This window comes from Phyllobates terribilis, unplaced genomic scaffold (assembly GCF_046119375.1).
Source record: "Phyllobates terribilis strain yellow unplaced genomic scaffold, ASM4611937v1 Scaffold_12__6_contigs__length_324123572, whole genome shotgun sequence".
NCBI classification, from domain to species: Eukaryota; Metazoa; Chordata; class Amphibia; order Anura; family Dendrobatidae; genus Phyllobates; species Phyllobates terribilis.
The window spans coordinates 255,776,820-255,920,998 of NW_027362772.1; the positions used below are offsets into that span (position 1 = coordinate 255,776,820).

The 144,179-nt window shown below is 48.3% G+C and overlaps 1 long non-coding RNA gene across 2 annotated transcripts; it reads left to right on the forward strand.

The window, feature by feature from the left end:
* Positions 1 to 57,263: 57,263 nt before the first annotated feature.
* On the forward strand, positions 57,264 to 113,090 carry LOC141172554 (uncharacterized). 2 transcript variants are annotated; one of them, XR_012252487.1, is made up of 3 exons: positions 57,264 to 57,411; positions 80,915 to 80,956; positions 112,161 to 113,090. It is a non-coding gene; the product is annotated as an uncharacterized lncRNA (long non-coding RNA). The 2 variants fall into 2 exon arrangements; XR_012252488.1 differs by lacking the exon at positions 57,264 to 57,411 and adding an exon at positions 59,261 to 59,597.
* The last annotated feature ends 31,089 nt before the right edge of the window (positions 113,091 to 144,179 follow it).

The following is a 144,179-nucleotide window of genomic DNA, read 5'->3' on the forward strand; positions in this document are numbered from 1 at the left end:
GGGTAAGGATGGAGTGTGGAACTGAGCTCAGATAGACTGCATGCACTACATACATCCCATTCCAGAGGAGCAGGCCGACGGTACTCCCACTTAGAAATGTGCAGGTACAACCGAGCCTGTTCCTGGCTGGAGTGGGAGGGGGGTGGTACATCCCATGTAGTGTAGGGGCAGATAGGGGGAGCAGTCTGGGTAGTGATAGGAGCTCATTGGGTGCTGGTCACCTGAGCTCACACATAGAGGGATATATAAGGAGGGCACCAACTTAGATCAGGGTCAGACGCTGAGAACAAGTCAGTTGGAGAGGAGAGAGAAGGAAACAGCAGCCCTGGAGAGAGAGAGAGGAGAAAGAAAGAGAAAGACCCAGAGGGGGAAGACTGAAGGGACCCAAGAACCCAAATTAGAGCACCGGGTGAGGAGTCAGCACAAGGGTACCGGAACCCAAGCTGGTGGGGGCAAAAACATCCCTAGCCAGAGACCGGAGGCTGTGGGCAGCATCTGCCACGGCCACCCACTACATCCACCCTGAAGGCATACCACATGGAGGGTCAGGGAACCTAAGGCCAAGGGTTGCCCAACAGAAGGCCCGAGGGAGCTGGACCTAGGTGGATCACTGGTGGGGACGGCTGAAGAAAGGACAGAGGGAGAGCTCAGGGCCACGCTCCGGACTTGTTTGGGGGTTGGCCGGATCCAGGACCTGGTGGACGCAGCACGGCTCGGGTGGTCACTAACAGCTGGAGTGACCGAAACATCAGCAGTAAGTAAACTCCCTTAACTGCACAACCCGAGTCTGTCTTCATTGCCGGCTGCACCGCACCACCACAACCCCCATCCTCTGCGCCTGTCCCCTCTGAGGCTATACCCCTCCCGTTGGGGGTTATCCCACCAAGCTGCACATCCACCATCAGCCTCAGCGGACCCTGCTGCAGCGGCGGCCACAGTGACCGCATTACAACGGGTGGCGTAGTCGACACAAAAGAACTCTTATAACATCAGTAAGAACTGCCACATAACACATAGCTTGACGCCCTGGGCACGGGACCGGGTCTCAGCCGCTCGGAGACTACAACCCCCCATCTGATCCGGTGCCGGGTATTCCCCTCAAAAAGGAATATGTCCCAGGGGGCGCGTCACATGGAAAAGATAAGAAATGAAGTTCTAACAGAGGATTTGTAATTGCTGCTTTCACCTTATGGATCATCATGACTTCAGATCTGGATACACTTCTGAGCGGATATTAGAGAATTCCTCTCTTAATGCTGATTAATCATCTTGCTAATGATTCTTTTATATAGCTATATATAAATCTGTACAGCCATTATTCAGATCCAAGCGAGCACCGGTGCAAACACATCCTCCCTTAGTGAATATTAGTGTCTTGCTTCATTGATTAAATTGGCCCTTTAAATCTCCTGCATGTAATTTTATGTTTGCAGAAGTGTACTGAGTGGAAAGGAAGATGCAATATATAATGTCAGAAATTAACATAATCACAGCTTTAGTGATAAATGACATATCATAGAATGGTTTTCACTTCCAGCCTCTGTGTATCACAGTACAGTCATGGCCAAAAGTATTGAGAATGAGACAAATAGTAATTTTTCCAAAGTTTACTGCTTCATTTTTTGTAATGGCAATTTGCATATACTCCTGAATGTCAAAGAGTGATCAGCTTAACAGCAATTACTGTACTTGCAAAGTCAATATTTGCCCAGAAAATGAACTTTAACCCCCAAAACACATTTCAACATCATTGCAGTCCTGCCTTAAAAGGAGCAGCTAACATCGTTTTAGTGATTGATTCATTAACACAGGTGTGGGTGTTGATGAGGACAGGGCTGGCGATCAATCAGTCATGATTAAGTAAGAATGACATCACTGGACACTTTAAAAGGAGGCTGGTTCTTGGTATCATTGTTTCTCTTCAGTTAACCATGGTTATCTCTAAAGAAACACTTGCAGCCATCATTGCACTGCACAAAAATGGCCTAACAGGGAAGAGTATCGCAGCTACAAAGATTGCACCTCAGTCAACAATCTATCGCATCATCAAGAACTTCAAGGAGAGAGCTTCCATTGTTGTCAAAAAGGCTCCAGGGCGCCCAAGAAAGACCAGCAAGCGCCAGGACCGTATCTTAAAACTGTTTCAGCTGCGGGATCGGACTACCAGCAGTGCCGAGCTTGCTCAGGAATGGCAGCAGGCTGGTGTGAGTGCTTCTGCACGCACTGTGAGGCGGAGACTCTTTGAGCAAGGGCTGGTTTCAAGGAGGGCAGCAAAGAAGCCACTTCTCTCCAGAAAAAACATCAGGGACCGACTGATATTCTGCAAAAGGTACAGGGAGTGGACTGCTGAGGACTGGGGCAAAGTCATTTTCTCTGATGAATCCCCTTTTCGATTGTTTGGGACATCTGGAAAACAGCTTATTCGGAGAAGAAGAGGTGAGCGCTACCACCAGTCTTGTCTCATGCCAACTGTAAAGCATCCTGAAACCATTCATGTGTGGGGTTGCTTCTCAGCCAAGGCAATCGGCTCACTCACAGTCTTGCCTAAAAACACAGCCATGAATAAAGAATGGTACCAGAATGTCCTCCAAGAGCAACTTCTCCCAACCGTCCAAGAGCAATTTGGCGCCCAACAATGCCTTTTCCAGCATGATGGAGCACCTTGCCATAAAGCAAAGGTGATAACTAAATGGCTCATGGAACAAAACATAGAGATTTTGGGTCCATGGCCTGGAAACTCCCCAGACCTTAATCCCATTGAGAACTTGTGGTCAATCATCAAGAGACGGGTGGACAAACAAAAACCAACAAATTCTAGCAAAATGCAAGCATTGATTATGCAAGAATGGACTGCTATCAGTCAGGATTTGGTCTAAAAGTTGATTGAGAGCATGCCAGGGAGAATTACAGAGGTCTTGAAGAAGAAGGGGCAACACTGCAAATATTGACTTGCTGCATTAACTCATTCTAACTGTCAATATAACCTATTGGTACTCATAATATGATTGCAATTATATTTCTGTATGTGATGTAAACATCAGACAAACACTAATAAAAACCAGAGGCCAGCAAATCATGTGAAAATAGAATTTTGGTGTCATTCTCAAAACTTTTGGCCATGACTGTACATGGCAGAATGCAGAATGAATTAATAGTGAATTTCACCTGCTGGCAGGGTCTATAATCTGTATCTCTCTTCCTCTGTATGATTTTTTTTTTCCCACTAAACTGATTTATGATAGTTCAGGAAAAGAGAGATAAGGGTTACAATTTGTGCCATTAAACAAGCTCACTGAAGTCTATGTACTAGAATACATAGAGGATGTAGAAACCAAATGGTTCAAACCGAAAAGTCTCTATATTCTTTGACTATTACTTTTCATATTCTGGCTACGGTTAACACTGAATGTTAGGGCTGCTACAGAAGTCCATGCCCAGACTGGCCGTGGCTCTCCCGACCCGAGCTTCTCAGCCTCATAGACATATATGAAGTTGTCACGCTTGGTTCGGGAGACCTGCGGCCAGTCCTTACTTTGCTGTCCGAACCAATTTGTATGGACTTTTGAAGCATCCCTAAGTATTATGAAGTGGACTAGGGCTTAGTGGTGACTATAAGTAAAGAATAACAGTCCCAGCTGATCCCCGTATTCTTTTAGATCACATAGGGTACACGGACCACTTGTTGGATCCCAAGCAATGGCCACAATTCAAAATGAGGAGGAGTTCTAGCATCACATATTAAAATGTTTTTATTTCATCCTCATCATTATTTTACTGGGCATCGCTCCTGGATTACGCGTTTTCAGCCTTGCGGTTCTTACTCATAGCTTTATATAATTACCTATAATGCTATGAGTAAGAGCCGCACTGATAGATATTGATGACCTATCTGTACTATTAGTCATCAGTATCAGATCGGTGGTGGTCTGACACCTTTCACACCCAACGATCAGCTGTTTGTTTTCCAGCTGTGGAAGCCCTATGTACACAGTGTACAGAAACGGAGCAGCATGGCTCTGTTCACACTTACACAGCGTGTAAAAGAGATTTCTTAAAATGCACAATATTGCTACTGCAGCAAGGCGAAGAGGAAGACCAGCAACCCGATTGCTCAATACTATCAATATAATGGTGGAGAAGACCCTGGTGGACCTATCTAGGCTGCACAAGATCGACCTTCCTTAATCCATCAAGTCGCCATGGCCCAAGATCGATCCGAAAGCCGTTAAAAAAAATGCAAAAAAAAAAAACGAACAAAAAACAACACATCAGAAATGTGTATATTCTACCCATGTGAACATATGATGCTTTATGGCAGGTACAATGAATAAAAGTTTATTTTCAGAAAAGTGTCCATAGAGTATTGCAGTCTTCAGATAACATGGGGTCAGGGGAGTGAACTTTGTTTAAAGGCTTAGCTGTGTGTATAATATAGTAATTCATCAGCCATTAAATCCCCCCAACTTATAATGAAAATGAAATGACTCTGCTGACAATGTCACAGTCTACACAAGTGAGCTGTAGATAATAGGAAATGTCAGCCTATTATACTTGTATGTGCTCTAATGTTTGCTAGAAAAATTGCAAAGTATCAGTTTTTTTTAAAATATGGATATGCACAAAAAAAATTGAATTTCCTAATGATATATATTCTCCTTTTTGTGTAATCATCTTATTAAGAAAAGAAGGCTCTCTCGATCTAGCTTCCCTGGAGCTCCCACATAATAGATCTATTCAGTAAGATTTACTGATGAGCCCAATACAACCCAAAATTGTCAGCATTAAGAGTTTGTCTTTTCTAATTGCTAGGTGGATAGTTGTAGAGACACTTCTTTCCATGCAGAGATCATTTAAAAGGTACCCGTCATGTTGGAAATAGTATCTGATCCGCAGGCAGGATGTTGGAGGAGCTGATCAGATTGATATACTTTTTTTGTGGGAAAAAGTTCAATAAAAGTAGTATTTTATTAATTGAAATCCTGGTGTTTGTATGCATAGGAGTCCAGTGGGCGGTCCTATTCAGTAACTGCCAGTCTTTCCTGTATGACTGTACATGCAGAGACGGCTGTCAATCATGTAGGACCGCCCACTGGACTCCTACGTATTCATACACACAGGATTTTACTGAACAAAATACAAGTTATACTAAGAAGAGGACAGGAGCTGAGCTGGAAACGGTGGAAGACGGCGATCTGTGGGTATATTACCGCACTTACGTAAACATTTACACAGGTTTAGCTAATAATAAAAATTAATGGAAGTGCTACTTTAAAGAAACCAGTTCCACCCTCGCACCTTCGGTTATGTAATTGTTATCTGTGTGTTGTGTGTTTCGCTTGGCAAAATTCAGCCAGCAGACATAATAATTGCGTAAAAGTGTCACAGCTAATAGGCAAAACAATCGCTAAGATGGAAGTGTACGGAACATAAAGAGTGATTATGGTCAATGTTATAATAAAACAACTAACATGGTGATATGTAATGGGGTCATTGCTTGCGTAGGAAAACAATTACATAATTGAAGTGGCCAGGAATTTACATCGTGGATTTGAATTTATTAAGCCATGAACAATTGTGTGATCTTTTCAGTTGATCTGTCACAAGATTTTATAATAAAAGCCACATCCACTATTAAATACATCTTAGACCTGATGACACTGGGATACATACTGAGAAAATCCATGTCACAATGGCTGTATAATCCTTTCTCAAAAAGGCAAGCTCAGCCTCTTACCACCTAGATTTTTTTTGGATTTCATGTAATTTTCAGTGAATTGCTTTTAATTTAAGTGTAAACAAGTGCAAGACAAGGAGAATTGCTTTTAATCTACACCCAACTAGCCTGATTGACAGCTCCTCCTCCCTGTTGAGTTCTCACACTGCTCAGTACAAGCTGCATTCGTCAGTCAGGCTGGGTGGCGGAAACTGAATACACTTGGACGCATGTCCTCTCTAACTCTTTAGCTGAACTAAAAAAAATTGATAATTTGAAATATTACGATTAAACATCCATTCTGACATGGGTTTATCAAAGAAAGTACACCAGCTTCATCAGGCCTAATAGATCCATTTTATTTTTTAAAAAATATATGCAGTTTGAATTGTGATTGTTAAGGCAGATCTGTCATCAACTCGGTCTGATCTCAGTAGATGGACATATAGATATCTGGACTAAGAAATCAAAGTAAAGCTTAACAATCCCTACGCTGTCCGGGTGTGGACTACAAGATGGAGCACATGGATCAATGTTGGCTTTTGTGCTAGTGCTCAGGGGCTATTTTCCACAAGAACCGCGGGTCCCTTCCATACCGGGAATTTAACTCTTGACATGCCGTATTTGAGGAGGACAGAGGGAGAACAATCTATCATCCCTCCCACGCAGTGGCGTAACCGACGCTTGTGGGCCCCGATGCATAAGCTCCAATGGAGAAAAGGGACCTTTTTTGACCCCTTAGGCTCCAGGACTCGGGTGCTATTGAAACCCCTGAACCTATTATACTTACACCCCTGCTCTCACTGCATACTTGCGGGTGCTAATAGGTTTTGGTCTGTGGCAACCTATTAGAGTCTAATAGGCTTCTTTTTTATATAATATTAACAGGCTGAGACGATGAAATAAAAACATTTGGTCATTAAGGCTAAATTAGGCCAAGTCCTTAAGAGGTTAATGTAGTTTCCAGTTAAAATGACCCAAGAAAGGCCAAGGACCACGGTGGAATTAGAAGTTAAAAAAACTGTTCCTGCAGAATAGCCAGCTACTTCTTCTTTAGTGAAACGCTAAAGGAATCATTATGACCAGCTTATAAGGTTTAATTAAAGGGATTTTCCAGTTTTGGAAAATCCCTGTCCCCGGCTGCAATTTGCTTTAAAAAAAAAAAACTGAACGAGCTTTACTCACTCTCCCTGCATCTGGAGCTGAGCTCGGCTGCTGCTCCTGGTGGTTGACATTGTCCGCATCGCTGAGCTCAGCCGCTGCTCCTGGTGGTTGATATTGTCCGCAGCGCTGAGCTCAGCCGCTGCTCTTGGTGGTTGATATTGTCCGCAGTTCTGAGCTCGGCCGCTACTCCTGGTGGTTGACATTGTCCGCAGCGCTGAGCTCGGCCGCTGCTCCTGGTGGTTGATATTATCTGCAGCTCTGAGCTCAGCCGCTGCTCCTGGTGGTTCATATTTTCCGCAGCGCTGAGGTTGGCCGCTGCTCCTAGTGGTTGATATTGTCCACAGCGTTGAGCTCAGCTGCTGCTCCTTGAGGTTGATATTGTCCACAGCGCTGAGCTCGGCTGCTGCTCCTGGTGGTTAATAGTGTCCGCAGCGCTGAGCTTGGCCGCTGCTCCTGGTAGTTGATATTGTCCGCAGCGCTGAGCTCAGCTGCTGCTCCTGGTGGTTGATATTGTCCACAGTGCTGAGCTCGGCCGCTGCTCCTGGTGGTTGATATTGTCCGAAGCGCTGAGCTCGGCTGCTGCTCCTGGTGGTTGATATTGTCCGCAGCGCTGAGCTTGGCCGCTGCTCCTGGTGGTTGGTATTGTCTGCAGTGCTGAGCTCAGCCGCTCCTCCTGGTGGTTGATATTGTCCACAGCGCTGAGCTTGGCTGCCGCTCCTGGTGGTTGATATTGTCCGCAGTACTGAGCTCAGCCGCTGCTCTTGGTGGTTGATATTGTCCGCAGCGGTGAGCTCGGCTGCTGCTCATGGTGGTTGATATTGTCCGGAGTGCTGAGCTCGGGTGCTGCTCCTGGTGGTTGATATTGTCCGCAGCGGTGAGCTCGGCTGCTGCTCATGGTGGTTGATATTGTCCGGAGTGCTGAGCTCGGGCACTGCTCCTGGTGGTTGATATTGTCCGTAGCGCTGAGCTCGGCTGCTGCTCCTGGTGGTTGATATTGTCCGCAGCTCTGACGTCATATCAACAGCTCTGCAGCAAATGAGCTCAGTTATTGGCCAAAACCAAAAAAAAACCTTTATCGACATATAGCTTCCACTTCCATGGTATGTTTGGATTTCCAGAATTTAGGTCAAGTACAAGTTCACTTACATACCAAAGCTGCATTTACTGGGCTTAGCATCCGCGCACAGCACTTTGAACGACTTGGCCTGGAAAGGATTTATGTCTGGGGAATGTTCTCTGACGTGTTTTACAATCTAAATATGAGGACAGAGAATACGGTTGTGGACTGTAGGGGCCAGTTAATACGATTGTAGTGAAACCCCATAAATCGATGAACCCTCCACCAGCATAAAGTCTGATGCTGTAATCCATACTGTTAACAATATGTCAGGAAATACAGTGAATGGTTAGCAAATTCGGACATTGACAAAATAAGATAAGATGCCATTTTTTCCACTCCCCTAAAACTGAATTGTCATGGTCTTGCATTATAATCCTGGCAATTTTTTTTAGCAATTTTCACTATATTTTAGTTTCATCTACATTTAAGTCTTTAGATCAGAAATAATATCTATGTTCAGTGGACAATGATTGGCTGCAGCGATCATCTGACGCTCACCTGCCCCATCGCTGGTCCAGTAGTTGAATATTTTTTTTATTCTTGCACCAGCCTAGGCACATTAATAATGTCTAATAAAGTAGTGGACAACCAACCACTAATGATCTAATGATGATGACTCGGACTGTTCTGTCACAAACTGTACAGCAAAACTTACAACTGAGCAACAGGAAATGTGAAAGTGACAGTTTTGGAATGTATCAGGAATTATTATTATTTTTTAGTTTTTGTAAGAATAAACCATGCAGTATATGCTGGCATATAATTGCAATATGGCAGAGATTCTCCATTTCTCTCGTGGCCGGCTAGATGTCACCTCTCCACTGTCCAGAATTTTAGAGTGTTTACCAGACATATCCATCTTCTGCTATCTAAACATGGAGAGAAATTATCTTTCCCCATCTCACTCACCGACCTAGTAGAGTTGTCAATCACCATAATGGTTTCAAGTCTGTTGACATAGGATACATATTGATTTCGCTCTGTTTTTCAACCCGGACATGCCGTAGAAGACCTTTTAAGACCTGCTTCCACCACAAAAACATTTCTTGAGTCGGCTCTTTCTTCAATCTTGAGCCACAAAATTGCGACTTCATGCCCAACTCCAGCCCATTCTACAACGTCCATCTCTGTGGCTTCCCATCCAACTTCTTGCTATCGTCCAATTCATCTTCAATTCTGAATCAAACACTCAAAAATGAATCGGTCAAACACAGTTTTTCCATTTCTCTTATGACATGAACAGCATTTTTTATACCAGATTGGTAACGTGAATATTTTGGGCCCCAATGCAAAATCCTTCACATGTCCTTTATAACCCTGCTCTCTTTATGTGACAGAAGAGCCTTTGGCCTCCTCTGAAATTAAGGCTTAGAACCTCTGCTTCTACTCTCCAAACCAACGTCTTCAACTCTTTCATCCAACTACCATGCAATGTAAACCAAAGTAACAGCTCATTTCCACTTCTACCTAGTTGATAACAAATCTATTCAGATATTTCTGAAAGTGCTTGACAATAACCAATGTTATTGCCATTAGTTTCCATCAATCTTCCAGACCATAATGTTTCTTTGGGAGAGCATTCCTTGTGTGTAACCGGTGTAGCTTCATGACAACCCTTCAGGTACTGGTACTTGAGCCTGTGAAGGTTCACCTGCAATACATGTATGGCACGTTGACTTGGGTTCCACTCCTGCACCATCATAAACGTACAACACACAGATTCCACTGATTCTTTGTGTCTGCAGGAGCAAGTTGGTTTTCAGAGAAGAAGGAGGTGATTTATTTTGTTGTGCTAGGTCCCTCTGTTTTTAAAATATGTAGCCCAAAACTAGAATCCCTGCTCCTAGATGTAGCCTAACAAGTGATTTTATATTACACTGGGGTCACAGGATTTTATCTCTTATTATACACCCTAAAATCTTGTTTGATTTTGCAGCTGCTGCTTGACATTGAGTGCTGCTTCTCAGCTTACTTGTAATACCCAAGTACTTCTCCTGTTCTTAAAACCTGAATATATTTTCATGTAATGTATATTCAGTAATATGATTACTGCGGCCGCATTGCATAACTCTACATTTCTCAACATTAAACCTCATCTTCCTGAAAAGTTATTCTATTTTCCAATATAATATTGTTTCCATTCCTTTTTGGTTTTCAAAATTTCTGCTTGCTGTTATTCAATAAGAAATTTTAGAGTTGAAGCCAATGGAAAAAAAAAATCTGTCCTGGTCACGTGATGGACACACAGGTGCATGACTTGTTACAGAACAGTTATTAAAGCTGTTTTTTCTAAGGCTATGTGCTCACAGAGTTTTTTGAGGAGTCCTTTGAAGTGAATAATTGCTCAAAAAATGCATGAAAAAACTTCCCCTATTTATTTCTATTGCAACATGACTTAGCAGTTCATACGTTCAAGCTTCTGAGATTTCCAAGTCTAGGAATGAGTCATGGCAGTCATGTGTTATATCATGTTGCGGTGTAAAAATTCCAACTTTGGTTCACAAGAATGAGATTAATATATCACAAGGAAGTGAGAAGATTTTTCCAGCACAAAGATCATATTGATTAAGTTCATGTGAATATTTCCTCACTGACTGTTACTGCATAATTTTGCTAATTATGAAAACTTAAAGGTGATGACCAGAAAAATGACAACATAAAACTACTGACAAGAATACTGATGACAAGACTTATGGATGTCAAAAAGGAGGTAGAGACAAATAAGTTAGATGGTATCTATCCCAGAGAGGTGACATAGAAGCAATCTCTATTTCAGGGTTGTGAGACACACATTTCCATCTTATGTCCAGATCCATATATTCTAATACTTCACCAGCACCCTACAAACCTGGTGGGTCCACCAAATACCCCAATTGTCACAATAAATAAAATCTGATCTTTTCCTCCGTAACTCGGGGATTTGGGGAGCAAATAAAGCAAAAACATAGCCTTAGATCCAATCCCCAAAAGGCCTATGTTCACATGAAGTTTTTTCTTTAAAAATGGACATTTTTGCCCAAAATTCACAACTACTTGGTCCAATAATGAAGAAAAAATATAGATATGGGTTGCAACATTAGGGTATGTAGACATGGGTTTTTTATTTTTTTCTTTAAGGCGTTTTTGGAGCAGAAACTCTACAAATCCCCCTCAAAAGTTTGGTGTTTCTGCTCCAAAAACACCTAAAAGAAAAAAAAAAGCTCAATGTCTATATACCCTAATGTTGCAACCCATGTATATGTTTTTTCTTCACTATTGGACCTAGTAGTTGGGAATTTTGGACAAAAATTTCCCTTTTTAAAGTTATATTAAGAGTATATTAAGAAGTGATAATGGTTCCATTGAGGAGACGATTAGAAATTGAGCGCAGAAGGAAGGAAAGAAAGCGTATGATACATACAAGGTTCACCAGATTTCTAAAAGAATGTCAATTTCTTGGGCAGTCTTGTAAATTAAACCTTTCATTTACTTGCATATATGTAATAAGCCTGCGTACCCTTTTTCTGTTTTTATTTTTATCTTTTTTTGTGGAAAAGTAAGAAACTATTTGTCATGGCTCGGTTTGGGGATTTGATCCGGTGACATCTGGCTCTGGAGTCAGTTCTCTTGTCTGCTGAGCTATTGCCTTTCTTTTTCCTTTCTGGGTTTGCTCCTCTTCAGGTGTTTCCCGTTGTCCCGTGTTGGTTACCCTATCACATTCTGAGTTGGGCTATATATATTCTCCCTTCACTACACTTCCTTGCTGGCTATACCTCTGACTGTATTAGTGCTAAAGAGTTCCAGCCCTTCACCAAAAGTATTTTCCTTGCTAAGCAAACACCATGCATATTTCTGCTGTGTGTTTGTTTGTCTGCTTTCCCAGGACCTTTCCTTTCTCCTCAGGTTGTTGGGAGATTATTCTTGTTTCATTTATTATTCTCCTTATTTCGCCTTCATGCACATGCTTTAAGCTTCCTCACCCTCTGTACACACACACGTTTCCTCATATCCCTCTGCACCCTATGCACCCTTTCCCTCTCCCAATTAGCTGTGCACAGCGGCCTACTCTCTGGTGCGAGAAACCCCTTTACGGCCTTGAAGTCCGAGGTCGTGTTGTTAGTTGTGCGGTTAGGGTTTATCTAATCTGTACAGGGACCAGTAGGGTACAGGTGCGGCTTCTCTGTGTTGTAGGCTTTATTATTCCCGTTTTTCCTGTATGAGCGAGTTACGTGCAAAACACAATTTTTTAAATATTTTATTATATATTTGTTTAAATAGTAAAAAAATGCAGGTAATGCAACAAGAATAAACTCATCAATATTTTTTGTGACATTGGGACATGGAAATGGAGCTAAACGAGCGCTGATCGTTTTCCTATATCGTCGATCAACACAGGTTTTAGACAGAAAATTTATGCATGTAAAAGGCCCTTAGGTCAAATATGCATTTATGTATGAATCAGAGCTGCCAACTACAGTATTTAATGAGTATTGACAGCTAAAGTGCTGTCCTGTGCTGACAAAGCATGGTGCTCCTGCTATCAGGACTAGCAATCCTATCCCAAAGTCACTGTTGATGACATAAGCGCTTGAAAGTGACACTTGATTCAGGTCAAACAATCATGAACTGCTTCCCCGTCCTTCCGCCAATCCTATCTCTACGGTTATCTGCAGGGCACACGACTGCATACAATCCATTAGAACCCTGACGTTCACCAGAAGACAAAGCTCTGCACCTTTACTAATGAGATTACTTTGTGGTATTAGTTCCATGGTTACACATTTGTCATACAGTACAGTGTAGAAAATTTCTTAAAGACGCAATACCTATATTTGTAGAGATGTTAAAAACAGGTCTGTCGCCTTATTTAAAAATGCAATCTATATATTAAATTGATCTGTTGGACTTGATGAGGCTGGTTTACTTTCTTTGAAAAATCATTGTCAGAATGGATGTATAATCCTGAAATTAAGCAGAGCCGCTATAGAGCTCTTGATTCCAAGTATATTCAGTTTCCGCCCTTCTAGCCTGAGTAACAGCTGCAGCTTGTACTGAGCAGCGGGAGATTTAAGCAGTAGCAGGGAGGAGGGACACTGAGGAGCTGTCAATCAGGATAGGTGGCTGGAGATTCATATTGGGACTACTGTTGATCATAAATGGAGATGAGTGAATTAATTCTAAGTTGATTGAATTATTCTAGAATTTCATATTCGCGGATTCAGGCAGGACGGCCGCCAATTTGTTGGATTCTGAGGGCAGGAAAGGAGTTAAAAAACAAATTCTCAGCTATCCCCATACTTGTCTTACAGTTGCTGATCCCTGACCGGTCGTCTGATGGGCCCCTGCTTCTTCGTCTTTCTTTGTGTCCTCCATTGGGTGACGCCATTGCTGATCAGGCTCCACACAATGGTGGAATTGTGGAAAGTCAAGGAAAGGCGAGAAGCACAAAAACTGGGTGTTAACATTCCCTTTGTCCAAAAGGTGTGGCCCTATACTAGTCTGGCACAGTCAGCAGTGATTGGACATTGTCAGTGTGCAGGGACTGACACCCAGATGTCAATATATGCATAAACTCCAAGGAGGAATAACAGAGGAACTGTTCTAAGCAGAGTGTTAAAAAGAGGTATTTCAGAATTAATATGAATTATTTACTAAAACAGATGTCAGGGACCTCTTTACAATCATTTAGTATCTGTGGTTCTTATAGCCGCCAAGTATTACTGTGCGGGCGGACCAAGCAGGTGACATAACAAGTGTATAGACATAATTTGCCTCATTGTCTTGTCATGAGGAAGGTGATGCAACTAAGTAGACATCTATAAACTACTTTTTTTGCCATTTTAACCTTTCAATGTTCTTGTTGCACTATGTTTTTATAGGATTTGATTGATCGGATTCTCGGCTTATGGAATTCACGTCGTAGGGTGAAACTAGATATTCTGCATTCTAAAGAGAAACAAAATAAATAAACAGATGATTTCATACATAGGATTCAGAATGTCACAGATTGTAGGCAGAGGCTTAATTGTTGGCTCCAGGGTCAAGGAGATGTCCAAATTTTGGGACTTTTTTTTAAGCGCAAATATTAAAAAAAAAAAAAAAAAAAAAAAAAACACATTTCTGCAACTGGACTTCATTAAAAATTTTGCACAACTTCTCTGCTCATTCAACCTTCATGTAGTCCGTGGTCATAAATCAGCTGAGAGGAGCTCAGAAAAAGACCGATAACAGTTACAAACTCTCCCGTTAGACGTCATAGCAAGCTGACTGATGGATTCTCAGTTAACTCTTAATTTTGCAGCCAGGAACAAACAGTGCAGTACTTTAAAATTCACTACTTTTGGAGTTTAACAATGGAGTCGACTATAAGGCTACGTTCCCACAATGAGTTTTTAGTGAGTTTTTAGAAAAAATGCAAGTGACCTATTTTACTTAATGGGTGCAGAAAATCTTTAAGATCAAAAACTCGCCAAAAGCTCATCGTAGGAACCTAGCCTTACAGATCCTTAATATCTTGGTGTCCGAATGTTCAGATCTTCATGTCTACACATTGCTTTAAACCTTCACAATATGTAAATTGTTAGTTGATTGCTTTTAGCGGTGAAATGGATTTGTAGATTTTCTACAGGCATGCAACTATGTTCAATGTTGACCCTCTGTAAGGAATTTAAATGTGCCGAGAAGTCACAATTGTATGGTCATGAGATATTTTTCTTACAGTCTTGCCTCTCAGATTGTCCAGAAACTTCTCTCCCCGCTCCTGTGTTTCTGCATTGTTGGGCTCCTACCTTTTATGTTCACTTTGAATTGTGGACATTTTGCTCTCATGTGTAATGGAAAATTAGATTAGAAGACAAAGAAACTTGTTTGTATTGGCCAAACCAGTTTTGTTACTTGGAGCTTTGGAGGCATCTTTGTTGCTTAAAACATGAACCCTCGTAGCCTTTCCCGCAGTAAAGCATATCTTACATAGAAGAGATTTTTTTTTTTTCAAATCGTCTAGTAACTTTTTTTTTTTTTAATCTCTGCAATGAGAAAAAGTTTTTAGATTAACAGAATTTGTGAAAGTGTGCTGCATATGAGGGGCGTTCTTTAAAGATTTGCCCTGACCCACTTCTATTTATCACAGGACGCTGAAACTTCACATGTGTAATGATATAAGTCTCTATAGGGTACGTGCCAATTTGCAACTCGAAACTGAAAACGGACTTGATTTTCCAGGTGCTGAAGTGGTGTGAGGTTTGATAATGGACCCAGTGGAATACAGAGCAGTCATCAAGTTCCTTTATTTAAAAGGCCGCACACCAAAGGAGACGTTCGATGAGATGAAAGAGGTCTATGGTGATGATTCCCCATCATATGATGTAGTCAAGAACTGGCATCGTCAATTGAAATGTGCTGGGACTTCGATGCAACCAGCTCCAATTCCAGGGCGACCCCACTCTGCTATTGATGAACAAACCATCCAGCAATTGTAGGTCGCCATTTTGGAAAATCGCCGCATAACCATTCGCCACCTAGCCCAAAATGTCAAGATTAGTGTGGGGTCCATGGAAAAAATCAGCCTAGGCCATCTTCACATGCATAAGGTTCCCCGGCTGCTCACACCTTTCCAGAAGCAGAAACGAGTCGAATGCGCTCAGGCTCTATTAACGATGTGCCATGGAAACCAGGAGGACTTTTTCAACAGACTGATCACACAGGATGAAAGCTGGGTCCATCACTATGATCCTGAGACTAAAGTCCAGTCGATGCAATGGAAGCATCATGACTCACCGCCCTTAAAGAAGACACGTGCCCAACCCTCGGCAAGCAAGGTCATGCTCACAGTATTTTGGGACCAGCATGGAGTAGCATTGATGGATTTCCTAGCAAAGAGTACCATGATCACTGGGACATACTATGCTTCACTGCTGCGAAAATTACGGGAGGCCATCAAAACCAAGAGACGTGACATGCTCACCAAAGTTGTCCGTCTTCTGCAAGACAATGCACCAGTTCACAACTCACATGTTGCCCAAATGGAAGTGTGGCGCCCCTGAGGGTTCAGTCGCCACAGAGGTACTGCATCTCACCCAGAGGTGTGATATCTCACTCTCAGGTAAGGAAGGAGTACAGCTCAGGACCCTAACACCAGCATTCACTACACCACATTTCCGGGGGACAGCGCGAGATTGCTCCTACAGGAGAGCACAGTCCCTGATCCCTGGCTGGAGTGGGGAGGAACCACCTAGAGAGGGGGAACTATGTAGTGGATGGGGTGGAGGACATAGATCCTGGGAGCACTTGTAGAAGGAGGTATAAGAGGGAGGAACCATCTTAGATCAGAGTTCAGTTCTAGTCAGACAGACTGAGGTGAAGACAGGGAGCAGGGGCTCTGTATGAGCTCTGCTCCACAGGTGGGCCTAGTCAGGAGGCCTGAGCCTGAGGAGGAGAAGGAGCGGGAGGCTCCAGGAACGAGAAGAGAAGGGACCCTAGGGGTACGGGCCGTGCAGCAAGCCACCCGTACGCCCGCTGCTACCAGGAGGTAGAGGGGTCAGGCCAGATAGAGGGAACCGGTTCCTCAACTAGCAAGAACTACAAGGTTCAACTAGGAAACCGGAGGCTGCAGCACTTTAAGTACCGCAGGCCATAAGTCCACACCAGTCCACTAAGAAGGTAGCCACATAGGACCCAGGGGACGGAACACACGTCGCCCGCCAAGGCCCGAGGATACCGGATAGAAGTGTTACTAGGTGTGAGGTGCAGGAAGAGGGCCAGAGAGAGGACACACAGAAGGGTGTCCTGTTAAATGCTCCGGAGCTACCTGAGGGTTGGCTGAACCCCTCACTGCGTGAACACAGGACGCCATGGGCCTTGCACTGGTGCCTGTAACTGGAACTGCTATAATCGTGAGTAAAGACCCTGGGACTGCACTATCTGACTCCGTGTTATTACTGACTACCTGCACCATAACCACCATCATCTACACACGCTGCCCTGGAGCTACACTCTTCCTGTGGGGAGTTATACCACCTTTGCTGCTATACCACCAGCTTCAGAGGACTGTTCCGCAGCAGCGGCCTCATTAGCCGCACTCCACAGGTGGCGTAGTCGGACATTACATTAAACACCTTTACATATAAGACTAGCCCCTTGGATTGACTGCCCTGGGTCACGGACCGGGTCACCGCCACAGTGACTACAATCCCCCAGCATCTAACCGGCCTGGCTCCGGGTACCCCACGGCCCAGGGGGTGCGTCAGAAGCATGCTCCTGTGGTTTTTAAATTCTACCGCATCCCCCTTATTCACCTGACCTCGCACCATTGGACTTCCACCTCTTTCCAAAAATGAAGTTATTTTTGAAGGGCAAGCATTTTCCAGATGGTGAGACTGGTCACAACATGGCTTTTGGAGCCACCTGTTGACTTCTACAAGTGAGGTGTTTACAGTTGCTTAAAGAGATGGGAGAAGTGTGTGTCCCTAGGTGGCACCTATGTAGAGAAGGACTAATAACTGTGCCAAGTTTCATTGCTCTCAGTCACCAGGAAGTGGGTCAGAAGAAATCTTTAATGTACGCTCCTCGTATTTTTCAATTATGGTAACTCATTCTCTAAGGTATCTCTTATCCAAGGCCAAAAGTAGTGTGAATACTCTCAAAAGTACCTATTTTTTTGTCACCCATTGCAGAAAAAACATTGAAAAACACCATGTATATGTAACATGTCCATGGTGACCTTGGACAAGTTTGGACAGATCGTGATGTCTGGACAGGCCGTGAATCCCTCGACCTGAACTCAATGCCTATGAGGCTGTTGCGTTTAGGTCAGGAGATTCATGGCCAGCCCAAACATCACGATCCATACTTTGGCCATGAATGTTGAATGTGTGAAACTGGCCTTAATGTGGTTGTCCACCTTTTGAAAAAACAATTTCTTTTTTTTTTACCTACATTTTTGTAATTGAGGCTAAAAAATATTTTTTGCGATTGGGTTTCATTAAAAATACATCAACGATTGCCTTCTACAGCCTCTGTGTTACACTGTCTATTGTCAATTAATTGCACCAAAATACTTGGACTACATAAAATTAATACATGGTGGGGAATGAAGTACATTTGCACCAAATTTTTAGACTTTAGAAAAAGTTACATTTGATGAATCGGCTTAAAACAACTGGAAAAGCCACACTGGTGTATCAATGGCCTAATGGTGGTGGCCATACTTTATATGGAGGAAACCTGGTGACACGTTGCCTTTAAAAGAAATACCATGTTCATTCTTTGGGCAGCTCCGGCTCTCTATTCAAAAAATCACAAAGAAAGTTACCGGCAGCGGAGCCACAAAAGATACGGTGAAAAACGCCAACGAAGATACTTCAGGAAAAACAGCTAAACCGTCTTTGCCTTGGAAAAGTCAACGGGTGCTCCGGCCTCTAAAAGACACAGTGTGAACATACCCTTAGATTAACAGGGCAGACATATCATTGGTGCAACCTGTGTGGCCGCACAGGGGACCAAGAGGTAAGGGGGCACATTTCTACCACCAAAGCAGGTGTAATTTTGCATTTTTAGGAGCTCTTGGGCTGCAAAGGGCCCATATATTGTTCTTGCACAGGGGAATTTTTTTGTCAGTGAAGAGCAATATATGGCATCATGCAAGAGGTTGCATAAAACTACCCATATCAGTATGGTAAAAGCATTAGATTTATTAATTTCACATTAATGGTGCAAGCAAAACAATCACTGGATTTATTACAATGACTTTTACTCTGTCAATATTGATTTCCTGTCCTGTATTTGCAAAGTTGATCAGTTTCCTTAGGAAAACAGCAACAGTCAATCCCTTCTCTGTTAATTAGAAGCCAGCGGAGATTAGACTCTAACTTGCTGCCTAGTTCAGTAGTAATTGCTCATGTATTACCTTGTATTTGCCAATTATACTTCTTCTAAAGATACAACCAAATTTCTGTGAAATACAGACCATGTGTAAAATTAAAGTGAAGCCCCACGTTGAGAAACTTCATGTAATGTTGACTGCTTTAGAAAACTGCTTTCTGCATACTTTAGTAGGGAAGTCCAAATATATTCAGTGTCCTCCATTGAGAACCCTCCTCTGTTAAAGGAACAAAAATCTATGAAGAGTGTCTTGGGCTCAGAAGGTCCCAACATGCCCAGGAATGGAACACACATCGATTTTATTAGAAACTGTCTAATGCTATATTTTCCCTGTTGAGGTGCTACTGAGGCATTGAATACTTCTTCACAGGTTCCTCTACAGCAATTTCCAAAGGACCCTTCTATCAAAAATTCTCCGAAGCAGACCACCAATTTGAGCAACTGTTTAACACACCATAGTCTGGGTTTGGCGGATGTCAGGAGAACGTTACCAACCTGACAGCACTGAGTCGGCAGTAAGGTTTGGTGGAGGAGGGAAAATGCTATGAGGTTATTTTTCAGGAGTCTTCCTTGGCCCCTTTGTTCCAGTGAAGAGAAATCTTAATGCTTCAGTATACAAGACATTGTGGATAATTGTAGCTTCCAGCTTTGTGGGGTCAGTTTGGAGAAGACCCCTTTCTGTTCCCCATGACTGTTTCCAGTGCACAAGGACCATAAAGACATGATTGAGGGGAGTTTGGTGGAAGAACATCACCGGCCGCACCAAACCAGGACCTCAACCCCAGGGGTGGATTAAGAGTAGCAAGGGCCCTGGTCAGTTTAGACGGCATGCTCCCCCCCACACACACACACATACACACACACCTGATGTATCACATGACTTGTCACATGATCCCCCTTTGATAGATCATGTGATAGTTCATGTGAAATTAATTCTGCACAATACTATTAAATTAATTATAATTATTTTTTTATATTAATTGTATGACTTAATATTGAGCACAATTAAGTATGCTGACATCCCCCTATGTATGTAGGGTCTCATACTGTATAATATGAGCTTTCACATAATCCTCCTATACACAGCAGGAGGCCGCACGGCGCCCCCCCAGATGCAGCCGGAGGCCACACGGCGCCCCCCCAGATACAGCAGGAGGCCGCGTGACCCCCCCAGATACAGCAGGAGGCCGCACGGCGCCCCCCCAGATACAGCAGGAGGCCGCACGGCGCCCCCCCAGATACAGCCGGAGGACGCACGGCGCCCCCCCCCAGATACAGCCGGAGGCCGCATGGCGCCCCCCCCAGATACAGCCGGGGGCCGCACGGCGCCCCCCCCAGATACAGCCGGGGGCCGCACGTCGCCCCCCCTAGATACAGCCGGGGTCGCACGGTGTCCCCCCCCAGATACAGCAGGAGGCCGCACACACGCAAACAAACATATACAGACATATACAAAGACAAATACATACACGCATAGGCTGCGTGCCCACTGTGCGTTTTTGCCACGGAATTTCCGCAGCGAAAACGCTGAAAAAAACGCTTGGTAATACGTGCCCCATGGTCTCCAATGTTAATCCGCATGTGCTGTGCACATGCTGCGGAAATTTCCAATGCGGATTATCATTGCGGAAAAAAACGCAGCATGTCTATTAATTTTGCGGACATGCAGCGTAATTGCCGCCATTGACTTGCATTGAATCGCTTAATATCCGCATGACTACATGTGCACATGCGGATATTAAGCGATTCAATGTGCGGATGGTACCCGGGTTTTGAGAAGAGGAGGCTCTCATCCAGACCCGGGTACCATAGTACCTGTAAAAAAAAGAATTTAAAATAAAAAAATTAAAGATTATACTCACCTTCCGATGGCCCCCGGTCTCCTCAGCGATACGTCCGGTCTGTTGTATGCGTCGCGGTGGTGTGAAAAGACCTGCCATGACGTCATTTAGTCATGTGACAGGTCACACGACAGCTGACATCGGCTGTCGCGTGACCTGTCACATGACTAAATGACGTCATGAAAGGTCCTTTCACACCACCGCGACGCATACAACAGACCGGACGTATCGTTGAGGAGACCGGGGGCCATCGGAAGGTAAGTATAATCTTTATTTTTTACCATTCTTATTCTTTTTTTTAACTATTACTTGGTGACACTATATATGCCGGTTGCATGGATTTATATAGTGTGACCAAGTTGTCAAGCACTTTTCCAAGTGATGCTAAAATCGCTTGGAAAAGTGCTTGATAACCCTCATGCGGAAATGCATGCAAAGACGCTTGACAAACGCTTCTACCTGGCGGGAAAAACGAATGTAAAATCTGCATGCCTTTTTCCTGCCAGGGAGAAGCGGAAAAAATATGCAGCATTTCTGCATCGTGGGCACATAGCCATAAACACATTTGAAACACAAAAATACATATAAACAGACATATCACACAATGATATCCGCACACATTGACACATCACTCACCGTCCCCCTGCTCGGCTCCAGTCGTCCAGCTCCTCTATGGTGGTAAGAAGCAGTGCAGGGCACACTGCATGACGTCACGCTAGCAGACACTGCCGCGCACAGGACCGTGTCTTCTAGCTGTGATGCGGCCGGGCCAGCACACGTGCGCACGCACGATATGAAGATATGCGCACACATGCACACGGTACGCAGATATGCGCACAGACACATGCATACGTACATATCTTATAAACACATAAAACTGTCCAGTCCAGCAGCTCCTCATGCATGTCTCAGTGCAGGGCCGCCGGCATGTCACAGACATGGCCCTGGACCATCAGAGGGGCCCACTTGCCGTTTGGGCCTGGGCTGCTTCTACAGCATCTGCGTAGGACCTCTGGCGCTGCTTGATTGCCGGCACTTCACCTGACATGGCGTGCACTGTGCGGTTGTGTCTGGTAGTAATGGCGCGGCAGGGGCAATACACAAGCACAATTATAGGCGCAGTGTCGCCCCTGCCGTGTCATTAATACCAGACACAGCCGCACAGCTCACGGCCATGTCAGGTGAAGTGCCAGCGGTCCAGCACAGGGGAAGCAGCCCAGGCCACGACAGCGAGTGAGCCCCTCTGATGGTCCACAAATACATAGACATAGATACATACACACACACACATATACATACATACACATATATATATATACACACACACACTGCACGTGGACTTACCCTTTCTGTACATGATGCAGGTTCTTCCATCTTCTCTGTGGGGCAGTCTCCCCTCCTCTTGAGGCCCAACTGCAGAGCTCTGGTGTAATTGCAGGGCAGGAGGGGGAGAGCGGAGAGGTAACATTCAGACCCGGGTAGGGGGCAGGGAGAGCAGTGGCCATGCTGTAAGCTGGCTCTGTGCTCTGCTGGAGGCCGGAGCAGGTGGGCGGAGCCTCCTCTCCTGCACTTACACCAGGGGTCCTCAAACTTTTTAAACAGGGGGCCAGTTCACGGTCCCTCAGACCATTGGAGGGCCGGAATATAGTTTTTAAAAAAACTATGAACAAATTCCTATGCACACTGCACATATCTTATTTTGAAGTAAAAAAAACAATACAGGAACAAATACAATATTTAAAATGAAGAACAAGTAAAGTTAAATCAACCGGTATTTCAATAGGTAGGTAACTGTACCCAATAGGCAGCATAGGTCCCCAATAGGCAGGTAAATGTACCCAATAGGCAGCATAGGTCCCCAATAGGCAGGTAAATATCCCCAATAGGCAGGTAAATGTCCCCAATAGGCAGGTAAATATCCCCAATAGGCAGCATAGGTCCCCAATAGGCAGGTAAATGTCCCCAATAGGCAGGTAAATATCCCCAATAGGCAGCATAGGTCCTCAATGGGCAGGCAAATGTTCCCAATAGGCAGGCTGTTTCCCCCTTATAATGCCATATGCAGGCTGTTCCCCCCCTTTTAATGCCCCATGCAGGCTGTTCCCCCCTTATAATGCCCCATGCTGGATGCCACCCCCCATATAATGCCCCATGCAGGATGTCCCTTTCTCACACCATATAATGCCACATGCAAGATATCACTCCCCTGTCTTTATAATGCCCCATGCAGGATGTCCCATTCCCCCCCATATAATGCCCCATGCAGGATGTCACCCCCCATATCATGCCCCATGCAGGATGTCACCCCCCATATAATGCCCCATGCAGGATGTCACCCCCCCATATAATGCCCCATGCAGGATATCACTCCCCTGTCTTTATAATGCCCCATGCAGCATGTCACCCCCCCCATATAACGCAGCATGTCACCCCCCATATAATGCCCCATGCAGCATGTCACCCCCCATATAATGCCACTTGCAGGATGTCACCCCCCATATAATGCCACTTGCAGGATGTCACCCCCCCCAGATAATGCCCCATGCAGGATATCACTCCCCTGTCTTTATAATGCCCCATGCAGCATGTCACCCACCCATATAATGCCCCATGCAGCATGTCACCCCCCATATAATGCCCCATGCAGCATGTCACCCCCCATATAATGCCCCATGCAGCATGTCACCCCCCCATATAATGCTCCATGCAGCATGTCACCCCCCCATATTATGCCCCATGCAGCATGTCACCCCCCCCATATTATGCCCCATGCAGGATGTCCCTTTCCCCCCATATCATGCCCCATGCAAGATGTCACCCCCCCATATTATACCTCTTGCAGGATGTCACCTTCCATATAATGACCTATGCCTCCATACATTAAAAAAAAAAAATCCAATACTCACCTCACTTCTCACTTGTCGCCGCTTCCGCTGCTCTGGTCTGGACTCCAGCGTCGAGGCGGCGTTGTCCCGCTCTGCGCTGCCTGTGACAGCACTCGGGAGGGCGCAGTGTAAAGACGTCACCGCGCCCTCTGACCTGAGACGTCACAGGAAGTGCAGAGCACTTAAGACAGTGGATCTGCAGAGGCACGGGGAGAGGTAAGTATCCGCCTGCCGGGGCCCTGAGCAAGCGGGGGGAAGGGCGGGCAATGGCAGCGCTCTCCTCTCCTCCACCCATAGCCCGGCGGGCCGGATGAAAGTCCTCCGCGGGCTGCATGTGGCCCGCAGGCCGTAGTTTGAGGACCCCTGACTTACACAGTCAGTTGCTGGTGAGTCATCCTCGCAGCGCCGCCGGACACAGCAGAGCAGGTTCCATCTTCCGACTCCTGGGCCCTCCTGTCACACATTATAATGAGGTCAATCCGGCCACAGGCCCCTGGGAGCCTCGGGCCCCATGGCAGCCCCGGGTGGTAGCCCGGATTGACCTCATTATAATCCGCCTATGCTCAACCCCATCCATGAACTAGAGCGGAGATTGTGAGCTTGGCCTGTCTCCAACATGAGGGTCTGACCTCACAAATGCTCTTCTTGATGAAGCAGCAAAAATTAGCACAGACACTTCCAAAATCTTGTAGAAAATCTTCCCAGAAGATTGGAAACTGATATATCTTCAAAGGAGGAACCAACTCCATATTAATGTCTATGGATGTAGAATGGGAGGTCAGTAAAGCTCCTGCGGGTGTAATATGGAGTGGGCACATACTTTTGTACGTATAGTGAATATACAAATTAGCAAATGCATTGCTTTTTTCTTATAAGGCTTAACGTTTCCAGCATTCCTTACCAATCCAAAGCATGCTGCAGGGGTTCGCTTTCTTGGGGTAGTATATAGGAAACATAAGAAGTAATGGAATAGAAGAGGATACTATCGCATTCGTGGGAAAAAACGGATCCTAGCAGTGACTTGCCAGAAATGTGAATGCAGCTCCAGGCTGAATACAGGTTGTAACTAGTGATGAGCGAGCACTAAAATGCTCGGGTGCTCGAAGCTCAGGTCGAGCACATTGGAATACTCGGGTGCTCAACCTGAGCAACGAGCCCAATGTAAGTCTATGGGAAACTCGAGCATTTTTCTGCAGAAGGTCAAAAATTGCATAAATCGATGCGAACAGTGCTCAATTAAACGTCAGGCAGGCAGAATATATAGGCAGACAGGCAGGCAGGGTATTTAGGAGGGTGCATGAAAAACATAGCAGGGCACTTGGAACACACTAGTGTCCTCAGATTTTCATGCACCCGTCTCTTTAAAAAAGCCGGCCGGCAATTCATCAGCGGCATACATCGGTACCCGACAATTTAGAACAGAAAGAATAGAGCTTCACACATAGATTAGAGAGATAGAAACATGTCAGTCACATATATAAGAAGTACAGTGACAGTGTTGATTACTGTACTTGTCATTTAGTGTAAAGGATTTATTAAAAAAAAAATTGGCGTACGGTTCCCCGTAATTTTAGTCTCTAGCAGAGGTTAAGCAGATGGCTGGGGCAGATGTTTGAAGCCTGGGAAGGGGGTAATACCCACGGAGCTTCCCAGGCTACTAATATCAGCCCCCAGCTGAATACCTAGCCTTTACTAGCTATTAAAATGGGGGACCCCCCAAAAAAAATGATTTGGGGTCCCCCTATTTTAATAGCTAGCAAAGGCTAGGCAGACAGCTGGGGGCTGATATTAATAGCCCAGGAAGGGTGCCATGAATATTGGCCCCCTCCCAGGCTAGAAACACCAGCCGTCAGCCGCCCCAGAAATGGCACATCCATAGGATGCGCCAATTGTGGCACTTAGCCTCGCTCTTCCCACTGCCCTGTAGCGGTGGCAGTGGGCTAATAGGGCTGGGGTTGATGTCAGCTTATAATGCCAGCTGACATCAAGCCCAGGTTAGTAATGGAGAGGCGTCTATAAGACACCCCCATTACTAACCCCATAGTCAAAGTTAAAAAAAACACAAACACCCAGAATAAAGTCCTTTAATTGAAATAAAGACACAATTCTTTAATGTTCTAAATTAAACTCTACTTACCATCACGCCCATTCCAACTGAAGCCAACGATCTCCTGCAATAAAAGTAAAATAATAAACCAACCAACCAATACTATGTTTATGTTGACAGATCCATTGGCTACTTTAGAGAAAAGCTGAAAACACTGATTATTTCTACCCTTTGTGTTTGTGTAATGTTGACATTGTAGCAAAGTGGTGTCAAACTTCATTCCAGTGTAGCGGAGACAAAGATTGATTGTTGTTTCAGAAATTTTCAAATTTTTCAGAACTTTCAAAGCTTTTTCCTGTGTTTGTTTGAATAGATTGACACATGCATGGCTTTTAAGTCACTTTTTTTTAACGTAGGGTAAGGCTATGTGCCCACGATGCAGAAATGCTGCATATTTTTTACGCTTCTCCCTGGCAGGAAAAACGCATGTTTGTCAAGCGTTTTTGCATGCATTTCTGCATGCGGGTTATCAAGCGCTTTTCCAAGCGATTTTAGCATTACTTGGAAAAGTGCTTGACAGCTTGCTCACACTATATAAATCCATGCAACCGGCATGGATTTATAGTAGTGTGACCAAGTTAGTTAAAAAAAAAGAATAAAATGGTAAAAAATAAAAAAATAAAGTTTATACTCACCTTCCGGTGTCCTCCCGGTTTTCTCTCTGTCGCGTCCGGCGTGTTGGGCGGCTCGCGGTGGTGTGAAGGACCTGCGGTGACGTCATTGAGCCATGTGATGGGTCACATGACTCAGTGACGTCATGGCAGGTCCTTCACAACAGCGGGAGCATTGCAATAGACCGGACGCAGCAGACAAACACCGGGAGGACATCGGAAGGTGAGTATAAACTTTATTTTTTATTTTAAATTCTTTTTTTTACAGCTTCTATGGTACCCAGGTATGGATGAGAGTCTCCTCTCCTCCAGACTTGGGTACCATCTGCACATAGAAACGCATAATATTCGTGTGTACAAATGTACTGACACGGATATTATTTATTTCAATGCAAGTCAATGGTGGCGATTACGCTGCGTGTCCGCAAAATTAATGGACATGCTGCGGATTTTTGAGCGCAGCATAAACGGTGCGGAAAAATCTGCAGCATGGGCATTGACATTGCGGCTTGTTATTGGGGACCATGGGGGGGCAGATTACCAAGCGTTTCCCAAGCGTTTACGCTGCGGAAATTCCGCAGCATATACGCTTGTAAAACGCTACGTGGGCACATAGCCTAAAGCTTAGTGCCCACGATGCAGAAATGAAGCAGAAATTTTCCTGAGCATTTCTGCAACTCCTTGGCAGAAAAACGCATGCGGTTTTTACATGCGTTTTTGACACGTATTTCATGCGTATTTGACGCGTGTTTGCATGCGTATTTGCCATGCGTTTTTCCAATGCATTGTATAGGAAAATACGCATGCAGAAACGCAGAAGAATTGGTCATGTCCGTATTTTTTCTGCGAGTAAAATCTGCGCAGAAAAAATACGGACCATGTGCACAGAACTTGCAGAATGTCATAGGAAGTCATGGGATAAGGTATGCAATGCGTTTCTGGAGCATTTACGCGCTGCAAATACGCACCAAAATACGCACTAAAAACGCATCGTGGGCACATAGCCTAAGAAAGCAGTTTTGCTCCCACCCTCTCCTACCTAAAGCTTTACAACTTTACAAGCTTGTGGCAAGCAGAGGGAATTATTTTCTATGTAACCCTGCCGTAGCCCTGCATCCTAATATCCTGGCAAAGGGAGAGTAATAGGAGCCGTCATTACATCATTAACATGTGGACGAAAGATATTCTGCTGACTGCTGTGACACTTGAGGAGATTCAGAGACAGTTGCCTGGAGGAAAGCTCGCTAGGAGCCAAAAATACAGCTGAAAATATACAATAATGCATCTATAAAACGAACGATGGTACTTGTTTTTTGCCATGAAATTGAGACCTACAGAAATTAATAGGACAGACTTAAAGGGGTTGTCTAGGACTAGTGTAGTTTTTTTTACTATGGGCTTAAGAAATACCAGGTAGGTAGTTGCTAACGACCTGTCTGTTCTATCGGGCGCTCCTGCCAGTTATTCCTCTTCTGGGCTGCTGTGTCGATGGGAAGTGACTGCCGACATTATGCTGATTGACAGCTGGCTCCCTGCAGTTAGGCAGTGGGGAGCCAGCTGTCATTCAGAATTAGATTGACAGTCATGCCCCATCAACAGAGCAGAGCGGAGGAGAAGCAGCTGCTCTGTCGATGTGACATCATCGGAAACCGCAGATTTGCCGGCAGGAGGTGTCTGTGACCAATCTGTGCCAGCACAAGTTAGTTCTTCGGCCCATAGTAAAAAAAAATTAAAAAGTCATAACCTCATTAAGATCTGGAAAAAAACAAAAACCCAAGTGTGATTGCTTACATGCACATGGCTAATTTAGGGATTTGACTAATATTGATTTATAATACATCACCTAGAAATCTACAGGCCTGTGTGTATCTTTATGTGCCTCTTTACTGGCTGTGTGTGTTATGAACTGCTACAAACACTAAGGAAAGATAGGAAAACTGTCCCTACAATAGGACTAAGCTGATTCCCTACGATGCAGCGGGGGACTTGTTCCTTGTGAACAGACCCGCCTAAGTCCTCAGCTAGTCTGAACGCAGACCTATAGATATAAGGGAGGGGTCCCTACAAGAACTAAGGACTGGGATATAGTTGGACACCTCCTAGCAGAAATTGTAGCAGAGCAAAGACAAACAAACAAACAGAAGTAATAGTGGTCAAAAGACCAAGCAAACTACAGAGTAAGGTACAAGGCACCTGGCTAGCTTAAGAGTAAATGTAACACTGAAGTCCAGCAAGGCCAGGAGGGCGGAGCTGGATTAAATAGGCAAAAAGTCATGTGACCAGCAAAATAGAAAAAACTAACAGGAGGGTTCTAACAGTGTGCACATGGCTCTGCAATATGCATGACCCAACATACTGTTTCCACCACTCTGCTGGAGAGCCACCTCTCTGCCTTTTTTTGCACTGCTCTGGTCATGGGCTGTAAAAATACACCCAATAATTGAATGACACGGGGATTCCGCGAGAGAGAGGAGCCAGAAGATCGCGGCATCTCGTTTCACAAACTCCTGCACTGATTAGAATTACTTCACCATCTTACTAAACAATACAGTTTTTTTCTTTTCTAGCAGTGCAAGGGTTAATCTGTTCAGCTGAAGCTCCTGGAGCTTTCCTATCTGAATTGTCTCAGCTGTTCAGTGTTGGCCACTGTTAGTTGGCCAGTGTTAGTTCTTACTGCCTGGTTTGGAGTTGGAGGTGTAGTTCGTGGTTGGAGTTGGAGTTTGGAGATTTGTTCAGGAGATTGTTGCTTGGATTTTTGTTTGTGTGCACATCCTCATCCTTTCCTATTTGGTTTCTCCTTCCTTTAACTCCCCTGCCTGTGTTCCACTCTGTTGTTTGGTGAGTGTATTTTGTATGATTGTTATTGTCATTTATCCCTGTCCGTCTTACCTTGTTTGGCTGAGTTCACACGATGCGTATTTCATGCGTTTCCGCGGCGTTTTTGCAGTTGCGTAAACGCCGCGGAAACGCATGAAAAACGCATGGTAGAAGGGAAGCAATGTTCCCCAATGGAAATCCGCATGTGTTGTGCCCATGATGCGGATTTTTCCGCAGCGTTAACGCTGCGGTCAAAAATCCGCAGCATGTCAATTAATTTTGCGGAAACGCGGCGATTTCGCCGCCATTGACTTGCATTAGAACGCGCCAATTCCGCAAGACAGCATTTGTACTTGCGTTATTGGCGCGTTCTAATATGCGGATGGTACCCGGGTGTGGAGGAGAGGAGAGTCTCATCCACACCCAGGTACCATTAAAAAAGCTGAAAAAAAAGAATAAAATAAAAAATAAATGTATTCTTACCTTCTGTCAGCCCGCGCAGCGCTCCCGCTTGGTTCCCGGCACTTGCAGTGAGTTGTAGGACCTGCGGTGACGTCAGAGTCATGTGACGGGTCACGTGACGCTGACGTCGGCAGGTCTTTCAATTCAAAGTTGCCGGCAGCCGGGAACTTTGTAAAGCAGGACAGCGCGGGCCATCAGAGGTAAGTATATACACTCTCTCGGGTCACACTATATAAATCCATGCTGTTTGCATGGATTTATATAGTGTGACCTAGTTGTCAAGCACTTTCCAAGTGATGCTAAAATCGCCTGGAAAGCGCTTGTCAATCTGCATGCGGAAACGCATGTCAATCTGCATGTGGATCCGCATGTATTCTGCAGGAAAAACGCATGCACAATCTGCATGCGTTTTTTTCTGCCAGGGAGATGCAGAAATGATGCAGAAATTTTCTGCTTCATTTCTGCATCGTGTGCACATACCCTTTGTCTGGTTAGTGTTATCCTATACACTACGGCTTCCCATCTCCCTGGGTGGGTGAGAGGACAGATAAGGGTTGATTTAGGAGCATAGCAAGGTACGTGAACCCAGCATCTCCACATAGTAACATAGTAACATAGTAACATAGTAACATAGTTTGTAAAGCCGAATAAAGACTTGCGTCCATCAAGTTCGACCTGTTAGTTCTGTAATTGCTAAAGTTGATCCAGAGGAGGGCAAAAACCCCAAATGATTTAGCCAATCTTCACCTGAGGAAAAATTCCCTCCCGACTCTGAAACCAGCAGTCAGAATAAATCCCTGTATCAACCTACTATTTTATTTTTAAGTATATGCTGAAATCTGCCTGGTATCTAGAAATGCATCCAGTCCCCGCTTGAACTGGTGTAGTGAATCTGACATTACCGTCTCCTCACTCAGTGAATTCCATATTCTCACTGCTCTTACCGTAAAGAACCCCTTCCTATGCTGGTGCTGAAACCTTTTCTCTTCCAGTCTTAGTGAATGCCCTCTTGTTACCGTAATATCCCTCCTTTTGAACAAATCCCGGGCAAGATCTCTATACTGTCCCCTAACATATTTGTACACATTTATTATGTCCCCCCTCAACCTTCTCTTTTCCAGGCTGATTAGTCCTAGTTTTGCCAACCTCTCTGGGTATTGCAGTCCCTCCATTCCCTTTATTAATTTTGTTGCCCTCCTTTGTACCTTTTCAAGCTCATTTATATCCTTTCTATATATTGGGGCCCATAACTGAGCACAGTATTCCAAGTGTGGTCTGACCAGTGCTTTGTACAGTGGAAGAACAATGTTCTCATCCTTTGCAGCTATACCTCTTCTGATACATCCCATTACCCTGTTTGCCCTTACAGCAGCGGCCTGACTTTGGGCACTCCAATTTAGTTTGCTATCAATCAAGATGCCCAAGTCCTTCTCCATCTCTGAATTCCCCAATGATTTCCCATTCAGTGAGTACTGGTGACTTCCATTTTTCCTTCCCATATGTATGACCTTACATTTCTCCTCGTTAAACCTCATTTGCCATTTAATGCTCCACCTACCCAGCTTATCCAAATCCCTCTGTAGGTCTGCACTGTCCTCTTTTGTATTAATTGTTTTACATAACTTTGTGTCATCTGCAAATATTGATATTTTACTATTTATCCCGTTGACTATGTCGTTAATAAAGATATTAAATAACATTGGGCCTAGTACAGACCCCTGTGGTACCCCACTAGTGACGCTTATGTGGCACCCCAGGGGTCTGGTTTCCACAGTAATGTAATGTTATGTCTGAGAGCAGGTGGGAGGTCCTTTGGTCAGGGATCCTGTGCATGCCACACCTCCTGCCCAGTCTTGGGAGGGGAAGAACTTCCCCTATATAAACCCAGGGCTGAAGCAGGGTTAGGAGTCAAGGAGAGTAGAGACAAGAAACAGCAGAAGCAATACTACTACGAGTCAGGGGCTGGCAGCTGCAGAGCTCGCCCTGACTGAGAAGCTTTCTTACCGGACCCGGCGTCCGAGGCTGTGGGGACTAACTCTTACCCAGCAGCAGAAGCCGACCGGCAGGGGATTTCAGGTCCTCAGGCCCAGAAACCCGAAGGCACGGTCACACGCGTGGGACCAGCACCGCCATCGTGGAGCGGAAGCCATTAGAAGGCCCCGAGTCACCGGCCATACGGGTGAGCACCACACGGTACACTCAGGGACGTGGGCTACTTATATCCGCTTCTAGCAAGGTAGCCAGAAGAGTACAGTCAGTTTGGGAGGCCTACAACTCCGCCTGGCCAGGGGAGATCCCATCTGCTCAAGGACTGACCAGGCCCCGTTCACTAGCAAGTACTCCGGGAGGGTCTATCGTTGTTACCAGTAAAGACCCTGAATTACACCGCACCGTCTCTGAGTGGTTCCTGCTACCCCCATCATCCACATCTGCTGCCCTGAGGCTATACCCCTCCCGTTGGGGGTTATACCATCTACGCTGCACCATCCATCCACCGGTCTCAGCGGACTGTCCTGCAGCGGCAGCTCCATAGCTGCATTCAACGGGTGGCGTAGTCGTCCTGCATCTACCGCTGTTACATCGCCGCTCAGTTTGACTCCCTGGGCACGGACCGGGTCACCGCCACGAGACTACAACCCTCAAGAGATCCGGCTCCGGGTAAGCTCCCGCGTGCGCAACGCAGCGCGACACAGGCCCAGGGGCGCGTCAACTTTGGCGTAGTCGGCAGGATTTCGTGCCCGCAACCACCGGGTACTGCGTGCCTGAAAAAGAGACTTTTCAAACTTACCTGTGGTGAAGATTCCCGCCATTCGGCGCCATCTTCAGCCTTCTTCCCGCCATCGGTGAAGTTTCCCGCCATCCGGCGCCATCTTCTGCCTTCTTCCCGCCATCCGTGGAGTTTTCCCGCCATTGGACGCCATCTTGAGGACGCCGCGCGGGAAGAAGAGGGGCGTGGACTCCGAAAGCGCGCGAGAACTGAAGCCCCGCCTCACGTCCGGACGTTGCGTAAGGTCCTGGAAGGAGCCCAGCAGACGCCGACGTCACAGGAGCGCGACGGAAGGTCCTCAACCCTGACGATCCACTGCGGAGCCGCGGCCTACGGAAGAGGATCATCGCAAGGTAGGCCACGGTCCACTAGGGGGGAGGAAGATGTCGGATACGGAGGAGAGCTTCACTGCCTCAACCACCGCCAGCGCTACCGCTGCTGCAGTTATGCCCTTCACCATGCCCTATATCCCGGGAGCAGCTTGGCTACCCCAGTACTCAGGGGAGTCACATACCCTGCATGACTTTAGAGAAAAGCTGGATAGCCTCTTCCAGGTGTACCCCCTCACAGAAGAGCAAAAAGTGAGCATCCTGGTGGCCCAACTAACCGGGGCAGCCAAAAGGGAAGTAAAATCCTGGCCACCTGGGAGGAAGACTGTCGCAGGGATACTAACCCGGCTGAAGGACACCTTTGATACCCGCACCTCAGCCGAGATTAAGCTTAGATTCTACGGGTGCAAGCAGCGAGCGCATGAGAGTATAAGGGACTATGCACTAAACCTACAAGAGGCCCTGAGGGCCATTAAGCAGACCGACCCTGATGGAGTGGGAAACGAGGACAGGCTGTTGACCGAACAGTTTATAGAGGGACTGTATTGTAATACCCACCAAACCCAGTTGCGGGCAATGGCCTTACAGGATCCCCATCTGGGCTTTGCACAGTTCAAGGACAGAGCCATCCGGGTGCTCCGAGAACCGGCACCGGGTGGCGTTGTGACCCACAAGCGCCCTGCTATCACTTACCACCAGGAGGCGGCGCCCTTGTCGGCAGGGCCTGTGGGAGCTGATGCGCAGGCTTTGGACAATGACCCGGCTCCAGACCTACACCATCAGGTCCAAGAGCTAGCTAAGAGCGTTGCTGCGCTAACCCGAACTGTGCAGTCTTTACAGGCTTCCACCCCAGGGAAGATCCAGCTGGCATCCGGACCGGAGGACATCCCGTGGCGTCGACCAAGGAGGACCCCACCGGCCAGAGGAAGACCCAGTGACCGATACAGCGAGGACGGACGACCCATCTGCCGCCGCTGCAATCAACCTGGACATATGGCAAGGTACTGTTCTTTAAACGGGCACAACCTGGGGTAGAGGGCCAACCCCCAGGAAAAAGATCACCAGGCCCATCGAACTGGCGCGACAGATATGTGGGAGGACGTCCAGTCTTGCCTGTGGTACTGGATGGCATTCCCATGAGTGCCCTACTGGACACCGGGTCACAGGTCACCACCATCCCGTACGTGCTCTTTAAGCAGTATTGGAATGACTCGGATATTAGCCGCTACCCTGACGACGACTTGAGTATCATCGCCAGCAATGGCCAGCCCGTGCCACAGATCGGATTTAAAGAGGTGACCATCAAAATCGGTAGAGTCGAACTGGCAGCACAGGGACTGATCATTGTAGATATTGACAAACATGAGAGTCACCCAAAAATAACTCTAGGAACTAATGTAATTGAAAATTGTCTTGCAGAGGTGATTTTCCTTTTACAGCAGGTTGCCAAGAATGCCAGCTCCGGCGAGCAGCGGGTGCTCCAGAAAGAGATCCGGGCACTGATGCGACGGCAACAGGTGGAACTCTCCGGCGGTGAGATTGGTAGCGTAAGAATGTGTGACCCTTTTCCTATTGCCATGCCCCCAAAAAGTGAAATGATGATTTGGTGCCGGGCAGCTATTGGTCTGAGAGGTAGAGATTACCAGGCAATGGTAGAACCAGTTTACTCGGACAGTAGGCCCACCATTTTGACAGCACGGGGGGTGGTTGATGTACGCCATGGGAGGGTGCCCGTTCGCATAATAAATATCGGGGAGAGGGAAGTGTACCTGCCCCGGTATGCCACGCTAGCCAAATTATATACCATTAACCAAAATTCTATACAATCTGTGGAACCCTTGCCTCCATCTCACCCGGAGGAAGGTAACGGCTCTAAGAAAAACATGGAGGACTGGTGTCAGCAACTACATCTGGGTACTGACTCCACTCCCGCACACCAGAAACAAGGAGTCTATCGGGTGGTTCAGGAGTACGAGAGAGTGTTCAGTAAACACTCGTTAGACTTCGGGCGAGTCAAGGGGGTAGAACACCACATCCCCACGGGAGACCATCCTCCTATAAAAGAGAGGTATCGACCCGTACCCCCTGCCCACTACCAACACGCCAAGGGGATGCTTAGAGACATGAAGGAGGCTGGGGTGATCAGGGATAGCTGTAGCCCCTGGGCAGCTCCACTAGTCTTAGTCCAAAAGAAAGACAACACCATGAGGATGTGTGTAGATTACCGGAAAATCAATCGTATCACACACAAGGATGCGTACCCCTTACCAAGGATAGAGGAGTCATTGGCTGCTTTAAGATCTGCTAACTTCTTCTCTACCTTGGATCTCACTAGCGGGTACTGGCAGGTTCCTGTAGCAGAGGCGGACCGGGAGAAGACCGCATTCACCACCCCGATGGGACTTAGCGAGTTCACCTGCATGCCGTTCGGACTCTGCAACGCACCGGGAACCTTCCAACGACTAATGGAGTGTTGTCTGGGCCACAGAAACTTCGAGACGGTCCTGTTGTACCTGGACGATGTCATCGTATATTCCAAGACGTATGAGGACCACCTGAAACACCTGGCGGAAGTGTTCGAAGCTCTGGCAAGTTACGGCCTAAAGGTGAAACCCTCCAAGTGTCACCTCCTGAAACCAAAGGTGCAGTACCTGGGACATGTGGTGAGCGCTGACGGAGTGGCTCCCGACCCTGATAAGATCACCGCAATTAAGGAATGGCCAAGCCCCTCCAGCGTAAAAGAAGTGCGGCAGTTCCTCGGGTTGGTAGGCTACTACCGAAGGTTTATTCCCGGTTTCACCAAAAAGGCAGCACCTATGCAGGACCTCCTGATAGGCCAGTCCCGGAAGGCCAAGAACCAGAAGCCGCCCTTCAAATGGGAGGAGCTGGAAGAAGAGTCCTTCCGCCAGCTGAAGATGGCCCTCACGGGGGACGAAATCCTGGCGTACCCGGATTATAGCCAGCCCTTTATCCTCTACACCGACGCCAGTAACATCGGGCTAGGAGCCGTACTGTCCCAGATCCAGCAGGGGAAGGAACGAGTAATCGCCTACGCCAGCCGAAAACTGCGACCCACCGAAAGGAACCCCGAGAATTACAGCTCATTTAAGCTAGAGTTCCTGGCCGTAGTATGGGCAGTCACCGAGCGCTTTAAGCATTACCTCGCTTCTTCCCGGTTCACCGTGTACACGGATAACAACCCGTTGACACACCTGGACACGGCAAGACTCGGTGCCCTGGAGCAGAGGTGGATGGCCCGCCTGTCCAACTACGAGTTCACAATCAAATACCGGGCAGGACGCTCCAATACCAACGCGGACGCCCTGTCCAGGATGCCCAACCTGCCGGACGGAGGAGAAGATCCGGAGGGACTGGAAGAAGTTGAACTCCCTGCGTTCCACCGTCATGGGACTATCCAGTATTCCCACCGGGTAAGGAGTAAGCAGGCTGCTACGTTGAACCCCCTACCCCACTACAACTGGGCGGAAACGCAAGACAGCGACCCTGCCGTCCGACTGGTGAAGGAGATGCTGACTCGGCCGGAGGCTCGCCTTGAACCAGACGCTCTGGAGGAAGCCAAACAACTATGGGCAGAGAAGAGTCGACTGTTCCTTTACAAAGGGAAGTTGTGCCGCAGAATGGTTAACTCCCGGACGCATGAATTACTCTGGCAAGTAGTGGTGCCACGAAGAGACGCAGCCATGGTGATGGAGGCATACCAAGACGGAGCTGGACACTTCGGGTGGAAGAAGCTGGAGTTCCTGCTGCGCGAGCGGTTCCACTGGGTAGGCATGAGGGGAACCATCGAGAAGTGGTGCAGAGACTGTGGCCCGTGCAACCTGAGAAGGAAGGACCGTGCCAGCCAGAAGACTCCCCTGCAGTCCATCGTCACCCGGCAACCGTTGGAACTGGTAGCCTTGGATCATGTAAAACTGACCCCAAGCAGAAGTGGCTACGTCTACGCGTTAACCATCGTGGATCATTACTCACGGTTTCTGGTTGTCGTCCCCGTCAAGGACTTAACGGCTCAAACAGCAGCTAGAGCCTTCCAGCAGCACTTTTGCCGTCCACACGGGTACCCGGACCAAGTGCTGACGGACCAGGGACCTGCCTTTGAAGCGGAGGTCTTCCAGGAATTCTGCAATCTGTATGGCTGCCGGAAGATAAGGACGACACCCTACCATCCGCAAACTAATGGACTTTGTGAGAAAATGAACCAGGTGGTAATGGATCTTCTAAAAACGTTGCCCCTGGAAGAACGCAGTCTGTGGCCTGAGAAGTTGCCCGATCTGGTGGACCTATACAACCACATCCCGGTAGGTTCCACCAACTGTACCCCGGCTTACCTAATGAGGGCAAGACCTGGTAAGTTACCTGTTGACCTGGAAATGGGAGTCCTGACACCCGAGGACACTTCACCAGAAACAGACTGGGACACAGAGAGGCAGCAGCAGTACCGGAGAGTACAGGAGAGCGTGGAGCGAAGTCTCTGTCAGGCTAGGGAAAGACAAGAGAAAACTTACAACCAGTATGCTCCCGCTGTTCCCCTGGTACCCGGAGAGCAGGTCTTGAAGAGGAAGAGACGGCTCCACAAGTTGGACGACCAGTGGGAGAAGGACCCGTACACCGTACTGCCCTCAAGCCACGAGAACCCGAAGGTTTGTACCATCAGTAAAGACGGAGGGGAAACCACAGCCATTGTATCCCGGGACCACCTGAAGAAGTGTCCCGAACAACTGAGGAACCCTAAAGAGGAACAAGAAGACCATCGACCCGTAGAGGAAAGGGAAGATATGGTTAGTACTGTGCTCGGGGACTTCCCTCGGTCTTGGACTCAATTCAATGGTGCAGTTGTGGTACCCGTACTCACCTTCCTCCAACCAGCATCCCAAGCACCTACGGAGCAACAGGTAGAGCTGGAAGAACAGCCGGTCCAGGAGGCAGAAGACTCCACACAAGCAGAACAGGAGGATCAACCCTCTGCTTATAGTGAGCCTGCCGTACCCCTAGTGAGACAAAGAGCCGGTAGACAGCTGCCCAGTTTACCCTTGACAGCTCCTACACCCTGTAGCTCAGGGCCAGACAGTCAGCTCCGTAGGTCCACTAGGGCCACTAGAGGCCAGTTACCCGCACGCTGGAGGATTTGAAGTGTATAAATTGTTTTATTTATGTTTATCTGTGTATTGTTGCTTGTGTATAATTTTGTGTTTCCAGTTATTTTTAGGAATCCTTGGTGGATTTACCGGGAATCCTTGTACAATTAGTTGGAGCGTAACCCAGGATGGACTAGAGACTGTTAAGGACTCGGGGTAGGACAGACCCCTACCTGGTTACGTCTCCCTGTTTTGGTGAAATGGACACCTTGCTTTCTTCAAAGACTGCACCCGGTTACGGACATGCCGTGACCACCTTTATGTGTTTCTTATTGTATTGTTATTGTTATATCTTGTTATGTTTTTCTGAAATGTGTTTAGTCCCGGAGTACTAAATTTTACTAGGGGGGAATGTGGCACCCCAGGGGTCTGGTTTCCACAGTAATGTAATGTTATGTCTGAGAGCAGGTGGGAGGTCCTTTGGTCAGGGATCCTGTGCATGCCACACCTCCTGCCCAGTCTTGGGAGGGGAAGAACTTCCCCTATATAAACCCAGGGCTGAAGCAGGGTTAGGAGTCAAGGAGAGTAGAGACAAGAAACAGCAGAAGCAATACTACTACGAGTCAGGGGCTGGCAGCTGCAGAGCTCGCCCTGACTGAGAAGCTTTCTTACCGGACCCGGCGTCCGAGGCTGTGGGTACTAACTCTTACCCAGCAGCAGAAGCCGACCGGCAGGGGATTTCAGGTCCTCAGGCCCAGAAACCCGAAGGCACGGTCACACGCGTGGGACCAGCACCGCCATCGTGGAGCGGAAGCCATTAGAAGGCCCCGAGTCACCGGCCATACGGGTGAGCCCCACACGGTACACTCAGGGACGTGGGCTACTTATATCCGCTTCTAGCAAGGTAGCCAGAAGAGTACAGTCAGTTTGGGAGGCCTACAACTCCGCCTGGCCAGGGGAGATCCCATCTGCTCAAGGACTGACCAGGCTCCGTTCACTAGCAAGTACTCCGGGAGGGTCTATCGTTGTTACCAGTAAAGACCCTGAATTACACCGCACCGTCTCTGAGTGGTTCCTGCTACCCCCATCATCCACATCTGCTGCCCTGAGGCCATACCCCTCCCGTTGGGGGTTATACCATCTACGCTGCACCATCCATCCACCGGCCTCAGCGGACTGTCCTGCAGCGGCAGCTCCATAGCTGCATTTAACGGGTGGCGTAGTCGTCCTGCATCTACCGCTGTTACATCGCCGCTCAGTTTGACTCCCTGGGCACGGACCGGGTCACCGCCACGAGACTACAACCCTCAAGAGATCCGGCTCCGGGTAAGCTCCCGCGTGCGCAACGCAGCGCGACACAGGCCCAGGGGCGCGTCACTTACCCAATCTGAGTATATTCCATTTATAACCACCCTCTGCCTTCTATCCTTTAGCCAGTTAGCTACCCACTTGCAGACATTTTCCCCCAGCCCCATCATTCTCATTTTGTATACCAACCTATTATGTGGCACGCTATCGAACGCTTTTGAGAAGTCGAGATACACGACATCCACTGGTTCCCCCTGATCTACTCGAGAGCTAACCTCCTCGTAGAAGTCAATCAGGTTTGTTTGGCAGGAGCGATTCCTCATGAATCCATGTTGGTTCGGGATTAAAAGATTATTAGCATCAAGATGCTCCGTAATTGCCTCTTTAATGAAGCTTTCAAAAATTTTGCCCACAACGGACGTCAGACTCACCGGCCGATAGTTTCCGGTGTCACTTTTCGCTCCCTTTTTGAATATTGGCACTACATTCGCCTGTCACCATTCAAGTGGTACAGACCCAGTCTCAACAGAGTCCTTAAATATAAGATATAACAGTCTGTCTATCACATTACTTAGTTCCCTTAGTACCCGTGGGTGTATGCCATCAGGTCCTGGTGATTTGTTTATTTTAATGTTACTGAGGCGTTTCTGTACCTCAACTTGGGTTAGATTAGTCATACTTAGTGGAGGATTAAGCTTGTCACTTCTCATTTCTCCTGTTAGTTCTATTTCCTTTGTGAAAGTTGTCGAAAAAAAATTATTTAATAGATTAGCTTTATCCTCATCTTTCTCTGATTTTGCCTTCCTCACTTTTTATCGGTCCAATATTATTCGGTTTAATCCTTTTACTATTTATATACGTAAAGAACAGTTTGGGATTTGATCTACTTTCCCTAGCAATACGTCTCTCTGTTTCCTCCTTCGCTATTTTTATTTGTTTTTTACAGGTTCTCGTTTTTTCCTTGTAACACATTAGTGCCTCCTTACTGTTTTCCTGTTTTAATCTCTTGAATGCCTCTTTTTTGCTATTTAACGCCCCTTTTACGTTCTTGTTCAACCATATTGGTTTCCTCTTATTTCTGGCCCTTTTATTCCCATACGGTATATACCTCTCGCACTGAGTATTCAGAATTCTTTTGAAGGTTTCCCATTTACTATTCGTATTCCATTGATTAAGTACTTTGTCCCAGTCAATAAGTTGAAGGTTTTCTTTCAGCTGATCAAACTTCGCCCTCCTAAAGTTTAATGTTTTTGTTGTTCCCTTATTGATAACCCTACTGAAGGGCATTTTGAAGTCGATAATATTATGATCGCTATTACCTAGGTGCCCCCCTATCTGTACCTCAGTTATTCTATCAGGCCTATTAGTCAATATTAAGTCCAACACGGCCTTCCCTCTCGTTGGTTCCTGCACTAGTTGGGAGAGATAATTATCCTTAATATTTGTCAAGAACCTTTTTCCTTTCTGAGATCTACAGGTTTCTGTTTCCCAGTCAATATCCGGGTAGTTGAAATCCCCCATTGCAATTACTTCATTATGTTTTGCTACTTTGTCTATTTGTCCTAATAGCAGATTCTCATTCTCCTCTGTTATATTTGGTGGCTTATAGCAGACCCCCAGTAATATTTTATTATTATTTTTTGCCCCCTCTATCTCTACCCACATGGACTCGACCCCCTCTTCTCCCTCTCCTATATCTTCCCTTAGTCTGGGTTTTAGACATGACTTTACATATAAGCAGACTCCTCCGCCTTTCCCCTGTTTCCGGTCCCTTCTAAATAAACTATAATCTAATAAATTTACCGCCCAGTCGTAGCTATCGTCTAGCCAAGTCTCTGTTATACCTACGATGTCATACCTCTCCTCCGATATAAGCGCCCGCAGCTCATCCGCCTTATTGGTCAGGCTTCTTGCGTTGGTCAGCATGCAAGATAAAACTTTGGGGTTATTTAGCATCCTATTCTTCTCTAACGATCTAACTGTACTATCCCCACCCCCCTCTCCACCCTCATTATATTCACTTCTCCCCTTCCCCCTTGCTTGCCTCACATCCCACCTATTTCCTTGGTCCCCCCCCCCCGTCTCTAGTTTAAAAACTCCTCCAACCTATTAGCCATCTTCTTCCCCAGCACCGCTGCACCCTCCCCATTGAGGTGCAGCCCGTCCCTACGGTAGAGCCTGTAGCCGACCGCGAAGTCGGCCCAGTTCTCCATGAACCCAAACCCTTCTGCCTTGCACCAACTCTTTAGCCACTTATTCACCTCCCTAACTTCCCGTTGGCACTCCTGTGTGGCTCGCGGGATTGGTAGTATTTCTGAAAAAACTACCTTGGAGGTCCTTGCCCTAAGCTTCCTACCTAGGTCCCTGAAATCATTTTTAAGGACCCTCCATCTACCACTCACTTTGTCATTGGTGCCGATGTGGACCATGACCGCTGGGTCTTCACCAGCCCCACCCAGTAACCTGTCAACCCGATCCGCGATGTGCCGGACTCGAGCGCCAGGGAGGCAGCACACAGTTCGGCGATCCCTGTCTTTGTGACAGATTGCCCTGTCTGTCCCCCTAATAATAGAGTCACCCACTACCAGAACCTGTCTTGCCTGCCCTACACTTCCCCCCTTCCCCTCAGGTGTAATCCGGGGGACAGGGATAGACTAGGGCGCCCCCAGTTCTAGGGACCTGCTTAGCGCCCATAGTCCCAAGGCACTCCGTGACAGTTGCATATACCTTGGCAGTGTTAAGAATACGAAGTTCCTTGACTCCGCTTCTTTTAGCCTAAGCCAAATCTGATCCAAAATGGGTCCACACATCTTGCGTTCGTTTCCTTACAGTCTACTTAAGCCATGGATCCAGATGATATCCCTTGGCCTATAATCTCTGAGATACAAGACTACATACTAGCCAGAACTGGCAAATTGCTTCAGAAAGTCAAATTGCACTTTTATTTGCCTCCCAAACACTGGCCAATGGTTAAATCGAGGGTGTGATTTACAGTTTTAGAGCACTTTCTCGAAAACTTTCTGTGTACTCCATAGGACAACTGGGTGAACTTGGTTGGTCCTCCCTCATGGTGATGGTGAGCATATTAAGCGGCCTCCTCCAAAGGCCTCCTTTACACATTCGTATAAAACACGTACGTGAAAAAAGGGTACCGGTGTCATCAGTGTATTGTCAGTGTGTCCGTTTTTACTATCAGTGTTTTTCCGGTTTGGATAAAGAAAGAAATTACAAAGCTTCTCCTATACTTTGCAAAGTTAAACACGGACAACACACGGATGGTAATTGGATGGCACACGGATGGTATATCATCGGCATACGGATGGTACATGGACGGCACATGGACAGCACACAGATGGTACATGGATGGCACATGGTTGGTACATGGATGCCATCCGTGTGCTGTACATGTTTTTCACAGATCCATCCGTGCTGTCGGAAAAAAATGGACATGTCCCCGTGTGGTTTGCATGGACATATGAGCAGCCCCATAGGATATAATGGGTACATGTGGGATCTGTAAAAAAAATGGATGATGCATGTACTGGAAAAACGGACATGTGAAGGACGCCTAATTCTGTGCTCTCTCAAAGGTACTTGCAGCCAACACTCGTTCAATGGATTTTCTGCAAATTTGGCAAAATTATTGGGAGCCCCTTTCCCCAGCTGCAAGACAATGTGTGATCGGGTCAAAAATAAAAATCATCACTGTCAATTGCAGCTTAACAAGGAAAAGAAAACACAATGGTCTATTAAATTATTATATTCTTATTATAAATATTCTAGAAAATATAATAGCAACATGCAATCCTTCATTTAGTCAGTGACAAATATTTTATTTTCATATAAAAAACACTTCCTTTTTATAGAATAATTCCAATGTGTTCAGTACTTTTCCTTACATTTATGGGCAGTCACTAAATACTAACTGCATACTGTTAAGTGTTGAGATTTAGATAAAACAACAATCTGTTTCCTCCGGACCAACATTAAGTGCAACATATGCCCAGTAATGAAAGCAATTAAATATAATTTGAAGACTTCTCATGTAACTCACGTGTCCAAAGTGGAAAAGTACTGTGCCGCAAACAAGGTCAGTGACCAGTTATCAACCTGTTGTGGTTTTGACAGCTTAATTGTTAACCACTTGTGTAAGGGGAATAATGTACTGTAGTAAAGCTCCACCAATGAGGATGAGGATGAGGATTGGAAAGGTTTCTTTTTTTTTTTTTCTTTAAACAGCGCCACTCATGTCCATAGACTGTGTCTGGTACTGCAGCTCCGCTATATTCAAGTGAGATACAACCCATTAGGGCAGGTGAAGACAACCGTATTTTGTCTCATCCAAGAGAATCAATTCTGCAAATGACACTCTGATTAGAGTGTGCTCCGATTCTCTCAAATGAGAAGATGGAGAAAATTATTTTCTCCATCTTCTCCGTTGTGTCAGTGCACGGAAATTGGACTACACTCAGATGTCATCCAAGTGCAGTCCAATGTTTCTCACACATTGACTTGCATTGTCGAGTGCGATCCGAATATACGATCAAAATTGGCCATGTAGAGATTTTTTTTTTCCTCGGATGGGCTCTGTCTGCGGAAATTATCGGGCATGTGCACGACCCCATAAAACGACATTGGTCCGAGTGCAATCCAATCTTTTGTCGAAAATACGCACATCTGCACCAGCCCTTAAATGTAGTCCATCAGCACAAGCTGAATGTTGAAAGCAAGCACAGGCGGCTGGTGCACCCTTGGGGTGGCCGAGCAGTTCGATGCACCATCTCAGATACCTTTTTTTGCACTTGTTTCTCCCTTCTCTTCCTTGATTGACAGCTCTGACTTTACAGGAGACAAAGAAGGGCACAGATAGATTAAAAAAAACAAGTAGGTGGGAAGGTGCACTGAACTACTTGGCCACGACAAGGGTGCAGAGCTTTTTTTTTCTTTTTATGAAGACTCAACATTCTCTGGTTCTGCATATTTCTTTTATTCAGGTGTTATGGATGCTGTAGTGGTGTTATTATTATTAATTATTATTATTATTATTATTATAGTGGTGAAGGTATAGACCGCTGTACTGGACCTTGGTATTTAGCACAGACCAATTACTGGGTATTGCACAATATTTTCCTTTTTTGCTGTAAGCTGATATTTGTAGAGGCTGATGGCTACATAATTGTCATCTCTTTTTCTTCATGGACTAGAATTACAGGGAAAGATAACAGCACCACTGTTTTAAAGCTGGAGACTTTAACGCAGTCTTTTTTTTTTTTTTTTTTCAGTAAGAAATGTATATCATTAGAACATCTTCCTGAAATTTCTTAGAACGTATAGGCAGATGAGCGCTTTATATAAGAGATGCTCCTGAATATTTAATTTTGACATGGATCTTTTAGTTTCTTTATCCACTTTCTCTCCTTAGACACTTACTATAGATTCCCAGATTTACCCTGCACAATGAAAAACAGAAAAACAATGATGCTCGAGTTTGAGCTTCTTTATTATAAAATGGGTCTCTGCTGATACAGAACGGCTTCCTTGATAACGTTGGATCCAAGCAGAATCTTTTTAATGTTTTTGTACAGGGTGAGCCATGAAAAACAAAACTGATTTCCCTTTTGTGCTATGCATGGGATAATGGATGGAAGAGAGTGATGAGCGAGTATGTTCGGTTAACCTTTTCGGCGAGTATGCTCGGGCAAGTACGAGTATCTTCAGCGTACACGGTGATATGTTTGAATCACTCCCGTGTGCATGATTTGCGACTGTTTGACAGCTTTAATACATGTGAGGAATTTTTGTTTCTTTCACATTCCTCACATGTAGTAAAGCTATCAAACAGTCGCAAATCATGCACACGGGAGTGATTCAAACATTTCACCGAGCATGCTGAAGATACTCCGTACTCGCCTGAGCATACTCGCCAAAAGGGTTAACCAAACATACTCGCTCTTCACTAATGGAAGATACTTGCTCGTTACAGGAGACTTTGGAAGTCTAAATGGCCACATGATGATATCCAGTAGCCAATTGCTTCAGGGTCTTCCCCCTCCTTTTCTTGCACATCTGATGCATTTCAGTCTACGGCGACAAGTTCTGCTGACGCTCAACTGCAGGGATAATTTTTACAACTATTCCTTGGGCTTCTCATAATCCTCTCCCGGATGCCTGTAACAATGATATTTTTATTTTATTTATTATTTCTTTTTTTTACATTAGCCACGGATCTTGTGTTACGCCATTTCCATACCAACCGTGTATTCTGCTTTTTGCTGGAGCGAGAAGACCTGGAAATTGAGCAGCAGAAGAATCGTGTTTCTTCAAATGAGCTGGAGTGTCCACCATCGCAACACGGTAAGTCAGTATCGTGGAGCACCATGTATAACACAAACCCATCTTCTATCTACCAATGATTGTCTTCCCGTGACATGACATCTTATAACATATGATGATTGCAACAGGGGCGGACATATCATTGTTGCAACCTCTGCAGCCGCACAGGGGCCCAGGAGGTAAGGGGCCACTACCACCTCCAAAGTAGGTGGATTTGTGCAGGAGGAGGAGCTTCTGGGCTGCGAAGGGCCCATATATTGTTCTTGCACGGGGGCCTCTTCTGCATGTGTCCGCCAGTGGATTACAACTTTCTATAAATGGGTCTCTCTGAAAAGGTAGTATTTTTCAGATATTGTACAGGTTTTATGTATGGAGACCTTATTTGGTAGCTGTGTGTTGGCACTGTATGGCAGTGTTTATATAGACTTGGTGTGACACTGGTACTAAGATACTGTGGTATATGCTATATTGTTTTCTGGTGGCGGCACTGTATAACAGGGCTACTTAGACAACTACAGTATATGAAAGTACTTCTTGACAGGAGCTGATATTAGACACCATTTGTGCTGCTTATAATTAGGCACTGTATGTTATTGGTATTGCACACATCATATGGATGGATGGTATCTTAAGGCAGTGGCGTAACTAGAATCCTATGGGTCCCGGTGCAAAATTTGGACCCGGGCCCCCACCTGCCTGTTTGTCAGATGTAGAGGCCCTTGTAGCGTTCTAGATCCTATAAAGACATATGTGTTCACTCCCCATGTAATAATGTCCCATATAATCTCTCCTTCTTGTAATAATCTCCCCCATCTTGAGCCCCTTCCTGGTATAATACCCCTCCATCCTGGAATAATGTCCCCATCCTAGTATAAAGTCCCCATCCTGGTATCATGCCCTACATCCTGGTATAATGTTCTCATCCTGGTATAATGTCCCCATCCTGAGCAGCTTCCTGGTGTAATGCCCCCCATCCTGGTATAATGTTTCCATCCTGGGCCCCTTCCTGGTATAATGCCCCCCATCCTGGTATAATGTCTCCATCCTGGGCCCCTTTCTGGTATAATGCCCCCCATCCTGGTATAATGTCTCCATCCTGGGCTCCTCTCTGGTATAATTCCCCCCATCCTGGTATAATGTCCCCATCCTGGGCCCCTTTCTGGTATAATGCCCCCCATCCAGGTATAATGTCTTCATCCTAGGCCCCTTTCTGGTATAATGCCCCCCATCCTAGTATAATGTCTCCATACTAGGCCTTTTCCTGGTATAATGACCCCCACCCTGGTATAATGTCCCCATCCTGGGCCCATTCCTGGTATATTGCCCCCTATCCTGGTATAATGTCCCCATCCTGGGCCCCTTCCTGGTATAATGCCCCCATCCTGTTATAATGTCTCCATCCGGGACCCGTTCCGTTTTTCTCCAGCACATTTTAAAAAAACAAACAATTCTTCTTACCTTCCCTCGCTCCCACGTCACGTGGCATCCTCTTCTGTTGTTCTTTTGCCGGTGCAGGAGCTGGCAGCTGACTTCGGTGTGCCGGTACAGACAATGCATGACTTCACTGCCATGCACTGTGTGTCACTAGCAAGCCGATGTCTGCTGCCAGCCTCTGATTGACCTGCAGCATGCATTACAGCACAGGCAGGCGGCAGGTCTCTGGGTCACAATACATTTCACCTGAATCCGCATCCGAGGAGGCACATCCAGGTAAAATTCACGCACAGGCCCAATTGCGGTCGCACCCTCTGTGACCGCGATCATCACGCCCCTATCTGAAGGTATAAGAAGGCCATCATCCAACACAAAACCAGCCCTGGATATAGCATTTCCATGCACTTGCATGCCTATATAAAATGATAAAATAATAATATGACAATGCAGGTATTTTGAAACTTTAGGGTCCATTCACATTGTAGTTAGTAAATGAAAAATTTGCTTGCATCCATCTGCTGGCAGGCATTTTTCACCAACCTGTTATTTTGTCATTATGGTGCAAAAGGTAATTTCTATACAGTACATTGGGAAATACTTAGCATTGCTTCCATGATTGAGTACCACACAGTGTGTATATTGCATATATAACTTAAAGTAGTCATTACAAAAACTAAATACACCCTCTTTAAGTTTCATTGTTTTATACAGTACAGACCAAAAGTTTGGACACACCTCATTTAAAGATTTTTCTGTATTTTCATGACTTTGAAAATTGTACATTCATGTAGCACCCTGAGGATTCGACTGCTACAGGGGTATTGCACCTCAACCCAGAGGTGTGATATTCCACTCCCGGGTAAGGATGGAGTGTGGAACTGAGCTCGGTAGGCTGCATGCACTACATACATCCCATTTCCGAGGAACAGGCCGACGGTACTCCCACTTAGAAATGTGCAGGTACGACCGAGTCTGTTCCTGGCTGGAGTGGGAGGGGGGTGGTACATCCCAAGTAGTGTAGGGGCAGATAGGGGGAGCAGCCTGGGTAAAGATAGGAGCTCATTGGGTGCTGGTCACCTGAGCTCACACATAGAGGGTGTATATAAGGTGGGCACCATCAAAGAACAGGGTCAGTCAGTCAGCCTCTTGCAGAGCAGTGGAGGAAAGCAGAGGAGCAGAGCAGTCCCAGAGAGAGTGAGAGAGGAGAGCCAGAAAGACCCAGAGGGGGAGACAGAAGGAACTCTGAGAACCCAAGTACAACCCTAGGGTGAAGAGTTGGCAACAGGGTACCGGATCCCAAACTGGTGGGGGCTAAAGCATACCTCAGCCAGAGACCGGAGGCCGTGGGCAGGATCTGCCACGGCCACCCACCACATCCACCCTGAAGGCAAACCACGTGTAGGGTCAGGGAACCCAAGGCCAAGGGTCTCCCAACAGAAGGCCCGAGGGAGCTGGACCTAGGTGGATCCCTGGTGGGGACGGCCAGAAGAAAGGACAAGAAGGAGGGCTCAGGGACACGCTCCGGACTTGCTTGGGGGTTGGCTGAATCCAGGACCTGGTGGACGCAGCACGGCTCGGGTGGTCACTCAAGGCCGGAGTGACCGGAATATCTGCAGTAAGTAAACACCCTGAACTGCACAACCCGACTCTGTCTATAATTATCATCTACGCTGCACCACCACAACCCCCATCCTCTGCACCTGACCCCCCTGAGGCCATACCCCTCCCGTTGGGGGTTATACTATCTAAAGCTGCACCAACACCATCAGCCTCAGCGGACCCTGCTGCAGCGGCGGCCGTAGTGACCGCAATCCAACGGGTGGCGTAGTCGACATAACGAACTTTGTAACATCTGTAGGACTGCCACATACTCTGAGCTTGACACCCTGGGCACGGACCGGGTCACAGCCACTCGGAGACTACAAGCCCCATCTGATCCGGCTCCGGGTATTCCCTTAAAGAATATGGCCCAGGGGGCGCGTCATTCACACTGAAGGCATCAAACTATGAATTAACACATGTGGTAATATATACTTAACAAAAAAGTGTGAAACAACTGAAAATATGTCTTATATTCTAGGTTCTTCAAAGTAGCCACCTTTTGCTTTGATGATTGCTTTGCACACTCTTGATGAGCTTCAAGAGGTAGTCACCGGAAATGGTTTTCACTTTACAGGTGTGCCCTGTCAGGTTTAATAAGTGGGATTTCTTGCCTTATAAATGGGGCTGGGACCATCAGTTGTGTTGTGCAGAAGTCAGGTGGATAAACAGCTGATAGTCCTACTGAATAGACTGTTAGAATTTGTATTATGGCAAGAAAAAAGCAGCTAAGTAAAGAAAAACGAGTGGCCATCATTACTTTAAGAAATGAAGGTCAGTCAGTCCGAAAAATTGAGCAAACTTTGAAAGTGTCCCCAAGTGCAGTTGCAAAAACCATCAAGCGCCACAAAAAAACTGGCTCACATGAGGACCGCCCCAGGAAAGGAAGACCAAGAGTCACCTCTGCTTCTGAGGATAAGTTTATCCGAGTCACCAGCCTCAGAAATCGCAGGTTAACAGCATCTCAGATTAGAGACCAGGTCAATGCCACACAGAGTTCTAGCAGCAGACACATCTCTACAACAACTGTTAAGAGGAGACTTTGTGCAGCAGGCCTTCATGGACAAAATAGCTGCTAGGAAACCACTGCTAAGGGCAGGAAACAAGCAGAAGAGACTTGTTTGGGCTAAAGAACACAAGGAATGGACATTAGACCAGTGGAAATCTGTGCTTTGGTCTGATGAGTCCAAATTTGAGATCTTTGGTTCCAACCACCGTGTCTTTGTGTGACGCAGAAAAGGTGAACGGATGGACTCTACATGCCTGGTTCCCGCCGTGAAGCAAGGAGGAGGAGGTGTGATGGTGTGGGGGTGCTTTACTGGTGACACTGTTGGGCATTTATTCAAAATTGAAGGTATACTGAACCAGCATGGCTACCACAGCATCTTGCAGTGGCATGCTATTCTATCCGGTTTGCGTTTAGTTGGACCATTATTTATTTTTCAACAGGACAATGACCCCAAACACACCTCCAGGCTGTGTAAGGCGCTATTTGACCAAGAATGAGAGTGATGGGGTGCTACGCCAGATCACCTGGCCTCCACAGTCAACAGACCTGAACCCAATCGAGATGGTTTGGGGTGAGCTGGACCGCAGAGTGAAGGCAAAAGGGCCAACAAGTGCTAAGCATCTCTGGGAACTCCTTCAAGATTGTTGGAAGACCATTTCTGGTGACTACCTCTTGGAGCTCATCAAGAGAATGCCAAGAGTGTGCAAAGCAGTCATCAAAGCAAAAGGTGGCTACTTCGAAGAACCTAGAATATAAGACATATTTTCAGTTGTTTCACACTTTTTTGTTAAGTATATAATTCCACATGTGTTAATTCATAGTTTTGATGCCTTCAGTGTGAATGTACAATTTTCAAAGTCATGAAAATACAGAAAAATCTTTAAATGAGAAGGTGTGTCCAAACTTTTGGTCTGTACTGTATATTAGGTTATAATAATAATAAAATAAACATCTGGCCCTTAGATGGTCTTAAAATTACGGCAGGTGAATACGACTTCAGGTGAGGATATAACAAATTACACAATGTCATTTTTCATTTACCAAAAACTAGGCCAAAATTAAGAAACAGTGTGTGAAAAATTAAGTACACCCCATAACTCAATAGGTTGTAGACGCCTCTTTAGCAGTAGTAAATAGAAGTCATTGTTTTCTATAAGACTTTGTCTCGCATCATTCTGGAGGTATTTTGTCCCACTTTTTTTTTACAATGTTTTGAAAGTTTATTGTGTTTTTTTGGGCAATGGGTTTATACTCGGCTCTTAAGGTCCAACCTCAGTATTTCAATTGGGTTGAGGTCTTGACTTTGACTGGGTCACTGCAACGCTGAAATTTCCTTTTTTTGTCATTCTAATATTTATTTGCTGGAACATTTGGGATTATTTTACTGTTGCATAACCCACTTTCGGCCAAGCTTTAGCTTTTGGATGGACGACCTTACATTTGACTCTCCAATGCTTTGCTTTACAGAGGAGTTAATGATCGAGTCAATGACTTCAAGCTGCCCAGGTCCTGTGACTGTAAAACAAGCCCAAATCATCACCCCTCCACCACCGTGCCCAACAGTTGGTATGAGGTGATTGAGTTGATTGGCCATGCTTTGATTTTCTCGAAAAATGGCACCTTGTATTGTGGCAAAAAAAATTCAGATTGAGGGAAGTCCAAATTGTGTTGCAAAATTTACGGCCAATTCAATTCTCCATGAACCGATTCCCTAATGTCTACCTTACGCCTCTGATGACGGTCATCTCTCATGAGAACTGAGAGAGGATCAGACATGCTGATATTCAGTACACCCAGTTTGTCTCCCAACGTCATCTGTCGTGGGGGGGATGACACAGCCCCATGCATAAGGAAGCAAGCCGGTCCCACTAAAGTCGACTTTAAATCACATGTCAATTTAGGACAAATAAAGTGACATTTCTATGAATATCCCATTCGGTGGTAATTCTCCAGCGTGGTCTGCCTCACTCTAATGGTCACCAGGAATCCTCCTAAGGTCTTTGCCTTCATTCTTGATTACACGTGAAGTCAGGTGAATTTTATTTTTATAAGCATTAGTCACATAGCCGGACATACAGGGACTTTCCTTCTTCTCAGTCTAGAGAGACTCGGCTGCCCAGCTTCAGTTGTGTGGAAAGTTTTCTGCTTTGTACAGTTGGCTGGAGGCATGTAATCAGCAGGTCAGCTCTGAGATCCTTAATATTAGCAACGGTAGTTGTGGGAACACGGCCAGTTTCTACTACCTTTATTAAAGTACTTGTAGTTTAAAGGGATTTTCCTTAAAATTACAAGTTACTCCCAATCCTTAAGATTGGGGAAAACTTGATGATCGCTTGGAGTCTGGCCGCCGGGTTTTACAGCAATCTTAAGAATGGAAATCCTCAAACTGGGATCTGCAGAGCTTTGTCTTAAATGGAGCGAAGGGGCGCATGCTCGACATCTACTCCATTCCCATTGTTTATGGGACAGCCGGAAGTATCTGAGCAATGGCTATGCTTTCTCTGACATGCCTCCACTCCATTCAAGATGAGGTTCTGCACAGCCCCGTTCTCAGGGTTTCGGAGTTCCATTATTGGCATTGCTGGTGGCAGATTCGGACTGGCCCACAGGAGAACAGGAGAATCCCTTGGTGGGCCCCCGTGCAGGAGTAAGCCACTTACTCCCCAACATGAGCAGTACATGGCCCAATACATTTACACTCATTCATCTACATCATTCATTCAACAAGCTGCCTAGTTTCTTATTTTATAGAAGCAGAGGTAAATTTGTGAAAGAGGGTAATGTAATATATGCATGTAGCTGAACAGGGGGCCCACAGAGTAAATGTTACTAGTGAGCCCTTGCCACTCCAGTCCGACACTGGCAGGGGGTCACAGCGACTGGACCTTAAGAAATCAGCAAGTTAACCCTATATATATGTGTCTATCTGTATAAAATATATATATCCGATAGCAGGTTTTAGAGGCTTATTATGGACAATACTTTATTATTATTATTATTATTATTATTACAGATTTTATATGCAAATATATCCTTGTGACCTATGCGCGTGGAAGACATAACTTCGTTTTTTTTCCAGTGGAGTTTATTTTTACTTGCAATATGGATACATGGTCCACGTAACTTTTCCATTTGCCTGCTTCAGAATCAAGCCTCCCTTTGCAGTAGTCTGTTCCGGGTTTCTCAGGTAAATTGGCGGACTACTCTGATCTTTTAAGTCCAGGGCAAGGAAGAGCACAGGTGTTTGGGTATTAAGTAGCATTGTCCAGAGTTGCTTCAAGTTTGGCAGGAGTTCGCAACTACTTCACTTGGCTCAGCTTTAGTCATGTGTTTATCATTTCTGCTGATTTCCATACTACAAGCAGCTTAATTTCCCAGCTCGTTCCATCTTACTAGGTAATCCCCACACTTACCTCTCAACAATCAAGTTATCAATGTTAGGCAATTGTTCTTGGTGCAATTCACACCTGGCCTCTGAAATCAAGGTAACACATAAGTCTCCAGTTTGCCTATACTTCACTGCTATCCTGCGATTAACCATTTTCTCACTGCAAACCTCAGTTTGTATATTTTTGTTAGACACCTGTCCCATATCTGAGCTTTGCTGCCCTCTCCCCGGTCCGCTGAACTCTGTTGTGCTTGTCTGCCTGGGCCTATACAAGACTTACCAAGAACACACCTGTGTCTTGGTATTAAGACTTTTAATGTTCCTGAGTCCTGTCTGCCTATGGCCTCCGGTACCTCTGCTACCTGCTTCCCAGTCTCCTGTCTGCTTGCAGCCTCCAGTACCTCTGCTACCTGTTTCCCGCGTGCCTAACCTGCCTGCTGCACTGTCGCCCATGGCCCATGTTCCCACCCAGACCTTGGGCTTGGGGGATCCACCTCAAAAGGTGAGCCAAAACAACTTTGCTGCTATTAACCTATTCCTTGCTGGAAAATACCAGACTGCATTTACCATTTTACTTGTGTTATTCCTAATAACCATTGCCCTGCTGGAAGATACCAGACTGGAATTACTTGTCTGTTATTACTATGATTGACCATTGCCTGGAAGATACCACTTTTCTGTACAGTTACTGTCCCCATGTGTATTCACACACCTCTCTCTGCTTAACCTGTGCTATCTGCTCTGCTTTTTTGTCTGCTGTCCAGCATACTCTGCTGACCTGGTCCTCGCTGATCTACTTGTCGTTTGTCAGGACTCACTCTGCACCATTACCTATGCTCCATGCTGCTTACCCAGACATAAGGCTTAAATAATCCACCCTAACATCAGTATTGGTTGTTATCTATATTTATGGTTATGGGTTAGTTGATTCAAATATTAAATCTCTTAACTCCATGCTATATAAAATATATATTTATTATTCCTTATGAATAAGTATGGGCCGAAAGATCCCTAGTCCAACGCATCCTTGGTAGAACTTTGGTCAGTTTCTGTAAAAGTGAAGGAGAGCTGAGATCTCCTCTAACTGGCAGTAAACCCATCCAGGCCCTGGGATACATAAACAACAAAATAATTGCTGGACTTGGGCAACTCACTTATGGGTGACTTATGTAATTTTTTCTATGTTTTATATCCATGCACGAATACTTACTGGGTGCAATTGCTTTATTTTCAAATCTCAAAGGATCAAAATCAATCACCGAAGAAAGTAATTTCCAAAATCATGTTGTTGTCTATTGTTAGAAGGTGTTACCGGCACTCCTTTTATTAGCCGTTTATGCTTTGGTGGGAACCATAATATATTTAATTGTTGCATCAAAGGTACTAGAGGTATACTTAGCACTGTACTTATGTAATCAACGGCTGAAGTTAGTAATTGATCAGCAGGTTGCTTCCCTATAAACTTTACTGTAAACTTTATGAAGCGTGTATAATTACTATGTTACTATGTGTGTGTATATATATATATATACAGTATATACATACAACACTATGGTATTTGTGTGCATAACTTCCCTTGAGAATCAATTCTCTTTGCCATTTCATTATTACTCTGTTCCAAGATTCTTGGATTATGTCATACATTTTGCGAATGTAGATGCAAATATTGGAGGACATCTAAGGACACGGCAAAGAATAATTTTCATAAATTACAAACTTGTTGTAAGTGCAGATAGAGATAACTATTAATATAGATAAATAGCTACAGCGGTGATACTCCCTAAAAAGCAATTACACTGTATATCTCCACCCATATTTACCTCTACTGCACCCACTTGGGATCTCAAATATGGAGAATGTTTGATGTAAATTAGGATAATTGCTGTGCTGGACATGCGAGATGAAGCCAAGTTCAGACTAAGAAATTCTTTGTGTCTGTTTATTACAAAGCAGATGCCATCAATATGTGAGTATAAAAGCCCCCATACACATTACTAAGTTGGTGGGCAATAGCTATCTCTCCAGACTACACTATTCACAGCAATACTTGGCTGTGCCGAGTGCACCCGTATTCTTTAAAAGAGCTACTGCCTCACTCCTCTGACAATGGCTTATATTTAGGGAGAACAATATGAAATGATGTGTGGAGGTTTGGCTTGCCCCTGTACACATTAGATTATTGGCTGATCCCATCAATATCAACAGTTTCAGCCAACTTTACTCCAATGTGTATGGGGGGGCCTTAAACCCCGAGACTCTTGTCAATCATCATGACAGAGTATTCGTGTATGAGTCTAAACTGCAGTACCAGGAAAAAACTTGCACTAATAGGACCAAACTCTTTCTACCCAGTGAGGTAGTATGTGGTCAGGTGGGTGGTTGCAGAAGGGCGCATGTCACAGGTGTGTCAGGTGTAACAGAAAGTCGCTCTGGATCTGTTTGTAGAAGATCGTGGTGCCTGGCATTGCAAACTCCTTTTTAACCTTTCTACCTTTAGGACCCAGCTTCTACCTCCCTCCTGTTGTTAATTGACACACCCTTGCATGGGAGTTAAAGACTTTAAGTTTGCTGCAGGAGATCGCCGGTGATATTCACATGTTCCCTTGTGAAGGCTTGGAGCTATAGTAGTCTGCTTACTTCCTCTCTGGTGCGTTTGGAGGACGTTTGGTGTTATCTCTCTGGAGTCTGTTCAAGCTAAGTTTCTCCCCCTTTGTTTGTCTCCCTTGTTAGCTTTAGTTTATAGTGGGAACTGACCAGTGCTCATCCCTTCCCCCTCCCTATTCAGGGCCTAGATCTAGGGACATACAGGGCTTAGGTTTCCTGCTTGGCGATTGGTGTAGAACCAATATAGGGACTGTAGGGAGCAGGGGGCATGATGTTATTAGATCTGCCTACGGGTCTCCACTCCCCCTTTCCCTAGTGCCTGGGCTCCCTCCCCCTCAACTCTTCGTGTTATACTTAGTCTTTCCCATACTGTGCGTGACATTATCACCGTGATCTCCTGTAGCAAACTGACAGTTTTTAACTCCCATGCAAGGGTGTGTCAATTAACAACAGGAGGGAGGTAGCCGCTGGGTCCTAAAGGCAGAAAAGTTAAGAAGGAGTCTGCAATGCCAGGCGCAGCGACCTTCTACAAACAGATCCAGGGCGACTGTCTGTTACACCTGACACACCCGTGACAGCGCCACAGTCTATGGTGTAAGAACAACTTCCTGCAACTTCTTACCACTGTTAAGGATATACTGGGAGTTGTAGGTTCATGTGATACAATTGTATATGGCAGGGCCTGACCTGATATTGCATTTGATTGCTGTACTAAGCTTAGTAATGTATTCATGTACTAATGATGGGTCTTGTGCTGTGTTCATGTACTTGTGGTGGTTCTAGTTATGTATTGATGTAATGATGGTGTTCTGGTGCTGTATTCATGTACTGATGGTTGTTCCAGTATTTTAAGTCATGTACTGATGTTGGTTCTTGTGCTGTATTTATGTACTTTTCGTGGTTTTTGTGATGTGTTCTGGAACTGATGGTGGTTCTGATGCTGTGTTTCTGTAGTGGTGGTTCTGGTGCTTTATTCATGCGCTGACAGTGGTTCTGGTGATGTATTCCTATGCTGACTGGTTTTGGTGCTGTATTCCTGTGCTGACAGTGGTTCTGGTGCTGTATTCATGTACCAATGATGGCACTGTATTCATGTACTGATGACCATTCTGGTGTGGTATTCATTTACTGATGATGGTTCTGGTGCTGTGCTCCTGTCCCATTATTGGTTCTGATCATTTACAGATATAGCAATTCATAACTTGTCAGATGACAATCTACATGGCTACTCTAACAAAGTAGTGTGCTATCTGACATCTTCGGGCCCATAGGCGGATTATAATGAGGGCAATCTGGGCTACTGCCTGGGACCCAAGGCTCCAGGGGGGCCCATGGCCCGATTGCCCTCATATCCCTGCAGGCAGGGGTGGGCCAGCATTGCATCTTTAAACTTGGTTGCGTGCTGGCCTGGTCACGTCACAGCTAGCAGACATGGCCCTTTGCGCCCTAGGGAGCTATGTGCGGCCTCATACTGAATAAAGGGAGCTACGCTCAGCCTCATACTGTATCTAGGGAGCTACGTGTGGCCTCATACTGGATATAAGGAGTGTCACGGTTCCACCCCTCACTGTGTCTGGGACCGCAGTTGCTGACAGCTCAGCTGTCCAATCTTGTACAGGGGCGTGCTGGAGCTGTCAGTACTGTGACTGACAGCTCGACCATCCAATCTGGTATAGGGGCGTGCAATAGCTCAGTGTGGTGATTGACAGCTCGGCTGTCCAATCTGAGACTGGGAAGCACTGGCTATCTTCAGGTGTTCATTATCCCAGGTGATTGCCCGGCTACTTAACTGAGCTGTTTGTCCTAGATCTCTGCCATACGTACATTCAGCTAGTGTGTGTGGTTTGTTCTCTGTGCCTTGCGTTCTGTTTATTGATCTTCTGCTGCCTGACCTTGGACCTTGTTCTGACTCTCCGTCGGTTTAACCCCTTCTGCTCTGATCTGCTGTTCTCCTGGAATTCTGACCAACGGTATGTCACCTGACTATGCCTTTACCTCTACCCTCTGTTCATGACGTACCCTCCTGGCTTTGACTTCGAACTCCTTGACTATCCCGTCTCACGGCCTGGCCGTGAAAGTGACTCAGCGTCACATTACGTCTGGCCCATACGTTTTTCTTTTTCACCAGTATGCAGACTGTCCACACTCTCTGTGATCAGGTGGCGAACCTGAAGCAGATGACTCAGGATCTGGCTAAGGAATGCCAGAGTCTGGAGTCATCACAATGTCAGTTGCAGGATCAGATAACTAATTTAATGAAGACCTCCCATAGCCCTCCACTGCCGGCAGTGGCTGTGACGTCAGTACTCACTGATGTACAGTTTGTCTTTCCATTACCTGTAATAGACCTTGCTGATAAATTTTCTGGAGAGAGAGAGACCAGTTTAGGGTCTTCAGGGAGAGCTGTAGATTATTTTTTACCCTGCGCCCCCAATCTTCAGGGGAGGACTTCGGAGATGTGTTCTTGGAGAGAGAGGCGGAGATACTACCTCCCCATTGCCCTTATGATTGTGCTATTGATCTTATTCCTAGTGCCCAATTATCTAAAGCTTGCCTTTACAATTTGTCTGGGCCTGAACGGGCCGCTGTGGCGCCCCTGAGGGTTCGGTCGCCACAGGGGTACTGCATCTCTTTAATGAGGTGTGGTATCTCCCCTTCGAGGTAAGGATGGTGCAGCTGTCAGGACCCCACCTCTGCATCCAACACTACACCTCTCCCACCTTGGGGGGGCTTACATGCACCAGGGTGCTGCCCCAGCCAGGATAAGAGGAGATGGGGGGGAACCAAAGTAAGGGGGAACCTAGTAGTGGGAGAGGGTGGAGGATGCACTTTAGGTTACACCACAAAATTCATATTTAATAAACGGCCATCTTGGGCTTATGGTCTTTGATTGTGATCTTCATCACTGAACGTGGCTTTCTGTGTGAACCTGCAGTTGATGGGGACACGGTCCTCGTACTCTGGCCTTGAGTCGAGGAATGGGCAAGAGTTACCCGGTCAAGGTCCTTACTTAAGAAGGCCTGGAGGGGAGCAGAGGAGACAAGCTCCGCAGGCAAAAGGATCCCAGGGGGATGCAGACGGAGCGGTATACGCCACCTGTCCTCGCTATTCTGGCCTAGTCAGAGGGATTCCTGCTGCAAAAGGGGTACCGGCCCCCGATATCTGACTCTGTCACTTCAAGTCTTAGTCGGAGAAGCCCGGAGGCCAGTGCCGTAACTATAAACTTCGGGGCCCCGGGGCAAAACTTCATAGTGGGGCCCCTCAACATTTCAATCACTAGAGGTTGTGCAGAACGTGGTGAAGCCTGCTACGTATTGTTGTATACAACACACAGGCTTCACCTCGTTCCGCGAGACCTTTAATAGATTTTGTTGTTTATGATGCAAGTTTTAGAAGTTAAATATTCAGTGAATATGTTTGGAAAATTAATAAGGTGAATAATTCCAAATATTGCACAATTTTCAAATAACTGTACATGTTTATTAAATAGCAGGGCTTCTCACAGTTTGTCACAGAGATATTTGTGTCTGCTGAGACTGTCTCCTCTCAATGATGCTGAGAGTTTGTTACAGTCAGTGTGCACTGTGCCTGCCTTGCCAACTCTCTGTGATCTCCAGACTAACATATTGCTACAAATCTTGTGCTATGAGACTCTCCAGGCCAGTGCAGGTTTCCATTCATTGACAGCTGGCAGAGCTCCTGGAAATTATTGAAATGATAGTCTCTCCTGTCCTCCGGGTGACATTGTCTGACAGGAATATAGAAACTGGGTATTTTATGAGAAATTAAAGTATTAAAATACAATTTTTTACCATCAGTTTGGGGCCCCTTGGGTGGTTGGGGCCCCGGGGCAGTGCCCCAGCTGCCCCGGTTGTAGTTACGGCCCTGCCGGAGGCTCAGTGGATCCCACCGGGTAACGGACGGAGCGGAGTCGCCACCCATACCCTTGTTCTGTGCAAAGACCAGAGGGAGACCCGGCCTTACCACACGCACCACATACGGACAGGAGAGGACCTAGTGGGAAAGTCTAGGAACACTCTGGTGCGGGGTCCTGACCAAGGCACCTGAACTACCCGGAGGTTGTCGGACCCCCGGTCCTGGTGGCTGCAGCGCGCTGTGAGGAGCAGGGAGAAGCCTTGCAGCTGCGCATTCTACCGTGAGTAAAGCTTGAAAGACTATCCCTATGGCCTCCAGTTCCTTATTGCAACGTGGCACCGCACTACACCGCACCACATCTTCTACTACAACTCCCATCCTCTTGTTCTCTCTGCCCTGAGGCCCTGCTCCGCCTGTGGGGAGTAGTACAATCGGCTGCTGCCAATACATCCCACCTCAGAGGACTGAACGCAGCGCTGGTGGAGGATCACCAGAAACCACAGGTGGCGTAGTCATTTAATCCACTCGATTAACACCGTCCCTCCTAGCCCTTATTTTGATGTGACGACCCTGGGCACGGACCGGGCCTAGGCCACGACTGCATCCACCCTCCACCTGGAGGCCCGGTACCGAGTACCCCCATATCTCAGGGTGGGCTAGCGAAGTAGGAGGCATCACACCGCCATGAAAGAATATGTTAATGAAAGTTTACGGAAGGGCATATCTTTCCTTCCTCCTCTCCGATAGCTGCTGGATTTTTCTTCATAAAAAAGAAAGATGGGGTCTCCGTCCTTGCCTCGATTTCCGAGAACTAAACAAAATCACAGTTAAAAATAAGTACCCACTTCCACTCATCCCTGACCTATGTAATCAGCTTCTGGGGGCCAGGATGTTCTCTAAACTTGATCTTAGAGGGACTTACAATTTGATACGCATCCGGGAGGGTGATGAGTGGAAAACGGCGTTTTTAACGTCGGAGGGTCTGTTTGAAAACCTTGTCATGCCATTTGGGTTATCCCATGCACCTGCTGTGTTTCAAAATTTTATGAATGATATTTTCTTTGAATGCATTGGAAGATATGTTGTGATTTACCTGGATGATATTCTAATTTTCTCTCCAGACTTGGATTCTCATCAGGAACATGTCCGGGTTGTGTTACAAAGGTTAAGGGAGAACTCCTTGTTTGCTAAATTAGAGAAATGTGTTTTTTCTGTTTAGGAAATTTTGTTCTTGGTGTTCATCTTGTCAGAAGAAGGGTTTAAGATGGACCCTGGTAAGGTACAGGTCCTAATTGACTGGGTTCAGCCTCGTGATCGTAAGGCTTTGCAACGATTTCTGGGATTCGCCAACTATTATAGGAAATTTATCAAGGGTTTCTCTCAGATTGCTAATCCTCTTACTGACCTGACACTTAAGGGGGCTAATCTCAAGGTATGGTTGCCAAGTGTTATCAGGGCTTTTGAAAAATTAAAAGAGTGTTTCAAGTCTGCCCCCATTCTGATCCAATCTGATCTCCAAAAGCCATTCATTGTAGAGGTGGATGCTTCGGAGGTCGGAGTAGGGGCGGTTTTGTCGCAGGGGCCCAAAACTCTGACTAACTTGCGTCCATGTGCTTTTTTGTCTAAGAAATTTTCGCCGGCGGAAAGAAATTATGATGTTGGGAATCGTGAGTTACTTCCTGTAAAATTAGCCTTTGAGGAATGGAGGCATTTTTTGGAGGGAGCAGTTCATCCAGTTACTGTGGTCACTGATCACAAGAATCTAGCCTATATTGAGTCAGCTAAAAGGTTAACTCCCAGACAGGCCAGATGGTCCTTGTTTTTCTGAAGGTTTAATTTTTCGATTACATTCAGACCGGGGTCTAAGAATGTGAAAGCTGACACATTATCTCATAGTCTCGATCCAGTTTCTCTTCCAGAACCTCCATACTCCATTGTTCCTCAGGGTATTGTGGTTTCTATGGTAACCTCAGAATTGGAGGAGGAGATCCGTAATACCCAGTCATTGGCTCTTCCCGCTACTCCTGGGTCTAAATTATTTGTGCCTGTGTATCTAAGATTGCGTGTGTTACAGGAATTTCATGATTCCTTCTTGAGTGGTCATCTAGGAGATACTGCTACACAGAAAGCCATTGCCAGACTTTTTTGGTGGCCGTCCATGCATAATGATATCAAAGATTTTGTATCTGCTTGTAAGATCTGCGCACGCGCTAAAGTCAGTCATAGCCGGCCGGAGGGGAACTGGCTCCATTGCCAATTCCAGAAAGACCATGGACTCATTTGTCCATGGATTTCATCACAGATTTGCCTCTGTCTGATGGGAAAACTGCTATCTGGGTGGTAGTGGACCGATTCAGCAAACAAGCTCATTTTGTTGCCTTGTCAGCATTACCTAATGCAAAGACACTCTCCAGGTTGTTTATTTCCCATATTGTAAGTGTTATGATCTGCAACATGTACTAAGGAAAGATAGGGGAAAGCTGTCCCTACAGTAAGACTAAGCTGAATCCCTATGATGTAGAGGGCAGCCTGTTCCTAGTGAACAGACTCGCGTTAGTCCTCGGCTAGTCTGAACGAAGACCTATAGAATTAAGGGAGGGGTCCCTAAAAGAACAAAGGACTGGGACAAAAATGGGACACCTCCTAAACAGAGAAGTTGTTGCAGAACACAAAAAGACAAACTGACAAAAATGTACTAGAGGTTCCAGAGGACCAAGCGAAATTGACAGAGAAAGGCACCGAAGCACCAGGCTAGAGAAACAGTCAAACACTGAAGTCCAGCGCAGCCACAAGGGCGGAGCTGGAATATAAAGGCAGATGGTCACGTGATCGCAAAACACAAGATGGAAAAAACAAACAGGAGGGTTCTAACAGTACCCCCTCTTTTATGAGGATCCTCCGGATCCTCCAGGCCCAGGCCTATGCAAAAACCTCCTGTGGAAAGCTTTAACAAGCCTAGGAGCAGAGACATCATCCGTTCTTACCCAGGAGTTGTCTTCGGGACTGAAACCCTTCCAGGAGACAAGATACTGTAATCTCCCTCTATGCCATCTAGAATTCAAGATACAAGAAATTTCATATTCGCCGTGTTCCACAACAGGAGGAACTGTGACAGTGGCGTCCCTATCAGATACGTCAGCCTTTTTCAACAAGGAAACATGAAACACAGGATTAATCTTCCAGGAAGTAGGGACATCCAACCTAACAGCAGACGGGTTAACAGCCTGAAGCACTTTAAATGGACCCACAAACTTAGGACCCAGTTTTTTTAGAGGGAATCCTCAACCGCAGGTTCTTTGAGGACAACAAAACCATGTCACCCACAGTAAATAAAACCTCCTTACGTTTCCTGTCAAAATATTTCTTGGACTTCTTGTTAGCCTCTTGATGGTTGCAACGTACATTAGTCCAAACTCTCTCCAAATCACCGGAAAAATTCTCCTCCTCCGGCACCGCCGACCCCAATTTGGAGAACGAACAAAAAGACGGATGTCTCCCAGTACAACAAAAAAAATGGAGAACACCCAGCAGAGGAGGATGTATGATTGTTAAGAGCAAATTCTGTGAGAGACAGAAACTCAGACCACACCTCTTGATTGTCCGCCACAAAACAATGCAAAAACTGTTCAACATCCTGGTTCTTTCTTTCAGTCTGTCCATTAGACTCAGGATGATAACCAGATGAAAAAGACAAATGGACTCCCAACCTGTCACAAAAAGCACGCCAAAAGCGAGCCACAAACTGAGGTCCTCTATCAGAAACAATATCCGTGGGAACGCCATGGAGCTTGACAATCTCCTTAACAAACGCCTTAGCGAGTGTCTTGGCGCAGGGCAACTTAATGAATGGAACCAAATGACACATCTTACTAAAACGGTCCACGACGACCCAGATGACAGTAAAACTCTCGGACACAGGAAGATCAGTAATAAAATCCATTGTGAGATGCGTCCAAGGCGCACTAGGAACCTCCAGAGGGCAAAGCAACCCCGCAGCAGGAGTATGTGAAGCCTTTGACCTAGCACACACAGTACATTGACGCACCCACTTGATGACTTCCTTCTGCCATCCAGGCCACCAAAAACTGAGACTGATAAGTCTCTTAGTCTCCGAAATTCTTGGATGACCTGCCAACCGAGACTCATGACACTTCACAAACAAGTCTCTCCTAAAGGCTCTAGGCACGAATAGCCTCCCATGGGGAGTGTTAGATGAAGCATCATCTTGAGCTTTCAGAATCCTATTCTCCAAAATGGAGTCCAATGCCGCCACCACAACTCCTTTCTGTAAATTGCTCTCCTCCTCCTCCGCACCGACTGTAGGAGAGAAGCTTCGAGATAAAGCATCGACTTTAACATTCTTAGTACCAGGGATATAGGTAACAGAAAAATGAAACCGAGAAAAAAAAAGTGCCCACCTAGCTTGACGGGCATTCAAGTGCTTGGCAGCATCCAGATAGATCAAATTTTTATAATCTGTGAAAACCTGAATAGGAAATCTAGCGCCTTCCAAAAAATGACACCAATGTTCAAACGCAAGTTTAATAGCCAGCAACTCCCGACTTCCAACATCATAATTCAGTTCGGTTTCCAAATTTTTTTTCGAAAAGAAGGCACAAGGATGTACTCCACCCTTGTTCTCCTGAGACAAAACTGCTCCGACCCCCACCGATGAAGCATCGACCTCAACCAAAAAAGGCTTGGTCTCATCAGGCTGCATAAGGATAGGGGCAGAACTGAACCTCTCTTTGAGATACTTAAATGCTTCAACGGCCTCAGTAGTCCACTGGACCGTTTTCGCACCTTTCCTGGTGAGATCGGTTAGAGGTTTAACAATTACAGAAAAATTCTTAATGAATTTCCTGTAATAATTGGCAAAACCAAAAAATCTCTGTATAGATTTCAAACCAATAGGCCTAGGCCATTTCTGCACAGCCTGAACCTTCACAAGGTCCATCTCAAAGCCCTCGCTGGAGACAATGTAGCCCAAAAACCTAATTTTCTGCACAGCGAACTCACATTTCTCCAGCTTAGCAAAGAGTGAATTATCACTCAATAACTGCAAAACTTCACGTACACTCTGCCAATGGGACTCTAGATCTGGTGAGTAAATGAAAATGTCATCCAAATACACAACCACATTCTTACCAATCAAAGGTCTCAGTATGTTATTAATAAGGTTCTGAAAAAATGCAGGTGCATTGGTAAGACAAAAAGGCATCATCAGATTCTCAAAATGACCTACCGGAGTGTTAAAAGCAGTTTTCCATTCGTCACCCTCCTTCACTCGTAACAAATTGTATGCCCCCCCGGAGATCAATTTTGGAAAACCACTTGGCCCCCACTAACTGGTTAAACAAGTCAGGAATTAACGGCAATGGGTAGGAATTGCGTACGGTAATCTTATTAATTTCACGAAAATCCAGACATGGACGTAAACCGCCGTCCTATTTTTTAACAAAGAAAAATCCAACTGCCACAGGTGACTTAGAAGGTCTAATGTGACCAGCAGCCAGGCTAGTCTGTATGTACTCCTCCAAGGCCTTTCTTTCAGGGATAGTCAGATTAAACAAGCGACTCTTGGGAAGAGTAGATCCCGGAACAAACTCAATGGCGCAATCATAATCCCTATGAGGAGGTAAAACTTGCGACTCCTCCTCCGAAAAAACCCTCCAAAAATCTTGAATAGGTACCGGTAATTGCCCCTTTTTCCACAGCCACAATGCGACCATTACAACATTTATCATAGCACTTCGGACTCCAAGACTTAATCACATTAGTAGACCAGTCCAATAAAGGATTGTGCAGTTTTAACCAAGGCAATCATAGAACAATTGGAGAGGGTAAATTATCTAAAACAACCAAGTCCAAAATTTCTTGGTGAACTCCATTGATAGTGAGGGGAAATGCAGCAGTCTTGTGAGTAATACATTTCAAAGGAGTGTTATCAATTGCAATCACAGAAATAGGTGATGACAAAGGTTTGGATTTCAATTTAAGGTTTTCCAAAAACCCTTTATCAATCACATTAAGTGTTGAACCACAATCCACAAATACCTGAAATGCAATCAAATCTCCCTGCAAAGTAGTACTCCCTGAAAGAAATACTCCTGTAGAGAGTAAACAAGCTATACGGGCGTAACTGACCTTTTTTTTCTCTTTACTTAAACGACGCTCACAATACTTAATCGAATGGTCAGACTGGGACAAAAATGGGACACCTCCTAAACGGAGAAGTTGTTGCAGAACACAAAAAGACAAAGTGACAAAAATGTACTAGAGGTCCCAGAGGACCAAGCGAACTTGACAGAGAAAGGCACCGAAGCACCAGGCTAGAGAAACAGTCAAACACTGAAGTCCAGCACAGCCACAAGGGCGGAGCTGGAATATAAAGGCAGATGGTCACGTGACCGCAAAACACAAGATGGAAAAAACAAACAGGAGGGTTCTAACAGTATGGTTACATGGTATCCCTCTTAACATTGTGTCCGATAGGGGAGTACAATTTGTCTCTAAATTCTAGAGAGCTTTTTGTAATAAGCTTGGGATTGAATTGTCATTTTCATCTGCTCACCACCGTGAGACCAACGGTCAGACTGAGAGGACAAATCAATCTTTGGAACAAATTTTAACGTGTTTTGTGGCGGCTCAACAGGAGGACCGGTCTCCGTTTTTACCTCTCGCTGAGTTTGCATTTAACAGTCGAGTTAATCAGTCTACTGAAACCTCTCCATTTTTCTGTAATTATGGTTTTCATCCCTATTTTGGTCAATTTTCTAGGATTAGTTCTGAATGTCCTGGGGTGGAGGTCGCGGTACAAAGACTTGGGGATGTTTGGAAGGAGGTTCAAAAGAATATTGGGACTGCTCAGGCTTGCCAAACACTGAAGGCCCATAGAAGACGTTCAGTGTTTTCAAGATTGGGGATAAGGTTTGGTTGTCATCCAGGAACATTAAACTTAAAGTGCCGTCGGCAAAGTTTGGTCCAAAATTTATTGGTCCTTATGAGATCCTTGAGGTGGTCAATCCAGTGGCATTCAGATTAAAGCTTCCTCCATCCCTTCGCATCCCTAATGTCTTCCATAAATCTCTATTAAAGGAGTTTGTCCCTTCAGTATTGGCTCCATTATCCCCGCCTCCTTCAGTGTCAGTTGACAGTGGCTTGGAGTATGAGGTTCAGACAGTGGTGGATTCTCGTAGGGTCCGTAATTCCCTCCAGTACCTCATTCACTGGAGGGGATACGGACCAGAGGAGAGATCATGGGTCCCTGCTCGAGATGTGAAGGCCGATCGGTTAGTCAGGGCCTTCCATCTAAAGGTTCCTGGGAAGCCTGGGGGTCCGGTGATCCCCCTTAGAAGAGGTGGTACTGTTACGGTTCCACCCCTCACTGTGTCTGGGACGCAGTTGCTGACAGCTCAGCCGTCCAATCTTGTACAGGGGCGTTCTGGAGCTGTCAGTACTGTGATTGAAAGCTCAACCGGCCAATCTGGTACAGGGGCGTGCAGTAGCTCAGTAAGGTGATTGATAGCTCGGCTCTCCAATCTGAGACTGGGAAGCACTGGCTATCTTCAGGTGTTCATTATCCCAGGTGAATATGACGCGCCCCTGGGCCTGTGTCGCGCTGCGTTGCGCACGCGGGAGCTTATCCGGAGCCGGATCTCTTGAGGGTTGTAGTCTCGTGGCGGTGATCCGGTCCGTGCCCAGGGAGTCAGACTAAGTGGCGCTGTATTAGCGGTAGATGTTGGACGACTACGCCACCCGTTGAGTACAGCTAAGGAGCTGCCGCTGCAGGGCAGACCGCTGAGGCCGGTTGTAGGATTGTGCAGCGTGATAGTATAACCCCCAACGGGAGGGGTATGGCCTCAGGGCAGCCGACGTGGATGATGGGGGTAGCAGGAACCACTCGGAGACGGTACGGTGTAGTTCAGGGTCTTTACTGGTGACAAAGATAGACCCTCCCGGAGTACTGGCTAGCGATTGGGGCCTGGTCAGTCCTTGAGCAGATGGGATCTCCCCTGGCCAGGCGGAGTTGTAGGCCTCCCAAACTAACGATACTCTTCCGGCTACCTTGCTAGAGGCGGGTATAAGTAGCCCACGTCCCTGAGTGTACCGTGTGGTGCTCACCCGTATGGCCGGTGACTCGGGGCCTTCTAGTAGCTTCCGCTCCACGACGGCGGTGCTGGTCCCACGCGTGTGACCGTGCCTTCGGGTTTCTGGGCCAGAGGACCTGCAATCCCCTGCCGGTCGGTTTCTGCTGCTGGATAGGAGTTAGTCCCCACAGCCTCGGACTCCGGGTCCGGTGATAACTTTTCAGTCAGGGCGAGCTCTGCAGCTGCCAGCCCCTGACTCCTTGTAGTACTGCTCCCACAGAGCTCCTGATGTTCTTTTCCTATATCAGCTTCTCTGTCTCTACTTCTTCTCTACTCACTAACCCTGCCTCAGCCCTAGGTTTATATAGGGGAAGTTCTTCCCCTCCCAGGACTGGGCAGGAGGTGTGGCATGCACAGGATCCCTGACCAAGAGACCTCCCACCTGCTCTCAGACATAACATTGCTTGTTACTGTGGAAACCAGACCCCTGGGGTGCCACATTCCCCCCTAGTGAAATTTAGTACTCCGGGACTAAACATATTTTTAGAAAAACATAACAAGGTATAAACAATAATAATACAATAAGAAAAACACATAAAGATGGTTACGGCGTGTCCGCAACTGGGTGCAGTCTTTGAAGAAAAAAAAGGTGTCCATTTCACCACAAGAGGGAGACGTAACCAGGTAGGGGTCTGTCCTGCCCCGAGTCCTTAACAGTCTTTTAGTCCATTCCTGGGTTACGCTCCAACCAATTGTACAAGGATTCCCGGTAAATCCACCAAGGACTCCTAAAAATAACTAGAAACACATAATTATTTACAAGTAACAGACAGGTGACCACAAATAAAACAATTTAAACACTTCAAATCCTCCAACGTGCGGGTAACTGGCCTCTAGTGGCCCTAGTGGACCTACGGAGCTGACTGTCTGGCCCTGAACTACAGGGTGTAGGAGCTATCAAGGATAAACTGGGCAGCTGTCTACGGGCTCTTTGGCTCACTAGGGGTATGGCAGGCTCACTATGAGCAGAGGGTTGATCCTCCTGTTCTGCTTGTGTGGAGTCTGCTGCCTCCTGGACCGGCTGCTCTTCCAGCTCTACCTGTTGTTCCGTAGGCACTTGGGATTCTGGTTGGAGGAACGTGAGGACGGGTACCACAACTGCACCATTGACTTGAGTCCAGGATCGAGGGAAGTCTCCGAGCACAGTACTAACCATATCTTCCCTTTCCTCTATGGGTCGAGGGTCTTCTTGCTCTCCTTCTGGGTTCCGTAGCTGTTCGGGACACTTCTTCAGGTGATCCCGGGATACAATGGCTGTGGTTTCCCCTCCGTCTTTACTGATGGTACAAACCTTTGGGTTGTCGTGGCTTGAGGGCAGTACGGTGTACGGGTCCTTCTCCCACTGGTCGTCCAACTTGTGGAGCCGTCTCTTCCTCTTCAAGACCTGCTCTCCGGGTACCAGGTGAACAGCGGGAGCATACTGGTTGTAATTTTTCTCTTGTCTTTCCCTAGCGAGACAGAGACTTCGCTCCACGCTCTCCTGTACTTTCCGGTACTGCTGCTGCCTCTCTGTGTCCCAGTCTGTTTCCGGTGAAGTGTCCTCGGGTGTCAGGACTCCCATTTCCAGGTCAACAGGTAACTTACCAGGTCTCGCCCTCATTAGGTAAGCCGGGGTACAGTTGGTGGAACCTACCGGGATGTGGTTGTATAGGTCCACCAGATCGGGCAGCTTCTCAGGCCACAGACTGCGTTCTTCCAGGGGCAACGTTTTCAGGAGATCCATTACCACCTGGTTCATTTTCTCACAAAGTCCATTAGTTTGCGGATGATAGGGTGTCGTCCTTATCTTCCGGCAGCCATACAGATTGCAGAATTCTTGGAAGATCTCCGCTTCAAAGGCAGGTCCCTGGTCCGTCAGCACTTGGTCCGGGTATCCGTGTGGACGGCAGAAGTGCTGCTGGAAGGCTCTAGCTGCTGTTTGAGCCGTTAAGTCCTTAACGGGGACGACAACCAAGAACCGGGAGTAATGATCCACAATGGTTAACGCGTAGACGTAGCCACTTCTGCTTGGGGTCAGTTTTACATGATCCAAGGCTACCAGTTCCAACGGCTGCCGGGTGACGATGGACTGCAGGGGAGTCTTCTGGCTGGCACGGTCCTTCCTTCTTAGGTTGCACGGGCCACAGTCTCTGCACCACCTCTCGATGGTTCCCCTCATGCCTACCCAGTGGAACCGCCCACGCAGCAGGAACTCCAGCTTCTTCCATCCGAAGTGTCCAGCCCCGTCGTGGTATGCCTCCATCACCATGGCTGCGTCTCTCCGTGGCACCACTACTTGCCAGATTAGTTCATGCGTCCGGGAGTTAACCATTCTGCGGCACAACTTCCCCTTGTAAAGGAACAGTCGACTCTTCTCAGCCCACAGTTGCTTGGCTTCCTCCGGAGGGCCTGGGTCAAGGCGAGCCTCTGGCCGAGTCAGCATCTCCTTTACCAGCCGGACGGCAGGGTCACTGTCTTGCGTTTCTTCCCAGTTGTAGTGAGGCAAGGGGTTAAACGTAGCGGCTTGCTTACTCCTTACCCGATGGGAATACTGGATAGTCCCATGACGGTGGAACGCGGGGAGTTCGACTTCTTCCAGTCCCTCTGGATCTTCTCCTACGTCCGGTAGGTTTGGCATCCTGGACAGGGCGTCCGCGTTGGTATTGGAGCGTCCTGCCCGGTATTTGATTGTGAACTCATAGTTGGACAGACGGGCCATCCATCTCTGCTCTAGGGCACCGAGTCTTGCCGTGTCCAGGTGTGTCAACGGGTTGTTATCCGTGTACACGGTGAACCGGGAGGAAGCGAGGTAGTGCTTAAAGCGTTCGGTGACTGCCCACACCACTGCCAGGAACTCTAGCTTAAATGAGCTGTAATTCTCAGGGTTTCTCTCGGTGGGTCGCAGTTTTCGGCTGGCGTAAGCGATTACTCGTTCTTTCCCCTGCTGGATCTGGGACAGCACGGCTCCTAGCCCGATGTTACTTGCGTCGGTGTAGAGGATAAAGGGCTGGCTGTAATCAGGGTACGCCAGGATTTCATCCCCCGTGAGGGCCATCTTCAGCTGGCGGAAGGACTCTTCTTCTAACTTCTCCCATCTGAAGGGTGGCTTCTGGTTCTTGGCCTTCCGGGACTGGCCTATCAAGAGGTCCTGCATAGGAGCTGCCTTTTTGGTGAAACCGGGGATGAATCTGCGGTAATAGCCTACCAACCCGAGGAACTGCCGCACTTCCTTTACACTGGAGGGACTTGGCCATTCCTTAATCGCGGTGATCTTATCAGGGTCGGGAGCCACTCCATCAGCGCTCACCACGTGTCCCAGGTACTGCACCTTTGGTTTCAGGAGGTGACACTTGGAGGGTTTCACCTTTAGGCCGTAGCTTGCCAGAGCTTCGAACACTTCCGCCAGGTGTTTCAGGTGGTCCTCATACGTCTTGGAATATACGATGACATCGTCCAGGTACAGCAGGACCGTCTCGAAGTTTCTGTGGCCCAGACAGCACTCCATTAATCGTTGGAAGGTTCCTGGTGCGTTGCAGAGTCCGAACGGCATGCAGGTAAACTCGCTAAGTCCCATCGGGGTGGTGAATGCGGTCTTCTCCCGGTCCGCCTCTGCTACAGGAACCTGCCAGTACCCACTAGTGAGATCCAAGGTAGAGAAGAAGTTAGCAGATCTTAAAGCAGCCAAAGACTCCTCTATCCTTGGTAAGGGGTACGCATCCTTGTGTGTGATATGGTTGATTTTCCGGTAATCTACACACATCCTCATGGTGTTGTCTTTCTTTCGGACTAAGACTAGTGGAGCTGCCCAGGGGCTGCAGCTATCCCTGATCACCCCAGCCTCCTTCATGTCTCTAAGCATCCTCTTGGCGTGTTGGTAGTGTGCAGGGGGTACGGGTCGATACCTCTCTTTTATGGGAGGATGGTCTCCCGTGGGGATGTGGTGTTCTACCCCCTTGACTCGCCCGAAGTCTAACGGGTGTTTACTAAACACTCTCTCGTACTCTTGAACCACCCGATAGACTCCCTGTTTCTGGTGTGAGGGAGTGGAGTCAGTACCCAAATGTAGTTGCTGACACCAGTCCTCCATTGTTTTCTGAGAGCCGTTACCTTCCTCCGGCGAAGATGGAGGCAAGGGTTCTACGGACTGTATGGAATCTTGATTGATGGTATACAATTTGGCTAGCGTGGCATACCGGGGCAGGTACACTTCCCTCTTCCCGATATTTATTATGCGAACGGGCACCCTCCCATGGCGTACATTGACCACCCCCCGTGCTGTCAAAATGGTGGGCCTACTGTCTGAGTAACCTGGTTCTACCATTGCCTGGTAATCTCTACCTCTCAGACCAATAGCTGCCCGGCACCAAATCATCATTTCACTTTTCGGGGGCATGGCAATAGGGAAAGGGTCACACATTTGACGCACCCCCTGGGCCATATTCTTTATGGGGGAATATCCGGAGCCGGATCAGATGGGAGTTGTAGTCTTCCGAGTGGCTGTGACCCGGTCCGTGCCCAGGGTGTCAAACTCAGTTGTATGTGGCAGTCCTACAGATGTTAATAAGTTCTTAATGTCGACTACGCCACCCGTTGTATTGCGGTCACTATGGCCGCCGCTGCAGCAGGGTTCGCTGAGGCTGATGGTGTAGGTGCAGCTTGTGATGGTATAACCCCCAACGGGTGGGGTATAGCCTCAGGGGGTCAGGAGCAGAGGATGGGGGTTGTGGTGGTGCAGCGTAGATGTTAAAGGAAGACAGAGTCGGGTTATGCAGTTTAGGGTATTTACTCACTGCTGATGTTCCGGTCACTCCAGCTTCAAGTGACCTCCCGAGCCGTGCTGCATCCACCAGGTCCTGGATCCAGCCAACCCCCAAGCGAGTCCGGAGCGTGACCCTGAGCTCTCCTTCTGTCCTTTCTCTGGCCGTCCCCACTAGTGATCCACCCAGGTCCAGCTCCCTCGGGCCTTCTGTTGGGAGACCCTTGGCCTTGGGTTCCCTGACCCTCCACGTGGTATGCCTTCGGGGTGGATGTGGTGGGTGGCCGTGGCAGACGCTGCCCACGGCCTCCGGTCTCTGGCTGGGGTGTGTTTTTGCCCCCACCAGCTTGGGTTCCGGTACCCTGATGCCGACTCTTCACCCGTGGATTGGATTCGGGGTCTTAGAGTCCTTTCTTCTGTTTCCCCCTCTGGGTCTCTCTTTCTTCTCCTCTCTCTCTCTCTGGGGCTTCTCTGCTCCTCCTCTGCTTCTTACTCTGACAGACTGACCCTGTTCTTTGATGGTGCCCACCTTATATACACCCTCTATGTGTGAGCTCAGGTGACCAGCACCCAATGAGCTCCTACCTTTACCCAGGCTGCTCCCCCTATCTGCCCCTACACTACTTGGGATGTACCACCCCCCTCCCACTCCAGCCAGGAACAGACTCGGTCGTACCTGCACATTTCTAAGTGGGAGTACCGTTGGTCTGCTCCTCGGAAATGGGATGTGTGTAGTGCATGCAGCCTACCGAGCTCAGATCCACACTCCATCCTTACCCGGGAGTGGAATATCACACCTCTGGGTTGAGGTGCAATACCCCTGTAGCAGCCGAATCCTCAGGGTGCTACATTCCCCCCTGGTAAATCACAGCACGTCCTCGGGCTGTAAGACATAACACCAAAACATACAAATTTTTGCATAACATATAAAACATATAAAACAATATATATATATATATCAATATAAAACATTCTCGTCGCCTCTGGCTCCTCCTCCGGTCACTGTGCAACGTGTGACCGGGTAAAGTGCGACAGTCTCTCTGGAAAACTGGTTTTCCTATAAAACCGGTAGGGGCGCTTTAGGACGCGCAACTATATACAGGGATAGTGGCCGCTCTCAGTCCTCGGCCAGGTATTAGGGAGGAATGACCGCTCTCAGTCCTCGGTCAGTGGGATTAAGGGAAATACGGGTAACAGTTCACACATGCTGGTCCCAACGGGGACTATATTAGCAACAACAGTTTAAATTTCACGGTTTCAGTTTACGGTTTCAGTTTACGGTTTCAGTTTACTGTGCCCCGACGGGCAACTATATACAGCTTCTGCTTCGCTGTCCTTAGCGACGGCGTCCTCCTGCTCTTGCTTTTTGGTTACCTTTGGCTCTAGTTTCAGACCCGTCCGGGTCCTCTTGCTCTTGCTCCTCACACCGCAGCTCTTCCTCCGTCAGGCGCTGCACATGGAGGGCGTAGGGACCTTTGGCACACTTGTGCCGGGTGAAGGTGACCTCATCCCCGATGTAAAGGTCACGACCTCTGTGTCCCTCCGGTAGGTGGGACTCAACGTCTCTCCTGGTTACGAAGACGTCGCCTAGGGTGTGGTGGTCTCGGATGAAGCCCCACCCATGCTGCATGTTAAACTTTATCACAGTCCCGGTGGTGCGGGGACTATGCGCTGCACGGGGGTCTCTCCTGGCCCGCCTCTTCTGCTCCGCGCTCCTTATTTGAGCTTGCTGTTCCCGGACCCGCCTCTCTCTCCGCTCCCTCTCGAAGTCCTCGAGCTGTTGGCGGCAGCACTCAGCACGCTCTGCTGCAGCTGCCCGAGTTTCTTGAGTGAACCCCATAAGATCTTCTCCGGTGGGGTCCCACTCAAACTGCGCTTCCGCTAGCGGGGGCGAGATCCTCTTTACGGGCTTTGGAGCCGGGATGAGGGGTTCATCCAGGGGTCTCTCTCTCCGGAGTCGGGGATGGTGGAACTCCGGTGGCCATATAAATGGCTGCCCATCCGGGCACGTGTGCTGGGCGTACAGGTCCTCTCCCAGATGCGGCACTCTTGGTCTTATGGGCGCGGTGGTGGTGGCGCCCGGGATGCCCGGGCCTTGCGGCCAGGCCTGGGGTATCTGGAAGGTAAAGGGCACCGTAAGGACGGCGGCGCCCTGGGCTACTTGGCCCTGCGACCAGGCCGGGGGCTCCGCGGAGGTAGGGGGCGCTGTTGGTATTGCGGCGCCCGGGGGTACTAGGCCTTGCGACCAGGCTGGTGGTACTTCCTGCTTGGTCACGCTCGGGGTCGAGGCGTGTGACGTCACAGGGGTCGCGGCTCCCGTTTGAGGCCTAGTCTGCGGCGGTGACGTTGCAGCGACGGGCACGGCAGGATAGACTTCGGGCTCTGCGACGGGGAGCTGGGGCAGGTACGCGGTTTCCCGGTTTGGGGTATAGACGTCCCCTTTACCTGCCTCCACTCGTTCGGCTCCCTTCTCGGCGCCGTCTCCGGCCTTCAGTCCTCCCGCGCCATCCTCAGAGGCGGTCTGTCTCCTCGTCTCGGGTGGCGTGCTCCGCTGACAGGTCTCGGTCTGCTGGGCCATCTCACGGCTCCACTCCGCCAACGTCTCTCGCTGCACCCGGGCCATCCTCCTTGCGAGGCCCTCCAGAGCGGTCTGTGCACACTCCCGGTCTCGGGGAAGCTGTGCTAGGACCTCCACTAGGCCTAGTGGGGTCGTTGTTTCCAGCAGGCTCCTGACCAACGGGTCGGTGCTGCTCTGCTCTCCTACAGTCGTCTCCAGCAGGCTCCTGGCCAGCGGGCCGGTGCTGATCTGCTTTCCCTCCTCTGTTTCTAGCAGGCTCCTGGCCAACGGGCCGGTGCTGCTCTGCTTTCTCGCCATCTCCGGGTAAGCTCCTCCGATATTCTTCTCCAGGCTTCTTGCCTCCGGGTGCGCTCGCTCTAGACTGCTCCAGGCGGCACCCATCTTTGTTCTCTTCTTTCGTCTCCTCCCCCTTCGAGGGCGGTCCCGGGGCCACTTGGTGATTGTCAGCTCCAGGGGCAGTTCTTTCTTGCTGACAGACACCTCTAGCATCACAGTCTCTGTTGGTGGGGGCGGTTTCCACTTTTGGCGCCATTTTCGGTCCTGGCCCACGATGGGAGGCGGCCTCTTGCCACCCTCTGGCACGCCCATAATGGCGTCCGCTCTTCCAAGGCGGGAAACCTTTGGAAATGGCGGGAATCGCTTCCCAGTGGCGGGAAACTCTGCAGATGGCGGGAAAACGCTGTTAATGGCGGACAACCGGCTGGAATCGACCTGTGATGGAGTCCGATGGCGGGGACCCTCCGGAACCGGCAGGAGACTTCTTTTTGAGGTAAACTCGTTCTTTTCTTCAGGCACGCAGTACCCGGTTGCTGCGGGCACGTAATCCTGCCGACTACGCCAAAGTTGACGCACCCCCTGGTCCATATTCTTTATGGGGGAATATCCGGAGCCGGATCAGATGGGAGTTGTAGTCTTCCGAGTGGCTGTGACCCGGTCCGTGCCCAGGGTGTCAAACTCAGTTGTATGTGGCAGTCCTACAGATGTTAATAAGTTCTTAATGTCGACTACGCCACCCGTTGTATTGCGGTCACTATGGCCGCCGCTGCAGCAGGGTCCGCTGAGGCTGATGGTGTAGGTGCAGCTTGTGATGGTATAACCCCCAACGGGTGGGGTATAGCCTCAGGGGGTCAGGAGCAGAGGATGGGGGTTGTGGTGGTGCAGCGTAGATGTTAAAGGAAGACAGAGTCGGGTTATGCAGTTTAGGGTATTTACTCACTGCTGATGTTCCGGTCACTCCAGCTTCAAGTGACCTCCCGAGCCGTGCTGCATCCACCAGGTCCTGGATCCAGCCAACCCCCAAGCGAGTCCGGAGCGTGACCCTGAGCTCTCCTTCTGTCCTTTCTCTGGCCGTCCCCACTAGTGATCCACCCAGGTCCAGCTCCCTCGGGCCTTCTGTTGGGAGACCCTTGGCCTTGGGTTCCCTGACCCTCCACGTGGTATGCCTTCGGGGTGGATGTGGTGGGTGGCCGTGGCAGACGCTGCCCACGGCCTCCGGTCTCTGGCTGGGGTGTGTTTTTGCCCCCACCAGCTTGGGTTCCGGTACCCTGATGCCGACTCTTCACCCGTGGATTGGATTCGGGGTCTTAGAGTCCTTTCTTCTGTTTCCCCCTCTGGGTCTCTCTTTCTTCTCCTCTCTCTCTCTCTGGGGCTTCTCTGCTCCTCCTCTGCTTCTTACTCTGACAGACTGACCCTGTTCTTTGATGGTGCCCACCTTATATACACCCTCTATGTGTGAGCTCAGGTGACCAGCACCCAATGAGCTCCTACCTTTACCCAGGCTGCTCCCCCTATCTGCCCCTACACTACTTGGGATGTACCACCCCCCTCCCACTCCAGCCAGGAACAGACTCGGTCGTACCTGCACATTTCTAAGTGGGAGTACCGTTGGTCTGCTCCTCGGAAATGGGATGTGTGTAGTGCATGCAGCCTACCGAGCTCAGATCCACACTCCATCCTTACCCGGGAGTGGAATATCACACCTCTGGGTTGAGGTGCAATACCCCTGTAGCAGCCGAATCCTCAGGGTGCTACACATTCGCACGCTACCAATCTCACCACCGGAGAGTTCTAGCTGTTGCCGTCGCATCAGTGCCCGGATCTCTTTCTGGAGCACTCGCTGCTGGCCGGAGCTGGCGTTCTTGGCAACCTGCTGTAAAAGGAAAATCACCTCTGCAAGACAATTTTCAATTACATTAGTTCCTAGAGTTATCTTTGGGTGACTCTCGTGTTTGTCAATGTCTACAATGATCAGTCCCTGTGCTGCCAGTTCGACTCTACTGATTTTAATGGTCACCTCTTTAAATCCAATCTGTGGCACGGGCTGACCATTGCTGGCGATGATACTCAAGTCGTCGTCAGGGTAGCGGGTGATATCCGAGTCATTCCAGTACTGCTTGAAGAGCACGTACGGGATGGTGGTGACCTGTGACCGGTGTCCAGTAGGGCACTCATAGGAATGCCATCCAGTACCACGGGTAAGACTGGACGTCCTCCCACATATTTGTCGCGCCAGTTCGATGGGCCTGGTGATCTTTTTCCTGGGGGTTGGCCCTCTACCCCAGGTTGTGCCAGTTTAAAGGACAGTACCTTGCCATATGTCCGGGTTGATTGCAGCGGCGGCAGATGGGTCGTCCGTCCTCGTTGTATCGGTCGCTGGGTCTTCCTCTGGCCGGTGGGGTCCTCCTTGGTCGACGCCACGGGATGTCCTCCGGTCCGGATGCCAGCTGGATCTTCCCTGGAGTGGAAACCTGTAAAGACTGCACAGTTCGGGTTAGCGCAGCAACGCTTTTAGCTAGCTCTTGGACCTGATGGTGCAGGTCTGGAGCCGGGTCATTGTTCAAAGCCTGCGCATCAGCCCCCACAGGCCCTGCCGACAAGGGCCAAAAGTTGACGCGCCCCTGGGCCTGTGTCGCGCTGCGTTGCGCACGTGGGAGCTTACCCGGAGCCGGATCTATTGAGGGTTGTAGTCTCGTGGCGGTGATCCGGTCCGTGCCCAGGGAGTCAGACTAAGTGGCGCTGTATTAGCGGTAGATGTTGGACGACTACGCCACCCGTTGAGTACAGCTAAGGAGCTGCCGCTGCAGGGCAGACCGCTGAGGCCGGTGGTAGGATTGTGCAGCGTGATAGTATAACCCCCAACGGGAGGGGTATGGCCTCAGGGCAGCCGACGTGGATGATGGGGGTAGCAGGAATCACTCGGAGACGGTACGGTGTAGTTCAGGGTCTTTACTGGTGACAAAGATAGACCCTCCCGGAGTACTGGCTAGCGATTGGGGCCTGGTCAGTCCTTGAGCAGATGGGATCTCCCCTGGCCAGGCGGAGTTGTAGGCCTCCCAAACTAACGATACTCTTCCGGCTACCTTGCTAGAGGCGGGTATAAGTAGCCCACGTCCCTGAGTGTACCGTGTGGTGCTCACCCGTATGGCCGGTGACTCGGGGCCTTCTAGTAGCTTCCGCTCCACGACGGCGGTGCTGGTCCCACGCGTGTGACCGTGCCTTCGGGTTTCTGGGCCAGAGGACCTGCAATCCCCTGCCGGTCGGTTTCTGCTGCTGGATAGGAGTTAGTCCCCACAGCCTCGGACTCCGGGTCCGGTGATAACTTTTCAGTCAGGGCGAGCTCTGCAGCTGCCAGCCCCTGACTCCTTGTAGTACTGCTCCCACAGAGCTCCTGATGTTCTTTTCCTATATCTGCTTCTCTGTCTCTACTTCTTCTCTACTCACTAACCCTGCCTCAGCCCTAGGTTTATATAGGGGAAGTTCTTCCCCTCCCAGGACTGGGCAGGAGGTGTGGCATGCACAGGATCCCTGACCAAGAGACCTCCCACCTGCTCTCAGACATAACATTGCTTGTTACTGTGGAAACCAGACCCCTGGAGTGCCACAAATACCTAGCTACTTAACTGAGCTGTTTGTCCCAGATCTCTGCCAGATGTACAGTCAGCTAGTGTGTGTGGTTTGTTCTCTGTGCCTTGCGTTCTGTTTATTGATCTTCTGCTGCCTGACCTTGGACTTTGTTCTGACCATCCGTTGGTTTAACCCCTTCTGCTTTGATCTGCTCTCCTCCTGGAATTCTGACCAACGGTACGTTACCTGACTATGCCTTTGCCTCTTCCCTCTGTTTATGACGTACCCTCCTGGCTTTGACTTCGGACTCCTTGACTATCCCGTCTCACGGCCTGGCCGTTAAAAGTGACTCAGCGTCGCAGGGAGCTACGTGCGGCCTTATACTGTATCTAGGGAGCTACATGCGGCCTTATACTGTATCTAGGGAGCTACGTTTGGCCTCATACTGGATCTAGGGAGCTACGTGCAGCCTCATAGTGTATCTAGGGAGCTACATTTGGCCTCATACTGGAAAAAGAGAGCTACGTTAGGCCTCATCCTGGATCTTGGGAGCTATGTGCGGTCTCATACTGTATCTAGGGAGCTACATGCGGCCTCATACTGAATATAGGGAGCTAAATGTGGCCTCATACTGTATATAGGGAGCTATGTCCAGCCTCATACTGTATATAGATGGTTCATGGGGTCTCATACTGTATCTAAGGAGCTATATGAGGGCTCATACTGAATCTAGGAGGCTATATGGGAGCTCATACTTTATATAGGGAGCTATGTGGGGCTTATACTGTATATAAGGAGTTAAGTGGGGGCTCATACTGTATATTAGGAGCTATGTAGGGCTTATACTGTATATAGGAAGCTATATGGGGACTCATACTGAATTTTGGCGGGATTATGTGGGGGCTCATATTGTATGTAGGGTGCTCTGTGGGGCTCATACTGTATGTGGGGGCTCATATTGTATGTTGGGTGCTACCTGGGGCTCATACTGTACATAGGGTGATGTCAGCATACTTAATTGTGCTCAATATTAAGTCATACAATTAATATAAACAAATAATTATAATTAATATGTTAATATTAATATTGAGCAGAATTAATTTCAGCCTATTGGTTCGGCCTCCACAATAGTCAGTCTCTCATGTGGCCCCTTGGGAAAATTAATCTCCCACCTCTGCTCTATTTTGTATAGCGCTATGTAATGCATATGTTGTGCTGTACAGAAGGGAAAAATTTGCTCGGCGCTATCTGTCTTTTTCCATCTATAGATGTGCACCAGAGCACCTGTACGTTACTCACATGACCTATCACATGATTAACCAAAGGGGATCATGTGACATGTCACGTGATACATCAGGCACCGGGGGGAGGTGGGGGCCACGCCTTCCAAACTGCCCGGGGCCCTGGCTACTCTTAATCCACCCCTGCTTGGGCCTCTCGCACTAGGCCGAGACTTCCAGCAATGGCAATGCCCGAGTCGGTCATGCATATGTGAGCGCAAGGTTACAGCACCCGTTGTGACCTTTTACGCAACCCTTCGGGATTTCAGCGTGAGCGGCAGCAATAATTTCCAGGAGAACTAATAGCTCATTGGATAGGAGGGGCAAAATAATTACCTTCCCCTGGGCGCTGACAAGCCACGCTATGCTACGGTTTCTACCTGAGGATCCATAATGGATCGGGGGGTTCAGACTCCCATTGATCAAACATTGATCTTCTAGATTCCCTGACACCCGGCACTTACTGTGGCAGACGACCTCCTGTTACCTATTACTGCCATCTCCTATTATAAAACCGCAATGATGCTGCACATTAACCTTCTGCTCTAGAGTAAAGTTACAGAGGAAGGGAGAGGTAACTGAGAACTTCACCGTCCCCATGACGTGGCGTTATATTATTCACTAAACAAACTAATCACAACCGATGCAAGTAAATGAATAATCACACAAAGATAATGAGATGGTCGTACAAAGTTATGTACACAGAGCAAAGTCACTGAAGAATTACTGTGATATTGTGTATACATATTCTATAATATTTAACTCAACCTTCAACAGATGAGCGGTATATAAATTCTCCTACATATATTGATGGGAGCAGGTATAGAACTAGCTTGCTGTCTCAGACCGGTTGGTTCTTAATATTCCTTTAGAAAAAAAAAGAAAAGCACCTCTTAGGTCTTATTCACATGTCAGTTTTTGTCACACGTGTTCTGACCGTATGAAAAACTTGGACACATTCATTTAAATTGGTAAATTCATATGTCCGTTTTTTTTTTGTTTTTTTTGCAGCCTGATGAACAAAAATCTGGAGTTTCGTTGTGTGGTTTGGAGGTTTGTATACCCTTTTGTTTAATAGGGGAATTGTAGATGTTATTGAGCTTTGTAGCTGTTAGTATAAGACAAATCTATCAGCGTATCTTAAAGGGGTTATCCAGGACTTAGTTTTTAGGCCCAAAGCTGTCACCAACCACTCCTGCCGGCAATTCTGCTGCTCCACATCAGCAGAGCAACTCTTCCCCTTCCACTCTGCTCTGTCGATGCGGTGTGACTGCCGACGTCATGCTGATTGACAGCCAACTCTCTGCAGTTAAGCAGCGGGGAGCAGTCTGTCAATCACCATAACGTTGGCTGTCATGCCCCGTGAGCAGAGCAGAAGAGAAGCCGCTGCTCTGTTGATATGACATCACCATAAGGCGCTTAATCACGGGTAGGAACGGTCTGTGATCAGCCCCCGTCACAACAGGTAGTTGGTAGCAACTGCCTGCCTGTTAGTACTTATGCCCATAGTAAAAAGGAAAAAATTGTCCCGGAAAACCCCTTTTATAGAAAGATCATACAGACTATTAATTTCTCTATGGGACTACTGGAGATAGCCTAGTACAGAACTGAATTTTTTTTTGCAGTCTCATAGAAAATAAACTGAGCGGTGGTCAATGCAATGGGCGATTTAAGATCCTTGTTAGTGTTGAGCGAGTATGTTCTGTCCGAGTATGCTCGGGCCGAGCTCCGAGTATTTATAGCTGCTCGGTGATATGGTTGAATCGCTCCCGTGTGCATGATTTGTGACTGTTTGACAGTTTTATTACATGTGAGGAATGTGTAAGAAATTGACATGCCTCACATGTAATAAAGCTGTCAAACAGTTGCAAATCATGCACACGGGAGTGATTCAACCATATCACCAAGCAGCTATAAATACTCGGAGTTCGGCCTGAGCATACTCGGCGAAAGGGTTAATAGAACATACTTACTCAACACTAATCCTTGTTCTTAGGTGATAACTTGGGTATTGAGGGAGGGTGGAACCACCTTGAAAATGGCTGGGACTGAAGGTTATCACCTCTTTTTTCAATATTTAATAACTAGAGTTGGTGCAAATCGATTTGCAGGACCCGGTAGGACACAAGCCATGTTGGCAATCTGTGGTTGCTGGACGAGAGCCCTAACAAGTGCCTCTTACCTGATGACGTCTGCGGCTCTTCTTTTGAGTAGCTGGCCTGGTATGATGTCACGCTGCAAAGGTGATGTTATGTCAAGCCGGTTTATAAGAAGAAAATGGTTTATCCAGTGGTCACAGAATATTGACGAGGTAAATGAACTGGGTTCTGCGAAACAATTTGCACCAATAACTTCAAAAGATGGAAATAATCTTTTAAACCAGTAAAAAGCGGTGGCAGAACGTGTAGGCCGATATTGTGCGTATCATGCTTCTTATGAACTGCTACAAGCACTAAGGAAAGATAGGAAAACTGTCCCTACAATAGGACTAAGCTGATTCCCTACGATGCAGCGGGGGACCTGTTCCTTGTGAACAGACCCGCCTAAGTCCTCGGCTAGTCTGAACGCAGACCTATAGATATAAGGGAGGGGTCCCTGCAAGAACTAAGGACTGGGATATAGTTGGACACCTCCTAGCAGAAATTGTAGCAGAGCAAAGACAAACAAACAAAAAATACTAGTGGTCCAAAGACCAAGCAAACTACAGAGTTAGGTACAAGGCACCAGGCTAGCTTAAGAGTAAATGTAACACTGAAGTCCAGCAAGGCCAGAATGGCGGAGCTGGATTATATAGGCAGAAAGTCATGTGACCAACAAAATAGAAAAAGAACTAACAGGAGGGTTCTAACAGTACCCCCTCTTCTATGAGGATCCTCCGGATCCTCCAGGCCCAGGTCTATCAGGAAACCTCCTGTGAAACGCTCCGACAAGTCTAGGAGCAGAGACATCATCCGCTTTTACCCAGGAGTTATCCTCGGGACCGAAACCTTTCCAAGCGACGAGATACTGCAATCTCCCTCTATGCCATCTAGAATTAAGAATGCGAGAAATTTCATATTCACCGTCTTCCACCACCGGAGGAACAGAGACAGTGGCGTCCCTATCCGAAACCTCAGCTTTTTTCAATAAGGAAACATGAAACATCGGATTAATCTTCCAGGAGGTGGGAACCTCCAACCTAACAGCAGATTGGTTGACTACCTGAAGTACCTTAAACGGCCCTACAAATGTCGGGCCCAATTTCTTAGAAGGAATCCTCAACCGCAGATTCTTAGAGGACAACCAAACCATGTCACCAACCGTAAACAAAACCTCTTGACGTTTCCTGTCAAAGTACCTCTTAGATTTTTCGTTAGCCTCTTGAAGGTTACAACGTACATCAGTCCAAACTCTCTCCAAATCACCGGAAAAATTCTCCTCCTCCGGCACAGCCGATACCAATTTGGAGAATGACCCAAACGACGGATGTCTCCAAGTACAACAAAAAAAAGGAGAACACCCAGCAGAAGAGGATTTATGGTTGTTAAGAGCAAATTCAGCAAGTGGCAGAAACTCAGACCACCCCTCTTGATTGTCAGCCACAAAACAACGCAAAAACTGTTCAACATCCTGGTTCTTTCTTTCTGTCTGTCCATTAGACTCAGGATGATATCCAGATGAAAATGACAAATGAACTCCCAACCTGTCACAAAAGGCACGCCAAAAACGAGCCACAAACTGAGGCCCCCTATCGGAAACAATGTCGGTAGGAACCCCATGGAGTCTGACAATGTCCTTAACAAAAGCCTTAGCGAGTGTCTTAGCGCAGGGCAGTTTGATGAAAGGAACCAAGTGACACATCTTGCTAAAACGGTCCACGACCACCCAGATGACAGTGAAACCCTCAGAGGCAGGAAGGTCAGTAATAAAATCCATAGCAAGATGCGTCCAAGGTGCACTAGGAACCTCCAGAGGGCAAAGCAACCCCGCAGCAGGAGCATGTGAAGACTTAGATCTAGCACACACAGTACATTGACGCACCCACTTAATGACTTCCTTCTGCCACCCAGGCCACCAAAAACTGCGCCCTACAAGTCTCTTAGTCTCAGTCTCATGACACTCCACAAACAAATCTCTCCTAAAGTTCCTAGGCACAAACAACCTCCCATGGGGAGTGTTATACGGGGCATCCTCCTGGGCTTTCAGAATCCCATCTTCCAAAACGGAGTCCAATGCTGCTATCACAACACCTTCCTGTAAAATGCTCTCCTCCTCCTCGGTACCAACCATGGGAGAAAAGCTGCGAGATAAAGCATCAGCTTTTACATTCTTGGTACCCGGGATGTAAGTAACAGAAAAATTAAACCGCGAGAAAAAAAGTGCCCACCTAGCCTGACGGGCATTCAAGCGCTTGGCAGCATCAAGATAGATCAGATTCTTATGATCAGTGAAAACCTGAATAGGAAATTTAGCACCTTCCAAGAGATGACGCCAATGTTCAAATGCGAGTTTAATAGCCAGCAATTCCCGATTACCAACATCGTAATTAAGTTCGGTCTACGAAAATTTTTTTGAAAAAAAGGCACAGGGATGTACTCCATCCTTGTTTTCCTGAGACAAAACAGCCCCGACCCCCACCGAAGAAGCATCAACCTCGACCAAAAAAGGCTTGGTCTCATCAGGCTACATAAGGATGGGGGCAGAACTGAACCTCTCCTTGAGATACACAAAAGCTTCAATGGCCTCCGTAGTCCACTGAACCGTATTCGCACCTTTCCTGGTGAGATCGGTCAGCGGCTTAACAATTATAGAAAAATTCTTAATGAATTTTCTGTAATAATTGACGAAACCCAAAAATCTCTGTATCGATTTCAAACCAATAGGCCTAGGCCATTCCTGCACCGCCTGAACCTTCACCGGGTCCATCTCAAAGCCCTCGCTGGAGATAATGTAGCCCAAAAAACTAATTCTCTGCACAGCGAACTCATATTTCTCCAGCTTAGCAAAAAGTGAATTGTCACTTAACAACTGCAATACCTCACGTATGCTCTGCCAATGAGACTCCAGATCCGGCGAATAAATCAAAATGTCATCCAAATACACCACCACATTCTTACCAATCAACGGTCTTAGGATGTCATTAATAAGGTTCTGAAAAAACGCTGGTGCATTGGTAAGACCAAAAGGCATAACCAGATTCTCAAAATGACCCACCGGAGTGTTAAAAGCAGTTTTCCATTCATCACCTTCCTTCATACGTAACAAATTGTATGCCCCCCGGAGATCAATTTTAGAGAACCACTTGGCCCCCACTAACTGGTTGAACAAGTCAGGAATTAATGGCAGTGGGTAGGAATTGTGTACGGTAATTTTATTAATTTCGCGAAAGTCCAGACATGGACGTAAACCGCCGTCCTTTTTTTTTACAAAAAAAAATCCAACAGCCACAGGAGACTTAGAAGGTCTAATTTGACCGGCGGCCAAGCTTGTCTGTATGTATTCCTCCAAGGCCTTTCTCTCAGGGATAGTCAGACTAAACAAGCGACTCTTGGGAAGAGTAGCTCCAGGAACAAACTCAATGGTGCAATCATAGTCCCTATGAGGAGGCAAAACCTGCGACTCCTCCTCAGAAAAAAAACTCCAAAAATCCTGAATAGGTACAGGTAATTCCCCTCTTTCCACAGCAGCAATGCGACCGTTACAACATTTATCATGACACTTAGGACTCCAAGACTTAATTTCATGGGTAGACCAGTCCAGTGCAGGATTGTGCAATTTTAACCAAGGTAACCCCAAAACCACTGGAGAAGGCAAATTATTTAATACCACCAAATCCAAATTCTCTTGGTGAATACCATTAATGGTGAGGGGAAATTCAAAAACCTTGTGAGTAATACATTTCAAGGGAGAGCCATCAACAGCAACCACAGAAATAGGAGATGACAAAAGTTTGGATTCTAATTTAAATTTTTCCAAAAATCCCTTATCAATCACATTGAGTGTAGAACCACAATCCACAAATACCCGAAATTCAATCAACTCCTCCTGGAATGAGGTGCTTCCAGAAAGAAATACTCCTTTTGAGTTTAAACAAGCTATACGGGCGTAACTGACCTCTTTTTTTTTTTCCTTGTTCAAACGAAGCACACAGTTCTTAATAAAGCGGTCAGATTTACCGCAATAAAAGCATAATCCCTTAGCAAACCTGCGGTCTATTTCCTGAGAGTGGGGTGACATCACCCCAATCTTCATCGGTTCTCCACCTTCCGAGCAGACCCTCTGAAAACTAGGAGCTGCCATAGCAGTAGATTTCTCTTCATTAATCCTAGCAAGCAATCTCCTGTCCACACGTATAGCTAATTGCATTGCCTCCTGCAAGGTTCCAGGTTTTGGGAAGGCAATCAGCAGATCCTTAACCCTTTCACCTAGACCAGCAAGAAACAGACATTTTAATGCTGAGTCATTCCATTCCACTTCGGCCGACCATCTTCTGAAGTATGTACAATAATTTTCCACATCACCTGATCCCTGCTTCAAATGTCTTAATTCCGTTTCAGCAGATGAGACTCGATCAGGATCATCATACAACAACCCCATAGCAGAAAAAAAATCTTCCACAGATCTAAAACACGGATCATTAGGTTGTAGAGAAAAGGCCCATCCCTGTGGTTCTTTGCGCAAAAGTGACATTATAAACCCAATGCGCTGTGATTCATTCCCCGAGGATCTGGATCTTAAACGAAAATATAATAAACAAGCGTTTTTAAAGGAAAAAAAATCTTGCTGTTTACCATAAAAAAAATCTGGCAGTCCTACCTTCTGTTCGACAAAATGCGCTCCAGGACAGCTACTCACGTGTTGCTGGAGCTCGGCCACCTCCAAAGACAGTCCCTGCAGGCGTTGAGCCAACTCCTGAACTGACACCATGCTGATATCTGGATTACTTCCCTTAGAATGTTTTATTTTGGGCTGGACTTACTGTTATGAACTGCTACAAGCACTAAGGAAAGATAGGAAAACTGTCCCTACAATAGGACTAAGCTGATTCCCTACGATGCAGCGGGGGACCTGTTCCTTGTGAACAGACCCGCCTAAGTCCTCGGCTAGTCTGAACGCAGACCTATAGATATAAGGGAGGAGTCCCTACAAGAACTAAGGACTGGGATATAGTTGGACACCTCCTAGCAGAAATTGTAGCAGAGCAAAGACAAACAAACAAAAAGTACTAGTGGTCCAAAGACCAAGCAAACTACAGAGTTAGGTACAAGGCACCAGGCTAGCTTAAGAGTAAATGTAACACTGAAGTCCAGCAAGGCCAGAATGGCGGAGCTGGATTATATAGGCAGAAAGTCATGTGACCAACAAAATAGAAAAAGAACTAACAGGAGGGTTCTAATAGTGCTGGCAGAAAACATGATTCTGGTTTATTGCATGTATATATTATTTAAAGGGGTTTATGGGATTTAATAAACCCCGCTAAAGTAATGCTGAAATAGACAATAATGTATCTCAGTCAAAACTGCAGAGAGAATATCATATCACAAGTACTCAGCAATGCTGGGGTTGGGGCTGATTTTAATTTTGTGGTCTGGTCTGGGGAGTGAATATATTTAGATAGTTTGGTAATAATATACGGGGTCTGGATACATTCATCTATGCCTGTTTCATATAAGCTGCCACCCCTGAAAAAGCCACTCTTTCAGGGGTTTCACCCATGATGCCTGAGTATCTCCCTGTGAAGAGTTTTTCCAGGTTAACATCTGTGCATCAAAGTCTACCTTTCATTTTATTTTCTTTCATTAAATTCTAACTTGATCCTAACATGACGTCGGTGGGGATCTTTTTTACATCACCATCAACAAGGTTACATCACCAGTTTCCAATTAATCAATAGGAAAAATATCTTCTCTGCACATCGGCTTGCACTTCTATAGAGCAAAGTAAGATAGAGGTCATTGCAAACAGCAGAAGTCAAGGAAACCTCCTCAGCCCCTGAGCTCCTGCTGAGCCGACAATACCTCGGTTGCCTTAGTTTTAAAGTCTTACTCTGAATGTACATATGTCGCACACACGCTGCACAGCACAGGTGATCAATACCGGCCAGTAGTCTCACGACTCTTATGAAGCATTTTACTTATTTTCGTTAGTTAATCTGTAAAACCTGACAAGTTGAGACTTGATTTTCTGATGTCAGTGGTCGCTGCTGGATCTTCGGGGGGTCGCAGTACCTGGTAGTGGAGAGATTGTTTGTTTACTCACCTCTCTCTATATAGAAGTGTATATGAATATGATGCATGGATATATACACTATATAGAAAAAAGTATCAGGACACCTCCACATTTCACCTACAGGAGCTTTTTTGACTTCCCATTATACATCCATAGACATTAAGTTGGCCTCTTTGCAGTTCCTGCTCTTCTTGAATGACTTTCTACAAGATTTGGGAGGTGTCTGTAGAAATTTTTTCCCCTTCATCCAGAAGAGCATTTGTGAGGTCAGACACTGATGTTGAGGAGAGAGGTCCGGGTTCACAGTCTCGGTTCTACTTTACCCCAAAGGTTTTGGATGAGGTCCAGACTTTGTCTGGGCCAGTCATGTTTTTCTACACCAAACTCCCGCAACCATGTCTTTTTGGTCCTTGTGCACTAGGCACATTCATGGGGAACAGAAAGGGGCTGGGTTCAATTCATCTATTCATCAATTCACTAGTTCATCCCAAAAGTGTTGGATGGGGTTGAGGTCATGTTCTTCCATCAAATTGCCCCAACCATGTCTTTATGGATCTTGCACTGGGCACAGTCACGAGGAACAGAAAAGGTTTTTTTCCAAACTGTTCCCACAAAGTTGTAAGCTACAATTGTCAAAAATGTCTTCTGCCGAAGCATTAAGGTTTCCCTTCACTGGAACTAAGGGGCCGAGGCCAACCCCTAAAAAACACACCCCAATAGCATTATCCCTGTTCCACGAAACTGTGCAGCGGGCAGAATGTGGTCAGGCTGGGTGCATGGCGAGGGTTCAGATTCTATACACCTGTGACAATGGGACTGAATTCAGTGTGTCCCAATACTTTTGTCCTTATAGTGCATAGGTTGTTTGAGCTGTGTGTATTTTGGTTTGCTGGATTAATTGGTGCATTGTCCTTTTAGTTGGCACCGTTTGTAGTCTTCTGTTAGACACGTGCTACGGCACCGGAAAAAATGGTCTTTGACGCCAATCTTCGTGTTGCTGGAGGCTGTCGGTGAAGAACCTGCTTTAAGATGATGCAGAGGGGTGGTGGTGGCAAGAGCCTAAATGTTGGGTGTGTAGACGTCTATATAAGAAGTCGCAGTTGTCCTTAGCGTGAGGCTAATCGCAGTGAATCTGTGCATGGAGACGGCTGAGACATTATGCAGTGAAGTTTCCCTGCTTTCTTGCGAGTGGCGGGGCAGGTGGCTAATGGAGTATTCCCATAGCTTAGAGTATGGTCTAGAGTATGCTGTTATCTTGGGACACCTGGATTGCACAGATTTTATCTAGCATGTGAATCAGACTGTTATATTTGCACAGATTACAAAGTATTCTAATAAATTACAAAGTCTATGCTTTATTAGACCATCAAGTTACCACTCTCTTGAGTCTACTCGGAACTACTGGGCTTCAGTTAAGGAAAGAAAAGGGCCACATAGGCGATAGAGCTGTCGGCCACATGATCCGCTGAACCATCATTCGGCCCGCAGCTATCCCGCCCGACTCTCCCATACACATGACTGCTCCTGTGTTCTAAAGTCGCTGCCAGACATTTTTCGGTGGCTTATCTTCTGGAGAACTTTATCTCCACCGACATCATCTCATACACATTAGACTTTCAGCCGTGAAGAATGTAACCATTGGATGGAGGTTTAGCGTGCAGCCACACATAGCTCCTTGGTCGGCAGCAGTCTGGTGTATAATAAAAGATCCATGTATCCCAATATGCTTTTAAAATGACAATGCTATGCATAAGAATGTTTTTTTTTTTTTTTAATGTAATTTCCCTTTTAAGAAGAATTTCCGGGCTGAGCCGGCACATGTACTAGGCTGTTTACGACACTCGCAGACTTCATTGTACTGGACGTAGTGTTACTATCCAGGCTGGCACATCTATCAAAGAGATTAAACCTTTTTCCGCATTTAGTAAAACAATACAAGAGCTTTTTGTGTGTGACTGTTTCTTTGTAGACTCATCTTGTAGAGGAAAAAGTGACGAGAGGCTGACTGTCATCCAGAGTCACCTTGGCTGAATTCCAAAGGGAAAAGCTAATAAATCACAATTATTGATGTGAGTGAAATTGTGTGGAATTGTTTAATTCTGTGACTGCACGTTAATTATTACGTTTTTTTTCCAGGAACTAAGTAAGATCAGTGCACATCTCCAGAAAGTGACCTGTACTTGGACAGCAAACACCCAGTTCAGATTATGATTTACATGGATGTTGGCTTTCTTTACACCCAGTTATTGTTGCCAATTTTTTTTGTATGTTTATCTGCTTGGACTCTTGTTGGAGCAAATACAATATAATTTTACATAGCGAGAGTATAACTAGATGACTATGTAATACATGACTTGACTGAATCCACCAAGACATGACAAGCTCGCCCTTCTGGGATATAGAATGGGGCTTCAAGTGGGCAACACATCAATTGCCTTGTTGAATATTAGAATCATGGATGGACATTGGTCCTTTTGTATATTTGTGTTCCAGATGAATTATTATAATTGCACATGGCTTCATCATTTGTAGCTGAATAATATCTTAAGTTCCTCAAACACTTTAGATACCTGTCGTTCAGCTGACAGCTATCTCACTTGATTCCTCCATACACAAAAGCACTCACTTGGCCGAGCACTCCTGTGTTCTCTGTGAGAGCTACTACCACATATTTCTGGCGGTGGCTTATCTCAAGTAGAACAAAAGGATCAGCAGTGCGAAATTGGACATGCCAGATACTTATCTTTCCCAATGTCATCTGTCAAGAAAAAGTCGTCTGACGCCCCCATACACATTGGACTGTTGGCTGTCCATGGGTTTGGTCAATGTTAGCCTAAAGCCCCCATACACGTTAGACTAAGTGTCCAAAGCTGCATTTTCTTGTAAGTTAAATAAACAGTATGCAGACACATATCAGCCAGACAGAGGCCAAAAGAACACACTGTTACCATCCATCTTGTGTGAATCCCCAAGAAAAGAGAATCATGCGGAAACCCCAAACGAAGCCACTAAGTCATTCATTATAATGAGACAGATGGAGTCACTTTATATTCTGTCTGGCCTCCAATTGGCTGAGCTTTTCTGTGTTCTCTATGATAGAGCCACTGACAGACATCTCTAGTGGCTGCTTATTTCAATGAGAGCAAAAGGGTCCTTATTCGGAAATCAAAAGGGTTCTTCATTAGAAATCAAAAGGATTCTCCATCGGAGATGAAAAGGATTCTCCACCGGAGATCTAACGTTCCAGATCTTACTCTCCCCCGACATCATCTGTTGGAGAATAATCATGAGGCCCACATAGACTGTCAGCTGACATTGTCTGGTCCGGATAAGGGCTTTTCAACTTTTGGACTGCAGTGCATTTCTTACACAGGTGCACAGCAGCTTAAAGATGTACCAAATTCATTAAGCGCCCACCTCTTAATGAATTAGGTGCACTTTACTCCAGTCTTGATGAATCGGGTCATAGTTTATTCCTGGCTCCAGTGTTTTTCTGAACACATTTGAAGTTACATCTGTAATCCTAATTCTCACACTTAATGACACCTGTATGTGAAAGTCATAAACCGGGGATGTATTGTATTGTTTACTACTTGATTTACATCACCTCCGCTTCTGTATTATGTCACACAATACTTCTCCACCTATACTTAGAGCTTGAACATTGGCTTGTGGCAAATAATTGTCCACTCTTTATAGGATAAATGTTTTGCGTTTCTTTGCTTAATGAAGTTGCCACTACCTAGGTCAAATGCCCAGTTTATAAATTCCACTAATGTCTTCCACTAATGAGTTACTAAGCAAAGATGTAGCACCCTGAGGATTCGGCTGCTACAGGGGTATTGCACCTCAACCCAGAGGTGTGATATTCCACTCCCGGGTAAGGAAGGAGTGTGGAACTGAGCTCAGATAGACTGCATGCACTACATACATCCCATTCCAGAGGAGCAGGCCGACGGTACTCCCACTTAGAAATGTGCAGGTACAACCGAGCCTGTTCCTGGCTGGAGTGGGAGGGGGGTGGTACATCCCATGTAGTGTAGGGGCAGATAGGGGGAGCAGTCTGGGTAGTGTTAGGAGCTCATTGGGTGCTGGTCACCTGAGCTCACACATAGAGGGATATATAAGGAGGGCACCAACTTAGATCAGGGTCAGACGCTGAGAACAAGTCAGTTGGAGAGGAGAGAGAAGGAAACAGCAGCCCTGGAGAGAGAGAGAGTGGAGCAGAGAAAGACCCAGAGGGGGAAGACTGAAGGGACCCAAGAACCCAAATTAGAGCACCGGGTGAGGAGTCAGCAAGAGGGTACCGGAACCCAAGCTGGTGGGGGCAAAGACATTCCCCAGCCAGAGACCGGAGACCGTGGGCAGTGTCTGTCACGGTCACCCACCACATTCACCCCGAAGGCACACCACATGAAGGGTCAGGGAACCCAGGGCCAAGGGTGTCCCAAAAGAAGGCCCGAGGGAGCTGGACCTAGGTGAATCACTGGTGGGGACGGCTGAAGAAAGGACAGAGGGAGAGCTCAGGGCCACGCTCTGGACTTGTTTGGGGGTTGGCCGGATCCAGGACCTGGTGGACGCAGCACGGCTCGGGTGGTCACTAGCAGCTGGAGTGACCAGTACAACATCAGCAGTAAGTAAACACCCTTAACTGCACAACCCGAGTCTGTCTTCATTGCCGGCTGCATCGCACCACCACAACCCCCATCCTCTGCGCCTGTCCCCTCTGAGGCTATACCCCTCCCGTTGGGGTTGATCCCACCAAGCTGCGCATCCACCATCAGCCTCAGCGGACCCTGCTGCAGCGGCGGCCACAGTGACCGCATCACAACGGGTGGCGTAGTCGACACAAAAGAACTTTAGTAACATCTGTAAAGCTGCCACATAACACTTAGCTTGACGCCCTGGGCACGGGACCAGGTCACAGCCGCTCGGAGACTACAACCCCCCATCTGATCCGGTGCCGGGTATTCCCCTCAAAAAAGGAATATGTCCCAGGGGGTGCGTCAACTTTGGCGTAGTCGGCAGGATTACGTGCCCGCAACACCCGGGTACTGCGTGCCTGAAGAAAAGTGCAAGTTTACCTCAGAAAGAAGTCTCCCGCCGGTTCCGGGGGGTCCACGCCATCGGACTCCATCACCAGTCGTTTCCCGCCGATTGTCCGCCATTTCCAACTTGTTCCCGCCATCTGCAGAGTTTCCCGCCACTGGGCGACGCTTCCCGCCAAAACCGCAGATTTCCCGCCTTGGAAGAGCAGCGGACGCCATTATGGGCGTGCCAAAGGAGGGCAAGAGGCCACCTCCCATCGTGGGCCAGGACAGAAAATGGCGCCAAAAGTGGAAACCGCCCCCACCAACAGAGACTGTGATGCTGGAGGTGTCTGTCAGCGTGAAAGAACTCCCCCTGGAGCTGACAGTCACCGAGTTGCCCCGGGACCGCCCTCGAAGTGGGAGGAGACGAAAGAGAAGAGAAAAGATGGGTGTCGCTTGGAGCAGTCTGGAGCGAGCGCACCCGGAGGCAAGAGGTCTAACAAGGAGTAGCGGAGAAGCTCACCCGGAGATGGAAAGAAAGCAGAACAGCACCGGCCCGCTGGCCAGGAGTCTGCTAGAGACCGAGGAAGGAGGGCAGAGCAGCACCGGCCCGCTGGCCAGGAGCCTGCCGGAAACAGAGCAGAGCAGCACCGACCCGATGGTCAGGAGCCTGCTGGAGTCCACAACCCCGCTAGGTCTAGCGGAGATCCTAGCGCAGCTCCCCCGAGACCGGGAGTGTGCACAAACTGCCCTGGAGGGCCTCGCAAGGAGGATGGCCCGGGTACAGCGCGAGATACTGGCGGAGTGGGGCCGGGAGATGACCCAGCAAGCAGAGACCAGTCAACGGAGCACGCTACCCTGGAAGAGGAAGCAGACCGCCTCTGAGGATGGCGCAGGAGGACCCAAGGCCGGAGACGGCGCCGAGGAGGGAGCCGAACGCATGGAGGCAGGTAAAGGGGACGCCTATACCCCAAGCCGTGACACCGCTTACCTGCCCCAGCTCCCCGTCGCAGAGCCCGAAAGTCCCCCTGCTGTGCCCGTAGCCGCCAGGTCACCGCCATGGACTAGGCCCCGACCGGAAGCCGCTGCAGCGACCCCTGTGACGTCACGCGCCCCGACCCGGAGCGTGACAAAGCAGGAATTACCACCAGCCTGGTCGCAAGGCCTAGTACCCCCGGGCGCCGCATCACCAACAGCGCCCCCTACCTCCGCGGACCCTCCGGCCTGGCCGCAAGGCCAGGTAGCCCAGGGCGCCGCCGTCCTAACGGTGCCCTTCACCTTCCAGGTGCCCCAGGCCTGGCCGCAAGGCCTGGGCAACCCGGGCGCCACCACCACCGCGCCCGCGCCCGCAATACCTAGGGTGCCACACCTGGGGGAGGACCTCTTCGGCCAGCTCACATGGCCGGACGGGCGGCCCTTCATCTGGCCCGAAGGGTACCCTGAGCTGGAGCGGCAGCAAAGACTAGGGCCCTTGTGTGAGCCCCTAATCCCGGCTCCGAAGCCCGTGGCTCGGGTCTCGCCTCCTCTAGCAGAAGCCCAATTCGTGTGGGACCCCACGGGAGAAGATTTGATGGGGTTCACCGGAGAAACTCGGGCAGCCGCAGCTGAACGTACAGAGTGTTGCCGTCAACAGCTGGCAGAGTTTAAGAGAGAACGGGAGGAGAGGCGGGTCAGAGAACAACAGGCCCAAATCCAGAGCGCGGAGCAGAAGAGCCGGACTAGGAGGAACCCCCGTGCAGCGCATTGTCCCCGCACCATCGGGACAGTGATAAAGTTCAACCCGCAGCATGGGTGGGGCTTTATTCGGGACCGTAACAACCGCGGTGACGTTTTTGTGACCCGCAGAGACGTCGAGTCCCACCTGCCGGAAGGTCACAAAGGCCGTGACCTCTACGTCGGAGACGAGGTCACTTTCACCCGGCACAAGTGTGCCAAAGGACCTTACGCCCTCCACGTACACCGCTTGACGGAGGAGGAGTTGCGGTACGGGGAGGAGGAGCCAGAAGACCCGGACGGGTCTGAAGAAACATCATATCAAGAAAGAGCAGGAGGAAGACGCCGTTGAGTGCGGCAGAGCAGGAGCTGTAAATAGTTACCCAATCGGGGTATATAGAAACTGAAACTGTTGCTGCTAAAATAAGTCCCCGTTGGGACCAGTATGAGTGAACTTGTTACCCGTAAACCCCTTCATCCTACAGGCTGAGGACTGTGAGCAGCCATTCCCTTTCCTCTAACTGGCCGAGGACTGAGAGCGGCCAACTTCCAACTTCCCTGTATATAGTTGCGCGTCCTAAAGCGCCCCCTACCGGTTTTATAGAAAACCAGATTTTCTAAGAGACTGTCGCACTTTTCCCGGACACACGTTGCACAGTGTCCGGAGGAGGAACCAGAGACAAGAGAAGTCTACGAGAATGTTTATATAAAAAGTTTTATATATATATAATGTTTATATGTTTTATATGTTCATATAAAAATTTTGTATGTTTTGGTGTTTTATGTCTTACAGCCCGAGGACGTGCTGTGATTTACCAGGGGGGAATGTAGCACCCTGAGGATTCGGCTGCTACAGGGGTATTGCACCTCAACCCAGAGGTGTGATATTCCACTCCCGGGTAAGGAAGGAGTGTGGAACTGAGCTCAGATAGACTGCATGCACTACATACATCCCATTCCAGAGGAGCAGGCCGACGGTACTCCCACTTAGAAATGTGCAGGTACAACCGAGCCTGTTCCTGGCTGGAGTGGGAGGGGGGTGGTACATCCCATGTAGTGTAGGGGCAGATAGGGGGAGCAGTCTGGGTAGTGTTAGGAGCTCATTGGGTGCTGGTCACCTGAGCTCACACATAGAGGGATATATAAGGAGGGCACCAACTTAGATCAGGGTCAGACGCTGAGAACAAGTCAGTTGGAGAGGAGAGAGAAGGAAACAGCAGCCCTGGAGAGAGAGAGAGTGGAGCAGAGAAAGACCCAGAGGGGGAAGACTGAAGGGACCCAAGAACCCAAATTAGAGCACCGGGTGAGGAGTCAGCAAGAGGGTACCGGAACCCAAGCTGGTGGGGGCAAAGACATTCCCCAGCCAGAGACCGGAGACCGTGGGCAGTGTCTGTCACGGTCACCCACCACATTCACCCCGAAGGCACACCACATGAAGGGTCAGGGAACCCAGGGCCAAGGGTGTCCCAAAAGAAGGCCCGAGGGAGCTGGACCTAGGTGAATCACTGGTGGGGACGGCTGAAGAAAGGACAGAGGGAGAGCTCAGGGCCACGCTCTGGACTTGTTTGGGGGTTGGCCGGATCCAGGACCTGGTGGACGCAGCACGGCTCGGGTGGTCACTAGCAGCTGGAGTGACCAGTACAACATCAGCAGTAAGTAAACACCCTTAACTGCACAACCCGAGTCTGTCTTCATTGCCGGCTGCATCGCACCACCACAACCCCCATCCTCTGCGCCTGTCCCCTCTGAGGCTATACCCCTCCCGTTGGGGTTGATCCCACCAAGCTGCGCATCCACCATCAGCCTCAGCGGACCCTGCTGCAGCGGCGGCCACAGTGACCGCATCACAACGGGTGGCGTAGTCGACACAAAAGAACTTTAGTAACATCTGTAAAGCTGCCACATAACACTTAGCTTGACGCCCTGGGCACGGGACCGGGTCACAGCCGCTCGGAGACTACAACCCCCCATCTGATCCGGTGCCGGGTATTCCCCTCAAAAAAGGAATATGTCCCAGAGGGTGCGTCAAAGACATACATTCAATATCTTACAATGATACCAGATATTCTTCTGCAATGCACTTTGGATAATCCCCTTACACTTGAAAGGTCTTCTAAAAACAAGGTGGTTACATAATGTTATAAACTGTAAATAAAGCATTAGATGATGCACATTACCATGGATAGGCTGTACATGGATGGACTGGGCCCCCAAGCATAGAAATGTGATTTTCAGTCACTTTCCACTCCAGTGAATAGATTAAAGAGGACCTGTCACTTGCTCAAAAAAAATTGAGTTCAACAACTTGGAAAAATTCACTGAGCTCCCCAGATTCTGCTACTTTTTTCTGTTTTATGCTGCTTCGCTCCATTGCAGAAATATTCCCATTTGTTGCTTTTGGACTGCAGTATGTGAAATCTCTGCTTTCAGTCCAACTGGATGTTTCTCTAGAGTTTCTTCTGGGGTCGTGCTCTTTTACCTCTCCTTTCCAGATGCTGCCAATCACAACTCGACAGCATCTGTGACTGCTACAGTAGATCACCTGCCAAACGTTGATTTGCAGCATTTGGGAGAGAGGGATTAAAGTGCACACTCCCAGAGAAGACTCTGAAGAAACAACCATTAACTCTGCAAACAGAGATTTCACATACTGGACTCCAAAAGCAACAAAAGACGCAGCACAAAACGGAAAAGAGCGTCAGAATCAGAGGAGCTCAGGGATTTTTACAACATATTTAACTGAATTATTTTGAGAAAGTTACAAGTCCTCTTTAAGGTCTTCCTTACTATATCTAATCTAAATAATATAGCTGACTTGTTGTGACTCTCCACCTCAACTTCCCTGTGTCATAGAGCCATATATATTGGAAGTTTTGTAATGAGAGAGCAAGCAATGGAGAACTTACCTGTGCCTTTATCTGCCATGTTATTGTGGCGCCCCTGAGGGTTCGACTGCCACAGGGATGCTGCACTTCTTCAATGGGGTGTGGTGTTCCTCCTTCGAGGTAAGAACGGTGCAATGATCAGGACCCCACCTCCACATCCAACACCACACTTCTTCCACCAGAGGGGGCTAGTAGGCACTAGAGTGCTGCCCCTACTGGAAAAAGGGAGACTGGGGAAACAAAAGATAGGGGGAACCATGTAGAGGGTGAGGGTGGAGGATTCACATTTTAGTGACACTTAATATTTCATATTTAATAAACAGCCATCTTGGGCTCATGGTTCTTTGATTGTCATCTCCACCCCTGAACTTGGCTTCTGGATGAACCTGCAGCGGATGAAAACACGGCCCTCGTACCCTGGCCTTGAGTCGAGGGGCAGGTTGGAGTAAACGAATGTCTCAAACCTGGTCAAGGACCATGACCAAGAAGGCCTGGAGCTTAGGAGTGTAGCTCCACCGCAAAAGGATCCCAGGGGGATGCAGACGGAGCGGTATACGCCACCTGTCCTCCCTATTCTGGCCTAGTCAGAGGGATTCCGGCTGCAAGAGGGGTACCGGCCCCCGACTCCTGACTCTGCTACTCTACGTCCTAGTCAGGGAAGCCCGGCAGGCCCTGAGGATCCCACCGGGTAACGGAAGGAGCGGAACTGCCACCCGTACCCTTTTTCTGAGCGTAGTCCAGAGGGAGACCTGGCCTATCTACACACACACAGACAGCAAAGGACTCGGTCTGAAGTCTAGGAACACTCTGGTGCGGGGTCCTGATTAAGCACTTGAATAACTCGGAGGTTGTCGGATCCCATCCCTGGTGACCGCAGAACTCCGTGAGGAGCAGGGAGAAACCTTGCAGCTGTACTCTCCACCATGAGTAAAAACCCTGGAAGTCAACCCCTATGGCCTCCGGACTCTTTATTTCTGCACCGCAGCGCACCACGTAGCACCAGACATCCTACACTACGACTCCCTCCATCCTTGTCTCTGCCCTGAGGCCCTTTTCCGCCTGTGTGGAGCAGTATCAACGATGGCTGCTACAACATCCCGCCTCAGAGGACTGCAGCAGCGCTGGTGGCCTTCACCAGGTACCACAGGTGGCGTAGTCAATAGAACCACTCAACCCGTACGCCCGTACCACCTTCTTTTTTTAAGTGTGAAGGCCCTGGGCACAGACCGGGTCCAGGCCACGACTGCTCCCCCCCCAACATCTGACCCGGTTCCGAGTACCCCATTTCCCAGGGAGGGCTGTGAGCGTCACACATTATCAATATGATGTTGTGAACTTAATTAATCAAGACTGATATTTTGCATGCCAATTTTCAGCTGCTGTGCACCTCCACGAGAAATGTTACTCCAGTCAGGTAGTGACGTGCATTTATGTCATAATTTAGGCCACTTTTGTGATGGAAATTATGGTGAATTAGTCAACCGCGCTCGGCCACATCCCCTCCCAGCTAAGTTATACCCACTTTTCAACAAAACAATAGTTGCAAAAAAATTGTGACAATTCTGTTTTATGCCAAAATTCTGGAGGAAATTGACGAATTGGCCACTACGAGTTTCCATTGACGCCCAGCAGTGCAGAATAAAAGTTTGTGTATTAATAATGTCAGTTGTTTGGATCTTCTCTGTAGATCTTAACTATGGAGCTGATTTACAATCCACCTGCAGCACCATTTTTATCCATACATAAATCTCAGCCAGTCTTAAACAATTACTTGCCTGACTGCGAGCATTGAGTAATCGTACATATAGGCGTAGGCTTCTTGTTATCGGAAAAAAAAAGTGCTACAAACAGGGCAGCCTGTCAAGACCATGTAGCCCCAGGCGTATTTCCATGGAACGTTCAGCCTGCAGAAGAAAGACAATACCTGCAAAACATCCTACAATCATGACACTTGTCGTTCCTAAACCATTTTCCTATTACTAGAGCCAAGACAGGAAAGAAATAAATGTTGCAAGTTCTCAAAAATTCTACAATCTACTGTCTAAATTAAAGGGGTTATTCACCCCTTACTTTTAATTAACATATGGCACAAGAGTGCTATAATAAATAGAGTTCATCAAAACACACCACAAAAAAAAGATAGAAACAAATAACCAAAAACAAATGACAGAACAAAAAATACAATTTAAATGTATATAGGGGGTAAGTCTCTCCACATGGGTAATTGCAAATGTGGGGTTGCTCTTTTAAAATCCCTATTGAAAAAGTATATCATTCACAGTGTATATACAGTATCAAAAACGCAGCCCCACTCATTAAATGCACATGATCAATATTCATAGCCTATGGCTGAAATAGTCTTACCCTCTTAGAAGTGGGACACTCCCCCTGAGTATTACAGCGCAGCCCCCAACGCGCGTTTTGTTTTCTTTCTCAAGGGGTAGTAGGAAGTTGTAATGAATGCAGCATGTGGTTCAGCATTGTCTTGTTGAAATATGCAAGGCCGTCTCTGAAATAGACATGATTGGATGGAACATATGTTATTCTAACACCTCTATATAATACTCAACACTGGCTGTGCCTTTCTTGAGTAAGCTGCCCATGCCATAGGCACTAATGCAGCCCAATACCATCAGAGATGCGGAACTGTAAGCTGATAAGCTGGATGGTCCTTCTCCACTGGAGTCCTCAGGACAAGGTGTCTGCGGTTCCCATAAAGATACTCACATTTTGATTCACCTGACTGTAATGTGGCGCGGGGCGGTAACCGTGGGTGAGGTACTCGTCTCTTACACCCCGGAACGTTACATGAAAGTGGGGGTCCTGGCTGGGTGTGAGGACTTGTGCTATGGGGGCGCTATTTCCCTGTAGGCAGCATGATGCCAGTGACTTCGGTTCGCCAGGACCAGGTGTTGAGGACTTCAGTGAGGGAGACCACCAGTCAAAAATATTCCTTTTACTGAACGATAAATTTGTGCTGATTATGTACACGGGTACACAGCTTGATGAACGTTTCCTTCACAATACATTTTCACACACAGTCTCAGTTCCTTTCTATCAATTCGCTTGGCCTCTCTCTCCACTGGTTCTCCTGCCTTCACCACAACTCAGCTCAGTACTACAGTTCAGTTAGTGAGAGTCCTATTCTCAACCAGCAGATCTGCGTCCTATTCCCTCTCAAGGGAACTAGTTTGCTAATATTGCCGATACTTAGCCTCTCTGCTCCTGACGCCTTGGAACTCCCGCCAGGGGCACTCTTTTTTGTCTCATACTCTCTGTTACATCCTGGCCTGTTACCTCTCTGAGTTATAAACTCAGGACCATACTGTTAGGCATCCTGTCCCAGGACCTGTCTACAGTTGATCACTCTGACTTTCTCTCTCTCTTGACTCAGGATCACACTATCCTCTGAATCAGTCTCCACTCACATCAGGGACACCCAAGTCATATGGCTCTGCTGACTGGTCAGATCTTAGGTCAGCTTCTGTGGCAAGCTGGGCCTTATCTGATTTCCTGACAGGAAACTGTCTCTGTCCCTGAACTTTAGCCCCATCCACTCTGTTCTAGTCCCAGTTATTAACCCTTACTCTCCCTACTGTCGGGCAGAATACAACACCAACACTAATAACGCATATCTCAATTCACATTATACATCATTACAATACTCTTGTCTACAAGGGGGGGACATAGGTAGTATGTTCATCTCCTTACATGATCACAAAGCAATTTTTAATTTTGCTTCAGTCCATATTAAATAAGCTTTGGCCCAGAGCAGTCGGCAGCATTTCTGGATTGTGTTGATATATGGATTCTTCTTTGCATCTTCTGAATCTCTGACTCTTTTGATGATATTGTGCGCTGTAGATAGTGGGATATTCAAAGCCTTTGCAATTTTATGTTGGGGAACAGGTTTCTTAAATTGCGGCACAATTTTTAGATGTAGTTGTTCAGATTGGCGATCTCTGACCATCTTTGCATCTGAGAGACTCTGCCTCTCTAACATGCGCTTTTCATACAGTCATGTGACTTAATTGAAAAGTGACCGACCCTTTTCATTAGTACCACTTACTTTTCCAACCGTTTGTTAACCCTGTCCCAAATTTTTGGAGATGTGTTGCTGCTACCAATTTCTAAATCAGTTAGATATTTTTCACTTCATATGAAAAAAATATTTTTAACCTTCTGATCTGTGTTCTATATTCTGTTTGAATAAAATATGGCTATAAGAGATTTCCAAATCATTGCATTCTTGTTTCCTCCTCATTTTACACAGTGTCCCAACTTTTTTTGGAATTGTGGTTGTATATATGATCTGTCCATTATTTCATAGTGTCCTCACTTAACCTATACAGTGACTGATGTCCCTGTGCATCTTTTTTATTAGTCCAGGGTGTGATATGTATTCATTTTTAGGAGTTAAATGTTACGGGTACGGCAATGCATAACGAACATTTTGCTCTGTGCCTTAGGCTCTATGCTTTTTCTCTTCTACTATCATCCATAGAAGGTGCCATCTCCCCAGCTGTCATGTACTTTTATACTATAGCTATAGGCCCCCCTCAGTCGCCGAGGACTACAAATTTTTTACCTTGTGTTATTGCACCTCTACATGTATTACTAGATTCAGACAATTATATACTTTTCAATTCCAAATAATCAGAAACGTTTCTAAATTCATAAAAATCATTAGCATTTGTTCTTAAATTGTGATGTTTCCCCATTGGGTTGAAATTTGCTATTTATTCATTAACCACAGGCGTCCTGCGCCCCAGGCTGTATCCGAGCTCTTTATGTATTGTTTACAGGTATCTGTTCCATTCCTCAGGCGTTCATCTATTACATTCTGTTTTGAATATAATTCTCTGATTAAACTGAATGTAATAGATAAACGCCTGAGGAATGAAGTGATTAAGAGGTGATTAATTACTTTATTTTTTTTAGCATATATTTTCCATTGGTATTTGTAGAAGGCCAATTCACACATTACAAGAGAAGGAAGATTTCTTTGACTGATTTATCATTTCCATGCAAAGCATGAACTGTGTCCCAGAGAATCACCATGTGGCACAGACCTAAACTGCCTAACGGTAAATTTAGCTGAGAATTAATGTGTTTTCGATGGGCAAAGGGGAGAAAGCCGATACAAGAAATCTCTGACAGCTGCTTGTCACTCCTGGAATCAAAAGTATCAAGAGATTACATTTAAATTTCAACTGACATTCCGCTCTACTGATCTACATGTCTCACACTGGTAACGCCCCCTTTCATTTAAAATAAGCTCTGGAGGCGGAGTCTCAGGCAGATCTATGGCCGGCCAATAGATTTTTAACAGCTCATTTACATATTTAAAAAAAATGGATTTCTCTGAAATAAGACATCGGATTGCAGATATCAAGGTCTCATTTTCTTCAACTTCATATGACCTACATGCCCATATAAATGACTTAGGAGGGTTCACCCTACTGACAGATTCCATTTAAGTTGGTCATTTATCACTGACCGCCATGTTTCAGACGCTGACCGCATCGTTGACCGACAGGTTCCAGATGCTGAATACCAGGTGCTGATCACATCGCTGGCCACCAGGTACCAGGCTCTGACTGTATCACTGAGCGCCAGGTACCAGGCACTGACTGTATCACTGACCGCCAGGTACCAGGCACTGACTGTATCACTGAGCACCAGGTACCAGGCTCTGACTGTATCACTGAGCACCAGGTACCAGGCACTGACTGTATCACTGACCGCCAGGTACCAGGCTCTGACTGTATCACTGACCGCCAGGTACCAGGCTCTGACTGTATCACTGAGCACCAGGTACCAGGCTCTGACTGTATCACTGACCGCCAGGTACCAGGCACTGACTGTATCACTGACCGCCAGGTACCAGGCACTGACTGTATCACTGAGCACCAGGTACCAGGCTCTGACTGTATCACTGAGCACCAGGTACCAGGCACTGACTGTATCACTGACCGCCAGGTACCAGGCTCTGACTGTATCACTGACCGCCAGGTACCAGGCTCTGACTGTATCACTGAGCACCAGGTACCAGGCTCTGACTGTATCACTGAGCACCAGGTACCAGGCACTGACTGTATCACTGACCGCCAGGTACCAGGCTCTGACTGTATCACTGAGCACCAGGTACCAGGCTCTGACTGTATCACTGACCGCCAGGTACCAGGCACTGACTGTATCACTGACCGCCAGGTACCAGGCACTGACTGTATCACTGACCGCCAGGTACCAGGCTCTGACTGTATCACTGAGCACCAGGTACCAGGCTCTGACTGTATCACTGACCGCCAGGTACCAGGCACTGACTGTATCACTGACCGCCAGGTACCAGGCACTGACTGTATCACTGACCGCCAGGTACCAGACACTGACCGCCAGGTACCGGGCGCTGACCACCAGATACCAGACACTGACCGCCAGGTACCAGGCGCTGACCACCAGGTACCAGACACTGACTGCCAGGTACCAGGCGCTGACCACCAGGTACCAGACACTGACTGCCAGGTACCAGGCGCTGACTGTATCATTAACCGCCAGGTTCCAGACACTGACCGCATCACTGACCCACCATTGTGTATCACTGATCTTCATTTACAGTGTACATCAGATATATAGATCTGATGTATTTACAGACTAATACCTCCGACCTCTGGCTCCAATATTTCAGATTGTATAAGCATACAGTGGCATCCATGGCCTCAGATGGAGGCAAAAAGAACAGGGTAGGGTGAATGGGTGTATGGATACATACTGTATACTCAGGGAGCTTTACAGCATTTGTATCTTTAGTGCATGGATAAAGCCATGAGATGCTCCTTCACAGGTCTAGATAGAACGTTACTGGATAGAAATCAGCGATGACACAAAGGGGATGCATAGAAGGATTTATTTTTCTAGAATAATGAGGAGCAGATCGTCTTCTAGATCAAACAGGATTAGCTGAATTCTGTTTTTGTTAACCTTCTTTTCACTACCATACCTCCCACTTTTTCCTCTTTCATTGTAGCCTTGTGAACCTCTTCCCAGGCTAAGGCTTGGTTCACAACTGCACTCACCTTTACAGAAGAATGACAATGACGGCAGTGCCAAATCTGTCTCAAAAGAAACCCATTGGCCATAATGGGGTCCATTGAGTTTTGGTCATGTTGGGCATCATTATACTGCAAAAACAGCACCATTGCTTTTTTGGCCATCATATGATGATTACCTCCTTAGGTTGCTGTGCTGTCTGATGTTACTGAGATTGTCTGAGAGTAGGTCACATTTTGTTAAATTGGTCAGCTTTATGGTGTATATTTTTTAACAAAATATCAAAGCTTACAATAGATGTCTGCCTTCACACATAATTTTTTGTATTGCCTATTTGATTCCTAAATGAAAAATTCAGCGACTTTTTAAATGGTCTTCATTAAAAATGTTTCACAATTATCTTGCTGTGTAAACAGGCTTCCAATCACCCGATGAATGAGCAACCAAACACTCATTCATCAGGTGAAATAATTTTTTGTGCAGCACAAAAAGTAATCATTTTCACTGCCGAGAACCATGGCTGCCTATAAGAGGGCTCAGTCCAAATAGTTTACTTTGGTCTGCCTGTTTAAACAGGCACTCAAATGACCTCCAATCGGTAAAATGTTAGTAATCGTCAGATGTATCCTGCAACTTGTCGGTCGCTTAAATGAACCTTAAGAGAGAACAACAAAGAGAGGAAGGTGTTGTATACATCTCTACACTGTGGAGAGTGGTTAAAGCGTCTACGGTCTCGTGGAGGTGTGTCACCCTACCTGGATGCCACAAGTGTAATTAAAGCTGTGTCTGAGAGCAAGGGGGAGGTTCTCTGGTTAGGGGAACATTAGCATGCAATGCCTCCTGTCTCAGGCCAGTAGGGGGAGCAGGCTGCCCCTATAAAAGCTGGTACTGGGGACAGGGTTAGAGAGAACTGGATTGCTTGTCTCAGCTTTGAGACGTGTCCCAGAGTGGAGCAGGGACGGAAAGTTGATTGCACCTAAGAGGAAGTGTGGCAGTAGGAGAGAGCCACAAGCCAGAGACAAGAGGCGAAGAGAGCCTGTCTTGGCAGATAAAGACTTAACTTTACCAGACTTTGGTGTCTGAGGCTGGAAGGATTCCACATCCTCCAGCAGAGAACCAGTCCGCAAGGGACTGTACATTCCTTGGCCTAAGAAACCTGGAGGCCCTGCCACAACCGAAGGGACCAGTAAAGCCGTACAAGGCTGGGAGCAAAAAGGAACCCACGTCGCAGGTCATACAGGTGAGAAAGCACGGAAAGCTCGGAAACGTGGGCTGTTATCCTATCAGGAGGAGATAGTCAGAAGGAGCGCAGAAAGCACGGTAGGCCTACACCCTCACCCTGACCAGGGCCAATTTCCCCGTTGCTCTCAGACATCCAGGTCCCCTCCTAGCTGGGACTGTTTGTGGGTCAGTTTACCTGTTTAGTAAAGACCCTGGACTGCAACCTGTTGTCTGTGTGCTCCTTGCTCCTCCAGCACTACCATCACTCCCACCATCCACTATACTGCCCTGGGGCCGCACTCTTCCCGTGGGGAGTCACACTACCATAGCTGCACACCTCATCAGCTCCAGCGGTCTGCATGCAGCGGCGGTTCCTAATAACCGCAATCCACGGGTGGCGTAGTCGGACATAATCAATATAACGGACTACCACTGGCCTGACCACCCTGTTGCCACTACTACTCCCATCGCTCCCTATTGCCCGGATCCGAGTGCCCCACGGCCCAGGGGGCGAGTCAGCTTTGGCGTAGTCAGCAGGATTTCGTGCCCGCAACCACCGGGTACTGCGTGCCTGAAAAAGACTTTTGTAACTTACCTGTGGCGAAGTTTCCCGCCGTCCGGAGTCGTTTCCCGCCATCCGGAGCCGATTCCCGCCATCAGACGCCATCTTGGACCGTTTCCCGCCGTCTTCTGCCGGCTTCCCGCCATCGGACGCCATCTTCAGGACGCCGCGCGGGAAGAAGAGGGGCGTGGACGTCAAAACCGCGCGAGATCCGAAGCTCCGCCCCACGCACCTACGCTGCGCAAGGTCCTGGAAGGGAGAGAGAGCGACGCTGACGTCATCAGGACGCGACGCCAGGTCCTCATCCATAGCAGGAGCAGCGGAGCCGCGGCCTACAGAAGAGGATCGTCGGAAGGTAGGCCACGGTCCACTAGGGGGTGGAAAGATGTCGGACACAGAGGCGCCCACTACCACCAACGCAGCTGCAGCAGCGGTGATGCCCTTTTCCCTGCCCTACATCCCTGGAGCGGCCTGGCTGCCCAAATACTCAGGGGAGCCCCATGCCCTAACTGACTTCAAGGAAAGGCTATACAGTTTGTTCCAGGTTTACCCCCTGACAGAGGAACAGAAGGTCAGCATATTAACAGGGCAGTTAACTGGCGCAGCCCAGCAGGAGGTAAAATCATAGCCCACTGAGGAGAAAAGGACTGTGAAGGACATTCTGGCCCGGCTGCGGGGTACCTTTGACACACGTACCTCCGCTGAAATTAAAATGAGGTTCTATGGATGTAAGCAGCGGGCACAGGACAGCATCAGAGACTATGCCCTAAATCTGCAGGAAGCCTTGAGGGCTATTCAACAAACTGACCCTGGCAGTGTGCAAGAAACCGATAAGCTGCTAACAGAACAATTCATAGAAGGTCTGCTGTCCAGTGCCCACAGGGCTCAGCTGCGCCTCATGTTCTTTCAGAACCCCGACCTGACCTTTGCCCAATTTAAGGACAGGGCCATAAGGGTGCTCCGTGAATCTGCAACCAGTGGCGCTATAAACCCCCGGCGCCCTGCTATCACCTACCACCAGGAGGCGGCGCCCTCCTCTATGGACTCCGTGGAGGCTGATGCACAGGCCCTGAACCAAGCCCCGTCGAAAGGCCTGCACCACCAAGTCCAGGAGCTGACCAGGAGCGTCGCGGCGTTGACCAGGACCGTCCAGGCGTTGCAAGTGGACCCGTCAAGACCCATCGAGCTGGCTTCAAGTCCGGAGGATGTCCCGTGGCGTCGACAGAGGAGGATCCCGTCGTTCCGAGGGAGGCCCACAGACCGCTACGCAGAGGATGGACAGCCCATTTGCCGTCGATGCAACCAGCCCGGACACATTTCCAGGTACTGTAATTTAAACGGGTCCAACCTGGGGCAGAGGGCCGACCCCCAGGCATAAGATCACCAGGCCCTTATAATTGGCGTGATAAGTACGTTGGGGGGCGCCCGGTTTTACCCATGGTGCTGGACGGTATCCCCATGAGTGCCTTGTTGGATACTGGGTCGCAAGTAACCACTATCCCTTATGTACTTTTTAAGCAGTATTGGACTGATGCTGATATCACACGGTATCCAGACAGTAACTTGAGCATCATCGCCAGTAATGGCTTACCCGTGCCGCAGATGGGGTTCAAGGAGATGACCATTAAAATTGGTAAAGTTGAACTGCCGGCACAGGGAGTGATTATTGTGGACATTGACTGTCGTGAAAGTCACCCTAAAATAACTGTGGGTACTAACGTAATTGAAAATGGTCTTTCAGAAGTAATTGTAATTCTACAACAGGTGGCGGTGAATGCTAGTTCCAGCCAACAGAGAGTCCTCAACAAGGAGATAAAAGCCCTGATGAGACGGCAGCAGGTAGAACTGTCTGGTGGTGAGATCGGTAGCGTAAGACTCAGTGATCCATTCCCCATTTCCATGCCTCCCAAAAGTGAAATGATGATCTGGTGTCGGACTGCAATCGGGTTGAGAGGTAGAGACTACCAAGCCATGGTAGAACCCGTGTACTCAGAGAGCAGGCCCACCATTTTGACAGCCCGGGGGGTGGTTGATGTCCGTCATGGGAGGGTGCCCGTCCGCATCCTCAACATTGGGGAGAGGGAAGTACACTTACCCAGGTACGCTACACTCGCCAAACTGTTTGTTGTCGAACACCAAGCTATCAGGGCCGTGGAACCCTTGCCTCCATCTCCTCAGGCGGAGGGTAATGGCTCCCAGAAACAAAAGGAGGACTGGTGCCAGAAACTCCACGTGGGTGCTGACTCCACTCCCCTGCACCAAAAACAAGGAGTCTACCGGGTGGTACAGGAGTACGAGAGAGTCTTTAGTAAGCACCCGCTAGACTTCGGCAGAGTAAAAGGGATAGAACACCACATCCCCACAGGGAGCCACCCACCAATAAAAGAGAGGCACAGACCTGTACCCCCTGCACATTATCAGAACGCCAAGGGTATGCTAAGGGAGATGAAAGAAGCTGGGGTCATTAGAGACAGCTGTAGCCCCTGGGCAGCCCCCTTGGTTCTGGTCAAAAAGAAAGACGGCACCATGAGAATGTGCGTGGACTATAGACAAATCAACCGTATCACCCACAAAGACGCATATCCGCTGCCTAGAATAGAAGAGTCTATAGCCGCACTAAAATCTGCTAACTTCTTTTCTACTTTGGACCTTACTAGCGGGTACTGGCAGGTTCCTGTGGCAGAGGCTGACAAGGAGAAGACCGCCTTCACCACCCCGATGGGACTGAGCGAATTCAACTGTATGCCTTTCGGGCTCTGCAACGCACCAGGGACCTTCCAGCGGCTGATGGAATGCTGTCTAGGGCACCGAAACTTCGAGACGGTCCTCCTTTACCTGGACGACGTGATCGTCTATTCGAAAACCTACGAGGACCACCTAAAGCACCTGGCCGAGGTGTTCGAAGCCCTGGCAGGCTATGGCCTGAAGGTAAAACCATCGAAGTGTCACCTGCTGAAACCAAAGGTCCAGTACCTAGGGCACGTGGTAAGCGCGGAAGGAGTGGCCCCCGACCCTGACAAGGTCACGGCAATCAAGAGCTGGCCAAGCCCCTCGAACATCAAATGGGTGAGACAGTTTCTCGGGTTGGTAGGCTACTACCGAAGGTTCATCCCCGGGTTCACTAAGATGGCAGCTCCTATGCAGGACCTCCTGATCGGACAGTCCAAGTCCAGAAGTCAAAAGCCACCCTTCAAGTGCGATAAACCGGAAGAGGAGTCCTTCCGCCAGCTAAAGTTGGCCCTCACTGGGGATGAGATCCTGGCCTACCCTGATTATGGCCAGCCTTTCATTCTCCACACAGATGCCAGTAATGTGGGACTGGGAGCCGTACTGTCCCAAAACCAACAGGGCAGAGAAAGGGTGATCGCATACGCCAGCCGGAAGCTGAGGCCCACCGAAAGGAACCCGGAGAATTACAGCTCCTTCAAGCTAGAATTCTTGGCGGTGGTGTGGGCCGTGACGGAACGCTTCAAGCATTACCTGGCCTCCGCAAAGTTCACCGTGTACACGGACAACAACCCGTTGACACACCTGGACAATGCAAGACTGGGTGCCCTGGAACAGCGGTGGATGGCCAGTCTCTCCAACTATGACTTCCTGATCAAGTACCGGGCAGGCAAAACCAACGCCAACGCGGACGCCCTATCAAGAATGCCTCACTTACCTGAAGGTGACGAAGACCCAGAAGAGCTGGAAGAGGTAGAACTCCCCGCGTTTCACCGGTATGGAGCCGCTCAACACTCTCACCGCGTGAAGGAGGAGGATCTAACAACTGTGATGATGAATCCCCTACCTCACCACAGCTGGGCCGAGACCCAAGATAGTGACCCTGCAGTCCGCCTGGTGAAAGATCTGCTGACCCGGGAAGACGCCCGCCTAGATCCAGATGCCCCAGATGAAGCCAAGCAGCTATGGAAGGAGAAGAGCAAGCTGTTCCTCTACGAAGGCAAGTTGTGCAGAAGGATTGTCAACCACCGGACGCACGAGCTGACCTGGCAAGTCGTGGTCCCAAGGCGAGATGCAGCTATGGTCCTGGGAGCTTACCATGACAGAGCAGGACACTTCGGTTGGAAGAAACTGGAGTTCCTACTAAGAGGAAGGTTCTTTTGGGTCGGCATGAGAGGAGCTGTGGAAAAATGGTGCAGAGACTGTGGCCCTTGTCACCTAAGGAGGAAGGACCGTACCAGCCAGAAGACACCCTTGAGGCCCATCGTCACCACGCAGCCTCTTGAGCTGGTAGCTCTGGACCACGTCAAATTGGCTCCAAGCCGGTCCGGATACATCTACGCCCTGACAATCGTGGACCACTATTCCCGTTTTCTAGTGGTGGTCCCGGTAAAGGACTTGACAGCCCAAACAGCGGCCCGAGCCTTCCAGCAATACTTCTGCCGTCCACACGGGTATCCGGAACAGGTCCTGACAGACCAGGGTCCAGCGTTTGAAGCTGAAATCTTCCAGGAGTTCTGCAACCTCTATGGCTGTAAGAAGATTCGGACAACGCCTTACCACCCCCAAACCAACGGGATGTGTGAGAAGATGAACAATATAGTCATTGATCTCCTGAAGACGTTGCCCCTGGAGGAACGCAGCCTGTGGCCAGAAAAACTGCCGGACCTGGTAGACATGTACAACAATATCCCGGTGAATGCTACAAACTGCACCCCGGCTTACCTGATGCGAGCTAGACCAGGTAAGCTGCCCGTAGACCTGGAGATGGGAGTCCTAATACCTGAGGACACCTCCCCGGATGCGGACTGGGATACGGAAAGGCAACTGCAGTACAAGAAGGTACAGGAGAGTGTGGAGAAGAGCCTGGCCCAGGTGAGAGAGAAGCAAGAAAGACTCTTCAATCAACACGCCCCTGCTAGTCCCCTAGAACCTGGTGAGCAAGTCCTAAAGCGAAAAAGAAGGCTACATAAGTTGGACGACCAGTGGGAAAGGGAACCCTACACCGTACTGCAGTCTGATCATGACAACCCGAAGGTGTGCGTGATCACCAAGGACGGAGGAGAAACCACTAGTGTCGTCTCCAGAGACCACCTCAAAAGGTGCCCCGAGCAACTCCGTAGTGCAGAAGAGGATCAGAGTGACCTTGAACCCGCAGAGGACAAGGAAGAAATGATCAGCACCGTTCTCGGAGAGTTCCCTCAGTCCTGGACTCGCATAAATGATGCTATAGTGGTACCCGTCCTGCATTTCCTGCAACCGGCACAGCAACAACCAACACCAGAGCCGGAAGGTGAAGAGGAGCAAGCGGTTCCAGAGGCAGAAGAGCCTGTTCCAGCAGCCCAGGAGAGTCAACCCTCTGCTGACAGTGAGCCTGCCATGCCTGCGGTAAGCCAAAGGACCCGCAGACAGCTGCCTGCCCTACCTGTACACCCAGCTGGTAGCTGTACCCCTAACGCTAGTGGGGAAAACCAGGTTGGTCCACCACCAGACAGTGGGTTAAGGAGGTCAACCAGGAGCACAAAGGGGCAGATACCCGCTCGCTGGAGAATATAGAGCGCACTAAAATTGTAAATAACCCTGTTGCCAAATGTTGAATTGTTTGCCAAGTTACATGCATGTTCAGTAATTCTGTGTTTCAGTCTCTTGCAGCAACCGTAAGGACTCACAGGTTATGGACTTTTATAACCGGGACCTTGTATGGACTGCGTTCGGAGCCTAACCCAGGAATGAACTAAGACTGTGAAGGACTTGGGGTAGGACAGACCGCCACCTGGTTAAGGCTCCCCGTTGTGTTGGTGATATGGACACCTGGTCACAGACCACACTGTGACCTTAAGAACTCAATTTGTGCGTCGTCTGTCTATTAATGTTTTATTGTTATGCATATTGTCTTTGTTTACTGTTTAGTCCCGGAGTACTAAATTTCACTAGGGGGGAATGTGTCACCCTACCTGGATGCCACAAGTGTAATTAAAGCTGTGTCTGAGAGCAAGGGGGAGGTTCTCTGGTTAGGGGAACATTAGCATGCAATGCCTCCTGTCTCAGGCCAGTAGGGGGAGCAGGCTGCCCCTATAAAAGCTGGTACTGGGGACAGGGTTAGAGAGAACTGGATTGCCTGTCTCAGCTTTGAGACATGTCCCAGAGTGGAGCAGGGACAGAAAGTTGATTGCACCTAAGAGGAAGTGTGGCAGTAGGAGAGAGCCACAAGCCAGAGACAAGAGGCGAAGAGAGCCTGTCTTGGCAGATAAAGACTTAACTTTACCAGACTTTGGTGTCTGAGGCTGGAAGGATTCCACATCCTCCAGCAGAGAACCAGTCCGCAAGGGACTGTACATTCCTTGGCCTAAAAAGCCTGGACCAGTAAAGCCGTACAAGGCTGGGAGCAAAAAGGAACCCACGTCGCAGGCCATACAGGCGAGAAAGCACGGAAAGCTCGGAAACGTGGGCTGTTATCCTATCAGGAGGAGATAGTCAGAAGGAGCGCAGAAAGCACGGTAGGCCTACACCCTCACCCTGACCAGGGCCAATTTCCCCGTTGCTCTCAGACATCCAGGTCCCCTCCTAGCTGGGACTGTTTGTGGGTCAGTTTACCTGTTTAGTAAAGACCCTGGACTGCAACCTGTTGTCTGTGTGCTCCTTGCTCCTCCAGCACTACCATCACTCCCACCATCCACTATACTGCCCTGGGGCCGCACTCTTCCCGTGGGGAGTCACACTACCATAGCTGCACACCTCATCAGCCCCAGCGGTCTGCATGCAGCGGCGGTTCCTAATAACCGCAATCCACGGGTGGCGTAGTCGGACATAATCAATATAACGGACTACCACTGGCCTGACCACCCTGAGCCACGGAACCGGGTTGCCACTACTACTCCCATCGCTCCCTATTGCCCGGATCCGAGTGCCCCACGGCCCAGGGGGCGAGTCAGAGGGCTATAGAAAAGGAAGAAAACCAATGGCGAGCAAACAAGAGTAGGATAGAAGCTGTGCTGATATGAGCTGATGACACAGCAGCACACTGGATACACATAGAGCTCATATCCAACCTATATTACTCAAAGAGACACTCCCACAAGGGAAACCTAGATCAGGCTGCAAACTACATATCAGGGGAGCCAGAAAATGTGTGAAGGAATTAAGATTGCAGACATATGACCTATAATACACTGGCATCAAAAATATATTTCACATGGGTTAAATCCGGCTATAGCTTTTAAAATTTCTAGTTTATTGTTGCTAGCCTCCTGGCATCCAGCCACAATGATACTGTGTCATGGTGCTTGGCTGCAAAGTAGTGGCATCATTTAGAGCTCTTGGGCCCAATGCAAAATCTCCAAAAGGGCCCCAATTACCATAGGTTTTTATTAGTAATGGTCTTTTCATATGGGCCAAAGGTATCAGGAAAAATTAAGCATCACACAATTTCCATTTAAATAAAAGGGCTTTCAGTCCAAAAACTCTTTGTAGCCCTTCTTCTCTATTCTGCCTAAAAATTGTTGTTCTTGACCCCCTCTATTAACTAAGAATTAAATATACATTATTTAAAAATCAGTTTTGTAAACCATGACTCTGTTGCACTTGGTTCTTGCCCACTTCTCTTCACTCGGTCCAGGTTACCATCAAGGTTCATGCCGTCAATTATAGCTATTATGTAGCAACAAATATATCAAGACCCTATTTAGAATAGTTCATACTATTCAAGGCCTGCATTATTAGTTGCATTTTGCTTCATCAGCATTATTAATAATTATTCTCGTTATTAAAATACATGTTTTATGCAACACTTTAATCTGCCATCTGTTGCTCTGTGATTACCGGATCTGTCTCCCACTGCTCCAGACACTCATCATAGTTCAACAGGTTCACTGGAAACATGTAATTAGCTGCAAATGGAATGCAATCTGTCGATAATTTCGTTTTATGATGCGCTGGATGAGCTTGATGAACCTTCCAAGAACAGACAAGGATTATGAAAGCATTATTGACTATTTCTTAAAAGCAGGCTGTTCCTATACAAAATAAAATATGCCATCGATGACGAGATCCACCCAGGTGCCCATTATACGGCCAATTAGGATTCGGATATGCCTTTTAAGTAGAGGTTCGGCCATTTCAGCCACCCTCCATTGCTACAAAAGTGTCTGGAAGAAAACAACCGAGACCTTGTGGTCAAAAAAAGATGGTCCCAAAGACCTTGAATACTTTTCTGTATGAGGCTCCATATTTCAAATTTCAGCTACCAGGAGCAATAAAAGATATAGATTGTAGACCGCACCTAAGCTGGGCATACTCCAAATGGTTACCAGCCAAGCGTTCATGTGTTTTCAATGGGTGAGAGGAGAGAGACGCTGCCAGACTCCATTGGCAACTGAAAAAAAAGGACTAGGTGTTGAAATTCCAATTGCACGATCTTTTGGAAGACCCCCATATATATCAGCTAGTCGCCTGTTTGCCAATATTTGGCCACTTTTTATATTAAAGGCTCCATGCACTTTAAGGGGTTTTCCAGTCTGGAAAAACTCCTATCTCCTGGCTAGTTTGTTTAAAAAAAACAAAAAAACAACTGAGCTTTGGACCACCACTGAGCTGACACAGCTGGAACGGCGCCGGCACGGGAGGTGAGTATAAGCTTTTTTATTTTATTGGGGCCAAACATTTAGATCAAGAAGTGGTTGTCCAAGTAGTGGATGACGCGCCCAGGGGATGGGGACGACTCGGCGCCCGGGCCTTGTTGTTGGTTTTGGGAACGCTGAGGTGGCCGGCTCCCGGGGACGTACCCTGGGGTCACTCTTAAAAGCAAGGAATTGGGGGAAAGGTGTATGGGATAGGGAAAGTTTGTGACGCCACCCGTGGTGTCTGATGAGGATCACCAGCGCTGCTACAATCCTCTGAGGCCGGTGATCAGGCAGCTTAGTTGGTGCGGCTCCCCACAGGTGCAGCGGGGCCTCAGGGCAGCGTAGGAGAAGGGATGCAGGACAGAGGGGACCCAGCTGGGTCAGAAGAAGAAGAATAGGCACACTCACAATAGTTCACTTCGGTACCTTTACTGGTGGTGTTTCAGGCATGATCCAGGGCACTGTAGGGTGAAAGGTGTATTTCAGGACTCTCCCCAGTGAGCGGGTGTGGGGCCTCCTGTTTCTTGCCTTTTCTTGATAAGTTTATGACATGCCTGGAGCTAGGCCTAACTTGGTCTCTGTCTTGCACAGCTGACCTGGTGGTAGGGCCTTCTGTTGGAGTTCACACTTCCTGGTCTCTTGGGCCTCAGTGACTCCTGACCCTGGTATATCAGTCAGCTTTTGGTGTTCCTGGGACATGTAGTTCGCCAGGGGTTCCGGTTGTTTCTGCTGGTCCTAGAGATCCTTGCAGACACGGACCCGGTGTCCGGTAAATGCTTGTGGGGTGAGCTGGTTAAGCGCCTCTGCCCCCCTATGTAGCTCGCTTACTCCACTTGCCTTTGGCCTCGCTCGGGGCCCTCACTAGGCTTCACACTGGCAGTAGGCCTTGCTACTCTTCACCCCTCTTACGGCGTCGGCACGCCTTAGGCTCTCTAACTGAGCTCACTGAGTCTGTACTGAACTGGCAACTTCTCTGGCTGCAGCAGACTTTAGACTGAACTGCCTAGCTCCACCTTCCCTATTTATATCCCTAACGGGCTCCCTCTGGTGGTCTGAGGTGGAAGGTGGAGGTGTGTGAATGCTATGAGGGCCTCTTGTGGAGGAATCTGTCCATGCACCCCTCTAGGATCTGTGGCACCAATGCACAGCAGGGCGCCACATGGACAACCCCTTTAAATTAGACTTCTTGGCTCTTGAAATATATACCTCAGCCTGCATTTGGTTAAGTAAAGTGTTCTCTGACAGTACAAGCACCATGAACAAGACAGTGGATTAATGGTTATTTCCAGAGTACATAACATTATCTTCCAGAGATAAAATAAGTCAATTGACAATAAAAGTTGTACAATAATAATTGGTAAAGTTATGTAGACGCATATGGAAATTGTTGCACAGTAATCTTATTCCAGGGTGTGGATCAATGACTTCATATCCTATTTTTCCATTGTTATCACAAGATGCAGGTTCCAACAGGGATCAATATCCACGCTAATTAAAGGTTCATTGTTTGACGTAATACTGGCATTACAAAATAACATTTAATAAGTTCAGTCAAACTTTATTCTATTGTTTTGATCACGTAATGTATTTCTATACGCTTCTCTAAGAAGTTCCACAATTAATCAAGATTTTTATTACATATTTCATTTGTATTGGTGCAAATGAAAAAAAAACTAAGTAGATGGTGTTCATGGAAAAATGTTTTTGTTTTGTATCTACAGCTCCCATGCAGACTTTTGCATCACCATGGTAACAGACTACAAACATTGTGCAGTTATAACCTGCAATCATAACCCCTTCCATTCTTATACTTTTTTGGTAACATAAAGTCATGAGAAAAACTAAGTACACCCCCTTTGAATTCTAAAATTTTACATATCAGATAATAATAAAAAAAAATCTGGTCCTTAGTCTTAAAATTAGGTAAATTGTGACATGCAGAAGTAGAGCTGTTGCTTTTAATGCATCCAGCAACTGATACAAATAACACAAGCACAGGAGACAGAAAGTGTTGTGCTTCAGAAGCATCCAGCAACTAGAGGGATTAAAACGTCACAGAAGACAGGGAGTGTTTTAGCAGAGCTCCAGGGGGATTGTTAAGGCCTAGTGAAAGAGAGAGTTGGTTGAAGACGTACAGAAAGCTCCATCTGAAGAGACGCTGATTGTGTTGTTTATTTCTTACAGAATTACTACAAGAAAGGTCGCAGAATAGGTTGTTATAAATGTTATGTCAATTTGTATATAAAGTTACTCAACTTTCACCACTGTCTTAGAATTGGTCAGATTGACCAATTAAGACGAATGTCGAGGACAACATTCAAAAAGGAGGGAAGAGTGTGACATGCAAAAGTAGTGCTATTGCTTTAAAAGCATCCAGCAACTGTTACAAATAACACAAGCACAGGAGACAGGAAGTGTTGTGCTTCAGAAGCATCCAGCAACTAGAGGGGTTAACACAGTCACAGGAGACAGGGAGTGCTTTAGCAGAGCCCCAGGGGGATTGTGGGGAACTTGTTATTGTAGTCTGTCTGAAGCTGAAGAGAAAGGTGGTGTGTTATCTGTATCTGACAGAAGGCAACTGAACAGGATTCAGATCAGGAGAGAAACTAAAAACAGGCCAGATAAACTCCCTGAGTGAATAGGAGCTGAGCTAATAAATTGGTGAATGAGGGACATTCTTTTGTGTTTATTTCTCTCTCTTTATGTTTTTCTGGTATCCTCTTCTGGACTACATTGGACCTGCGTGAGATTTTTTTTTCTTTCAATAAATTGGTGAACCAGGGATACTGTGGGGAATCAAAGTTTTTTTTGTGTGTTTTTTTATTACTGGGTTAGTAATGGGGGTGCCTGATAGATGCCTCTCCATTACTAACCCCAGGACTTGATGCCAGCTGTGATTTTTGACCTCGATTGCAACGGTACGAGGGCAATCAGGAAGAGCAGGGCAAAGAACCAGTATTGGCTCATCTAATCTAATGAATGCGCCACTTCTGGGGCAGCTGCAGGCTGATATTTTTACTCTGGGAAGGGCCCAATAACCATGGACGTTCTCAGCCTGATAATACCAGTCTGCAGCTGTCTGCTTTACCTTTGCTGGTTATCAAAAATAGGGGTGACCCCACATCATTTTTTTCATTTATTTATTAGCTTTATACAAGAACAGTAAACTCCTTGGCCATAACACTACTCAGACAACAAAGGGTGCAGGTAAAACAGTGTGGCAACACTTTATTGAACCACAAAGCGGAAAATAAATACATAGAACAGTCCCAGCAAGTACCCAAGATGATGCAACATTATATAAAGCTCCTGTAGTTGCTGTTTCTTGTTGCGGCTATACATACAGTCATGGCCAAAAGTTTTGAGAATGACACCAAAATTATATTTTCACATGATCTGCTGGCCTCTGGTTTTTATTAGTGTTTGTCTGATGTTTATATCACATACAGAAATATAATTGCAATCATATTATGAGTACCAATAGGTTATATTGACAGTTAGAATGAGTTAATGCAGCAAGTCAATATTTGCAGTGTTGCCCCTTCTTCTTCAAGACCTCTGTAATTCTCCCTGGCATGCTCTCAATCAACTTTTGGACCAAATCCTGACTGATAGCAGTCCATTCTTGCATAATCAATGCTTGCATTTTGCCAGAATTTGTTGGTTTTTGTTTGTCCACCCGTCTCTTGATGATTGACCACAAGTTCTCAATGGGATTAAGATCTGGGGAGTTTCCAGGCCATGGACCCAAAATCTCTATGTTTTGTTCCATGAGCCATTTAGTTATCACGTTTGCTTTATGGCAAGGTGCTCCATCATGCTGGAAAAGGCATTGTTGGGCGCCAAACTGCTCTTGGACGGTTGGGAGAAGTTGCTCTTGGAGGATATTCTGGTACCATCCTTTATTCATGGCTGTGTTTTTAGGCAAGACTGTGAGTGAGCCGATTCCCTTGGCTGAGAAGCAACCCCACACATGAATGGTTTCAGGATGCTTTACAGTTGGCATGAGACAAGACTGGTGGTAGCGCTCACCTCTTCTTCTCCGAATAAGCTGTTTTCCAGATGTCCCAAACAATCGAAAAGGGGATTCATCAGAGAAAATGACTTTGCCCCAGTCCTCAGCAGTCCACTCTCTGTACCTTTTGCAGAATATCAGTCGGTCCCTGATGTTTTTCTGGAGAGAAGTGGCTTCTTTGCTACCCTCCTTGAAACCAGCCCTTGCTCAAAGAGTCTCCGCCTCACAGTGCGTGCAGAAGCACTCACACCAGCCTGCTGCCATTCCTGAGCAAGCTCGGCACTGCTGGTAGTCCGATCCCGCAGCTAAAACAGTTTTAAGATACGGTCCTGGCGCTTGCTGGTCTTTCTTGGGCGCCCTGGAGCCTTTTTGACAACAATGGAAGCTCTCTGCTTGAAGTTCTTGATGATGCGATAGATTGTTGACTGATGTGCAATCTTTGTAGCTGCGATACTCTTCCCTGTTAGGCCATTTTTGTGCAGTGCAATGATGGCTGCACGTGTTTCTTTAGAGATAACCATGGTTAACTGAAGAGAAACAATGATACCAAGAACCAGCCTCCTTTTAAAGTGTCCAGTGATGTCATTCTTACTTAATCATGACTGATTGATCGCCAGCCCTGTCCTCATCAACACCCACACCTGTGTTAATGGATCAATCACTAAAATGATGTTAGCTGCTCCTTTTAAGGCAGGACTGCAATGATGTTGAAATGTGTTTTGGGGGTTAAAGTTCATTTTCTGGGCAAATATTGACTTTGCAAGAACAGTAATTGCTGTTAAGCTGATCACTCTTTGACATTCAGGAGTATATGCAAATTGCCATTACAAAAAATGAAGCAGTAAACTTTGGAAAAATTACTATTTGTCTCATTCTCAATACTTTTGGCCATGACTGTACACTCTGGTCTTCTTCCTAAGGCAGGGCTGGTGGGGTTGGACATAGTGGCATCCGAAACCTGCTGTGTATGCCTCACCTACGGTCTGCTGGGTCTGTCTATATGCCTCCCTGGTTGTGGAGCCCTTTGGACGGTGTGTGTGCTAACACCAATCCCCTGCAGCTCCCCGAATCGGCCGAGCTGAGTAGTATCCCACTGCTGCGACCAAAATGTGAAGACCCGGGGTCTTCCGTGGGCGTGACACTACTCAGAAAATACAGGGTGCGGGTACAGCAGTGTGGCAATACTTTATTGAATCACAAAGTGGACAATAAACACATAGAACAGTCCCAGCAAATACCCAAGATGAGGCAACATTACACAGTTCTTACCCTTCCACTGGCTTGCCGAGAATAGAGTAGCTGCAATTTCGGGGGTTCCAGGGCCGACTACCCCATCAGTGGCACCCCGCTTTGGCAGGCCCCCAAAGAGAGAAGGTAACAACAAGCTTAGGAAACTAGCTGAGAGCAGTGAAGTCTGGGGCCAGGTGACCTGATTGTCCCAACCTGGATTCTTCAAGACGTCTCTGAGGGTTCAGCAATGGTCAATGGAGCCGATCTGTATTCCTCTAGCTGGGGCCAAAGTCCCCTAAGCTGACATGCTGTAGAATGACACCGAATAGAGGCAGAGACCCTTTTTCTACAGATCACAGTTGTCCTTGCAGCCATCATTCACAGTTCAAGGGTCAGGGATCAAGGTGGAAGGGGCTCATGACTGTTTGAGCATTTTATCAACTTGCATGGTTTGGTATAATACAGGGGTCTCAAACATGCGGCCCGCGGGCCAGCACAGACCCCGTAACGATTGTGGCTCTCTCCAGCCGCCGCCGACATCAGCACTGTAGTCCAGTGTATTGCCGTGCAGAGACCGACTCTTTTCACAGCAATACCAGTGTCAGCCGCCGGCCTATATGCCCAGCTGAGTTTGAGACCCCTGGTATAATAGGTAATCAGCATATTATCACAGTATTGCTCCATGTCTCTATCTTGCAAGATTTGCAGACAATATGTTACAGTACATCTCAACTCAATTGTCAACATTCAGGATTATTCAAACAATAGCCTGTGTTAATCAACCAAAGTAGAACACCAATGCAAAAGTCAACATGAAGATAAAAGCATATGGCTCCTGGCTTCCTGAATTTGTCTGGCATAATTAAGAAGAACATCTGTGTCTTCACAATATCTCTCACGGATATCTTTTATCTATCTACACCAAATCTATCTTTGCACTTCTTTAAAGAACCACTTTACCGCTTTAAATGTAAGCCCCCTGCCCCGGTCCTATACTCACCTTCCGGCGGCTTCACCTCTTACCGACGCCGCTCCGATCCCGCGGCACCATCTTGTGACAGTGGCTTCTGACTATCCGGAAGTCAGAAGCTATGTCAAAAGCTCTCAATACAAGTCTATGAGAGCCAAAACGAGGCTCCTAAAGACTTGTAGTGAAAAGTGACTTCCCACGCGCTCCAGCAAACACTGGAGAGTGCCGGCAGGTCACTTGGAAAAGAATGAAGGGGATTATAGGGGAGTATGAGACAGGGTATGTGTCACACAGACGGCACACTGATGTTGCACCTTATGTCATCCGTGTGCACGTGTGAGGGATGTATGGATATCCGTGCTGCCGGAAAAAAACGGAAATGTGCACAGCTGCATAGATTATAATGGGTCTACGTGTGTAAGTGTCTCCGGTACTTGTGAAAACTGTCACCACACTTACCGGAAACACTGACATGTGAAGGGGCCCTTATGCGTATCCCTTCTACAGATACTTTGTCTGAACAAACCTTTCACATGACTAAGAGGTAAAATCAGCTATAATGTAGCTGTGCTGACATTCCAGGCCGCACAAAGGCACCATTCATTCCTTGTCAGTCTCGTTCTAATAACTGATCTCCAGATTTTTCTAAAACTCATCAGTCATTCTGGCACAGAAATACTAGCAGTGGATATGAAGATCACAAGGAATTGACACAGCCGCCTGTCTGGAGCCGGAGGTGCAGTATTCCGATAAATCTGTTATTCTATAGGTGACAGATTCTCTTTAATTAGTAATATGTGGAGCAGAATGTCTGAGTGCAGAAGAGCCGACATGATGGTGGAGCATCCTCGTGTCTAATTATATTCCATTCTATAGTGGAACGGCTTCTCATTGCTCAATTAATTGTTGCCTCGGGGCTTTTTCCATCTCACCTGCGAGTAGGACAAAAGTTTTTTAAAAGATAGGATTGTGAGAATCTTGCCATTCAAGATTGTAGCAGTCCTGTTCTAGAAACCTATATTAGGCCTCATTCAGACGTCCAATTTTCGCATACATGTGCTATCCGTGGTTTTCACAGATAGCACTCTTACCTGTGATAGTCTATGGGGCTGTGCACATGTCCGAAATTTTATGCGGACGAGCAATCCGCGTAAAATAGTGGAGACATGTCTGATTTTGATCCGACGGTCGGATCAAAATCGGTAATGAAGGTTTATGGTTCCGTGGAAAAATCGGACTGCATTCGGATGACATCCGAGTGTGGTCTGATTTTCACGGACAGCAAGAAAGGATAAAATGGAAAATTTTGTTTTTTTTATTTTTACTCCACATATGAGAAAAACTGACACTTGGACAACAGTAATTGGTCTGTTTTTCATCAGTTGTCTGGATCAGATTTTCATCCGTGTTCGATGTGTGTCCGTTTTTACTATCAATGATTTTTCCTGTATGCAAAAAAAAATGGTGAGGCTTTTCCTACCCATTAAAATGTTGAAAATGGAAAGCACATGGATGGCACCTGTACTGTCCATGATTCTCCTGGACCCATAGACTTGTATAGATGATTTGTATTTGTGACTTTTTTTTTTGGTGGATAGACTGTCTGCGATGGAATATTTTGGTGCAGATATCTGTAGAATACATGTGAAAAAAAATCCAGCTTTTTCATACATGGGAACATGTTCACATGTTGCATATTTGGTGTGAATTTTCCTTGCAGATCTGTAATACATTACCAGCTAAGAAGATAAGATTTTGACAAATCTCATCTCCACATTGCGGATATTTTCTGCTTGTTAGATGACCTGCAGTGCTTTTTTTTTTTAAATAAATCTGCAGCATGACAGTTCTTTGTACGGATGGAAAGGGTGAAATCTGCACCAAATCCACAACAAAATCCACGTCAAGCTAGTTTTGTTGCAGATGCGCTATAGGAAAACCTGCCACAAATATTTCATATGTGAAGCCTTAGACTAGGTACACATCACATATTTGGTGTGGATTTTACATTCGGATTTCTAAACTGAAATTCGAGGCTTTTTTACATAAACAGCTTATTTTATGCTCTTAGTCATGCGAGAATTTTATGTCCATTTTTGTTGCAGACTTCTGCACAAAAAAACTGCAGCTAAATAGCGCACAAGAAAACTATTTCCCCATGGATTCCACATAAAAAAACAAACAAAAAACAAACGTAAAATGCTGCGGATTTTGTGTGTAGAAAACATGCACCAAATACACAAAATGTGAGTCTACCCTAAAAGTATATAGATAGCTAGCGTATTTCAAGAGCTAACAGAGATGGAAGAATAAATTTCTATAAATCCCATCCACTTTGCTGGAACTGTAAGATGCTGCGTTATTAATGCAGCGAAAGTACGCAGCGTCAAAAACTCATCGTGGGAACACAGGCCAAAAACACTGAGCTTGTTTGGCTAGGAAAAAAAATAAAAACAGCTTAAGGGTATGTGCACATGATGTCTTTTTCAGGAGGATTCCACTCGGAATCCACCTAACAAAGTGCCCAATAAAATGGACATGGTGCACAGAAATGTCAAAACTGCATTGATATGCACGTTCCGTCTTTTGTCACTTCTTTTAACCACTTCAGGGTTTCCGAACTACAAAGCTGTGAAAAGAAGTGACATGTTATTGACGCGCCCCTGGGCCTGTGCTGAGTAGCGTTGCGCACGCGGGAGCCTACCCGGAGCCGGATCTGATAGGGGTAGTAGTCTCGTGGCGGTGACCCGGTCCGTGCCCAGGGAGTCAAACTGAGCGGCAGAGTTTAGCAGAAGATGGTACGGTGTTCGACTACGCCACCCGTTGAATGCGGCTATGAAGCCGCCGCTGCAGGGCAGACCGCTGAGGCCGGTGGTAAGGTTGTGCAGCGTAGCTGGTAGAACCCCCAACGGGAGGGGTATGGCCTCAGGGCAACCGACGTGTTTGAAGGGGGGTAGCAGGAACCACTCAGAGACGGTGCGGTGTAGTTCTGGGTCTTTACTGGTGACAAGGTAGACCCTCCCGGAGTACTGGCTAGCGATCGGGGCCTGGTCAGTCCGTGAGCTGATGGGATCTCCCCTGGCCAGGCGGAGTTGTAGGCCTCCCCAACTAATCGTACTCTTCTGGCTACCTTGCTAGAGGCGGGTAAAAGTAGCCCACGTCCCTGAGTGTACCGTGTGGTGCTCACCCGTATGGCCGGTGACTCGGGGCCTTTTGGTAGCTTCCGCTCCACGTCGCGGTGCTGGTCCCTTGCGCGTGACCGTGCCTTCGGGTTTCTTGGCCAGAGGACCTGAAATCCCCTGCCGGGCGGTTTCTGCTGCTGGGTAAGGATTAGTCCCCAGAGCCTCGGACACCGGGTCCGGTAAGAACTCTTCAATCAGGGCGAGCTCTACAGCTTCTAGCCCCTGATTCTCTTTTAGCACAGCTCCCACAGAGCTCCTGATCTTTCTTGTTCCTAAAGCTGCTCCACTACAGACCAGACTGTGTCTCTGTCTGTGTTCTCTGCTCTTTTCCCCCTAACCCTGCCTCAGCCCTAGTTTTATATAGGGGAAGTTCTTCCCCTCCCAGTACTGGGCAGGAGGTGTGGCATGCATAGGATGTCTGACCAGGAAACCTCCCACCTGCTCACAGACGTAATATTGCTATTACTGTGGAAACCAGACCCCTGGGGTGCCACACTATCTTTTCTTAAAGTATAGAGTGAAAGGCACAGCCGCCGTAAGAGCAATGGCAAAGCTGCCCGCGTTTCCCTGAAACATCTTGGCCTGAGAAAACTGCGGCGTCTTAATGACGCTATGTGCACATACCACTAGGTGGATTCTGTCAAGTCTTTTGATCATCTCTTAACCAATTCAGTTTTCCAAAAACTCCCAAGTGGATAAAAAAAAGTGAGTGACCCTTCTTCAGGCACCTTCTGTTCAGAAGACGCTCTATACTTTACAATACAAGTCAACGGGAAGGTTTAAAAAATGCCCGGGCATCTTTTTGCGAATTTTGCCAGCATACTAGCTTGAAAAACAGGTAGTGCTTTCTTCATTGCTTAATTGTGTTAAAAAAATGGCAAAAAAAAGACACTCGAAAAACACTAATAGGAACACCGATGGCCAAACATGTCAAAAAGCGGCATTTCCTAAAGCTTCTTCAGCTTCAAAAACTAGACGGGATGCCCTCTTGTATATGGCGTCGTGTGCACATACCCTAAAGTTTTCTAATTTGACCACTGTGTAAATATACTAAGAAGGAACCTAACAGAGTAGCTAGCAGAGAGAGAGACAAGTTTATTTAATCTACTAGATGGATTTATTTCTGACCCAACAGGAATGTCTTTTTGGTGCAGAGTATGTCAAGTATGAGGCGGTGTCACAGTTTTTAGTGCTCATCATAAAACAATATAATTAAATCTATAACACCTACGACAATCCTGTGAATGATTACTAAGATTACACCTGATGTTCTTTACATTGTCGATCAGCCGTAGTCTTAAAATTGCAGAGAAGTGTTCGTTAATTATCTTGTGATAAAGGCTCACCTGGAGGGAAGAGATATTGTATATTAGCTGGCAATATATCAGGTGATTTGCTGAAAACGGGAAAAATAGGCAAGAGTAATGATTGGAGCAACTTTGACAGTGGTCAAACTGTGAAGCTGTGTTCATATGTTTGGGCCATAGTGCAGTCTTTTTGGTGCAATCGAGGTAAAACTGCAATGTTTTTATTGCCATTTTTTAAAAATTGCAAATAAAACACTTAGTTTTAATTGTGGGGAAAAATTGGATAAAAAGCACTACAACCTTAATGTGTGAATGCAGTTTGGTACCTAGATGACTGGGCCAAGCATCTCCAAATGACAGATCTAGTGGAGTGTACCCAATAGACAGTGGTGAGTACCCACAAAAAAGTAGTACAAAGAAGGGCAGTGGTTGAATCAGCGATAGGGTCAAAGAAGTCCATGGCTCACTGAAAATTGTAGGGAGCAATAACCTGTCTTCTCCAATCCCACAGAAGAACTGTGGCGCCCCTGAGGGTTCGACCGCCACAGGGATGCTGCACTTCTCTAATGGAGTGTAGTGTTCCTCCTCTGAGGTAAGGACAGTGTGATAGTCATGAACTAACCTTTTGCATCCAACACCACACTTCTCCCCCAGAGGGAGCTAGAATGCACTAGGTGCTGCTCCCCTGGTTACAGGGAGACTGGGGAACACAAAGTGGTAGGAACCAGTTAGTGGGTGAGGGTGGAGGACTTACAAGTTAGTTACACTTTAGATTTGATATTTAATAAAGTGCCATCTTTGATCTTGGTTCTTTTGGCTGGTCCTAGTTAGTCGGTCTTTTGGCGCAACCTGGCTAGTTGGTCTTGGCTGCTCTGTGCTGTCATGTACTGTGTGTTAATGTGACCTCCCTCCGGGAGCACAGATCCTGTGTGGGCCTGCACCGGCAAGGGACACAGCCCTCGTACCCTGGCCTTGGGACGAGAGGTAGGTTGCAGACACGGAATGTCTCAACCCGGCCAAGGACCAGGATCAAGAAGGCCCGGAGCTTAAGAGTGCGGCTCCACAGCAAATGGATCCCAGGCAAACAGCAGACGAAGCGGAGTACGCCACCTGTCCTCGCCATGCTGATATATTCAGAGGGACTCCGGCTGCAAGAGGGGTACCGGCCCCCGACACCCGACCTTGCTACTCTACGTCCTGGACGGGAAAGCCCGGTTAGGCCCAGAGGATCCCACCGGGTATCGTATGGAAAGGGAATTGCCACCCGTACCCTTGTTCTGAGAGGAGCTCAGAGGGAGACCCGGCCTATTTGTACACACACGGACAGGAAAGGTTTCGGTCTGTAGTTCAGGAACACTCTGGTGTAAGGTCACGACTGAATGCTGGACTTATTCGGAGGTTGTCGGACCCCCATCCCTGGTGACCGCAGGACTCTGCGGGGAGCAGGGAGTCGCCTTCCTTTGCCAGCTATGTGAGTAAAGTCTTGGAAGTTCACCCCTATGGCCTCCGGACTGTTATTTCTGCGCCACACCGCGAGATGCGGCGCCCGTCTCCCTCTACTACGATCTCTCATCTATTCTGTCCCTCTGCCCCGAGGCCTTGCTCCGCCTGTGGGGAGCAGTGAGAACCTAGGCCGCCATGACACCAGGCCTCCGCGGACTGCAGCGGCGCTGGTGACCCTTCACCAGGCACCACAGGTGGCGTAGTCGTTAAAATAAGCCACTCAACCCGGACGAGCCCACAACATCTTCCTTTTCATGTGACGGCCCTGAGTACGGGTCAGGTCCGGGCCACGGCTATATCCCATCTCTTCATTACGGGACCCGACACCGAGTTCCCCCATCACCCAGGGTAAACTCAAAACTGAAAGGGCTCTGTCGAGAGTAGAGGCGTCACAACCTGGCGTAGTCGGCAGGATCGCGTGCTCGCAGCAAAGGAAGAAGTGCCCATTGCTATCGGGTAATGTGTGCCTTACACCTTGAACTGTTGTTTTACACTTAAAATGGCGCCCGCCCAAGAAAAACAGGCGCCATAATGCTGTGAAAAGACTGCCTTTGAACGCCTCCCATCGTGGGCTGGGCTCCCGCTTGGCGCCAAAAATGTGGACTGCCCCTTCCATCAGAGACTGTCCGCGGGGTAATGCCCGTCAAACTGGATGGGCTGAACGAAGGCGGGCCTGTCAGCATTCCGCCCAGGAACCGCCCCGAAAGAGGAGGAAGAAGAAAAGCAACAAGGTGCGGCCATGGCAGTCGGAGCTTGGCAATCAACAGAGGCAGACATGGATGCCTCTGGGGAGCAAGTCCACGCATCTTCTGAACCCGGTTCAGGCCTTTCACCAGGCAGAGAGCAAGGCGGCAGCGTATTGACCTCGGGAGATTTTGCATTTCTCCAGCAGGAAGCTCCGGGATTCTTAAGAAGGCAGAAAGAGGCCCAGGAGGCGGCGACGGCTGCGTGGCAGGAGGAGGTGCTTCTGCGTATCCGGGACCGCCGCCAAGGAGTAGAGGTCCCAGGACAAGTCGACTCGGTGACAGAGGTCGAGGATGGCCCAGCGGCGAGTAAGTGTGCAACCCCTGCCCCGGCTGCAGAGCCTACCGTGACTATCCTGGACCTCATGACGGAGTATCTGATCCCCCACGCAGTCACTTGGGAGCAAGCATTGGCTCCGGAGCTGCAATCGGCAGCCATGGGTGGGGACCTGCGATGCCGCCCACACCCTGAAACGGAGGCGCCTGAAGCTGCGGAGGAAACTACCGGCTCCAACCCGGACAGGTCCGCACCTACAGAGGACTCGCAGCAACCCGTTCTTACCCCGCTACCCGCACCAGCAGTGACCTGGCCCGAGGCTGAGGAGTGGGCCTGGGAAAACCAGGGGGGCGACCTGATGGGCCTCCCCCGGGAGACCCGGGCTGAAGCACGCAGGAGGAGCCAGTGGTGCAGTGATCAGATCTTTCAGCTCGCACGGGAGCAGCGTCAGCAGGAGCAGCGCTGCGAGCTCCTCGAGGTACGGGCCAAAGCTGCTAAATCTCGGGCACGTCAGGAGGAGGCCACCCGTCCCAGTCCCCGATTTGAAGGTCAAATCGTCCCTTTCCACCATGAGGCGGGGTGGGGGTTCATTAGGTGTCCCCAGTTCCAGGACGATGTCTTCGTCAGCCGGCGGTACGTCGAGCCGCGTTTAAGGAGGGGACACCCCGGTCGGAACCTCTTCCCGGGCGACACAGTGACTTTCTCTCGCCACCAGGGGGAGCGTGGGTGGTACGCCCTGGACGTGCACAAAGTGTCCGGGAGCGACGCCACCCCGCGCTCGGCCTCAGGGGATCGGCTAGCCTCTGTCAGGAGGAATGAGCCCTTTCCAAGAAGAGAGCCCGAGGTGTAAAGCAGCCCCCGGCTGTTTCTGTTCTTGTTTACAAGTTTAATCTGTTGAGTTTTTCTATTATGCTTAATTTCTTACCCGGTTTTTCTAGAGACATGTGTCCCTGCGAACTGGCTGCAGACAGACTCTTTACATTGTACATAGTTTGCATCTCTTTAGGTGCTCCATATTGGTTTTATATAAAACTTCGGATATTTTCTACCTCAAAACCTTAGAAGAAAAACCCGTCAGGGTGGCTCTCCGGGAGGTTCAACTCGGGATCTTCATGCCCTGCAGCCACCCCAGGGCCCACGTTGGGGGTTTAGGACAGGTCCCTCGCACTTCTGAACTGACTCTGCGTCCTTGCACTTTTATCTGTCTGTTTGCACTAATGTCTCTGAAAAAAAAATGCTAGCCCTTTTATAATTTTATACTTTTATATTTTTATACTGTATACCTTGTTATGCAACGTTTAAGAAATGTGCCTCCCATAAAGGGAAGATAGTTTTGTTATTAGAAAAAGAAAATTTCCAGGGTGTTACTTCTTTTGCAGCCCACGGACGTGCTGTGTTTTACCAGGGGATAATGTGGCGCCCCTGAGGGTTCGACCGCCACAGGGATGCTGCACTTCTCTAATGGAGTGTAGTGTTCCTCCTCTGAAGTAAGGACAGTGTGATAGTCGTGACCTAACCTTTTGCATCCAACACCACACTTCTCCCCCAGAGGGAGCTAGAATGCACTAGGTGCTGCTCCCCTGGTTACAGGGAGACTGGGGAACACAAAGTGGTAGGAACCAGTTAGTGGGTGAGGGTGGAGGACTTACAAGTTAGTTACACTTTAGATTTGATATTTAATAAAGTGCCATCTTTGATCTTGGTTCTTTTGGCTGGTCCTAGTTAGTCGGTCTTTTGGCACAACCTGGCTAGTTGGTCTTGGTTGCTCTGTGCTGTCATGTACTGTGTGTTAATGTGACCTCCCTCCGGGAGCGCAGATCCTGTGTGGGCCTGCACGGCCAAGGGACACAGCACTCGTACCCTGGCCTTGGGACGAGATGTAGATTGCAGACAAGGAGTGTCTCAACCCGGCCAAGGACCAGGATCAAGAAGGCCCCGAGCTTAAGAGTGCGGCTCCACAGCAAATGGATCCCAGGCAGGATGCAGACGGAGCGGAGTACGCCACCTGTCCTCGCCATGCTAATATATTCAGAGGGACTCCGGCTGCAAGAGGGGTACCGGCCCCCAACACCCGACCTTGCTACTCTACGTCCTGGACGGGAAAGCCCGGTTAGGCCCAGAGGATCCCACCGGGTATCATATGGAAAGGGAATTGCCACCCGTACCCTTGTTCTGAGAGGAGCTCAGAGGGAGACCCGGCCTATTTGTACACACACGAACAGGAAAGGTTTCGGTCTGTAGTTCAGGAACACTCTGGTGTAAGGTCGCGACTGAATGCTGGACTTACTCGGAGGTTGTCGGACCCCCGTCCCTGGTGACCGCAGGACTCCGCGGGGAGCAGGGAGTCGCCTTCCTTTGCCAGCTATGTGAGTAAAGCCTTGGAAATTCACCCCTATGGCCTCCGGACTGTTATTTCTGCGCCACACCGTGGGATGCGGCACCCGTCTCCCTCTACTACTATCTCTCATCTATTCTGTCCCTCTGCCCCGAGGCCTTGCTCCGCCTGTGGGGAGCAGTGAGAACTTAGGCCGCCATGACACCAGGCCTCCGCGGACTGCAGCGGCGCTGGTGACCCTTCACCAGGCACCACAGGTGGTGTAGTCATTAAAATAAGCCACTCAACCCGGACGAGCCCACAACATCTTCCTTTTCATGTGACGCCCCTGAGTACGGGTCGGGTCCGGGCCACGGCTACATCTCATCTCTTCATTACGAGACCCGACACCGAGTTCCCCCATCACCCAGGGTAAACTCAAAACTAAAAGGGCTCTGTCGAGAGTAGAGGCGTCACAGAACCCTTGAAGCAAAAACATCTGAAGAATTCCAGAGGGCAATGATAGCAGTGTCAGACCACACAATGCACCATTGCTTACTACGTATGGGGCAGCAAAACAGTTAGAATTCCCATATGGACCCATTTCCATTTCGGAAAGTGCATATAATAGGCCACTGGTGGACACAGACAGAAGAGGGCCCCTGTGCAAGAACAGTACATGGTCTCTTTCAGTCCAATAGCTCATCATAATGTAAAATTCCACCTGCTTTGGAGGTGGTAATGGTCCCCTTATCTCTTGGGCATCTTTGTGGCTGCACAATTTGCACCAATTATATGTCCGTCCCTGCAATAGGCACGTGGGCATCATAAGTGGACACAGGAGCAATGGAAAAGGTGGTCTGGTTTGATGAATCTCAATCTTTCACAGTATATCATTTTGATGGCCGTGGTACCAGGATGCACTATGGAAAGCAGGTAAGAATTGTGATTCTCTGGGGAATGTTCTGCTAGGAAGCGATAAGTCTTGGTATTCATGTAAAAGACACATTGTTGTAGAATTACAGGGAGTGCTATTGTGGCGCCCCTGAGGGTTCAGTCGCCACAGAGGTACTGCATCTCACCCAGAGGTGTGGTATCTCACCCTCAGGTAAGGAAGGAGTACAGCTCAGGACCCTAACACCTGCATCCAACACATACCCGCAGCAGCGGGGGCAGGGCGAGATTGCTCCTAAGGGAGAGCACAGTTCCAGGTTCCCTAGCTGGTGGGAGGGGACTATGTAGTGGGTGTGGGTGGAGAAGGTAGCTTAGGGGAGCACATGACAGAGAGAGTATAAATAGGAAACCATCTTAGTTCAGTCAGACAGTCAGAGGAGGAGAAGTGACAAGATCAGAGGCTCTGTATGAGCTCTGCTCCAGAGGCGGGCCTAGCCAGTGAGGCCCAAGTCTGGGAGGGAAGAGAGGAGAGGGAGCAGGAAGGCTCCAGGAAGAAGGGATCCCAGGGGTACGGGCAGTGCTGGAGGCCACCCGTACGCCCGAATCTGCCAGGAGGTGGAGGGGTCAGGCCAGAAGAAGGGAACCGGGTCCCTCAACTAGTGAAAGATTGCAAGTCTTAGCTAGAAACCGGAGGCTGCAGTACTTTAAGTCCTGTAGCCACAAGTCCACGCCAGTCTCACCGAGAAGGTAGCCACATAGGACCCAGAGGACGGAACATACGTCGCCCGCCAAGGCCCGCGGGTAACAGATTGGAGTCACTAGGTGTGAGGTGCAGTGAAGAGGCCAGTGAAAGGACACAGAAGGGGGTCCTGCTAAGTACTCCGGAGCAATCTGGGGGTGGACTGAGCCCCTCACTGAGTAAGCACAGCACGACGGGGGAGATTGCGTTGGTACCCGTAATCTGGACTCCAACAACTGTGAGTAAAGACCCTGGGACTGCACTATCTGGTCTCTGTGTTCCTTGCTGCGCCATCACTCACTGCACTACAACGCCCAGCACAACCACCAACATCCACACACTGCCCTGAAGCTAACTCTTCCTGTGGGGAGTTATCCCACCCTTGCAGCAATACCCCCAGCTTCAGAGGACTGTTCCGCAGCGGCGGTCTCCATTGGCCGCATTCCACAGGTGGCGTAGTCGGACATTAACACCTATACATATAAATTCCCCTTGGATTGACCGCCCTGGGTCACGGACCGGGTCACCGCCACAGTGACTACAACCCCCAGCATCTACCGGCCCAGCACCGGGTACCCCACGGTCCAGGGGGCGCGTCAACTTTGGCATAGTCGGCAGGATATGAGCCCACCCGTTATCATCGGGTATTGCGCGCCTAAAGACTGTGCTTTCTACTAAATGTGGCGCCCGCCCCAGAAGAACGGGCGCCATTATGTGCGTGATCAAAGACGATACTACAGAACCTCCCATCGTGGGCCGGGTCCCAGAATGGCGCCAAAAGCGCAACCAGCTCCCTGCAACTGTGGCCATACACATAGATGTGTCCATCAAGGTGGGGGAGACGCCCCCAAGTGTGGCCAACAGCCAGCAGCAATGGGACTGCCCCAGAAAGGGGAGAGGAGAAAAGAAAATTGGGAAACGGGGTGTGGTCTCCAGCAGAGAGAACACACCCGGCAGGTAAGATGGAGGGAAGTGAGCCTGAGACCCCAGTCCGCGGCCTGCAGCTAGATGAGACACCTCCTACCCTGGCGGAGGTGATTTACAAGCTGACCCTGGAGGATGCGGAGTTCCTCCAGGCAGAATTGCGTGAGCTCAGCCGGCGAGTAGGAGAAGCTGAGAGAATCGCCATTGCCAGCTGGAAGAGGGAAGTGCTGGAGAAGATAGGTGTGAGACGACAACCAGCAGCGCCCCAGCCCCGGCAGAGCCAGACCAGGACCAGGAGGCAGAGAGCAGCCCAGGAGCGGTCGCGGGAGCAGGTAGGAAGAGTTTCTCTGTCCCGGGCGCAGACCGTGCTGACCTGCTCCTGGGCCCCCTGGTGGCGCCTCCATACCTGGGCGCACACGCTCCAGACTTACCCCCAGATCCAGCATGCACCACGGCACAGAGAACCTTCACCGCCGTCCAGCTCCGCAATCCCCAGGCGGAATCCTTCTACCACCTGACCAGCTCCGCAATCCCCAGGCGGAATCCTCCTACCACCTGACCAGCTCCGCCGACCAGCTCCGCAATCCCCAGGCGGACTCCCTGCATCACCCGGACGCTAGCTCAGCTAACCTGCTCCTGGGCCCTTTACCGGAACCGCCTATCCCGGCATCTGGGTGGGAATAAGGGACCTCTGCCTTCGACTGGCCCGCCAGGAATGAAGGCCAGCAGAGAGCCCCCCAGGCTCCCACACCTGCCCCCCGATTGTGAAGCGCCCCCTGGGCCGTGTGTGCATGGGGATACCCGGAACCGGACCTGTTGTGGATGCTGGGGGTTGTAGTCTCCGTGGCGGCGACCCGGTCTGTGCCCAGGGCGGTCAAACCAAATGGCAGTCTATATGCTGAATGTCCGACTACGCCACCCGTGGATTGCGGTCAGAGTGAACCGCCGCTGCAGGGCAGACCGCTGAGGCTGGTGTTGTGGGTGCAGCAGAGGGTAGTATAACGCCGCACGGGAGGAGTATAGCCTCAGGGCAGCAAGTGCGGATGTTTGGGGTGATGGTGCGTGGGAGCAGCAGTAACGACACAGAGTCCTGTAATGCAGTCCAGGGTTTTTACTCACAGTTCTTTATCCACGTTACTCCAGCTGGTCATAACGTCCCATGTCGCACTGTGCTCACCAGGTGAGGAGCTCGGCCTACTCCCAGATAACTTTGGAGCGCTTCACAGGACCCCCTTTGTGTGTCCTTTCTCTGGCCTGTCATACCCCACCAGTGACCTCGCTTCTGTCCGGCTGCCTCGGGCCTTCTCGGGTGAACGTTGGTGCCGTTTCCCTGACCCTATGTTGTGCCTTCCTAGCGGGTGTAGCGAGGGGCTGCACCACATACAATGTCACAGCCTCCGGTTTTAAGCTGAGGGTAGTTCTCCGCCTCCACTAGTTTCGGGGACCGGTCTCCCCTTTGGCCTGACCCCCCTACTCAGGTAAATTCGGACGTGCGGTGGCAACTCGCCGGTCCACACCCCTGGGGTCCCTTCGTTCCTTGTTCCTGGAGCCTCCTACGCTCCTCTTCCTTCCTTCTCCTTCCTCCAGGCTCCGGCCGTTCTCTCAGCCCTGCCTGCGGAGCAGAGCTCGGCCTGAGCCTCTGCTCCCTGTCTCCTCCTCTGACTGGACTCCACTGCTCTCCACCCCCTGCACTAAGATGGTGCCCACCTTTTATACCTCCCTCTCAATGCACCCAGGAACTGCCCTCTCCCTCCTATGCACTACAGGGTCCCCCCTTCCTCGGTGTTCCCTCCCCCCACTCCAGCCAGGGACAGGGACTGTTGTGCTCTACTTGGAGCATATTGGTCGCCCTGCCCCCCCGGAAATGTGGTGTAATGCATGCAGGTGTCAGGGTCCTGATCCACACTCTATCCTTACCTGGAAGTGAGATATCGCACATCTGGTTGAGATGCAATACCTCTGTAGCGACTGAACCCTCGGGGCGCTACATTCCCCCCTGGTAAATCACAGCACGTCCGCGGGCTGGAACAGAGCAAAAGACAGTGCACATTAGGACATTTAAATAATTTTTTTTTTTTTTTTTTTAAAACTGCCAACTGCATATCACTTCCCTTTATGGGAAACATTTTCTCTTTTCACCAATATATAAAACATTCTTTTTAGTAGAAAACATATAAAACATCATCAGCAGCATATCAACGGCGAAGTCTCTTTTCAACAGGTCACAGTTCTTTCTGCGACCAGGTGTCCATTCTTCTTAAGGTGCAAACTTGGCAAAACTTTTGAACATGAGGGACCCGTTCGCAAACCCTCAACGTAGGCCCTGGGCGTGGCTGCAGGGCATAGGTGATCCGGCCGTTGGACCACGTCTTCTGCCACGCCAAACGGGTTTTTGTTCTGAGGTCTGTTGTTGCAACATTTATAAAACCAATAGAGGGTACTTTAGGAAGTGCAACTATATACATGGATTGGCTGCTTCCAGTCCTCAGCCGGATAGTTCACAGAGGGTTGGCTGCTCCCAGTCCTCAGCCGGATAATTCACAGACCCTTTTCGGGTAACTATAATAAAACTAACGAACAACAACCCCTAACCGGGTAAACTTCTTATAATCCGAAGAACAGCGTGTCCTGAAACTCCTTTTGGTAACTATGTACAGTTAGGCTGTCGCTAATTAATAGCCATGTCCTCCTTGTGGACGCTCCTCCTCCTCGCCATACTCTTCAGACCCGTCCGGGTCCTCTGGGTAGTAGGGTTCAGGGTAGTGTTCCTTCTCTACCCGCTGGACATTGAGGGCGTACCACCCCCGCAGTCCTCGATGTAGGGTGTAGGTTACCCGATCTCCCGGGAACAGCTCTCGTTTCGGGTGACCCGCTGGCAGATGACCCTCCACATCCCTCCTGTCAACATAGAGGTCTGTGGCTGTGGTGGGGTCCCGGATGAACCCCCACCCCTTCTCTTGGTGGAATTTAACCACGGTCCCGGTAATTTTGGGACCGCGTGCAGCTTGGAGGTTTCGGCGGGTCCGCATCTTCTCCTCCGCGCTCCGGGTCTGCAGCTGCTCCCTCTTCTGGTGCCGCGTCTGCTCCTCCTTCTCCAGTTGCCTTATTTCCCGCTGGCAGAACTCTCGCCTGCGAGCTGCGGCCGCCCTCGTCTCCTGTGAAAACCCCATTAGGTCCTCCTCGGTCTGGTCCCACTCGATCTGGACCTCTTCTTCCGGGAGCTGGGGGATGGTGACTGGCTGTGGAGTGGGCAAGAGCGGAGCAAGCGGGACCTCGGCCCCTGCGGGCAGGTCCCTCCGATGACTAGGGTGAACCCATCCGCGTGGCAGGGGGACCGGCTCTCCATCGGGTCCGGCGAGCTGGCTGTATAAATCGGTCCCTAGGGGTGGCAGTGTTGGGACCGGGGGCGCACGCTGCTGGAAGGCGCCTCGGGAGATCAGGCCTTGCGACCAGGCCCGGAGCGGGCAGCTTCCAACCGCACCCGGGGTCAGGGGGCACGGCCGGGGGCTTGATCCGGAGACTGTGCTCAAGGCTTGGGGCCTGTGTGCCGGCGGCGGGAGCGGGGGAGGCGCAGCAACTCCCGGGACATCTGGCTCCACGACAGGGTCCAGAGGCAGGTCTGTAGCATCAGGGCTGGTTGCAGGGGTGTCCCCCTTACCTGCTTCCAGGTCTGCGCTGCTCTCGGCTTCTGGCCTCCGCTCCTCGTCCTCAGGGGCTGGCTCGCTGGCCAGTGCTGGTGGCGTCACTCGCTGCTGGGCCGCGACCCGCCGGGCCATCTCCTCTCTCCATCCCGCTACGGCCTCCCGCTGCGCCTGGACCATCCTCCGGTCCAGATCCTCCAGCGCAGTCCGAAGGAACTCCGGGTCTTCTCCAGGGAGCTGAGCCATCAGCTCCGTGAGGCTGCACGGGACCTCTTCAGCCTGTAGCAGGCCACCCGTCAGGGTGCAGGAGCCGGTGCTGCTCGCCATCTCCGGGTGTGGTCTGCCGAGACCGATCCAAACCACACCCTGCCCCCCGGTTTTCTTCTCCTTCCACCGCTGTTGGAGGTGGTCCCGGGGCAACCTGCTGACAATCACTCTCAGGGGCAGCCCCCCCACATTGATGGACATCTCTACAGCCGCACTCAAGGCTGTTGGGGGTGGGCTCCTTCTTTGGCGCCATTCTGGGACGTGGCCCACGATGGGAGATGGCTTCTTGTTGGCGCGCACATAATGGCGTCCGTTCTGCTGGGGTGGGCGCCACATTCAATACAATAAAACAGTCTTTTTTCAGGCACGCAGTACCCGGTGGTCGCGGGCACGAAATCCTGCCAACTACGTCAAAGCTGACGCGCCCCCTGGGCCGTGTGTGCGTGGGGATACCCGGAACCGGACCTGTTGTGGATGCTGGGGGTTGTAGTCTCCGTGGCGGCGACCCGGTCCGTGCCCAGGGCGGTCAAACCAAATGGCAGTCTATATGCTGAATGTTCGACTACGCCACCCGTGGATTGCGGTCAGAGTGAACCGCCGCTGCAGGGCAGACCGCTGAGGCTGGTGTTGTGGGTGCAGCAGAGGGTAGTATAACTCCCCACGGGAGGAGTATAGCCTCAGGGCAGCAAGTGCGGATGTTGGGGGTGATGGTGCGCGGGAGCAGCAGTAACGACACAGAGTCCTGTAATGCAGTCCAGGGTTTTTACTCACAGTTCTTTATCCACGTTACTCCAGCTGGTCATAACGTCCCACGTCGCACTGTGCTCACCAGGTGAGGGGCTCGGCCTACTTACAGATAACTTTGGAGCGCTTCACAGGACCCCCTTTGTATGTCCTTTCTCTGGTCTGTCATACCCCACCAGTGACCTCGCTTCTGTCCGGCTGCCTCGGGCCTTCTCGGGTGAACGTTGGTGCCGTTTTCCTGACCCTATGTTGTGCCTTCCTAGCGGGTGTAGTGAGGGGCTGCGCCACATAAAATGTCCCAGCCTCCGGTTTCTAGCTGAGGGTAGTTCCCCGCCTCCACTAGTTTCGGGGACCGGCCTCCCCCTTTGGCCTGACCCCCCTACTCAGGTAGATTAGGGCGTGCGGTGGCAACTCGCCGGTCCACACCCCTGGGGTCCCTTCGTTCCTTGTTCCTGGAGCCTCCTATGCTCCTCTTCCTTCCTTCTCCTTCCTCCAGGCTCTGGCCGTACTCTCAGGCCTGCCTGCGGAGCAGAGCTCGGCCTGAGCCTCTGCTCCCTGTCTCCTCCTCTGACTGGACTCCACTGCTCTCCACCCCCTGCACTAAGATGGTGCCCACCTTTTATACCTCCCTCTCAATGCACCCAGGAACTGCCCTCTCCCTCCTATGCACTACAGAGTCCCCCCTTCCTCTGTGTTCCCTCCCCCCACTCCAGCCAGGGACAGGGACTGTCGTGCTCTACTTGGAGCATATCGGTGTAAATGTGGTGTAATGCATGCAGGTGTCAGGGTCCTGATCCACACTCCATCCTTACCTGGAAGTGAGATATCGCACATTTGGTTGAGATGCAATACCTCTGTAGCGACTGAACCCTCGGGGCGCTACAATTGCCTGCGCAGAGGGAGAGGAGTTCCGGTGGGACAACCGGGAGGAGAACCTCATCGGGTTCCCGCAGGAGACGCAGGCCCAGGCCCTCCGGAGGTAAGAGCACTGCAGGAGGGAGCGCCTGCAGATGGAGAAAGAGCGGTATGACCGGCAGGTGAGATGGGAGCGTATGGAGGCCAGAAATATGGCGGCCAAGACTCGGGCCCGCCAGGAAAAACCAGCAACACCTAGTCCCCGTCTGGAGGGGATCATCGTGAAATTTGATTTGGACGCCGGCTGGGGCTTCATCCGGGAGCCACAGACTGATAGAGATGTTTTAGTCAACCGGCGGGACGTGGAACCCGACCTCCAGCAGGGGCAACCCGGCCGGGACCTCTATCCCGGTGACTATGTCACTTTCACCCGTCACAAGGGAGAGCGCGGGTGGTATGCCCTCCAAGTCCTCAAGGTGGTGAGAGAAGGAAAAGACCTACCCCCGCAGTACCCAGCTAAGCCAGTCGGTAAGAATGAGTAGTTCCCCCGGCGGGAACCCCACTATTAATATGTGTCCACAGAAACTGTAAATAGTTACCCGTAAGGGTGCAGGAAACTTTATAAGTTTGACCGGTTTTGTGTCTGTTTAATCAGTTACCTGTGCAGGTCTAAACACAATAGGGAAGAGGATGGTGATCTCCCGAAAAACTTTCCTTTGTAAAAAAGTTGCACTTCTTAAAGTGCCCCCTATTGGTTTTATAAGTGTACAACAAATGACCTCATCTATGCCCTGCAGCCACTCCAGGGCCTCCGTTGAGGGTTTTGGACGGGTCCCTCATGTTCGTGTTTACCAGTTTGCACCATACAGAAAAATGGACACCTGGTTGTAAATTGCACTGTGACAGGTTGACAAAAGTTTTATATGAAGAATGTGTTGCCAAGAAAAATGTTTTAATATGATAAATGCTTGATATGATAAAAATGTTTTATATGTGAAAGATGTGTTTATACCAGTGAAAAGAGTTTTATAATGTCTTATATATGTGAAGAAAGTTTTATAATATTGCTGAAAGAGAAAATGTACCAGTAACGTTAAAGAAAAGAGAGCCTCCCATAAAGGGACGAAATGTTGTGTTTGTAATCTTCTATGCGAACGCATTCTAAAATTTTGCATGTCTTTAATCTACCCTGTCTTTTACTCTGTTCCAGCCCGCGGACGTGCTGTGTTTTACCAGGGGGGTGTGTGGCGCCTCTGAGGGTTCAGTCGCCACAGAGGTACTGCATCTCACCCAGAGGTGTGGTATCTCACCCTCAGGTAAGGAAGGAGTACAGCTCAGGACCCTAACACCTGCATCCAACACATACCCGCAGCGGGGGCAGGGCGAGATTGCTCCTAAGGTAGAGCACAGTTCCAGGTTCCCTAGCTGGCGGGAGGGGACTATGTAGTGGGTGTGGGTGGAGAAGGTAGCTTAGGGGAGCACATGACAGAGAGAGTATAAATAGGAAACCATCTTAGTTCAGTCAGACAGTCAGAGGAGGAAAGTGACAGAAGCAGAGGCTCTGTATGAGCTCTGCTCCAGAGGCGGGCCTAGCCAGTGAGGCCCAAGTCTGGGAGAGAAGAGAGGAGAGGGAGTAGGAAGGCTCCAGGAAGAAGGGATCCCAGGGGTACGGGCAGTGCTGGAGGCCACCCGTACGCCCGAATCTGCCGGGAGGTGGAGGGGTCAGGCCAGAAGAAGGGAACCGGGTCCCTCAACTAGTGAAAGATTGCAAGTCTTAGCTAGAAACCGGAGGCTGCAGTACTTTAAGTCCTGTAGCCACAAGTCCACGCCAGTCTCACCGAGAAGGTAGCCACATAGGACCCAGGGGACGGAACAGACGTCGCCCGCCAAGGCCCGCGGGTACCGGATTGGAATCACTAGGCGTGAGGTGCAGTGAAGAGGCCAGTGAAAGGACACAGAAGGGGGTCCTGCTAAGTACTCCGGAGCTATCTGGGGGTGGACTGAGCCCCTCACTGAGTACGCACAGCACGACGGGGGAGATTGCTCTGGTACCTGTAATCTGGACTGCAACAACTGTGAGTAAAGACCCTGGGACTGCACTATCTGGTCTCTGTGTTCCTTGCTGCGCCATCACTCACTGCACTACAACGCCCAGCACAACCACCAACATCCACACACTTCCTTGAAGCTAACTCTTCCTGTCGGGAGTTATCCCACCCTTGCTGCAATACCCCCAGCTTCAGAGGACTGTTCCGCAGCGGCGGTCTCAATTGGCCGCATTCCACAGGTGGCGTAGTTGGACATTAACACCTATACATATAAATTCCCCTTGGATTGACCGCGCTGGGTCACGGACCGGGTCACCGCCACAGTGACTACAACCCCAGCATCAACCGGCCCAGCACCGGGTACCCCACGGCCCAGGGGGCGCGTCACTATTCTCCAAAGGCAGTTGCCTCTTTCTGCAGGAGAATACGCCCTGGCACACAGTAAAGACCATTCTGGAATGGTATGAAGAACATGACATAGGATTCAGGGTGTTGACTTGTCTCCGAATTCCCAAGAACTCTGATCGAGAATATGTGGAGTGTGCTAGTAAAACAGTCCGATCAATGGAGGCCGCACCTCACAATTTTCAATATTCAAAGGATTTGCTGGCAATTTATTGTTGCTATATATCACAGGACACTTCAGAAGTCTTGTGGAGCTCCCACCTTCACTGGTGAGGGAGGTTTTGGCGGTACAAGGTTGGTCTACACAATATTATATATTTCGCAATTATGTGCTCTAAATGTTATGGCAAGATCAGTATAATAAAATACACTGAAAAATTGTTTCAATCCCGCATACAGTGATGGCTTAATTCAGAGTAGGTTGTGTAATGTAGTAAATTACTTCTGTCTGCTTGGAATGTAACACGTCACACTATTGAAAGGGAACATTCTTCAGATTAATCCAAGGCTTAATGCAAGGGTTTGGTTATGTATATGCACATAGATAGACTGACAGATATATAGATATTTGAGTTTAGCAAAAATGATTTGCAGAATCCTGGCTCAGCGGCCGCATTGGTAGTCCATGGTTGCCGGACCAGAGCCCTGCAAATCTCCTACCTGGCGGCATTCTGGGCGCCTCTTTTGATTTTGTGCATCACTCTGTAGCGATAATGTAGCACGGAGCCTATAAATCAGAAGAGGCGTTGAGGATGCCAGCAGGTAGAACGAGGTTCGTAGGGCTCTGGTCCGGCGTCCACAAACTACCGATGTGGCAACTGAACTGTAAAAGATAGAAAGATACTTGGCATGCTCCACTCTATTGGCCTTAATTATACTGCTCTCTTGGTTCTCTTCTATCTCTCCGACTGTCTATTGAGTGCCTCATTTTCTGGCTCTATTTATCTCCTTTCCGTTGGGCTTCCTAGGAGATCATTTCCAGTTCCTTTCCTTTCTATACAAAGTCCTTTTTGGACTATCGTCAGATTTAGTTTCTATATCCTCTCTAATCAATTGACACATAATTATGTATCTCTACCCCCGCACTACTACAAAGCAGCAGTGATTGTCTTGTCACTAACATCATCTCAACATCTTTATTTGCCAACATGAACTAACCTACCTCAATTTCTGTTCCAGTGTGCAGTACTACCATATCTCCTACCTGCTGTTTTGAGTTTGTTTCACATAGCTCTTTCCTTTACTCCTTTATATTCAAAATATCTCAAGAATCCTCCCTTTTCTTACTGTGGAAACATCAAAAACTGGTTACTGCTCTGATTCATTCTTCTTTAATTACTGCGATTAACTACCAAGTCTTTCCATCCCCCACTCTCTAATCTTTCCTGAATGCAGCAGCCAGGCTTGATTTCTTGTCCACTCATCACACTGTGCCTCCACCCTGTGTCAGTCACTAAACTGGTGGTTGCCCATCCACTTTAGAATACACTTAATCCAAAGCTTAAAGCAGATCTGTCACTATCAAGTACTGAGCAGTGTGAGGTCTCAACCGCAGCAGGGAGGAGGGACACTGAGGAGTGGTCAATCAGGGAATGGGCAGAGATTGGGTTCAACTTTCATAAACAATTGTACAGACATTCTCACATGGATTTTCAAAGTGAGTACACCAGCCTCATCAAGTCTAGAAAAAATGTGTGCAGTTTCTATTGTGAAATCTGCTGACAGAACTGCTTTAAAGTGTACCTGTCAGTTCATCAAAATCTGAATGACAAGCATAGTCCTGACTAAATAACCAGTGGCTCCCTGGTTTTGGAGCCCTTAAAAATAACCAATGTATGTGCTCCAAAACCAGAGAGCCCCTAAGCCATGGCAGAGTTACTAGCAATCAACTCTGTCCTTGCTATTGTTTTCACCTGGCCTCTGTAATCTAGGTAATGCCTCTCTTTATGCATGTCTCCCGTTTGCCTATACTTCATTGTATTCCTGCAATTAAGTATTGCCTTGCTGGAAGATACCAGGCAGCATTTACTTTTCCGTTACATTGCTTCTATTAACCACTACCCTGCTGTCCTGGTCTTTGCTGATGTATGTGACTCGCCCCCAGGGCCGTAGGGTACTCGGCAGCCGGCCGTTATGGCTGCTTTTTGGGGGAGATCACGGTGGCTGGCCTGGTCCGTGACCCAGGGCGGTCAGTGCAAAAAGGGGATATTTATAGGGGATTTGTTGTGACGCCACCTGTGGTGTCTGGTGAGGATCACCAGCGCTGCGACAGTCCTCTGAGGCAGATGATAGGGCAGCTTGAGATGGAACGGCTCCCCACAGGTGGAGCAGGCCTCAGGGCTGTGAAAACGATGCAGGATGCGCTGGGCGTTGTGGTGCAGGGGGAGCGATGGCGCAGCAGAAGTAACGGACAGAGACAGGGGATTTGCTTCATTACCTTTACTGGTGCTGTTGTTAGGTACGGTCCAGGGTACTCCAGGTGAAGAGTGCACTTTTGGACTTCATCCCAGTGAGCGGGTATAGGGCCTCCTGATCCGTGTCTGTCTCTGTGTATGTTCCTGGCCAGCCTGCAACTGAGCCTAGACTATGTGTCCTGCTTTTACGTCACCTGTTGCTCAGAAGTAGGACCTCTCTGGTTGGTAACCACTTTCCCTGGACGTCGGGGCCTTCGTGGTTCCTGGTCCTGTAGGTGTCTATCTTCAGGTTTGCCAGGGACTTGTAGTCCTCCTGGGATTCCGGTTATACCTACTGGGTGTAAAGGGTCCCTGTAGGCTCGGACCCGGTGTCCGGTTTGTATAACGGGGTGAGCTTACTATGCTCCTCTGCCCCCTTAGCTCCACTCTCCTTTTCTCCTCGCCGTCGACCACACTCGGGGCCCTCACTACTCGGCAGCTGGCGTGCTGCGTCTTCACCGCTCTCTGAGCGTCGGCACGCTCTCTGCTCACTCAGAGCTGTGTTCCTGTCTGAACACTCACTAAATTCTGA